Source organism: Melitaea cinxia, chromosome 29 (genome assembly GCF_905220565.1).
Source record: "Melitaea cinxia chromosome 29, ilMelCinx1.1, whole genome shotgun sequence".
Taxonomy (NCBI): domain Eukaryota; kingdom Metazoa; phylum Arthropoda; class Insecta; order Lepidoptera; family Nymphalidae; genus Melitaea; species Melitaea cinxia.
Window position 1 is genome coordinate 4769728 of NC_059422.1, and position 144179 is coordinate 4913906.

At 33.9% G+C, this 144179-nt stretch overlaps 4 protein-coding genes and 3 long non-coding RNA genes across 7 annotated transcripts; 5 read left to right on the plus strand and 2 right to left on the minus strand.

Moving 5' to 3' along the window:
- Positions 1-4982: 4982 nt before the first annotated feature.
- On the minus strand, positions 4983-6643 carry LOC123667982 (actin-related protein 6). The gene is made up of 2 exons (XM_045601806.1): positions 5959-6643; positions 4983-5618 (listed from the first exon to the last, which is right to left on the minus strand). The coding sequence occupies exons 1-2, from the start codon at positions 6641-6643 to the stop codon at positions 5119-5121; spliced, it is 1185 nt and encodes a 394-aa protein (XP_045457762.1). The 3' UTR covers positions 4983-5118.
- Positions 6644-18464: 11821 nt separating this feature from the next.
- On the plus strand, positions 18465-33408 carry LOC123667851 (protein CDV3 homolog). The gene is made up of 5 exons (XM_045601688.1): positions 18465-18840; positions 23058-23222; positions 27600-27725; positions 31119-31296; positions 32199-33408. The coding sequence occupies exons 1-4, from the start codon at positions 18664-18666 to the stop codon at positions 31290-31292; spliced, it is 642 nt and encodes a 213-aa protein (XP_045457644.1). The 5' UTR covers positions 18465-18663; the 3' UTR covers positions 31293-31296; positions 32199-33408.
- Positions 33409-35568: 2160 nt separating this feature from the next.
- LOC123668002 lies at positions 35569-36659 on the plus strand. The gene is made up of 2 exons (XR_006745503.1): positions 35569-35803; positions 36336-36659. It is a non-coding gene; the product is annotated as an uncharacterized LOC123668002 (long non-coding RNA).
- A 2332-nt stretch (positions 36660-38991) lies between these two features.
- LOC123668004 (cullin-1) lies at positions 38992-90547 on the minus strand. The gene is made up of 20 exons (XM_045601825.1): positions 90421-90547; positions 64933-65015; positions 60245-60359; positions 58454-58549; positions 55716-55862; positions 54882-55028; positions 53584-53763; positions 52740-52874; positions 52080-52238; positions 50864-50993; positions 49954-50087; positions 46746-46853; positions 44954-45025; positions 44122-44274; positions 43777-43895; positions 43281-43401; positions 42830-42930; positions 40516-40621; positions 40029-40142; positions 38992-39112 (listed from the first exon to the last, which is right to left on the minus strand). The coding sequence occupies exons 1-20, from the start codon at positions 90484-90486 to the stop codon at positions 39032-39034; spliced, it is 2367 nt and encodes a 788-aa protein (XP_045457781.1). The 5' UTR covers positions 90487-90547; the 3' UTR covers positions 38992-39031.
- LOC123668006 lies at positions 40800-41911 on the plus strand. The gene is made up of 2 exons (XR_006745505.1): positions 40800-40832; positions 41840-41911. It is a non-coding gene; the product is annotated as an uncharacterized LOC123668006 (long non-coding RNA).
- LOC123668005 lies at positions 75463-76792 on the plus strand. Its single transcript, XR_006745504.1, has 4 exons — positions 75463-75618; positions 75704-75912; positions 76007-76213; positions 76396-76792. It is a non-coding gene; the product is annotated as an uncharacterized LOC123668005 (long non-coding RNA).
- Positions 90548-97962: 7415 nt separating the features above from the next.
- On the plus strand, positions 97963-105279 carry LOC123667885 (LHFPL tetraspan subfamily member 2 protein). Its single transcript, XM_045601718.1, has 5 exons — positions 97963-98138; positions 99568-99686; positions 100069-100179; positions 101390-101503; positions 104996-105279. The coding sequence occupies exons 1-5, from the start codon at positions 97963-97965 to the stop codon at positions 105136-105138; spliced, it is 663 nt and encodes a 220-aa protein (XP_045457674.1). The 3' UTR covers positions 105139-105279.
- Positions 105280-144179: the final 38900 nt, after the last annotated feature.

A 144179-nucleotide genomic window follows, 5' to 3' on the forward strand; every position in this document is an offset into this window, starting at 1 on the left:
ATGAAAAAGATATGGACATTGACCATATAGATGTCACTACCGCGTTTCTGAATGGATCACTACAGGAGGAAATCTATATGGAGCAGCCTCCTGGATTTGAAATTGATAATAACAAAGTATGTATGTTACAGAAAAGCATCTATGGTTTAAAACAAGCAAGTAGAGTATGGAATGAGACTGTACACAAGTTGCTAACTACTCATGGATATTCACAAACACGTTGTGAGCCATGTGTTTATGTAAAAAGAAATAGTACTAAGTCTACAATTTTGGCATTATATGTAGATGATTTTTATATATTTAGTAACTGTAATTCAGAAAAAGAAGCTCTCATTTCATTGTTAAAGAATAATTTTGAGATCAAGAACTTAGGATCTATCAAAGATTGTCTTGGCATCAGTGTGCTTAGAGATAGACATAGAGGTACTATTATTTTAAAACAATCAGCGTACATTAAAAGGCTTCTTGTTCGTTTTGGCAATCTCTACAAGTTTGATTTGAGCTGGTGCGTCTTGGATCAACCACTTTGATAGCATTGCTATAAGCATTGTGTTCTTATTTTGCCCTGAACAACCGTCAGCCATAATTTGAAGCGCATTACATTCTGGTAAGTATACCGTATTATGAAGTCGATGATATACAGCAGATACTATAAGGTTTGCATCCTTTGCATATTTGTCAAACAATAACTGAATACGTTTTCCTTCGTCAATCGTGATTTTGAATGGCCTTCAACGACCGTAAAATTGTAAAAATACAGCTGCCTGGAGTAATATGTACTTTGGTCTGGAATCTTTGGTAAGACCATATTCTTCTGACAATCGAAAGATAATATTTTCAATGAAGAATCTTCTACTTTTAACATCGTAAAAAATGCTTTTGCACGTCTTTTGTGCACAGTTTTTTCAGCCATCAGCCGGGTTTTATCACATTCACTCGCTGATTTAATTTTTTCAGTCAACTGCAAACACGTTGAGCATACGTCCACTCGCGGACTGCCGAATCCCAAATTGAAACAAGTATTGAAAATTTGACGGAAATATAAGGGTTTTACTTTGAGGTGTTCAGCTGCTTGATTATTATATATTTTTGCCATTTTATTTATACTAAGCTCTGATGGTAGATACAAACGTTTAGTACTGCCTCTGCAATAGTGAGGTTCAGAGCATTTAAAGGTTTTTATAAATGATATTATACTTTCTTTTTTGTCTGTGTACTTATTAGATCTGTGGTCTCCACCACGATTTTCTTTTGGGAAATCCCCTTTTAAGTAATAATTTTTACCACGTTTTCTATACGGTATCTTTTTATATGCAATATTTGCAGAAAACTTTTTTTTTCAAACGAAAATCATTTTTTTTGGTATCCACAGTAAACTCTGTACATCATTTGCATAGCTCTAGGTTTGTAATTGTTTGAATTATTCCTAGGACGTCGTCGTTTCGTTTTTACAGCTATTACGTTTCAGTATGAATGCATCTTGTTTTAGTTTGTCATGAATAGCATAAATTGATATATGAAATTGTCGTAAGTCAACCATAGTAATTGTAGAGCATTGCAGCTTTTTGTCTTTATGAGAACATGTCGGCTTAACAGGTAACTCTTTAGAAGCATATCTGGAACAAACAATTAATATTTTTATAACTCGAAAACATTTTTTTACTATGCTAGACCCACGATTTCGTAATAAATTTAACCTTTCACCCAAATCGGTTACAAACATAATGTATAAAAACATATTTCAAAGAAATATGTATAGATAGACCTTGATTTTGTGCCGCGTTGGCGCAGCGGTCACAGCACTGGATTGCGATTGGCTGTTGCGCAGGCGGTTGCGGGTTCGATTCCCACACACGACAATCTTTGTATTGGTCATACAGATGTTTGCCGTGGTCTGGGTGTTTGTGCAGTCCTTGTGGGTCTTCCACCGTGCCTCGGAGAGCACGTTAAGCCGTCGGTCCCGGTTGTTATCATATACACCTGATAGCGATCGTTACTCATAATAGGGAATATATCCGCCAACCCGCATTGGAGCAGCGTGGTGGATTAAGCTCCGATCCTTCTCCTACATGGGGAAGAGGCCTATGCCCAACAGTGGGATATTACAGGCTGAATCGTAATCGAGACCTTAATTTTAAGTTGCACATTAAAAACCCAACCAAAATAAATATGAACCACACAGACTGATAAAAAAAAATGTTTTTGGTCCAACTCAATACAAACTTTATAAATTTAAAACAAATTAGCTATGTACCAGTAGTAAATATCTATTCAACCCGTAGACAGGAAATACTTAAAACAACGTCTAGCCGTGAAATAATATAATATGAAACATTTTTTTTTCTTAGCAATCTTTGTTCCTTATCTTTTTCCGCTTAAAATCTACATTATGGTCCGTCGACCGTTTATCGCCATAATTTCGTTACAAAAAAAAAATAACTCTAATCTGTCTAACTTCAAAATTAGACCGTTTATCGGCTTAATTTTGTTACAACAAAAAAAAATAACCCTAACCTATCTAACTTCAAAATTTAGTCAGTAAGTAAAATTAAAATATACCTATTTAAGTAAAAAAAAAAAAAAAAAATAATAATATTAAAATTCTGCAACCTGAGAATTCACAAAAAGCTTTCTATTTATATGAAAAAATATGAACACATAAATCGACGGACCATAATGTAAATTTTAGCCCTTTTCTACTTCTGTCTTAAGGACAAAATAAAACAAATTAACATAATAAATTAGTACCTATCATTAGGAAATATAAATAAAAGTATCACGACATGGTCGTTAGAGTATACTCACCGGTCTTGTTTGGCCTTATTTTTTTTTCCAATTTGCACTATCGACCCGACGTTTTCGTGCATGTTATTTATCCACCACTAGGAGATAACATTCCATTGTTGTTATTTAAATACTTTAAATCCTTTAAATTGATAGTTTATCACCTTTAAATTAAAAAAAAAATTGAGCACACTTTCGCAAGCAAACAACTTATTCCGCCATACTGTTTGATGCGGCGTGATTGGCTGTAACATGGCTGTAACGGACAATGCTGATTCGGATACATAAACTAATGTACAATGCTGTATTTGTAGCATACTTTGATTTGTAAAGCCAAATTTCTACAGGCTTTAGTTAAATTTTAAAAACGCAAAAATATTTTTTTTAATTATAGGTTCTTACGCCATAGACAACTCATTTTTCCTTTTTTTATGGACATTGCGGTTTTTGATTCTAATAGACTCATATATCTTAAGATCAAAATGATATATATCTCTCTTTTCTTTCAGTGATATAAACTTCGCATGGCTATTTCAGATACTCCTGTTTTTCTCTCAAATCGCCTTTTAGTTGCTGCACGAAAACTGGCAACGGGACGCAATTGACGACTACTTGGGCCTTCTTCGGTAGCCTATCCCACAAAAAAAATTTCAATTACAACCAGTGCTTCCTAGCCATGCGAAGTTTATATCACTGAAAAGAAAAGAGAGATATATATCATTTTGATCTTAGGATATATATCACTCATTTAGCTCAGTGAAATAATTTTATAATGCAACCAAAATGCAACCTTATGTTGTCGTAATAAAATACTTTTTCACTTGTTCAAAGCAAGACGATCGAGTCTATGACCTTGTGAAATATGAATCGAAAAGATACAGAGCCATAACTAACTATCTCTCTCTTTCGCATGATAAACGCCATCGTCCGATCGAGTGGCTCACTAGCTCAGTCTCGTTTACTCCCGCTCAGTACGTCAGTCTCTCGAAAATGAATCATAAGACTAGTGAGCTGCAGGGCTATTCTGTAAATAACAATTTCGATATCGAGCTTCACCTGAGTGACAGCGCTCACTTCGAAAGCGAACCCACTTCACCTTGGTTTGGAATTCTGTAAACATTCCGTACGCACAAGCGATGTGAAGTGAGTGTCGAATCGAAGAGCGGCAATTTAGAGCTGTGTTTATGTTATCGATATTCTTTTCTTATGACTTTATTTTAGAATATGTGCACGAAGTCAAGTGTCGAATCAAGTCTCGAATTGTGATGTGTGAAGCGGTAAATCCCCTTACAGAATACCGAATTCATACTATTAAATGTCAACGTTCTCACGCAACAGGGTTCGACTCGTCGCCGCACTCACAAGTGTGGCGCTACGGGATTGTCGAGTTTTAATGAATACGAATTTGATATCTCACCGCGGATTCCGCTGTCGAGACACGAAAATGTTCTTACAGAATAGCACTACTGGAGATATATTTGAAACTTAAGTGAGCTGATGAGAGACTAGCTCACTTGAAAAGATATGTTTTATTTGTATCGCTCACTCATGAGTTACCCAAGTCTAGTGCTTCCCGAGAGTAGCGCGTTCAAACCCTTTAGTTTTAGATACCCTTATTAAACGAAAATAATACCACCAAAAATTTTCATCAAAACTTTTATTAGATAATTTTTGTACTTATAGTGAAATATTTATAACACTGTTGTAATTCAGTTTAAGTCCACACCATTTTACTGTTAGTCCAATCAGTAGGTGACGTTGGTTAAAGTATTTGAAGGGATTAAAAAAATTGGCTAAGTCACTTACAGACAAGGTTCTATAAACCCATAAAATATCTTAACTATATATTCATATATACAACTTTATCTGTGACAAATAACTTATATTGTTCTGATTTTAAGGGCTAGGCTTTAGATTAAGGACCGCATTTTGAAGTTAGATAGGTTAGGGTTATTTTTTTTTGTAACCCTAATTATGTCGATAAACGGTCAAATGTTGAGCTTAGATAATTCGACCGTTCTTAATCTAAAGCTGCACTGTAACTCAAAACTAAGTATTTAACTGAAAATTTAGTATAATTATGAAAAACTTGTTTGCAGGGATAAAAACATTTTAAATTATACATTCTATTAAATTTTCTTAAAAGATTTATTATTATTATTTGTTAGCATTAGATAATCTCAGTTAAAAAAAATCTATTTTAATTACAGAAAATAGAACAATTTTCTATTTTTATCTCTGACTGGACTATCAGATATAACCTACTCAATAATCCCGACAAATATTTAACGAGCAAGGCATCTACTCCGAAGACTTCCTTGCTCGTTTACGCCGTTATATATCGAATCTTTCAAATGCTAGTGCCTTCCCTTCCTCTTCGTATTCTTCCCTAGTCATACAAAATGAGTAAAAATCGGGATCCCTGAACATTAGTTTACCCCCTTCCCAAGCATACGTTATTGGATTCTCTGCTAAAGTAACATTAACGTCGAAATGATCCAACGCAAAGGCTCTGACTTCATTGTAAACTCTGTCACGAAATCCGGGAAAGAGAGTATTGCCACCATACAAAACTATATTTTCTAATAAGTTCTCTTTGTTTGCTTCTGGACATTCCTCAATTGAGTGCATTATTGCTTCTGGTATTCCCATTTGCGGTATACCAACGTCAGATGGGCGGAATAAAAGTTCAGGTATGGCAAATCGTTCATTATTTAAGCGTAAAGTCTGCTGTTCTAAGTCCTCATCTGGTTTGACTATGTCTCTGAGGTAACCTCTTCGTATTGTTGTGTAATCTGGTAGAACGTAATCTTTGACTATAGTATTTTCTGGTGCTAAAAGAAATAAAATTAAAATAAATATATAAGAAATAATTTTTAATTTTAATAATTAAAAATATATGAATATCCAATTTTAAAAACAAGATTTTTAAATAATCACATTTTGCTGTTGATAACAAATTAAATAACAAAGTTAGTCAAAGTTAAAGGTAAATCAAAGTAACACATGAGTTCACGTTATTTTTGGCATAAACTTGTGGAGGCCTATGTCCAGCAGTAGACTGTATAGGCTGTAATGATGATGATGAGGATAATCTGTATAATACATTTATTCGTATTATAAATGCATATTTTATATTTAATAACTAGTTGTAATTATATTCTTTAATTATACCTTTCTTTCTTGCAATTTCCATATCTGCCATGAAATCTTGTGAAACAAAACACGAATCCTCTTTAGCCTGGTTTATAACATAGCTCTCTTCCATCACATTCAACTGTCGATATGATAGAACCTCTTTTAAATGATTCGTCAGCACTTTCCCGCCAACATCTATTCTTCTTATTCCTGGCTTGTATTTCTTACCTTTAATGTAAGGCACTATGTATGTATAACTATATCCTGAGTCAACAACTACAGTACATTCATTATTATGTGTTTTCCTATAGTTATATTCGGCTAAATCAGTCGCGTTTACTCGTAATAACGTCTGGCATTCATATTCTTCGAAGAATATTTCCGTCATAGCTTCTTGTATAGAAGAAAAATTATAAATGGGTTCAGTTATAATCAAAGGAGTTTCGCTAAAATTGACTGGACAACATTCCTTGCTGAACATGAAGTCCCAGAGAGTTTTTTGGGTGTCCCAATTAATAAGGAATCCCTTTTGAAAGGGTAAAATATAGAATAAGCCGGACGCATCACGGCACTCTTCTATCTGCGATCCGATGAAGGGACGACGTCTTTCAGATTTGGCTTTCATAATACAATTAGGTACTATTTTCGGTTCCATTGTGGAGAAACCGATTTTGGCTGTATAGGCTCCATTGTCGAGTATATAACAAGATGTTTCACTCATCGTTAAGGTTACCGGTGAAATCTTTATTTAACAAAAGCAATATTACTGACGGTCTAACAAACCACATATGATATTTATTATATTTCATTTATTTATAATGTTATATTATGTTAAGCCTACATCACATCATTATTATTATATAATTTTAAATCAGATTCATTAAAAATTATTAAAAATTGACAATATAAACATCAAATACAAAAACATTATTGTCGTTTGACAACAAGTATAAATGTTGCAATTCGAAAAACAAAAAGGATAATGGCAACGGGAAGCGCAAAACTTATTTGATGTTTCTTTATTATTATAATAATAAAACGCAATGAAATGAATCAAACAATATAATGCAATGCATTAGTAATGAAATTGGTATTATTTAAAATGTTTCCAAAGTTCTTTGAGGTCGGATGCTCGGTCGGAATCAACAATCTAACATTGGCAAAATAAGTCAGTCAGTTAAGCTTAAACCAGATATTTCGGAAACATATTGTAAGAGCCAAGACAGGTTGAATGATCTATACTTATTATATTAAGGTGAGTAAACGAGCAGCCGATTCTGACGTAAAATGTGGATTTCTGAAAACTTAAAGAAGGTGCGAGTGAGTCACCGGCTTTTAGCAAAATATATGTCAGAAGCTCAGCTCATTGAATTCAAAAATCACGCATCCAATTGGTGTGAAGGTGATTATATTTAACAATTTGAATTACGTTGAATTACATATCGAATAGTTCAGAACATTTTCACAACTTTTCTTACACTGAAAGGTTTTGCACAATCCATAAGTTTGGGATCGTTGACAATGTGTATTACCCGGTGTTGAATAGAGCCAAATTATTTGAGTAAATAGCGAGGAGCACCTGACTAATGGGGCGAACAGTAACCTACACGTATACTAACCTCAACTTTTAAAAGCATTAGCCGATATTCTGATGTGAACTACCGTTCCGTCCTATTCAGAATCCATAGCTTTATTGCAGCTACATTGGCTAATATGTTATCCAAGTGACCTCAGGATTGTACCCTATCAGCAGTGACCTCAAAATGGATCTCAATATTTTCACTAATGATCAATAAAATCTCGAATCGGTCGCCTAGAAGGGAAACGTGTAAACGTCTGGCTCATTCGGAGACCTGCTCAAAGAAGGTAGGAAGGTCGAATTCTAATCTGCCCGTTGATCCGTCCGAAGCATATTAGTGTGAAAAGCACTACCTATACTGTCAGTAGTAATGTATATATTGTTGTATATGAATAGGTCGACAAATAAGCCTACGGCTCGCACCTCACAGTAAATGGATGCCGTACCCTATAAATGCCTGCAAAACCTGAAGCATCGCGAGCGCGTTGTCAACAATTCCTCTACCTTCCCCAGAAACTCTGGTCATTGTACTCACCACAGGAACACAACACTGCTTGAAAGCAGTATTATGAAGGTATGAGCTTCTGCAGGGTCTACCCCATACCAGCTTCTCCAGATTTTAAGCAGGAAATATCCTGCTTTTCTGTGCAGAATAAGCAGTAAAGGTGAGGGCTGATGAAAATCTACCTAGGCCGAGTACTTTTAAAATATGAGGTAAATAATAATAAAACCGGCCATTAAATGAGACATAAATCGTAAACGGTAAGTTATACAAAAAAGGTTCCAAGAAAAAAAGATGCAAAAAAATTCTCTACAACAATGGCCTTATTAATTTTTGACCTAAAGTGCAGTTTTAGAGTTATCGGCCCATTTTTTCATGATGGCGCTTAAAGGTACTGACAGACGTGCTCAAAAAAAGCATGCTAATAAGCTTGCTTAAAATTAGCATGCTCTGCAAACTGTTCACATTTGCCAGAAATAAGCATGCTTGATTTAAAGCATACTCCTAAATAGGCATGCTCAAAGCAAACGTACGGACAGACGTGCTATTTGGCACCAGGGTCTCGGAAAAAATGGATGCACAAGTATATAGTGACAGTGCTATCCGTACAGAACTTAATAAAATAATCCTATTGCTTGCAACGGAATTGTGTAAGAACATTTTGTTGAAAAATAAAAAAACAAAAAAAAGGAGAATTTGGGTTCGTAATTGGATAAACAGAAGAGAATCACTGGGAGCAAGTAATCGATTGTTGGTTTAATTTTAATTAGTTACATCAATTTTATTAATTGTATAAACAGTCGTCCGCCGTAGATTGAGACAAAATGGATAATAGCATGCTAATAAGCAAACATGTTCAGACGTGCTCGGAGCACGCCCCCCACCTACCCGCGCCTCAGGTAGCATGCTCGAAAATCAAACGTCGTTTGATTTTTGAGCACGCTCTAAATAAGCATGCTCATTACATTACACACGTGCTACTAGTGAGCACTTGCTCAATAAAAGCATGCTTTCGTGCTAGTAATGAGCACGTCTGTCCGTACCTTAAAGCTTCACCTGAATCTGTCAACCATTTTGTGATTTTATACACAACAAGTTAGTGTTCCTAAGTCTTATAAATAAAAAAAAATTAAATTCTATTTTTACTGGTCTAGTAAGTCTAAGACTAGTTATGGCAGTTTATTTTCGAACAATGGTTTTCTTCCTCGCCGTGATAAGATTGGGAGAAGAGTAAATATCATGTGTTCTCGCGTGTCTCGCCGTGGCCGCCACCTGCGTCGCTGAGCTCGTTCCCCGCCCCGCACTCCGCAGATCGCAGACCGTCGATCGAAACGTTGTAGCGTAAATAAAGATGAAGTAATAATAATTCGTATTAGCACAGTCTATTCGCGTTAAGAAAATAGTGACTCATCTCTGTCACGCCTCTTGACACACTGTTCGAATTGGGTAAATGAATTAAGTCAGTATATTTTTATTGTACTCTTTTTTTTTTTTTTTAACTAAACCGAGCAGCGATCGATTTTTATGACGAAAAAGATTATTTTACTTCATAAATTTTTTATTACCTAAATCCTAAATTATTATTGGTATGGAGTTTATGACATAATTCTGCTTGATATATGGGGTCCATCGATATAAGGAATTTTTAGCAGTCCCGTTAACGATTAATTTTTTAATATGCTAAAGTAAATATAAAACAATTTTCATTCATTAAACTGATGTGTGAAGGTTCCGTTTCTAGTTCCGACCTTTAAATTAGTCGTAAATTTGAATTTTTGTGTGAATCATTTGTGCTATTACCTAAATTATTAAGTGTTTCCATTATTTTAATAAAAGACCATGTGATTTATAACATTACATTATAATTTAATATACAGATTGCTAGCTTATAACTAAAACATTCTTCAGCTTGTGGAGCAAAGAATTGTTTGAACTGTTACCTGCAAAAGAGAGAATGTGGTCAAAGAGTTTTTATAACAGAATTATATGTTGTTCATACTAAACATTTAAGTATAACATATTTTAAGTATGTTTCAACAATATATAATAATAGATTTTTATACATCAATTATTATCTATTTAAGGTAATATGCTTATGACTCTTCGGTTACCACTCCTGTCCAAGGTTTTACCTGTTGGACACAAGCCTCTTTTTAAGCTATATCATTGGCGATAAAGTTGTTTGTGAATTGGTTTTTAGAATAAGTAACACAGTGTCACAATTAATCTAACTTGTCATTTATTAAAAAGTTACATAAGGCTTTGAATACTTAACTTATATTGGCCCAATTAAGCCAATAACATAAATAGTCATACTCAACTAAATATCTATAGGTATGCACATTAATACAGACTAGTATTGTTTTGGACAATTTAAAAAAAAAAATATTAGCATTCTGCCACCTCTATATAATCTATAAATGTGCGAAATTTCATACTCCTCCATCTGTGCATTTGCTTAAAAAGGGATACAAAGTTTTTGCTTCACGCATTAATATATGACAGAATATAATAGATCACTTTTAATTTTTAGAGTACACAGTTATGGGTTGCAGAAATGAATTCTTCTATATATGTACGTATTGATCACAGACCTACAATAATAATTGTGATATTGACAACGTATAATAATCTTTCTAAGCGCAATAATACTGAGTGTGCATTTATAACATGTTGTTATTGTTGTTGTTGTTGTTGTGGGCTCGATTTTCCGCATTAAGACTCAATGCTGCAGGGCTATTCTGTAAATAACCATTTCGATATCGAGCTTCACCTGAGTGACAGCGCTCACTTCGAAAGCGAACCCACTTGACCTTGGTTTGGAATTCTGTAAACATTCCGTACGCACAAGCGATGTGAAGTGAGTGTCGAATCGAAGAGCGGCAATTTAGAGCTGTGTTTATTTTATCGATATTCTTTTCTTATGACTTTATTTTAGAATATGTGCATGAAGTCAAGTGTCGAATCAAGTCTCGAATTGTGATGTGTGAAGCGGTAAATACCCTTACAGAATACCGAATTCATACTATTAAATGTCAACGTTCTCACACAACAGGGTTCGACTCGTCGCCGCACTCACAAGTGTGGCGCTACGGGACTGTCGAGTTTTAATGAATACGAATTTGATATCTCACCGCGGATTCCGCTGTCGAGATACGAAAATGTTCTTACAGAATAGCACTACTGGTCCATTGTGCATGAAACAAGGCTGACTAGTTTAGCCAGCTCAGCTCCTTCTAGAAGCTCAGCCTCCTGAGGCATTCAAAGGCTTCTTGGAGTGTCCATATTTCCTTAAGGATTTATAACATGTATTATTACTGTCTTCTTTTTCTAATCTATATAAAAGGGGCCTTAAAGTATTTTTGTAGTTTCTTCTAGTGTAGTCTAATGTTAAAAAATGCAATTAGTTTTGTTAAGTTTAGAAAGACATAAAAAGAATGAGATTTCATTTTCTTTTCAAAATCTCTAATATAATATATCATCATATCATAGAATCATAGCAGATATTTAATTAATTTTTTGTATAGTAGAAATATTATTAATCTTGTATAGTATAATGATGTATGTATTAAATGTGGATTAATTTAAAGTCTCCTGCTTGTATTCACTCTGAATATAAAATACCATGAATAAAGTATTATCTCACACAAAATATCCAATAACTTACAACAATTTACTTCTTAAGAAGCTGGTGACGGCAGATCAGGAATGGTGCAGAAAGTCCTGAACCAATATATACCATCAAATAGGCTGTCAGCTTGTAGCGGTTGGAGATGTCGAATGGCAAGTTCTGGAATTATTGACGTAGTTAAAAAATTGTTAGTTTATATATTAAAAATATAGTAAATCTTTCATATTTCTAGCTACATATAAAAGTCAACTAAGTCATTATATGCTATTTGTTTAATAAAGACTATATTTTAAAAAATCTGGGATTTATATTATATTAGACTTGGTTTGAAAGAAAATATACTATTTTCCAATAAAAAATTATACCAAATTTATTCAAAAAGTTTAAACTTAAAAATGCCTACTTATAAAAATAAACGATTTATAAAATTAGTATGACAAATCTTGTGCCATATTGACATTTTTTTTTATAATAATAGAAACGTGTAGGACTAGTGAAATATATATTTTCCAATTGGACTGCAACTTATAAATAATGACGTCCTACTGTTCTTAAATACAAAAAGTAATCTATATTTTATCCATATATAACCTGTAATGTGTACTGTGAAGCAGTACAAATTGTTCAACTAGTATATAAAAGTAGGTGAACTGTGAAGTTAATAAATTAAATACTCAAATAAGATTTAGAATGAAATTTATAGCGTTCAAATAAGTAAAATTTTGATTTTAAGGACATCATTTCAAAATGTATATTATGTAATGTTTAACTATTTAAAATTGGAACTCACCTCGCCAGGAACACCGCCATGGGAGTGGTTCCTGATGAAATTAGTCATTACATTTCTTCCCAGTTTGTTAGAAGCACGAGCTAAGGGACCCAACATTTTGATAATTAATTTGCAAGTTACGCGAAAATGTGAGAAAATTCGATACTCTGTCGCAGACGTAATTTTTTTTTTTTTTTACAAATTCTACCACTGCGTTCGTTGCTATTACTTAATTTTTGGTACCTAGTTCTGTAAATTTTACTGAACGCAACTATTACGTTGACACATTATTAATATCAAATAAAAGTCAATATCATATTAAATTATATTTATTTTCATTGAGAAATATGTATGCTACATTTTAATTTTACATAATAGCTTATGTATACTATAAAATATATCTTGAATTTACCTGAAACAAAATGTAAAATTTAAAATGTTATAATGCATAACAAAAATATAAAGAAAAAATTTGTATTTGCTGACAAACGAAAAAAAACCGACTTCAACTACATCGACAAGTAAAACGTAGGTAGACGAAAACATGGTCAAGTAAATACGCATTATGAAAGATTACTCAAAAAGTTGTAATCAGATCTCGATGAAATTTAAATGTGACCACATGATAAACATCGGCTTTCGATTAAATTAAAAATCATCTAAATCGGTACACCCAGTAAAAATTCTGAGGATTTTCGAGTTTCCCTCGATTTCTCTAAGATCCCATCATCAGATCCTAGTTTTCTTATCAGGGTACCACACCAGGGATATCTCCTTTCCAACAAAAAAAGAATTATCAAAATCGGTTCATAAACGACGAAGTTATCCCCGAACCCGGTTGTTATGTTATGTTGTATATATATATATGTATGTATATATACGGTCGAATTGAGTAACCTCCTCCTTTTTTGAAGTCGGGTAAAAAATTAAAAACATGAATATAGCATTTATCAAAAGCGATATTAACTTGTAATTACGAATAAATCAAATATAAATAAAATAGTTTTTTTTTTCTTATTTGTTGGTTAACCTTCATTTAAATGCATTAAATGCATTTCTTATATTGTTGATATTTAAAAAAATAGGAAAATAATAACGTATGATATCTACAGATACAGATCTGTATTGTGATTCTTATGTTGCGAATGATTGTTGAACGACAAATTCCTATGTAAGCCTAATTGGTTTTTTCTGAATGTGTAATTTGTATTTTTGTTAAATGTTTGTATGGTAATAATAAATAAAATAAAAATATATTTTATTCAAAAACGCTGTCATATATTATAGATCGTATTTTTTTTCTCAGAAACATTTTTTTACTAAATTCAAATACTCTTAACTAATTGGTATATAAAATATTTAAGTACTTAATATGTATTTAAATACATTATACAAGTTCGTAAAGACAGTATTATCTTAAAATTATATCAGTCAGTAATAGATATGCAATAATATTTTTTACCGTCTTGAGTATAAAGCTTAAAATTGTATAAACTGTCAAGTTGCATTCATAAAAATGTCAATATTTAATTAAACATTGTCAATAAACCACAGGGTTCACAATCTGTTTCACGTGTATAATTTTATTACAAAAGCTACAATATTATTACTACGAAAATGAGCGATGATAGATGGATGTTGTTATTATTTCGGACTTTCGGTCAAAACTAGGTACTGAATCGTGTTATCAAAATTAGTATGTAGATAGCTGGAGACCCATAGGCTACATTTCATCCTGCCATTACCACAGGATCGGAAATCAAACAGGCGAAATCGTGAACCACAGCTATAAAGTGATGGGAGAAACTATATACTACCTATAGTATTATTAAAAAAAAAAGAATTTAAACACTATTAATATAAAATTAATATAGCTTTAGCTTTTCCAAAACGCTAATTTTTAGATTTGCACGATCGACTTTGTTCTTATTTTTCTTGCATTATTTTTATACGAAAAAAGCTGACTTTCAGTGTGAAATTCTTTATTAGTTTTCAACTATTTTCTTGTCTGCGATTTAGGTAAAGTGAATGCTTTATATTTATTAACTCTTTGAATAGCACACTAGTATTGGCATCGCCTACCCTTGAAATTAAATGAAGAAAACATTTATTTCATCATAAGGTGATATACACACTTAACGAAAGTCAAAATAATGTCATTTACAAAAATAAAAATACAAATAAATTTAAAAAAAAAAACTCGATATTAATAAATAATAATAAAAGAAAGTTAAGGCAGCAGAAAAATCAGACAATAAAATAAAAAATTAACTCTTAACATTGGGTACATTACAAACTTAGGTAATATACCCAGTGTTATGTGCAACCTTAACTTAGTCGAAATAATCAAAATATTAAGTTAATTTAAATTTCTAATGTCTCGGTAGACGTTACCTTCCTATTATGTCCTCAGCTTTATTAAATATTACAATAAATAAGATAAAATAATATCCCTAGTGTAGGCCGAGAAAAAAAAAAGCCGGAGGAAAAAACTCTCGGTACTCTTTTAAAAATTTATAGTCATATATCAAGGCAAAAAGTAACAAACAGTAAGACCATGTAATGATCGGGACAAACACGAGACAGCCAATCGTGTGCGTCAAAACAATACTACTACTTGTATAGTTATGCTTAATTATAAATATAAAATTGTTTTGTCTTTTTATTTTCTTACAACTATATAATCAGTACTTACTTCACTTCTTGTTAAGCTGGTGCAAAACAATGAGGAAAGGTGCAGCAATGCCAGTAAGTGTGTACCAGAACACGTGGAATGTCACCTTTGCACGGCTGTGAATGTCGAATGGAAGGTTCTGGAATTGCGAAAACAAAAAATAATATTCAATTCATTTCAAGTTGTATAATCTACTTCCCGAGGAAGGTATAGCCTTATTATAATTTAGTAAATTTTTTCCTCTAATTATAAAAAAAATTCACACAGGTGAAACTATGGGCCACAGTTAGTTAAAAATAAAGGTATGATTGTGCTCAAGCATTGTTAGAATCGTGGTGCATTCTACAGGGGTTAATGACATGATGACTTCAGAATAACATTTATAAGTCAGAGACACGAAATTTGTGTCTCAACAAATGTGAAATAATTGATTTGAATTTTTTGGTACTAAATCCAAAAACGACCGTTATTATACATTTTCACCTTTTTATCCAATTATCATAAATAAATAAAAAGCATTAAATATTCTTTAATTTAATCTTTATTGTTTAAAGCTAGGTCAGGTTAGGTTAGCACTGGCGAATGCTAACGCGACCCCATCTCGCCCCACCCAGGCGGACGACTGCTCACACGTGGTGGTTTTTAGTCAGTAGGAGTCTGACATAACATTCTGGCGCCCCCGTGCTGGAGGGTATCCATGATGGATTTTCCCCAGGTAAAAAAAAAGGATAGGTTAGCACTTTTGAAGATATTGAAGATTTTCTAACTAACATATTATTTTTTGTGGTCCAGTTTAGATTGAATACTAAAAGCGAATTCAGTATTTAATGTAATTGAAACTTTCTCGGATACATTTAGGTACATATTTAAATAATATTCTATTAATAAGCACAAATTATCTGGTTTATGAGCAGATTAGCTTTTCGCCCGCGGCTTCCCTGTGTGGATTACATGATTTTGGCTGTTCTTTTTACTCCCAATAAATTATAGTCAATGTTACTTATTAACAACGTACAAGTAGTTTTGAGTTTGTTCATTACAGACATTCATAAATAATATTTAGTTTGACACGCATGGTCGTCTGTTCCTAAGGTAGGCAAATTATTGCCTGAGTTTTAGATAACAGTCGACCGGTACAGCCTTATTTTTTTCTTGAATGTTCCTAGACACAAAAAATACGCACGTATAATAAATATTCATAATACATCCAGACTCAGGTCGAGAATCAAACCCATTACTCTCGGAGCAGAAAGCAGGAGGAATGCAAACTGCGAATGAGCTAGTTAAAATACAATTTCTTTGTACTTTTTTTCATTAGGATAGTTTACAGCTTATATATAACTACTAGCTGACCTGGCGAACTTTGTACCGCCTTCTTTATTTTTTTCTTAAATATAATAATTAATATATCAAAATAAATTATAGCCTATCTTTCAAGTTGGATCGAACTGCACATGGTGTGCGAATATTATTATAATCGGTTAAGTGGTTTAGGAGTCCATTGAGGACAAACATTGTGACACGAGATTTATATATATTAAGATATATTAAGATTACTAATATAGATAGGAAATGAAAAAGTTAATAACAAGATACCACATATTAAATCTTCCTCGACTCGTATGGATCCTACTCGACGTTAATATTCCATTGTAAACTTGTAAATACCTTATTCCTCGAATTACTTGCTTCACATACTATCTAGCGATGTTTATATTCACCGTGAAATAAAAAACGCAGTTATTTAATTTTTTTAAATTTGACTGTAATAATAGTGTTTAGTTTTTTTTTAATTCTCATTATTTTTGTAGAATTAAAATTTAGATGTAGTACAATTCGATTTGGTTGTAAGTTTAATATGTGGATAATAACTTCTAGCAATGTCGTTATAATCATAAGTAAAGTTGTTTGTTACTCTTTCACGCAAAAACTACTGTACTGATTGTAATGAAACTTAGTAGGTTGATAACTGGAGATCCAGAATGACACATAGGCTACTTTTTATCACGGCATTCCTACGGGATAAGAAATTAAGTAGGTGAAATCGTGTGGCAAAGCTAGTAAAATATATTTAACATTAAATTTTATTTTTTATATTTAATTCATATTTAGAAACATAGTCCAAAAGAGAGTGACGGTTGGACAGAATAATAATTTTATATATTTTTGGAAATTTTCGTATCTAAATGGAACTAAAAAAAACCTTTCAAAAACCAACTGCAGCCCCTTTCAGCAACCCTTTCGATCCATGCTTGATTGCAAAAACACTATTTTTAGTGATTAAATATAATATTACATGTTCTTAATAATCAAGCGTGGAACCGTCAAATTGTTTAAAGCATAATATTACGTAACACAAGAAAACATACCTCTCCAGGAATACCACCATGAGAGCCATTTCTGACAAAATTCCTCATCACATTTCTACCCAAAAGCGTGGTTCTGGCTACTGGACCCAACATCGTGACTCTTTATTCCCTTCAAAACTAGTTCAAACCACCAAATGGCCAGGTAATCTTAAGATTAGATAAAGATATTGACTATTCCTCGATTCCGATATGACTGACCGTCGTGCGATAACACGTTTAAAATGGAGGTGTTAACCAATAATTTATAAACGCCTTTTTGTCCCATGTTAAGGGATTTTGGGTACTTTTTATATGTCGAGCTTAGAGATACTTAGAGTTGGAAAGATTTGAAGATATTTCAATAAAACTACTCGTAAAGAATTTTTTTTTTTGTACAAATATTGTAGTTAATGTTTTTATGTATTTTCGCTAATTGAGGAAAACTAAAGTTTTAAAAGTTGTTCATTTTTATTTTCAAAACTTTAATCTACTTATCAATCTGAAAGTCGTACTTTTCCTGAAATGTTTTTTATAATAATGGGCCATTATCCTATAGCGTACCCACTTACAACGGTCTCGGTTATGGCCGAAAAGCTCGGCGATTTTTCACCGAGAACTGAGACAGAGTTCTCAGTAGAATTTGTAGCCAAGAATGTCGAAACCGAGATGTCGGTCGACCCGTAGTTTTAATTCTTTTAAGATATACCAATATTTACGGAATAATTTTAATGTAAATAGTATCAATGTAATAATATACATATAATTTCTACGGCATAAACTTTTTTTTAAACTAAATATTAAATATTTTAAAAATGTTTTAATTATTTCTCAATGTAGGTATATAACCTTTTCACATTATAATAAAAAATGAAAAGTGATAAAAATGATATAATTTATTTTTAAAGATTGATAAAATTGATTATTATTAATAATTTTCATTTTATTTTCAATGTTCTAATGCTATTTAGTAATCAAATAGTTTATAATTTGTATTTTAATTTTTCTTTTTTTATATAGGATAATAATTATTGAAATAGTAGCTTATGATCACCTCAAGTGGCAGCACTGGATTCTGCCACCAAAAAAAAAAAAAAAACAGTCGGCCACGCTTGCCACAAAAATCATTCCGGGGGATCACTCAGTCCGTTCCCCCTTATTCATTATATTCCAATATTGCTGTAGTGCTGTAGTTACCATAAAATCATTTAACAAAATCATTTTACGCTTTACAATTTGCAATGGCTGATCTAGATGATTTCTTCGCGAAGAAGGATCGCAAAAAGTCAAAATCGGTCAAAAAGTTCGCGACTGCTGACGAGTTAGCAAAAAAATTGGAGGATACAAAACAAAAAGCTGATGTCAGGCCGAAGAAGGAGCGGCCAGTGCAGGAAGGAGAAGAGACCGGCCGAGCGGGGGTATGTAAAATTTCTGAAAGTCATAATTATCTTCGAATTCATTTTCGCGATACGTCAAACGCAGGTGAGAAAACTCGACTCTCGATGTAGGTTGTACGAAATGACACTGAAATGCCGTCGCGTGGAATACTTAAATGATATTTGTCTTTGAATCTTTTGTTAGCGTAATTTGTTTGACCCGGTTTTAATGTGACGTGCCTTTGCCCTTTATTAATTGGTGAAGTTCTAATTGTCAATGTGACTCAAAAAATGAAATGCGAGAGTGACAATCCTCGAAAATCTTGCTTGCAAATAACATGCTGTTGAGTTAAATATATTTATTGTTCTTCAATTTGTATTTCTCAATTAAGTTCAAAAATAAGACAAGCAAACAAAATGGTTAATAGCAAATTGTTTTGTTATTTTAACAATTGTGTATAGATATATATACTAGGAAACCCGCATTGGAGCAGCGTGGTGGATTAAGCTCTGATCCTTCTCCTACATGGGGATAGAGGCCTATGCCCAGTAGTGGGATATTACAGGCTGAAGCGATACTAGGAAAAATATGTTTTTTAATGATTATGTTTAACATACATTGATTGTATGTGTCATATTGTTTTACAGTGAAAATCTTTATATGTCTATAAATATAACAAAGGCATACATAATTTAAAACAAAATAATATTATGTATGTACATAATTATCAAACACATTTAAGAAAAAACATTATTGATTATAAAACAACTTTAAAATGTATATGTACTTGAGAAGTACTTCAATATTAGTTAAAAATAAATTATAAAGCACATACGTCGACGGAAGATTGCAAGAAAAAATGTCATTATGTATAATTATTACTTAATTGCATATTTTATTTATTGCTTACTGTTCCATGCAGTTTTTGTCTGCATTCATTTGAAGAAAGAAAAATGTACATACATACATATAATCACGCCTCTTTCGCGTAGGGGTAGGCAGAAACTATTTCTTTCCACTTGCTACGATCCTTACATACTTCTTTCGCTTCGTCCACTTTCATCATGCTCTTTGGTTTAGGGTACTCTTGACCTGGCCTTTTTTCAAGATGTCCCTTATTATATACTATATATCCTGTGGACTATCCTACAACAAAAAAAACTAATCCACTTCTTGAGATTAATACGTTTAAATAAACTAACAAAGTCTTCAGCTTTATATATAGCCATATAGATTTATTATAGTTATTGTAACTGTCTCCTTGTGTCATTACTTAAAATGGTTTTTGCTGTTACCATCAAGTTATAATTCTAAAGTATTTGTTAGTTGATAACTGATGGCGGTTTTTCTAAATACATCAAAGATTTGGCAAACTATAAACTCAGTCAGTCAGTTGTAATGATAGCATGGTAATATTATAATTACATTTTTCTGGTCAGTACCAACAAGGTCTACAATTTTTACAGCTGGGCAACTGAATTCATTAGACTAGTTATACAACTCATGATTGATGGATACTTTCTGTACTATGATTGCCCATTCCTATTATGTGTTTAGGGGACTCAGAAAGGGGTCCAATGAAATCTTACCAAATCTCATTTAAAAGCGAGGGAGGATAATCGAAAAACTCACCTCAACTTCAAAAAATATAAAATATTACAGATATTAAAAATATATATATTTTGAGTGTTCATTTTGTCCGCTAAAATAAATGTCATGACTATTAAAATCATTTATTTTGTGCTTTGAAATGTATTTAATTGAAATAAATTAACTATAGTATACCTGAACAGTTATATATATAGTATTATTATTTTCCTGAATAATAAAAATAAATTTAGTTTAAATTTTTTTTAGTAATTAATTTATGTCCCCTTATATCTATCCAGTACATTGAGGTAGAGAACAGTGAAAAATATCCTACTTATAAACCTACTAATACTACTTATATATCCTACTTATATGGTATGGAGAAGCCCATGTGGGGAAGTATTTACACTTACAGAAGATCACAGCTAAATAACATTACTCTCAAGTACCTGTTTTCCTGTGTTGAGTAAGCTGGCTAGAGCTAGGCGAGAGTCATGGCTCGGTTCCGGAACATTCATTTGATGCTTCTGGTATTGCAGCCATCAATAAGCTACAGTAACCGCTTACCATCAAGTCGGCCATATTCTTGTTTGGTCCTCAAGTTATATAAAAGAATGGGAAATTTATCATGTTTGATTTTTGGTCAATTTGGCTTTCCAATATTTTGGCAATATTTCTAAGTTAGGGGTGCACTGGTGGGGTTGTTACAGTGATTCTAGTTGTGTTGTGTACTTTCTTTCGCATATTAAAATAAACTATTGCATAATTAAGTTCAACATTATGACAAATTGACTGTAATTATTATTGCATACTATAGTAATATTATTAGTATTTCAGTCTCCTGTGAATGATAATGAAACATGAGTCATTGTTTGTTTTACTATAACAGATTCTATGTATAACACCGCTGGACCAGCGACGCTTAATATAACAGATATATACAACACATTTTATCCATGTTTTTAAAATTATTATAGACAGAAGGGTTTATCGTCTGAGGTTGGCAATCGAGAGTTGTCAGGAGATCACTAACAAGTGCTATGCCAACATCTTTTTGTGTTGTCTTTGCATAGTTTATTGAAATCAATGATATATAAGTATAATTAGCCAAAGAGTGGAATTGAATAACTATTTCAATTAGCCACGGCTTAACCCTCTGTTGAAATGAAATGAAATCATTTATTTCGCCATGAGATACGCACACTTAACGATAGTCAAAATAATATAATTTGCAAAAAAAAAAAAACGAAACAATAATGAAAGAAAGTTAAGGTAGCAAAAATATCAAACAATAAAATAAAAATTAACATCTTAATATTACATATGGTACATTACAAACTTAGGCAACATACCCAGTGTTATAAGCCACCTTAACTTAGTCAAACTATTAAGTTACTCAAAATTTCTAATGTCTCGGTAGACATTACCTTCCTATTTTATCCTCGGCTTTATTAAATATTATTAAATTATTAAAAAAAGAAATGTCACTCGTGTATGCCGAGATAGAGATAAAAAAAAGTCAGAGGAAAAATCTCTCGCTACTCTTAATTAAAATATAAAGTCATATCTATACATATGATAAAATGGTAGGAAAGTAAAAACTGCACATTGAATATTTTTTTAAAAGAATACTTAGGATGTGATCTACAATCGATACCGAAGCCAAAAATATAGTTTTTAGAATTTTTGTCTGTTTGTCTGTATGTATGTCCGGGATAAACTCAAAGAGTACTGCATGGATTTACTTCAAATTTGGCACAAATATTATTAAGAAGTCGGGTCAACATATAGGCTACAAATTATCACGCTATCACCAACGGGGAACGAGCAGTGAACCTTTATTTCTTCAACGCATTCTGTAACAACGTGTAATCTAACGACGCATATTTGAATGTTGTTATTATGTTAATAACCATGCTATAAGCTAGCTTCATACTATAAATAAAGACATTCTGTAGTATATTTAGTATCAGCATTGCACCCGTGCGAAGCCGGGGCAGGTCGCTAGTTCAAGATAAAAACGCAACATTAAGACCATGAAATGATCAGGACAAACAAGAGACAGCCAATCGTGTGCGCCGAAACCACCACATGCCACCTGCTCACAATATTTGTAACTGTACCTATTTACAGGGTGGGTCGTAGACAATTGGTCGAGCTTTATTCAATCCCATGCCTTTTCATCATATAGGTATTCATTGTTGTTATAATAGGCTTAACTACATAAAGCTCGCACGATAATTTTTTTAAACTTTCGTAAAAGCAGAGATTTAGCCGAGCCGGAATCTTATATATTAACATAGACATTCCTATAAAGGAACTACTTTTTTTCCTGAGCCGTCATTTAGGAAATATTTATTAGTGGTCGTTCCTGACCGTTACATCATTCGAGGCATGTTGATCACTATGACTAACAAATAAATGCCTATTTTTCCGAATGTTTATTATATTTTCATAAATATACTGCGACGCAAAGATCAGGATGTTGGTCTCTTTAAAATTCTCTTTCAGAGGTTCTTTACATCCCATTTTGTACATATAACGGATAGCCCTTTTCTGCAGAATAAAAATGACATTAATATCAGCCGCATTGCCCCATAGCAAAATAAGTATACCCTGGTCTTCCACTAATGTATCATCAGAATAACATTAATAATATTTGTTACAGGAGGAAGAAGAATGGAAAGACTACGAAGAACCAGTGAAAGACTACACGGGTCTCAAGATCCAGGTGCTCCAGGGTAACGCGGGCGCTCAAGAGTCGGGACGCGACAGTTCCGCTGAAGACTCAGCGCCAGAGAACACCAAAAATAAAGGGCCCTGGAATAAACCGGTAATATTTGTAGTTTAGTTGCTTGGTGTGACCTAGAAATAGAATTTTATAGGATAGTAACAGTGGTTGTTGATTACCGTTTCACGCCGATAGTAAATATTTCAAATTAAAATTTGGTACATTCGTTTTGTTAATGTGAATATATTACATTTTGTCACGATAATTCGATATTCATTTACCTGCGCCTGACGGTTTATCCCGCGTAATTTTCAATACAGGGGGAACGTCGGGATAAAAAGCCGGTCCGTTATTCAGAATCTGGAATGGCCATCTATGTACTAAGTTTCATTAAAGAGGGAAAAACAAATTTTCACTCATCCTGGCCAACGTTTAAAATATTAGTAGGATTGACAAACTTGTACATGACTGGACCAAACTCTCATTTCTTGTATGGTGAACAGAAATGACGACCAACGCCCTTTTATTTACATACACGTTTCTTTTTTTCCGTTCATTTGACGACAGTATATTATTTATATTTTATGTAAAAAAAAATTGATTAGGTAGATAATAAATTGGATATGATAAAACAAATACACAGTAAACAAAATATCTACGTCCTTATAAAACTAAATCCTCTTGATTCGTCTGTATTTTTAACTTGTTAATTTTGAGGAGGTTCACCGTATGGTCTCCTGTTTTTTTTTTAATCGAAAGCTGGTGTTGGTCGTGTGGTCCCATTTAAATATGATTGAGATCTGTCAAGTACTTTTCGAGTTATCAGTAATACGCATTATTACTTGTTTGACTATTTTTGGCTACTTACGTTGCATTAGTTGTCGATGTATTGAAGTCGGGTTTTTATTTTTATTTTTATTAGCGAGCAAACAATTATTTTTGTTGGAAGTTTGAGGTTTTCAAAAGATTATTAAAAATTTTGAGAATTAATTTATATGAAAATATCTATACATATAATAAAATGGTAGGAAGTCAAAACTGTACATTGAATATTTTTTTAAAAGAATACTTGGGGTGTGATCTCCAATCTTTTTCAACGAGATCTTTTTGTAGATATAAAATGTAAAGAAGAAACGGGTAAATGAATGTTATTTTAAAAGGTATAATCGTAGGTATTTTTGGTGCTGAATAGCGTTCACGCAGACGACGTGGCGGGCAGCAGCTAGTTAATAAATAAATATCTACACAATACACACACGGTCGTCTGTTTCTAAAGTAAGCAACTTAATGTTTGTGTCATAGGTCACAGCCGACTGGTATAGCTACATATTTTTTTTTCGATAAACATACTTATAAATAATACATATATAAATATATATTCATATTACACCCAGATTCGGGAGGGGGGATCGAATCCACAACCCTCGGAGCAAAAAGCAGGGTCACTACAAATTGCGCCAACGGGTTAGTCAAAATAACACCATACATTTACATTATTTTTCTTACATTTACATTATTTTTCTTTTCGACCGACCTAAAAATAGACTTGCAATCATAAACCAGACAAGTTTTCGTTTCTTAGTACAAATAAAAACGGTTTCAGTTAAGTAATCGATAATACGCTTGTCCCGAATCATTAGATTGTTATGACGCCGCGTTGGCGCAACGGTTATAGCCATGGATTGTACCCGTTGCGCTGGTGGTTGCGGGTTCGATCCCCGCACATGACAAACATTTGTATTGGCCATACAGGTATTTGCCGTGGTCTGGGTGTTTGTACAGTCCTTGTGGGTCTCCCCACCGTGCCTCGGAGAGCACGTTAAGCCGTCGGTCCCGGTTGTTATCAAGTACACCTGATAGCGATCGTTACTCATAGTAGGGAATATATCCGCCAACCCGTATTGGAGCAGCGTGGTGGATTAAGCTCTGATCCTTCTCCTACATGGGGAAAGAGGCCCTATGCCCAGTAGTGGGATATTACAGGCTGAAGCGAATCATTAGATTGTTAGTGGCGGTTTTCTTCTATAAACCTTATCTACCTCTGATTTTGCTTACTATTTGATGTAGAATTTTTTATTGAACAAGCATAGCAAGAAACCGACTGAGGAAGTAAAAGTCCTCAACTTAAAAGGAGATCAGAGCCAAATAACTGCGCTCTAGCAGGTTGTGTTCCTGTAGTGAGTGAGGTGACCAGAGCACCTGGGAAGGGGCGTAGATAGGGTCGGCTGTTGCAAGTGGCTCTAGACTAAGGCATACCATTAGGTGAAACGTATGCTTGTTTGCCATTCTAAAACTAAATAAAAAAAATTATATCGACATGAGTTACCCTACACAAATAATATTGAATTCTGTTGATGTTAATCAAAATTAGAGATGAATGAAATACCGGCTGACCACGATTAAATGTTGTGGAGATTTGTGGAAGTTTCTAGAAGGTCTTCAAAAACTATCGATTTACTTATTTTTAACCGACTTCCAAAAAAGGAGGAGGTTCTCAATTCGACTGTATTTTTTTAATGTATGGTTACTTCAGAACTTTTGACTGGGTGGACCGATTTCGACCATTTTTTTTTTAATCGAAAGATGGTGTGTGTCATTTGGTCCCATTTAAATTTATTTGAGATCTAATAACTACTTTTCGAGTTATATCTATTAATGCGTTTTTACTTGACGTTTTTTTCGTCGACCTACGTTGTATTATACCGCATAACTTTCTACTGGATGTACCGATTTTGATAATTCTTTTTTTTGTTGGAAAGGAGATATCCCTACTTTGGTACGATGATAAGTAAACCAGGATCTGATGATGGGATCCCAGAGAAATCGAGGGAAACTCTCGAAAATCCGCAATGACTTTTTACTGGGTGTACCGATTTTGATAATTTTTAATTTTATCGAAAGCTGATGTTTATCATGTGGTCACATTTAAATTTTGTCGAGATCTGATTACATCTTTTTGAGTAATCTTTGATAACGCGTAGTTACTTGATTATTTTTTCGTCGATCTACGTTGTTGTAAGAATAAAATTCTACGCGCACAATGTCATAGTAACAATAATTTTCACATAGAATAAAAATTTTAAGTTCAATTTCTAATTTCAACATTTTCTAAATTTAAATGAATAATTAGTTCAAGATTTGGCTTAGAATAATATTTTCTGATTTTGTTTCAAGTATATGAATATTCATATGTTTGAATCAATGACCTCCTTTACTTGAAGTAAGTTAAACTATAAAAATATATTTATGCTCATATAAATCAGATAACAATTATATTAAAGATGAGCGCTGTTGCTGTCATTTGAATAATATTCATAATTGAATCCTGTTAAGTTTTGTACAAAATGCTAGTTGGACCTGGCAATTATTTGCTATGAATAATATAGTAATAATTATGATATGTATTTTAGCAAAAGATGAGTTTTTTGGAATATTTTGTTTTTATACTATGGAGGTTTCAGCTTTTTTGTATACATAAATAGTCTGCATATGCCCCATCTAAACAAGCACTTAGGGCTTGAACGATGCCTTGTGTTTCACTGGTTGTAGAAAACGCTGTTTGACGCATGACAGTACCCAGCAGATAAAAGTTTTAATATATGTATTATTAATTCTGTATATATGTCAGTATGTATGTATTTATGTATCTATGTATGTATGTATGTATATGTTTAATTATTTGAATATTTATAATAAATTTGCTGTAACTTGTACACCTATGCTGACGCTAGACCATTTCCTTTGCCCTAAGGTTGCCTGGAAGAGATCGCTTTTTAGCGATAAGGCCGCCCTTTGTACCTAATGAATATATTGTCAATATTTTCTTTCTTTCTTTGATATGTATCATTTCTGTTTTTGTTGTACAATAAAGTGTATTATTATTATTATTATTATGATTAATTCTTACCGTTGAATTCCAATTTATTTATGAGATATATCATCATATCATACCATAAAATAAAAATGTAACGGGTCGCTGTCTGTACATTTAAGATTTATGGGAAAAAATATTATTGAAGAGAATTACGAAGTCGCGAGCACAGTTAATAGTTAATATATATACAAGTTGTGGTATATTAATTGAGGAAAAACAAATTCTAAGTGCCTATTTTATCTCCTGCTGCTAAAGTCTATTCATAGCTTATTTGCACGGTATATTATAAAGTTAACCACAATCGGTGGAGCCGGCCCCTAAGTATATATAAGAATATTTATATATTTGTTTCGATAATTATACATTATTGCCTTTTTACCTAAAGGCAGCTTATCGCCGAGTTGCACGAAAAGAAATTAAAATTTAAGTAGTGATTAAACTAATTTAATCGCAAGAATTGTATGAAATTCTTTTGATTAAATTATTTTAATCTGTACTTAAATTTTAATTTTGTTTCGTGAAACTCCGCGTAAGACACCTCTCCTCTAACTTATCAAAAGTCCATCACGTTTGTATTGACATGACAATGTATGACTCTATTACAGGTGGAAGTAGAGCAAGCGGCGCCCCCGGCCCCCCCTCCGGAAGAGAAGGTCAAGTCTCAGCCTTCGACGTACGTGCCGCCGCAATCCCGTAACCGGGACGTGGAACCGGTGCGCAGACACGCGAGCGTAAGTCGTATTTAAAGTTGATAATTATGTGATAAAATGTTTTGTTAGCTCCGAAACGCGACCGGGGTTTACTCCTTCAGAACGCTACCGCGATAAAGACATTAATTTTCCTTCCTCTTTTTGTTTATTGTACTGTTTTGTTTCTATTATTATTGGAACGACTGAAAAAAATGTGATACTAAAACCATAAGAAAAATATATAGCGGAAGTCACGTAATATCAGTCACACGACTGTATAATATGACGTTTGTAAAACTAAAATATTACTAGTAAACGTTTTTTTTTTTAAATTATTTAAATAATTTTATATTGTCGACAAAAATAAATAAAGACATGTTTTTTTATTTCACTTAATAGTTTTAATTATTATTATTATAATTATTTGTTTGATTTATTTTGTTTTAATTAAAAACCAATCAACAAAATTAAAAAAAAAAAAAAAATCGAGAACTAGAAAATATATAAAATTCAACAGTTTTTTTTTTCAAGCTGTGTTGCTTCTATACTATCCGAAGGAACTTCCTGAACCTAGTGTACCATGACACTACATAATTTTACTCATTTATATATATTTTTCTTATTTAATTTATGTAAACTGTAAACGAAACACAAGATTAATAAAAAAAGTTTTCTTTCTTTCTTTCCTTGCGCGCTGCACGTTACGTGCGTAGAAAATTAGGTGATGCGGGAACTCGTGAAACCGGGATTTTTTTAAAATATAAAATTAATATATTTTTTTTAAATTTAATTTTTTTTAATTTAATTAAATTTTTTTTTATATATTCGTTGAAAATTTCGTAAGTGTTTCTGGGTTTTGATAATGTATATAACTTGACACGTAATCTAATACATCGTCCTACGTCCACTTTTAGAAATCGGAAACATGAACAACAAAACCCGCATGTTACTTTAAGAGTATTTTTGGAATATGGGATTATTATTATTTTTTTATATACCACATAAGCGATTACCGTAGCCTATAGACGTCCACACCAGAAAAATCACAAGCGCGTTACCGACTCTTCCCTCAATTCTCCCCAGGAGCTCTGGTCATCTTACTCACCACAGGAACTACCATGCTTGAAAGAGTATTATTTAACTGTGATCTTTTATAAAGTCGAGATACTTCCCCAGTCGGGCTGCTCTAGATTTTGATCAGGATAAACCCTGCTGTGCCCTTTTTGAGTTAATTATAATATGGGATAATTTTTTTTTCTTATTCTCATTGTGGTTTTCAGTTAATCTGTTCATATGTACGATTTTTATTTTTGTGTACCCACACATTAGGAATTCTAAACATTTTTGAATATCATATCAAAAATTGACCGCTCCAGCGGGGATCGAACCCGCGTCTCTGACTGACCATGTCGGATCGGATATAATCTGTTCATAATAAGTATTTACTGATCTCGATAAACATATAATAGTAATCTAATTAGTAACCAGATGCTGTTGTATAATTATATATATTAACTAGCTGACCCGGCGAACTTCGTATCGCCTAACACAAACTTTATCGTATGGTATTAAAGTTCAAATTGACTTTTAAGTATTATTACAAATCTTTTGTGTGGGAGTATAGAAAAGTGTTGTTTTTAGACTTTTTCAGGAAATTTAAATTTTTCTTTTTTAGAATTTTTCTCTCCGTAAGAACCATCCTCGTACTTCAAGGAATATTTTTAAAAAAGAATTAGCGAAATCGGTCCAACCGTTCTCGAGTTTTGCGCTTAGCAACCAGGGATATTCCGGTATGGGTTATTTACCTTTATAAAACGGTACTTACCGAATCAAAATAACGGTAAGAGAATCATTCGGTAACCGAATCATATCGGTAATACAGTATCGAAATAAACCGGTAGTAGGCATAACGTTCGCGTCGTAAGTTTAAGCGGGCAATTCCCGTTCTTGTAGCTGCGCTGCGCTAGCTCGGATTGCGGTCCGAACGTACACCATATCTCTTATCTCATTCGCTCCCGTGTGTTGCGTGATTTTACTTAAAACTTATTTATTTGTGATAGACGACAGGCCCCGGGCGTAGCGCGAGCAAGTTTTCATCTCTTTTTCGCGTTAATGTTTACATTGCATATAACGAATAATTCAAAACAAAAAACTTAATTACTTTCATAGTTAAAGAAGCCAGTCTTATGAAAAACCAAGCATTATCAATAAAAGCAAAGGAACATTACAGATTCTTCATTTCAAACGATGGCTCACAGATTTTGTCACCCTCTGTTACTTCTCCGAATCATTTAAAACCGAAATACATAACGTTATATTTCGGTATTACAGTTTAATCGGTAACCGTTTTATTACGGTTTTGGAACCGAAATAAAACGGTAACCTTTTCAATCGGTAACCGATTCATACGGTAACCGTTTCAAACGGTTACCTTTATGAATCGGTTTGGCGAACCCTGTTAGCAACACATTCAGCGACTCATTTTTTTATTATAGATATACTTGTAACTTTGTTTAGCTAAAGTTTAATTGCTAAAGATTGATTATTTAATAAAGATTTATTTATTTGATAGTTAAAAGAAAATAAAATTAGCTGAGTCAAATAAAATCTTTGATTTTTTTTTTAAATCCCGGGATCGCGTTTTGTTATTCCCGAAATCCCGGAATTAATAAAAAGGGCCGGGATAGAATTTTCTAGTTGCGTAGAAACATAGTCGGTAGAACCACTTCGAAGATTCCGCAATGCTTGAAGACAAAAGTTTTCGAGCAATGCGTCCTGCCTGTGTTAACATACGGAGCCGAGACGTGGACACTGACGAAAGGGCTGGTCCACAAGTTAAAAGTCGCTCAACGTGCAATTGAACGGGCTATGCTTGGGGTCTCTCTCAAAGACAGGATTATAAATGAGACTATCCGCGAGAGAACGAAAGTAACCGACATAGCCCACAGAATTAGCAAGTTGAAGTGGCAGTGGGCTGGTCATCTGTGTCGCAGGACCGATGGCCTTTGGAGTAGACGGGTCCTAGAGTGGAGACCGCGTCTTGGCAAATGCAGTGTGGGACGTCCTCCGGCCCGTTGGACCGACGATCTACGTAGATTGTGCCGGTGTAGGCTGGATGAGGATTGCGGAAGACCGGGATGTGTGGCGCGAACTTAGGGAGGCCAATGTCCAGCAGTGGACCGCGATAGGCTGAAGTGTGTGTGAAGTGTGTATATTCGGGTTGGGTCGTGTCACCGTGATTTCTTACCCAATATTTGTCTATATCACTTATATTGGCTTATTGCCTTATGCCTTAACTCAAGAAATGTAATTAATAATAATAATAAATCACGAAATCTGGATAACAAATATTAATTACACTAAGCCTGCCCCATATTTTGTGGGGGATACTTATTATGGGAACGATATAAATAAAATGTTGTTCTGATATTCCAGTCCAAGAACGCGCCGGACATCCACAACGACGACTACTTCCCAGTGCTGGGGGCGGGCGGCAAGCGCGGGGGCGGCTGGAGCACGGCGGGGGGCGGCGCGCCCGCCCGCCCGAGCAGTGTGCGCCAGCCGCTCGCGCTCGGGAACCGCTACACCTCGCTGCAGGACGACAGCTAGCCTGGTGGGTAACGACTGGCTTACTGAGTAGCTGACAGACTGCTTTACTGAGTGACTGGCCGACTTGCTGGCCAATAGGCTAACTGGTGGACGTGCTGAGTAAATGACTGACCGAGTTGTTGAGTGACTGACTGCCTTGCTGAGTGAATTATTGACTCACGGACTTGCTGAGTGACTGCCTGGCTGACTTATTGAGTAAGTGAATTATTGATTTGCTGACTCAATGACTACCTGACTTGCTGAGTACGTAACTTACTGATGTGCTGAGTGAATGACTGACTGATTAGCTGAGTGAGCGATGATTGATTGACTTGCTGAGTGACTGACTTAGTTGATTGAATGACTGAGTAACCATTTACTGACTTACAGTGTGGCTGAGTAACTAATTAGTTGCTGAATGACAGTGAATAATTGTGCTAGTAGTATTTTATAGTCAAGCTTACTGCTCAACGAGAAACAGAAGTAGCTGTAAAATGACTGGATGGTTTAAGTTCGGCTCCTATATTAAAAAAAGAGATTTGTTTTAAATTATTTATTAGTAATACAGAAATGTCTCTTTGCTGTGTGGCTACGGCACTAAAGAATTTAGCCACCCCCTCTCTTCCCGTGGGTGTCGTAAGAGGCGACTAAGGGATAACAAGGTTCCACAACCACCTTGGAACTTATGAAGCCGACCGATGGCGGGATAGCCATCCAACTGCTGGCTTTGAAATACACAGGCCGAAGACGGGCAGCAGCGTCTTCGGTGTGACAAAGCCAGTACTGCGGTCACCAACCCGCCTGCCCAGCGTGGTGACTATGGGCAAAACACACGAGTTCACGTTATTTTTGGCGTAAACTTGTGGAGGCCTATGTCCAGCAGTGGACTGTATAGGCTGTAATGATGAAATGTGTTTATTTTCGCAGGTTACACTCAGTTTCGTAAGGAGAAGCGGTAAAGTGAAGTGTCATTACGGACTTGTAAGCAAAGCGTTTAGCTAACTTCTACATTATATCATACAAACAAGAACAATGGCGCACTCTCTTTGAATCCCACCTGCAACATATTTAGACAACAGTTGCTATATAAAAAAATAAAAAAGTAATTATTATGTGTACTTTTTTTGACAGATGTCGTTTTTATTGTATAGTCTGTGTTTTGTAGACTTATAGTTTTAATGAATTTTTTAGTCCTACCTATCAACCTCTTTCGAATCTTATCTGTTCTGCTTGATTTTATATTAACTGAATTAACAAGGCTACTTATTTAATTTAAACCTGACTAATTGTAAGTATATTTGATTGAAAAAATTATGGAAACCTGTATTAAAGAGGTAGTATTAAATATAAATTATTTTATTTAAAATTGTAAATATATTAGCTATGTAACTGTAATAGAGCATTAAAAAAAATCTTATTGTCTTTTAAAAATTAAAGTAATTACTATTTTTATTAATTTTCTACAAATTGTCTTTACCTCTTAACAATATTATCAAGTTGTGGTAATAATACTATTATATATTGGTAGTGATGTTATAATTTAAACATCATTTACTGTAATAAGCTCGAAAACCTATTTATCGCTAACTGTCAAACGCGACTTATCATTCTTGAGTAAATTGCTAAATGTCACAAAGTATGCCGTTGTTTAATTACATAAGACAATATGTATGTCATTAAGTTGCGTTTGTTTGTCTACAATTTTTTAGCCTTATTATCCTAATTGTTACCTTATATTTTTTTTATAAAATTAATAAGTTAATTTCAATGCTTTTTTATTATATAGCAAATGAATTAATTTCAATGCTTTTTATTATATAGCAACTGAATAGTGCAGAATAAATTATAAGTGCGCCGTATATTCGTTATTTTCTATGTTTATATTGATGAACTTTACATGTAATTGAAATAGCAGTGTTATTAAGTCGTGTGATGAAGATTTTGGTGAAACTTTTAAAGAACTAGTGCTCAAGCGTGGAACGACTTAAGAAGAAAAATGATATAAAAATAGCAACAAGTAAAAACATGTTTCGGTTACCTCTTGTACATTTTATTGTATTCGAAATATAAATATTAAAGTTGTCGGGAAATCATTCAAAACATGTTGTACCATAGTAATAAATTATGTATTTAAACATTATCGTATTCTCATTGCACCCTTTTACCTATTTCACATACATAGAATTCCTAACACTCAACGGCCTGCTCTACTAGAATTTAAATTGTCTGGGATTCGGACAAATCATAAATAAAAGCAAGACCTGGGCACGAAAAACGTCTGCATTAAATGCGCGGGAATGTGGTGGGAATCGAGCTCACGGCCGCTGGCGCATTAATTTATCGCTGTGACCATTACACAAAAGCAGTTTAATATGACACTGAGAAAATTGAAATAAAGCTCGTTATCAATCAGTCTGGATTATCAATCATATAAATACTCGCGATTTCACGACAGCTATTTACATTACTTAATACAATTATATGACAAGCCACCAAAAATGATTTTTGCATTATAAGGAGCTCATTTTCTTACTACCAGTTGGTTTTATAAATTTTACTGCATTTTGTTTTAAAATACACTTTTCAATAACAACTTTTTGTATTGTTATCATTTGTAGAACCAAACTTGATTATTTTTACAGTATTATTATATACTGATAACGTCACATTAGTTTTCGATGGGCTAACAGCGAAGGTAAATTAGACCTTTAGGGCTTGTTCAGAACAACTAATAAACTACAATTTTTTAGTCACAGCCTCATAGGTTATGAATATATCGGACAACTAAAGTGGTTGAATGGGAAAAAGAATGAAAATTAAATTATACGTAAGATATCTATCTGAAACTCAGCCGTACATGTGAAACAGAACCTAAAACTGAAAAGTGGCCTTTTTTATTTGAATGTTTATTTTCGAAGTAAAACTTCGTAGTAGTAGCTGGTGAATGCGTGACGAAAGCGTTACGAAAAGTGTGATGTGAAGATTACATTTAAATAACACTGCTATGAAGTAGTGTTGTGTTGCTGCGGTGAGTAAAGTGGCCAGAGCTCCTGGGGAGTGTCAAGGGTCTACCCTTAGTTAGATTTGGAAACATGCATTTGATGCTTCTGGTATTGCTGCCATTTATAGTAGCTACAGTAATCGCTTATCACTTGGATGCATTGTTTGCAACTAATGTGCGAGCTTTGCGTGCATTTTTTCCACGTACATGCAAACTGTGGAATGACCTTCCTCAATGAGGCCTTCCTAAGAGAGGCCATGGACGAAAAATATAGAAATAATAGATAGAATGACACGCATGTTGCTATCGTTTCTAATCTGTACCTCGTTTGCTTATGAAAGGTTATTTGATATCAGAGATTAATAAGGCCATAGAGCGACAATAATATTAAATATATTTAAAAAAAAATACAATAAAGTTGTTATTTGTATATTTATAAACATTAAGAAAAGTGATAAATTACTCTTATACTCTTAAATATTCACATACACATACACGATAAAAGCGTATATAATAAGTATAAGAGTAGTTGAAATTTCAATACATTGTTAGGAAAAATTTTGCTATTCCGGACTGGCAGCAATGTATTTTAATTTTTGGTTAATTTATTCAAAATTTATTTTGCGCTTACAAAAAAGATAAAGCGACTTCGTAGAAACAAATATGGTTTAAAATATAAGTATTCCGAGGCCTGTAACTAAAAAAAAAATTAAAAACCTGCTGAGCAGCCTGATGTCTTAGAAATAATTGGAGCATAGGAAAAATTTAAAAATACATTTGATTATATTTTGAAGTTATTTTTCTTTTGGCGCGTTACGAAAAAAATATGAGTAAATTTTTTCGATGCGCGCGCAAACCGTCACGAAAAAGCCGATACCATAAAGTTAGCTAGTCAACAAAGAAGTTAGCTAGCCAATGAAGTATAACTTCTTATGTGCGTACCAAGAAGCTTATACAAGTGCGTACATAAATATACAGACACTTTTTTATTACAAAAAATTTACTTGACGTAACAATCTAAAAAAATGTCTATTGTATACTAAATTTTACTCCTTAAAATGTTTTAAGCAAATCGTGTAAGTATTTCCGAGATACGTCAATACAATATTCATCCTCTGTAAATTCGCGTGGAAATTCGTGAAAACAAAATAATGATTACTAGGTAAATGACTCGACAAAAGATATTGAACTCAATATTCTTTAAGCCAAATGTAAATGATTATGATAGATATCTTTTAATTAAGAATTTATTTTATTAAATCGGTACCCAACGGCTCCCAGAAGGATATAAATCCTTTTTTTAGGTCTTAGGATACCGAAAAACACCTCCAACGCGTTTTTTTGTTAGATGGAAATATGTAATCTGTGAAAGAAAGCTGTCAAAAATATACAATTAATTCACAATCACTGCCTTTTTAAATTTTATATATACCTACAAATACAAAAAAAGCTTTATGGCAAAAGTGATATGTGCTTTTAAATATGGCATCAAAAATCATTTGCTTTCGAAAATGTCATAAATTCCTTATTGGTAATTTTTCAATTTAATTATTAGATTGTTTTTAGAGATTTAAAATTTAAAGCAAATGTAGGTATGCATAAATATTATGGTAAAACAGACGATCTTGTAAGCACTAATAAAATGTCTAGTTATTTTTGTGGTATTATTAATTCCATTCGTAGATAATTTATAGTAATGATAATGAATGAAGAATATTTAAAGCTTTATAACACAGCAACTAGTAGACGACGCGTTAGCGCAACGGTCACAGTACTAGCAGTGGCTGTTGCTCTGGCGGTTGTGGGTTTGATCCTCGCATGTGGCAGACATTTTTATTGGTCATACAGATGTTTGCCATGGCATGGGCGTTTGTGCTTGTTTGTTTCCGGATGCCTGATACAGGAGTAAATACTAGACTAGATAGAGAGACTTTATTTAATAACTAGTTCTCATTTTACTCAATATAATAATAGTAATAAGTTATTTTACTCAATATAAGATAAGTAATTTCAACAATATAATAGAAAGCGAGATAAACGATTTTATAAGAATATAAAAACAGTTGCAGCCACAGCCATGGCTTCCGGTAATGGTGACAGTTCTAATGGCTGGCAGGACACCTTCGAACTATACAGCCCTGAGGATTGGCATTTGCCTAACAACCTGAGTAGTGCCAGTTATACTCATCTTTATGGAAACGGATATGTTACGAATATCGGTGGCATCGTTGCCAGCAGTGAAGGTAGCGGCGAGTCTCCATCCTAAAGTAGTAAGATTGGCATAGCCAGTCATAATTTCGAAGATATCGCTTTACATAACGAAAAAATTTAGAAATGCTACTTATTCTTAGCTAGAAGTAATATGAATAAAAACTTTTGCCGATTAATTGGTGGTTTATTTATATTTAACAAATTACAAGGACAACGTTTGTAGAGAGTTTTAAAGTTCAGTAAAAACAAAGTCTATATAAGTTCTTGGCTAGAAATGGTTTAAAATTTAGTTAGTAAATATTTCTATTGTTTGAAATGGATAAACTGAAAAACTACTGAACCGATTTCGAAAATTCCATCACCAGAAGATTGCTGTTTTTATTGATTGACATAGGATTTATTTTAATGAAAGAAAATGGAACAGTCATAATCCAGTAATACAAACGGCTGAAGCCAGGGTGTATAATAGCCCTGAACATAAAGCTAGTATATTAAGAAGTCTAAGTAGTTTATGTTCATTTCTTTAACCCACTTCAAAATAAAGAAAGACGTTATCAATTCGACTGTATATTTTTTGGGATACGTTAAAACTTTTTTACTGATTTCGATGACTTTTTTTAACTGAAAGGTGGTGCTTATTAGGTTATGCCAATTAAATTTAATTGAGTTCTGACAAGTACTTTTCGAGTTATAGGTATATAATAATGCGTATTTGCTTAACTATTTTTCCGTATACCTTGAATTTGGTTTTTTTAACCGACTTCCAAAAAAGGAGGAGGTTCTCAATTCGACTATTTTTTAATGTATGTTACTACTTCAGAACTTTTGACTGGGAAAATTTTTAATCGAAAAGTGGTGTATCCTTTAGTCCCACTTAAATTTATTTGAGATCTAACAACAACTTTTCAAGTTATATCTCATAATGCATTTTTACTTAACTATTTTTTCGTTGACCTACGTTGTGTTATATTACCGCATAATTTTTTATTGGTTGTACCGATTTTGATGATTTATAATTTAATAGAAAGCTGATGTTTATCATGTGGTCACATTTAAATTTCGTCGAGATCTGATTACAACTTTTTGAATAATCTTTGATAACGCATAATTACCTTACTTTGTTTTCATCTACCTACGTTGTATTACTTGTCGATGTAATTCAAGTCGGTTTCTTTTTCGTTTGCGAGCAAATACAATTATTCGTTTGCACATATAGTCTAAGATCAAACTGCAAATTAGTGCATGCAATGAGGTTTGTGATGTGGCACATTTTGACAGACAACCTGGTCGATATATATCCTCCTAATCATAAATATACATAAAAATTTAAGTTTTTAGCAAAACCTCGATGCCTGCACTAATTTGCAGTGGGATCTTGTACCAATACAATTATAAATATCACTCAACTTTTGAAAACTGTACTGAGCACATACTTTTTCGAATATAACATTTTGAAGTAAAACTTCTTTACGAACGCTTGACTTGGGAAGTAAGCTGGTGAATGCGTGACGAGTGCGTTACGAAAAGTGTGATTAGACGAGGCGAAGTTGAGAGGGAGATAAGTTAGTGAAGATAGAAAGGGAGAGTTAAGTTTCGTAAGCTTTACTTCAGTCGTGTAGTCTAAAGCACACTCGTTTTTTTTAGAAATGTAAAATGAAACAAGAAAAAATATTGATTCATTAAAAAATTATTTACTTATAAAAAGTTATAAGTTAGGGCGGTGCAAAGTATTCTATCGGATCTCTTATCAGAATCTGCTCGAATGATTTTTGATTATAAATTATCCCTTGTCGATTTATGTAACTAGATTTTAGTAATTGCGGTATTTTTGTTTGTTTTTTTTTGTGCGTGTTGTGATTCCATGTCCATGTAGGACAAGTCCCTAAAAATAATAAAAGAATAAAAAAAATTATGCAATGTAAAGGTTATCATTTATTGAAAGCATATCTTTACGCATAATTTCGTTTAGTTAAATGTTTAATCAACATTTAGTGCCGAGTTATTATATTTGTTAGGCTTGCGTTATCACATTCACAGTAACAGTCAGTCAAATAAAAGCAGCCGCCAACAACATAGGTTTACACCTGAACTTAATTAACGGTTTCCATATGACTGATAACTTAATTGAAGTAGGGCAAGGCAGGAAATATCCTGCTTAAAATATGGAGCAGCCCGACTTGGGTAGTAGTACCTCGTCCAATGCGACCTGGGGGAATACAGATCACAGCTAAATAATAATGCTCTCAAGCAGTGGTGTTCCTTTGGTGAGTAAGGTGACCAGAACTCCTGGAATTGGAAATAGGGTCGTCAACGCGCTTGCGACGCTTCTGGTGTTGCAGGTCTATAACCGACGGTAATCGCTTACCATCAGCCGTACGCTTGTTTGCCGACTTAACTTAGTTGTATAAAAAGAAAAAATCATTTAATTAATGTCTCGCGTTTGTTATGTTACATGTTTTCAATAAATATAAGGAAATAACAGTCGGGTGGATAAATAAAAGTCGGATGTAGATAATAGTTATAGTTCATTTATTATGCGGCGAGGCGATCACGCTAAGTAGCTGTACGTGTCCTTCTCTCCTTCGGTGCGCTCTAAGTATTCCTTTTCTATCAAAATGTCGATGCATTTCTGAAAAAAATAACGTCATATTAATATAACTATATTAGGCGTAAAATTTTAATGTGAGGAATAAAAAATATATACATTTTACACAAATTAAGTGTATATACAAAATATAACATATTGTTGTTTTAAACGATATACACAAAAATTTCGTGTCACGATGTATGTGGGCGGTAAACTACTGGGGTACGATAAACTACTATCCAACTTGGGAGATAGGGTAGTTTTTATCACAATTGGACCCGGTAGGTGGCGCTGCTATCGGTATGTAAGAAATTAAATATGGTAGCTGTTTTCCTGTCCTTTTATATGTAGTATATAATAATAATAATAAACCACTTTATTGCAACTAAAGATAGTATACATAGTAAAACCTTAATATTAGATACATATAGTGCAATGGGCGATCTTATCACTAAATAGCGATCTCTTCCAGATTACCCAACAGAAAAAAGCTAGCAGTGTAACGTTCTTGCGCAACGGTAATAAAGTTTAATCAAAATACATACATAAATTCCTACAAACATACATACATATATAACCAAGCAACTATAATACAATAAATATAGTTCGACATGTAATTAATTTTTTATGTTAACATTCCCTAATTTTGTCTCTTGAATTATTTTTTTTCAGAAAGCTATTTGAATGCTATAATGCAATAATGCGCTGTTTCTGCTACGTTAAACTCATTTATAAGTCAGGTCATAGTAAAACATTAATTATACTAGTAGTTTTACGGAAACTTAAATTTAATTTAATAAATTTTATCTGTTAGTCTCTGTTATGAGATAAGTTATCGAAATTTGGCGACAGACGGTGAAACAGGCCCTAAACTTAAAATAATTGAAATAAAATCTTAGCTGTCGGATATTGTTACACGTCACCGTTGACATAGGCCTTAATATATACAGTAGTGTACCTTAATGACGGGCACTCTGGGCTTGAACCGCGACGACAGTTGGTTGAGAACTTCCACTACCAGGTGTTGGTGCTTCAGCGTCTTGCGAGTCTTCATAATGCGCACTATCGCTGCCTGCGGGTGGGGGGGACACACTATTAGTATGGTATAAAATACTTGATTTTTAGTTTTTATTATTTATTTTATTCGAAAACCAACAGCGTTACAATTCGTATATATAACATTTAACATAATATTAACAATAATAAGGCCAGTAATAGGTTGTCCTATCTATACATCTTAGTACTGTTACAAAAGGGCAGTGTTAAGAGCCGATATTAAAATGACTTGAAAAACAAACAAAATTAAGATAACAAGAGTAAAAGATTTTGTAGTATTTCTTAAGTAAACTGGTGACTCTCAATAAGTACTTTCATGATGTATCTGGACATAGTTTATATGTATTTGTACTGCGAGGGGCGCAGTGTGAGTGCGGGTGCGCGTGTACCTGTATGAGCATCTTGCGGTCCTCCTCGATGTGCTTGTGCGTGGCCTCCTGCTCCACCTTCAGCTCCGTCTTCAGCGGGATGTTGATGTTCACGCGGAGCTTTTTGCTGCGAGACAACACACAGCGATGTCAGAACCGTTAACGACGTGTGGGATGACCCACCATTATAATTATTATATATTTTTTCTCCTTAAACATAGCTCAATATTTTAAATATATATAGCTTCGAACGTGCGGACACTCGACGCGTCAGTCCGCTCCAAACCGCTAGCCGCTTACCCACGCTTCTCATCCCGATAATTTTTTGCTTTGTATGTGTAATATCCTTAACTATTTTAAGGATAACTGGGATAAGTAAAACGACAGTGCTACGCAGCTGGTTATTTATTAACAACTGACTTTTGTGCATGCGACTTGGCGCCGCACACGCCACAACGCGTGCCGCCGCTGCCACCGGTCCCGCCGCTGCCGACCGCGCGCGGCGCCGCGCGGCCCCGCGCGCGCCCCTTGCTGCACCGTGACCGGCCAGCGCTAGCGGCCGCATACAGCAATGGTTCCTGTTTGACCACCACTTCCGGAGCGCCTGCGCCGCGTACTATCTTATGTGCACTTTCAGCTGCTATACTAATCTCCAGAGCCTTACTAAGTTTCATGTTGGCCGGGTCCTCACGGTACAGCTTTTCACGAACCGCGGATGAATCGACACCCATTACGAACCGATCGGTGAGGCTCATTTCTAGGGATGTGCCAAACTTACAAGTTGACGCCAAACCACGGAGACGAGCTGCGTAATCCATGAGCGACTCGCCTGACTCCTTTTTAGCGTCATAAAACTTCTCACGTTCCGCGTACACGCACTTTTTTGATTCGAAATGCGCGTTTAAGGTGTCTACTATAGTCTTATGCGACACGTTTTCAGGCTTCTCTGGATGCAATAAATCACGTGTCAATCGATAGGAATCTTGTGACATGCAATTTAACAGGATAGCACGTCTTTTACCACCATCCTTATCTGATGTATCGGTAATGTCATTCGTAACAAAGAAACTATTCAATTGTGCAACGTGCACAGGCCACTCGTCACTTTTACAGTCGAAAACAGGCACCGTGCCTAAAACCGACATCGTCACTAGGTCCGTATATCATTAGTTAATCGATTATTAACACAATAACTCGTCGCCAGTGTAATATCCTTAACTATTTTAAGGATAACCGGGATAAGTAAAACGACAGTGCTACGCAGCTGGTTATTTATTAACAACTGACTTTTGTCGGTAGGAAAAACTTACAAATGAATAAGCAACGAACTACCTACATATCACAGTATGTAATAACGATCTTGCTGTTATTCTATGAATTTAATATTGTTGCTTCGAAATACACGTCTTCGAGATTTTTGGTGTGTTTATTTTTATACAACGCGAGTAGGCATACCAAAGACACGAGACTATAGCCTGATTGGTCTCATTACTTTACTATACACGTGTGCAAACTACTTTAAAATGTTTTCAAAACATGCAAGTTTCATTTTCGCATTCAGTTAGTAACGTCGCAATGTAGGCCTCTTTCTCCACGTAGGAGAAGGATTGGAGCTTAATCCACCACGCTGCTCCACTGCGGGTTGGCGGATATGTTTTCTATTATGGGTAACGATCGCTATCAGGTATTTATGATAACAACCGGGACCGAAGGTTTACCGTACTCTCCGAGGCACGGTGGGGAGACCCACAAGGACAGACATCCAAACAGGAAAGAAATATTTGTACAAATACAAGTATCCGTCCCAAGCGGGAATCGAACCTGTAAACCGTCGGTGTATCAGGCGACTACTCGCAACATTACATTAGAGCGGTTGTCAAAACTGTTAATAGTACAAGATTATAGTTTAATTGGTCTCATTACTATACTATATACATGTGCAAACAAATTAAAACATGCAAGTTTCATTACTCTTTACTTTAACGCAGTATTTAATATTTTAGCAAGAAATAAATATTTGTGTGTGTGTGTGGGTCTTCCTGACAGGCCCGAGGGTCTGTCCGGGTACGGGCCTCGAGGTTACCCTCTTTACCCAGGCTTTCTTCACCGGAGCTCTCGCCTCCGGGGTCACGTCCTTTCGGCCCTATTGGGCCAGGGTCATAATGCCCTTAGGGTCTTCGCAATATTTGTACAGTTAATATTATTAATTTTATCAATAATTTCTACATTTATTTAACTTATGTACCAAAAAAAAAAAAATACTAAAAAGTTCAAAGTTGAACACATCAAAATAAACTCTAAATATTTTTGTTGTAATAACTAATTGTGTACTTACTTTTTATATCCTGTGTACAGTTCAACAACAGATGACTCCATTAGTTCGGACTCGTCGTCTTGACACACGAGTAACTTGGCCTTCAATAAGATCTGTAACACCTGGAAACAAAACAAGTTGTATAGAATAAACTTGAATGTTATATTTGAGAGGCGAAAAAAATTTTATTTCTGGTTTTTGAAATTTGATTGCCAGAACCAGATTTGTATAAAAAAAAAACAAATGATAGTGTTGATGGCAAACGAAAAATAACCAACTTCAATCGACCAACCAAACGACGGAGGTCGAAAGATACTCATTTTAATCTCAATTTTAAATGATAAGCATCAGCTTTCAATTAAAAAACGAATCATCAAAATCGGTACATCCAGTATAGTTGAAAATCAATACATTCACGAAAAACAAGGCAGTACAAAGTTCCTAGGGCCCCCTATACGAAGGGGCCTCGTACCTGTATCAGGAAGTCCCCCTTGATACCGGTGTGGTGCTCGAGCTGACGAACACTCCACGATGTGTTGTCGTTGTATTGCAACAGTACGGCCATTTGAAACGTGCTTGCTTGTAGGGTATATCTGTGGATAAAAACATTAAATAATAAATTTGTTGCCATTATTTTGGCAGTTAACATATTCTTAGCTTTCATTTACCAACTTTGATAAACGTTCCGAAGTAGTTGTGTGTAGTGATAGTGAAGCTGTTATTGTAACATTACGGACATACACTTAACCTATAAGTCAGACACGTTGACAGAGTATGCACAACACGTAGTTCAATCCGTGGTCATGGGCAACATTTGTATGGCATGTTTGCCGTGGTCTGGACATTTTTGTTCGTGTATTCTGGAGCCGAAATCTGGACCCCCGACATAGGAGTAAATCCTAATTTATTATAGTATTGAGTGTGAGGCGTTCATTTATATATTTATCGTTATAAGTAAATATAGTAACCTGTTCTTAAAGCAGTTGGTGACGAGTTCCCCCTTACTCATGTTGTAGAGCCAGTTCAGTTTCCTGCCCGAATGTTGAGACGAGTAGAACGTCGTGAACCTGTGTACGGACCGCTCCAGCTGTTGATTAAAACAAATAGTTTTAATTTATCTGTAGGCAACTGAATGGCTTCGTTTTAGCCAACGGCCAACTACTATAGATTCTTTTCTTTTGTAATTATTACAGTATTAATTAATAAATTTATATAACACCTACAATCGGGGCGGTGATCGAAATTTAAAGAGGGCACCCACCCCCGGAGCACAAAGTACAACAGGCTAGACAAAAGAGGTATAGATAGTGTACCTCCGTGGGCAGCTGGAAGCTGGAGGACTGCTGGAAGGGCCAGGAGCCGGACGATAGCACCTGGATGCTGAAGTCAATGTGAAGAGGCTGCTCCGAGCTGCTGGCCATGTGCTTGCGGAAGTTCTCATTCAGGTCCTTCGACACGCCGATGTCCTGGAGTTAAATAAATATAAAATCAATTTTGTGAGGTAGGTCACAGCAGGAAATATCCTGCTCACAATCTGAGCAGCCCGTCTGGGGGCGTAGTTTAACCTTACAGAAGACTACAGCTAAATAACACGTTTGTAAGGTGACCAGAAGTTTAAGCATGTATGTCTATGGTAACCGCTTACCCAGTACGCTTGGATGCCACCCTTTTCATATTAAAAAAAATCGAAATGTGTTTTATTCAAGTTGGCTTTAAAAGCATTTATGAATTGTCATTTAACAAATTAAATTTATATTTTGACGTGACAAGGTCTAATAAACTAGATGAACGCCGGCTGTATGTATGAAAAAGGATGACTCTTTGTCCCGTTACGCTCATTGTCCCGTTGCTCTCATTGAACGCTTGCGCTGCATCTATCTTTCTTCCACTCGATTGGCCTATGCGTCCAAAGAGATGTTTTGTTATGATGTTGTCACGTTAAACTATCGTCCGTAAAGCAACATTACAGACAACCATTATTTTTTAAATTATTTAATTATAGTAAAAAGTGAAACTACCGCCGATTCGGAATGTAGACTCTCAGAGGAGGATCGGTAAAGAAATTCCGCAGTTATTCTTTTAAAAAAAAACTGTCAATAGTTACAAATTTAGTGATGTCTTACATAGTGTCTGTATATTCCTTACCTGGAACATTCTCTGTAACTTGCTTGTGTACTCGAAGCCGCACGCTTGCTTCAATTTTGAGATCATGGACGCCTGAAACAAAAATATAATATTAACATATCTATTAAAAAAAAGATGGATGATGTAATCATCTCAAATATTTTTTTGGAGTTTAAATGTGTTTTCGAAGACCTTGAAAAAATATTTATCTATTAAAAATTCTATATCAGTGTAAAATTAAAACAATGTTAAAATAAAGCAAAAATTATCTAAATTTGTTTTATATTTGGTTCTATTCAACTACCTATCCAGTCACCAAACCGCCTGCCCAGCATGGTGACTATGGGCAAAACACACGACTTCACGTCATTTCTGGCGCGAACTTGTGGAGTCCTATGTCCAGCAGTGGACAACGATAGGCTGAAGTGATGAGTGATGAACTACATATCATTTTGTGACTACGTTATGGCGTATCCACACATATAGAAACTTTTTATATCAGAATAATAATCAAACCTCATTTCATCTTTTTATATTTTTTATAAAAATATTTTTTGATGGATGTCAAGAAATTAATTTTTTAAATTTTTCTTTATTAATTCTATAATATATTTTGGTATGTGAACGTTGTTTTTGATTCTATTATTCTTTAATAAAAAGTCGGTGGAGATATCGAAGATCCTATCATTACTCCATTGGTTAAATAGCGTATTCGCTAAAACGTAATTACATACTTCAGAACAATTTCAAATAAATAAATAAAAAATATTTGCTAAATGTGATTCTAGGCGTAAAAACCCAGAAATAAAATAAAATAGCGCAGACCAATGTAAATTTTGTAGGTAATCGATAATAATCGATACCAAACGTAAATAAAACCCCTCATTGTTTCGTAGCGACGACGGAACAAACAAAATACTCATACTTAGTAATTACTGATTGTTCTTTTTTTGTTACTTGTTACTTGAATATGTTGTGTAAATACGAAAATAAATAATTAAAAAAAAATATAGTATATCTCTTTCCATCTTGTTTGTTTGCTATCTGCTGCACGTCTCTCTGCAAGATCAAACGATATTTTAACTGGCTTTGAAAACATTCGGATCGCGGACAGCTCTTTGATTTTTAATATGTACGATTTTTATTTTTGTGTTACCCACACATTAGGGATTCTAAACATTTTTGAATATCATATCAAAAATTGACCGTTCCAGCGGGATTCGAACCCGCGTCTCCGACTGACCGTGTCGGCGCTCTAGCCAATTAAGCTATGGAACGTGGCCGCTCCAGCGGGATTTCTTCTTCAGCGGGATCTTTGATTTTTTATTATTTATTTTTATTTCATTCCGTGTCCTGAAGCGCTCGGGGTGGTTTTTATATTTTGATAATTATTATTTAAGAAGTATCAAATCTTATATACATAATTATATTAAATTAAGATATATCAAAATTATGTATGTAAAAAAAAGAGGTTACAAAACCCTACATAGTTGAATGACCTCGCATTTGGTTTGTTTACGTTTGGTATCTCGGCTCGTTGAATGAGTAAGTTAGGAGGTAAATTAGGAGTAGCCCGGCTGGGGAAGTACCTTAACCTTAAAAAAGATCACAGTTACTTAATACTGGTATTGAGCAGTATTGTGTTCCTATTGGTGAGCTCGTGAGGAGGATTGGGGCTAGGGTCGGCAACGCGCTTGCGATGCTTCTGGTGTTGTTGGTGCGTCTATAAGCTACGGCAATCGCTTACCATCAGGTGAGCCGTACGATTGTTTGCCGACCTAGTTGTATAAAAACAAACAAACGCAAGTCTCACCTCAGCGTCGTCACTGGCAGACATGTGTTGTACGAGTCGTTTAGCCAACATTTTGCTGTAGAACTTCTGGAAAACGTCTTTATCTTCTATGTACTTGAATACCACCATCTGGAAACAACATGCATTTGTTTTATTTAATAAAATAAAAAAATAGGAATACACAAATAACGAGCGGTTATGCTAAGCTTTGTTTAGCACGATAAGATATGACAATATATATATAATAATATATATATAATAATATATATATAATAATATATATTTGAATTATTAATGATATATTTATACTTTTGAAAAGAAGCTGAAACAACAACTCATTATTGGGTTATGTGAACACCTTCACTTTGTGATGGTGTTCACACAACATATGATATAATCTGTTAGTACCTGGGTGACCAAACTTAGCTCGGTCTAGCAAATCGTGTTTTTTGGAAATCATATTTAAAGTTACATATTGATAAAATATTAATAATACTTTCCGATTTTATCGACATAATAATAAATAATTGTGTTTGCTCGCAAACGAAAAAAAACCGACTTCAATTACATCGACGAGTAATACAACGTAGATTGACGAAAAAATAGTCAAGTAAGTACGCGTTATCAAAGATTACTCAAAAAGTAGTTATCAGATCTCAATAAAATTTATATGTGACCACATGACAAACATCAGCTTTCGATTAAATTAAAAATCGATACACCCAGTAAAAAGTTATTGCGGATTTTCAAGAGTTTCCCTCGATTTCTCTGAGATCCCATCATCAGATCCTGGTTTTCTTATCATGGTACCAAACTAGGGATATCTCCTTTCTAACAAAAAAAAAAGAATTATCAAAATCGGTACATCCAGTAGAAAGTGATGCGGTATAATACATCGTAGATCGACGAAAAAAGCGTCAAGTAAAAACGCATTATTAGATATAACTCGAAAAGTAGTTGTTAGATCTCAAATAAATTTCATCATTACAGCCTATACAGTCCACTGCTGAACATAGGCCTCCACGAGTTTACGCCAAAAATAACGTGAACTCATGTGTTTTGCCCATAGTCACCACGCTGGGCAGGCGGGTTGGTGACCGCAGTACTCAAATAAATTTAAATGGGACCAATGACACATACCACTTTTCGATTAAAAATTTTTTTGTCGAAATCGGTCCACACGGTTAAAAGTTCTGATGTAACATACATAAAAAAAATACAGTCGAATTGAGAACCTCCTCCTTTTTTGGAAGTCGGTTAAAAATATGAACTACCTGTACGGCAGGCGCTTTACACTGCGTACCGACCATAAGCCTTTAGTAACTATATTTGGGCCGAAACAAGGAATACCGTCGATGGCCGCAAGTCGTTTACAACGGTGGGCTATTAAATTATCGGTACGTTACATCCAAACAAAATGGGGCCGATGGTTTATCTCGATTGTCAGCAAGCTTTAAAAATAAAAATATTTTTAATATTCTTGAACAATTTCATTTACACTTTGCACATAATGCTTTATTATTAGATTATAATGAGATTAAAAAACAGATTTGCCGGGACCCATTACTGGGTCGTGTTCTCACTTACATTCGTGACAAGTGGCCACCGCATAATGAGATGCTGCCTCTCAACCCTTACTTTAATCGTAAAAAAGAGTTGTATGAGGGGTTAGGTTGCGTGATGTGGGGCCATAGAATAGTAATACCGGAAACCTGCAGGGACAAGGTTTTAACTGACTTGCATGAGGCTCATATGGGGATAGTTAAGACGAAATCTTTTGCTAGGAGCTACGTATGGTGGCCGGGCATTGACGAGGCAATCGAGAAAACGTGCCGCGACTGTAGCGTGTGTGTCGCGGAGAGTGAAGCGCCACCGCGGCATATGCCATGCCCATGGCCATGGCGGAATAAACCTTGGACTCGCGTACACGTCGACTTCCTAGGTCCTCTTGCGGGTCGAATGTATTTAGTGTTGCTGGATGCGAGAATTAAATGGATAGAAGTTTGTCAGGTACCTAGCACAGCAGCTAGTCACGCAATTAAAATGTTGAGTGGCATTTTTGCTCGTTTCGGTTTACCTAAACAAATAGTATCGGATAACGGCCCACCTTTCTCTAGGAATGAATTTTCAACATTTATTTTCGGAACCATACCATCCGGCATCAAATGGCGCGGCAGAAAATGCCGTCCATACAATTAATAGGACTATTAAGAAAGCTATTAGACAAAATTTAGATATTACTTTATTTTTACTTTACTATAGGAATACGGAACATTGTACAACGGGCGAAACGCCAGCGTCACTTATGTTCGGCCGCCGGTTACGTACTAAATTTAACGCTACGAGGCCTAATAGGGAGCTTAAAGTCAGAAACGTTCAAGAACATCTATAAAAGTACAGTACTCATGAGTCGCGCCTATTCGCCTATCGTCCCAGGGGACGATGTATGGCTACGTCAATATAGGGGGAACGATAAATGGGTGTCGGGGAAGGTAGTGGATAAAATGTGGAGAACAGATTATAGGGTAGATGCAGCAGGACGCGAAACGCACAGACATATTGACCAACTGAAACAGCGTAAACGGAGTTCACTAATCTGTCCTTCTAGCCCAGCGAGTGTCGGCGGGGACGGGAGCGACAAGCAGCGAGCCCGAAGCGCACGACACAGACGAGCCCGGGACGCATTAGCCCTTAGCCTCCCATCGAACCGCCTGGGTCTCGTCCCATACGTAGACGTAGCATGAAATAATATCATCTTTCGATATATAGTTGTTTCTTTATTGTTATTTTTATTTTATTTTTTGTTGTTGTTTAATTAATAGATTAATTAGGGTTTAGCATTTAGATAAGCTATTAATTGTACCTACATAGATTGTTGTAGGTAAATAGTTCATATCTGTTGTTTGTATGTGCTTATGTAAAGTTATATCGTAAATTTTTATTTTTAATGTATGTCTTAAATAAGGGTGGAGGTGTAATATAACGGTCGATCGACGCATCGATTGTCGCGCTCGATGACCGCGTCAAGTCGTTAATAAACTGTGTCACTGACAACTCGCTGTCCTTTATTTAAAAACATCTCAAAAACGACATTTTCTAAAAATGAATCCTAGCTATATCATAAATTTCATGAAAATTGTTGAGGAATCGTTTCCGAGATTCAGATTATATATATAATCTTATACAAGAATTGGTCGTTTAATAGTATTAGATAGAATGAGAAACTTACAACTTGGTTAAGTGTATCCTCAAGTTCGGCTTCCTCTGGATTCTTACTTGATTTCTTCAAAAGCAAATCGCAGTATTTCGCCAAAAGTTCCGGACTTTTCGATGATGAGTTGGCCGCTTTCGTTACTGCGTTACCTGGAAATATTTAAATTTTTAGTAATCTAGTACTTTTATTTATTTAAATGTTTATTAACGTGACAATACAGGAAAAAAAAATTGTATATTTGTTTATTGGAAAGCAAACAGCAAGACAAAACAGTAAAGGTAAATAAAAACGGCGACCGTTCTGGCTGGTTCTGGTTCTGGTAATGGTGCGTGTGCTGTGTCCGCCGCGCCTAAATACCAACACGGTTGCGGGTTTGATTCCCGCTCGGGGTAGATATTTGTGTTTATATAAACATCTATTCCCGGTCTGGTTGTGAGTCCTTGTGGGTCTCCCCACCGTACCTCGGAAAGCACGTTAAGCCCTTGGTCCCGGTTGTTATCATGTACACCCGATAGCGATCGTTACTCATAGTAGGGAATATTGGTGGATTAAGCTCTGATCCTTCTCCTATGGGGAAAGAGGCCTATGCAATGGGATATTATAGGCTGAAGCGTAAATAAAAACGAATAGTCCAAATTTATCAAATCAAATAATTCCTTATTTTGTGTTTGTTATTTCAGAATTTATAACTTTACGCTACGTGTTACCAACTCTGATGATTCTTTTTTTATACAAAAGCTGATAATAGTTATATGATCACATTTAAGGGAGAATTTAAGGGAGATTTAATGAGTAGTTTATGTGTTATTCCTTATTTTACTATGTTTTTGAGAAAAAATAATTGTTGTCTGAGTAAGACAATCGTGATTCTCGACAAGAGTGAATGAAACCTCGATCAACGTTTAGTATCAATACACATACTAACTATTAATAAACCTTCCACAGGCCTTGTCCAATGCGGCCACGAAGCCGGAGTCATTGTTGAAAGCGACCAACACCAGAGCGTTATACTTCTTGTGCACCTCGAGGATTGTTGACACGTAGACTTTCGGATCCTGAAAAGATAAAATATCTAAATCAGAAATTACTTTATCAAAGCAGGCTTCAAAGGCTCATTGACTAATGAGACTTGTAAGTGTGTTACGAAACTCTCTACGCTAAGATTTGCTGACTGCTCTTAAACATTCCCACGACATAAATCGTTAGCCGGAGCTTGTCGCAAAACTTTCCCACCTGGACGTGTGAAAACGACCCAACACGAAAAATGCCACACACCCCGATGCCCCGACTGAACGATGCTTCTTTAATTTTAAGTCACTCTTGTTTCTCACATCGAACAATTGTCACGTATCATTAATTATAATTTTGTAATAATAAATATAATTTTTAATTAAACTTTGCTTAACCGAAAATAAAAATCATCATATCAAAAATTTCGCTCTAGCGGGTACATCGTTCCATAGCTTAATTGGCTAGAGCGCCGACACGGTCAGTCGGAGACGCGGGTTCGAGTCCCGCTGGAGCGGTCAATTTTTGATATGATATTCAAAAATGTTTAGAATTCCTAATGTGGGGGTAACACAAAAATAAAATCGTAGGTATTAAACTTTGCTTTCTTTTGCTACCTTCGGCTGTCGCTTTTATAATTAGTGTGCTGTTACACATATTAAGTATAAATAAATAAATAATGAGTTTATAAATTTAAACTACATTTAATCAATCACGCAAAAAAGGCGCACCAAGACGTCGAGTTGCGGAAAAGAGCCCGTGAACAACAACAACAACTACATTTGTTTTTATGAATTAATATAAGTAAAAAACCTCTTTAAAAACAAGCTTTTATTCGAATGCCATTTTAAAACATAGGCGATATTTATTTTTTGATATATATATAATTATTATGTTCACAAAAAATAAAAATGCGGTACGAAGTCGACGCCAGGTCAGCTAGTGTAAGTAACATTTATTACTTTAACATGAAACATTTATTATTGAAACGAAACCTTTTTTAAACTTAAAGTCAGGGAACATTCCACTTCTGGATACATTCATAGGTCAACGGCAAGTTTGAACAAATACAAAACATAATCATACGTTAATTTTAACTGATCACGGCAGGGTCGTGCCTTTGTAGTACTGACCGTATGAGCGCAGTCGCCACACTTATCGATGGCATGCAGTCCTTGAGTGTGTATGTGTTGTTCTAGCAGCCGTCTTAGTTCTACGAGACCGTCTGGTATACGAGCCACTAGACTGTACATCCGACCGAGATCGGCATTCTTCTCGGCGTCCAGGAGTTTCTGTGGACGGATCAGAAATTATATTAGAACTGTTTTATACAATCTTTAAAAAGTTTGGGTTGAAATATGAAGGGAACAATTGAAAGTTATGGTTATATTTACACACACGCAAACAGGCGCACATATTTTAGCTCTGTTTAACCTACTCAGCATAGAAAAACAACACTTGAGAACAGTATTAATTAGGTGTTATTTTCGATAACATTGAGCTACTTGTTTCTTTTTATACAAGTAGGTCGGCAAACAAGCGTACGGCTCGCCTGATGGTAAGCGATTGCCGTAGCTTATAGACGCCTGCAACACCAGAAGCGTCGCAAGAGCGTTTACGACCTTACTACAAATTCCTCAGAGACGCTTTGGCTACCTCACCACAGGACACAACGCTGCTGCTCCAGATGTTGAGCAGGATATAGTATATTTCCCGCTGTGTAGTTACGCGGTACCCTAGTACAATAACTGTGTCTCCAGTATTATATGACAGTGGCCACGTGCCGGCCGCACCTGGAACTCGGCGTGGAAGATCTCGAGGTGCTTCTCGATGAGCACGCGGTCGCAGGTCTTGGCCAGGCGCTCGGCGGTGGTCTCGTGCAGGTACACCTGCACGCGCCGCTGCTCCTCCTGCAGCCGCTGCTCCGCCTGCGCGCCGGTAACACGGGTTAGCTGATGCAGTATTACTTTACATAACGATATCAGAAATAATCAATTTGCAACAGTTGACCGCACACGTTTCATTTTTTTTTTATGTCACTAGGTCGGCAAACAAACGTACGGCTCACCTGATGGTAAGCGATTACCGCAGCTTATAGACGCCTGCAACACCAGAAGCGTCGCAAGCGCGTTGCCGACCCGATCCCCAATCCCCCAGGAGCTCTGGTCACCTTACTCACCAACAGGAACACAATACTGCTTGAAAACAGTATTATTTTGCTGTGATCTTCTGTAAGGTCGAGGTACTACCCCAGTCGAGCTGCTCCATATTTTGAGCAGGAAATCCCTGCTATGCCCTACCTCAGTTAGGATGTACCGTACCTACGAATGACTACAAAAACCATACATTTGAATATTTTATATCATTATAAACGTTTTTCACTTAAAAAATGTGGACACAAAAGTTAATTTACATGCAAAAATACGACTCTGACGACGCGTTAGCGCAGTGGTCACAGCACTAGCTGTTGCGCTGGCAGTCGCGGGTTCGATCCCTGGTCACAATAAACATTTGTATTGGCCATACAGATGTTTGTCGTGGTCTGGGCGTTAGTGTTTGTGTATTGTATGTGTTTCCAGACCCCCTACACAGAAAATATTCCTACTGGGGGCCGTTGAGTGTGAGCGTTTATATTACCTTAATCATATACTCGGTGACGGGGTTGTTCCTCAGGAAGTCAGTACTCTCTCTCGTATAGAATCTCTCGGTGTCTTCCAGGAACACAGCTTCGAAGGTGTCCTTGTAGACCGCCAGATTCTGGCCACGGGCTGAAGGCTCCTCTTCATTTAAACCGAGGGCTACGTAGCAGTTGATTACCTAGAAAATATATCAATAAGTTTGTACTTGTATTTATTCTTATGGCTGGCCTAACTAAGATACAGATATAAATTTCTTAAAATTAGACAAGAAGTTTCACTATAAACTACTTCTGTCTACTTACGTCAATTACTTGGGTAATTTTTCAATTAAAATTATAAACAAAATTAGCGACGTCGTTTCTAAGCACTGTTTGCTTGGATGCAAAACGCAATATCAATTAATAAGAAAATCACCAAATTATAATTTTCCAGTGTTACAAATTCTATTTTTTCTAATTACAAAAAATTATAACAAAATGCATTATAGCCTTATCATCAATTTACAATGTGAAACTTTTACTGTAACCAATGTATAAATAAATACATTGGTACAATAGCTACTACACCTAGCAATAAATTTCGCCGAATAAGAAAAAATATAGATAAACTTGCAATGTATTATTTATATTTCGTTGGTAGTTGTGAAATCCAAAAAATAAAAAATTGTGTGTGTGTGTGTTAGCTTCTAGACGCGAATAAAGTTTACGCCTTAAGAACGATTACCGCGACATTTAACAATTTAATGTTCTATTAATTGAATAAAGTTATAAATAATTAAAAAAAAAAAAAGAACTAAGATCAAAATATAATTCGGCTATATATTATATAATTTGGATATATGTACGTATATCTTCACTATTAAACTTGTAATATCCTACAGATGGCTAAAGATTGCAGTTTAACCCACAACGCTACTGCGCTGCGGGTTAGCGATATGTTCCTTACTATAAGTAACGATCGCTATCAGGTGTACACGATAACAACTGGGACCTGTCGGTCCGTGTGTGCTTAACGTGCTCTCCGAGGCACGGTGGGGAGACAACCAGACTGGAAATAAATATTTGTATAAACGCAAATATCCACTCCGAGCGGGAATTGAACCCGCAACCGCCGCTGTTTATGCTTCACCGACACGGCACACGCACCATTACACTAGAGCGCTTGATAGTCACTCTCAGTGTTACTGCTATTGTTTCACACGGTTTCACTCCCCATATTTTATCCATACCGTGCGCTTTATATCGTTTCTCAAGGAGTAAACTCCCATAAATATTTAATTTAACGATTAAAACTCACCCCGGACACGAGCCTCGTGTTGATAGTCTCACCGTTTCTCTCTCTCTCGATGAGTTTCAACACAGCGTTGGTCACTTGTTTGTTCAAACGTTGGAACAAATGATCGCGCCAAGTCACCAACGCGAGCTGGTAGATTTCGTAGATACCCTGAAATAGTGATTATGTATGATTACATTTTATCTCTATACTAGAAAAGTATTTGTTTCTACAATAATTCGAAAACTATTTATTTTTTAACCGACTTCAAAAAAGACGGAGATTCGGAATTCGACTGTATTTTTACGTATGTGTTAACCTCATAACTTTTGAGTGAAGCGATTTTGGTGATTCCTTTTTTTAACCATGCAAGATATCACCAATTTTGTATTAGAACACAGTTTATATATATAGATATTGTAGCATCTGTAATTTGGTCCAACTTGGGCGATAGGGTACTTTTTATCTCAATTGGACCCGGTAGGTGGCGCTGCTATCGGTATGTATCCAATCAAATATGGTAGCTATTTTCCGGGTAGGACAGCTAGTATAAATATATAAATTTATTTACATTTCAAATTGGTGGTAGCTTCACTTAAAAAAAAATTACAATATTAATTTGTAAAATGAAGCTATTTTGATTTTGAATCGAAAGCTTGAGCTTGTCGTGTGCTCCCATTTAAATTTGATCGATAATGAGTATTTACTTGACTATTTTTTCATCTACCCACGTTGTATTAATTTTCAATGTAATTTAAGTAAAATAACAAACAATTATTTTTATCTAACTACAACTAAAAGTTAGTTCCATATATACGAATTAAATGTGACTTTAAAAGCTTATAACTATCAACTGACCTTCCTACCCTCTTCGCACTCACGTTTAACCCAATGCCTGTTCAGGTATGAGCACACTCCGTTGAGCACCCTCGATGAGAACTGGTACTCTTCCCATTGTGTCGTGTAGAAGCCCAGTACATCTTCACCCATTAGATCTACCCCATGCTGTGGGGAAAGCAAAATTTATCTAGTATATGTCAAAGACAGCGTTATTCTATCGCAAGACATTACTCACTGTTGTAAATTATTTATTGACTTGTTGTATAGTTTTTTTTTTTGTCATTGACTATTGTTATGTCCCCATGATAAATAGCAATGTAATAAATGTACTATTATCGTATTACCTTAATCTAATTTATAAATATATGTTAACTGTAATGCACAATTTTCAAATATCTGTACACTTAAGAAATCTGTTAATGTTTATTTGAAATAAAGAATTTATTATTATTATTATTATTAGTATAGCGTAGTCAGTAGTAGTTTAGTTGATGATGGAGTAAATAAATAAAATAGGATAAAAAACAAAATAGTGTAAAAATAAAGCAGTTACAACATATATGTGTAATGTATATATAGTAATTTAGTATATTTATTATATTTGATATATTCGTTACATATTTACTATCATTATAACAACAAAAGCTGTCAGTGTCGGACCATCCTAGCAGTTCCAGATGGTTTTAGAACTGCTGATCTGAAGTTACCGTATTGTTAAAAAAAAAATGTACGCACGTGTAACTATAGGGATAGTTACAAATATTTCATGTATTAAAATGGCATGGGTAACTAATAGCTCGGTAATGTTGTATATATAATTTAAAAAAAAAAAAAACTATCGCTAGACATCATGTCGGCTAAACAGTGGGATAATAGATCAAAGAAACTACGTCGTTAATGCAATCTTCGTTTTAATCATTTTCACAAAAATTTTCTTATGTCAGAACTTTACAGAATTGCGCGACAGTGCTGCCATCCTCAGAGGGTGCCGCGTCAAACTTTCGTTTTCGTTCTGTATTAGACTCCGAGATGTCGAGATGTTTGTTACCGAAGTTAACGGCTCGATCGACTTTTATAGATTTTTAAAGTAAAACTCTTTTACGCATTCTCGACTTGGGAAGAAAGCTGGTGAATGCGTGACGAGAGCGAGAGCGTTACGAAAAGTGTGATCAGGTGAGGCGAACGGAAGTTGAGAGGGAGATATAAGTTAGTGAAGAAAGAAAGAGAGAGAGTTACGTTTCGTATATTACTGTAGGAGCTAAAGAAAATTTTACTTCAGTCGTGTGGTCTAGAGCACACGTTTTTTTTTTTTTAGAGTAGATTAATTTGGTTCCAGACGATTTAAGCAGTGCCTGAAGAGCATTTTTTCTGATGGCTGTACAAGCCGATACGGGAGCGGCAGACTACCACAAAGCGAACAGGGAAGATGATGAAGGGGAGAAGATGCGCTAGTGTCATTACTATGTACGATTTTAAGCTATGGAATGATGTACCCGCTAGATCGAAATTTTTGATATGATGATTTTTATATTCAGTTTAAGCGAACCGTGGCGCCGTCTATAGTGAGCTCTTTTCTGAAACCCGTAACTATTCAAAGTTTCATATTACAATGAAAATCTTTGACAGGAGACGACACCATGCTATTTTTAATATGTACGATTTTTATTTTTGTGTTACCCACACATTAGGAATTCTAAACATTTTTGAATATCATATCAAAATTTGACCGCTGCGAACGAACGGGTTACGGGGTACGAGCTGGAGTTTGGACAAAAGTGTCGTTATTGTCGCTGTTTTGATGTTTTTTGTTTTTCCTGTTTGATTCAAAACCAGGCTTCATCATTATGGTTTTGACCATCCTTCACGCTCTTACGCCATTGGTCTCTGTTCTCGGCTAATTTTTCCCAGCTATTGTGGTTTATGTTCAAAGCCACCATATCGCGCTATATTTGGTAGGTGTGAGAATAAATAGGTCGTAGGCTATTTCTAACCCTACGTGATAATGTTGTCTTGACCCGTATGACAGAACAATGTTTGCCGTGTTAGCTAGTTTTTACGTATATGTAAAATTATGTATACGTTGAAAACGAATTAAACCGAAAAAAACTAGATGAATTGAGAATAGGTCCTTATAAAAATTGTAAACAAAATATCCAATTTAATTCAAAATGTAAACACGGGTCACAAAAAAGGCAAAATCAAATCTCTTCCATATTACAAAACTTATTCCAGTAGTAGAGTATGACACTAATATTTTGTAATTTAGAAAAAAATAGGTGGGGTGGGGTGGGGGGGGGGGGAGTGCGTGACACTTCATTCAAGTTATTAGTATAATTTGCAATTGTTCTTTGATGGATATTTGATCTGTGAATTGGTTGTTATGGAGCTGTTTTTTTCATATGAAAGGATTGTGAGAATTATATTGTAATTATAAATATTTAAATAATAGTTATAATAATTAAGTTAAATAATAGCTTTAAGTGTTGTTTCTCTTTTCAAAGCAACGCAATTATAGTTTTACTGTTTACCATAATATACAAGAATAATTATAAATTAAGACATTATATTATATTGTATGACTAGGGTGGCAAAAAAATATACAGCCCACCTGATGGTAAGCGATTACCGTAGCCGATAGACGCCTGAAACACCCGATCCCGTCCAGGACCTTACACTCCACAGGGACACAAGATTCTTGAGAGAAGTTATTATTTTGCAAGAAGTTTTTGTTTATTAATAAAACATTTATTACTCACCTCGAGTAAATTAATAAGATAGAATATGAGGAAATCGCGTAGCCTCTTGTACAACTCAAGACCGACAAGTTGAGCGCCGCCTTGGACTTGTCCACTCTGAAATGTAAAAAAAAAAACTATTTACTTCCGAGGTTACCGTCACTCTTGTTTTTGGTATTATTTTTAAGGATTCTTTATTTAAATGATAATAAGAGAATAAATCTAAATTAATAAAAAAATAAACAATTAATTTATAAAAATATAAATAAATATTTGTTATCATAGACACCTGATAGCGATTGTTACTCGTAGTAGGGAATATATCCGCCAACCCGCATTGGAGCAGCGTGGTGGATTAAGCTCTGATCCTTCTCCTACATGGGGAAAGAGGCCTATGCCCAGTAGTGGGATATTACAGGCTGAAGCGTATAAATAAATAAAGGCCTTACATTCAACGGCCCCTACGAAGATATTAATTTTATTTATCAAATCATCACCCAAAATGGACGCTGAAACATTACAATTACATAAAACAGTTCAATAAAGAAATATTAACTACAAACAATTATCTCATTTACAGTTGATAACAAAAATTCAACTAAGAAACTAGATTATATTACGCTTCCAAAAAGTTATAATATTCAAAGTTTAGTATTTTGTAGTAAATAATTGTTTTGGGTAATTGTAGACGTTTTCAAATCGAAAACCAAACTCTTAATGAACGTACCAACTTTACCTCCAATTCTTTGAAATTGTTATAGCGATGGTAAGTAAAAGTTTCATAATTAATAGCGATTCATATTTCGTATATCGGATTTTGACTTTAATTAATACCAATATCTTGATGATGCGTTGGCGCTAGAGATCACGGATTTAATACCCGCCCATGGCACCTATTACTATTTTATTTATTAGGTTAGCCAACAGTTGTTTACACTGATTCACGGACATTTAACATTTAAATATAATTAATACATAGCACAAGTGCAACAACCACTTATAGGCTAACACCACATGCAAAAATCACCGTTGCACTTAGTGAAAGATATGATTGCATTAGATAACACAATAGCCCAGCAATAATCACTTAATATCAGATACAGTTTGGGAATTACATAAGAACACATCATAGTGTCATCATTACAATATAAAAATTTCACAATTGATAGAAACGGGTGCGCAAGAAAAATTGATTCATAGTACATTATAGACACAAGTATTCACGTTTCACAATTTACATTTACTGTATGGGTAATACAGATGTTTACGACGGTTTTATTAATATGTAGTGTTTATGTATTTCCAGACACTTGACACACGATAAAATCCTACTGGGTACCGTTGATGTTTTTTTATTTATTAATGTCAAAATCTTGAGGATGCGTTGGCACAATGTTAGCAACTGGCTGATGAGCTGGTCATAGCGTGTTCGATACCCGCATATGATAAATATTGGTATAGGCTTATACAGATGTTTTTTACTGTACTGGGCGTTTGTGATTGTTGTGTCTTTGGACCGTCGACAAAGGATTCAAAATCAGGAAGCTGCTGGTTAGCACGAAGTTCTTCTTTCATTTGTTTATTACATTATATTATGAAAAAAAAGCTAAATTTGTCGCTAAACGCAAAACTCAAAAACGACTAGAACAATTTTTTAAGTTTTTTTTTTTGTAAAAATTTATCAAAATTGGTATATCAAAATAAAGTTACAAAAATTACAACTACACGTGTTTGACAGATCGAAACAGGACAACAAGAGTCTGTCGAATCAGCAAGATAACAATTAATTTTCCACGTCTTTTTCGTACTTACCGTTTTCTTACCACCATAGCTATTTCTGCTACTATTGCTATTGCCACTTGTTCGACTGGAACCGCTCGAACTAGAACTCTGCTGGTGAACTGACGTACAGTAGTTATATACATGCCTGTGTTTGTGCTAAGGAAATCTATGTAAATAAAAATGAATTGCCGAAATGTATGAACGTGCACACGAATTCCGAAAGAAAGTTAAATGAAAAATTCGTATAATTGCGGATAAAGATGGCGGCACGGAACTCGCCAGATCAGCAAATTACACACAAATTTTGATTTAACATTTTATATTCTATACAATTCAAATTACTTTTAAAGATAGTTTTAATTTTAATACTTAGTAACGACGACTAAAAATATTGTTACGTTTTAATCAAAAATCAGTTTTACGGATGAGTGGCTTAAACAAACTGAACTAATGTGCAATTTGTCTAAACATTTAATTCTATAATTTTGTAGTTTTATAGTCTCGATTATGGTCCAGGAGCCAGGTGCAAATTTGGTAAAATTATTTCCTCCTAATCGAAATTACGTAAAATGCATTAGATATTTATATTATGATACAGCCCGCCCTACTCACGGACTCGCAGCTGACGGTCGCGAATATTTATAATATTAATCGCAGATGCATTTTACGAAGTTTCTATTGGGTGGAAATGGTCATGAAAATCTGTCACTGGCTCCCGGACTATAATCTTATACTATTAAACGAGCAATTCTTGTATATATATATATAATCTGAATCTCGGAAACGGCTCCAACGATTTCCATAAAATTTAGTATATAGGAGGTTTCGGGGGAGATAAATCCATCTAACTAGGATTCATTTTTAGAAAATGACGTTTTATCCCTGTTTTTAGGGAGTGAAAAAATAGCTACAATATCGTTAGAATACGAAGGTAAATTTCGCAACTGTCATTAAAGTTGTAATAGCTCGGTGGGAAATCGGCCGGTCGGGATCAACCGAGGAGATCATGGTTCAAATCCCAATGTCTCTGATCAATTATTTTTTTCCTTTTTTTTCATTGCACTCGTTATTTTAAAAAAAAATATTATTCATATTTTATAAATATGTAATTCGAATTTAAACATGAATTCCAAAAAACACGATTTACTAAAAATACCGAGCTAGGCTCGGTCACCCAGGTACTATACTTAATTTATAGAATGTAATTATTTAGGTAACAATTGATCCGACCCTTCTTTTATATAGAAAAAGAGGCCTATACCCAGCTGTGAGATGTTACAGGCTGAATCAATAAAAAAAAAGTATAATATAGTCAAGCCGAAAACAAGCACTGCAGTACAAATAATAGGGGTAACATTAACGGGGGTAATATTAATACGGTTATTGACATGCGGGTAAAATCGTGAGAGACGTTTGTTTAGTGGATTGGAAAAATACTTGATATTCCTCCTCATTATGTCTTACGATAATTTTATATTTATATTGTATGTAATTCTTGCTTTGCTTTCTGTTCCGCGGGTTTGATTCCCGCCTGAGTCTGGGTGTAATATTTGTTTTGTTATATATATATATTTCTATGTATGTTTATAAAAAATAGTTATACCAGTCGGTTGTTACCTGTAACACAAGCATTAAGTTGCTTACCATAGGAGCAGACGACCGTGTGTGTGTGAATGTTATAAGATATTTTTTACTAGCCGTACTCGTATATATATATAGTAAAGTAATATATATATATATATATATATATATATATATATATATATAGTAAAGTTTTCATCTTGCTCACATTTCTCCGACTTGATTTACATATACTATTTTTTTTTTCACTGATTTTTTTGTTCAATAACCATGAAATAACCTATATCATTCCCGAATAGTGTAGCTTTCTGTTAGTGAAAGAATTTTCATGATCGGATTAGTATTTACGAAGATTAGCCCCTACAAACAAGTTAGAAACTTTACCTCTTTATAATATTAGTATAGATTTATTGAATTTTACCATTGAAAGCCATCTTAAAAAAGATGATGTAATTTTCTTGTTATGGTGTAGTGGTGCGAGTTGTCGACTAAAACACCGACATCGACATAGTCCCATTATTTATTGTCAAAATCGTGTATATTTGCCTAATCGTGTCTAATCGTTTACATATTAAAATTGTTGCATTTTTTTTGACACATGTGTGGCAACATCTATCCCGTGACAGACAAACTAGAGAAACACTGACGTATACTACATCGCGATATCAAAGTTATCAGAGCGATTAAAATATATACAAGAACCCGACACAACACCCGTCTGGTCGGAGGATCCTCCTTTTGCGATGGCGGATGACGAACAAACACCCTATTCCACCACACACCACAAACTGGTGACCCCGACGTGATTCTTCACACCCTCAAACTGGATGGTAATATAATCAGAGAGGAGTGTTGTGGCGACATCTATCGCGCGACATATGAACTACGAACTAAGATTCGCGTATCCTACATCGCGATATCAAAGTTATCAGAGCGATTGAGTATATGTACAAGAACCCGACAAGAACGGTTGGGGGCGGTAGTACACCAGACACAACACCCGTCTGGTCGGAAAGTCCTCCCTTTGCGATGGCAGACAAGAAACTTAACACCCTGTTCTTCAGACTTTAGAAACATAATTATTTACAAATTTGTCAATCAATTTACAATTTTTTATTATCTAATGATTATAGTAAATATAATGATATTAAAATAACTTTTTAATATATTATAGAAAACATTATTATATATTATACATATATACCTATACATTGAAACATCGACAAACACGCTGTACTTTATATATAATACTCGTATAAATTTATTGAACAATAATAAAAAAAAAATTGATCCATAACTGTGACTATTGTAAGCGCGCCATCCCATCGGTCCAGATGCAACAATGTAACTATGCTTGTAAATATTATAAAGGGAAACCTGTTATTGGCCTTATTTTTTTTGTAATTTAGTTATAGCATGTATTAACTGAAACGCTGTTGGTTTTCTTAATAAATAAATAAATAAATAAATAAATAAATAAATAAATTTGGAAAAAAATATTATGCGGTGTACATTTATGAAACGTTATCGATCTTACAGATTGATTAGGTTCTATTCGAACGCTTTAACCATTATCATTTTTACGACAAAATAAGTATAACCTCGAAAGTGTTAACGCATCAGTAATAAATCGACAACAAAAAAAAAAAATTAAGATTCATAAATATCTTCTTCTATATAAATATAATTGTGTTTGCTCGCAAACGAAAAAAAACCGACTTCAATTACATCGAAGAGTAATACAACGTAGATTGACGAAAAAATAGTCAAGTACGCGTTATCAGAGATTACTCAAAAATTAGTTATCAGATCTCGATAAAATTTATATATGACCACATGATAAACATCAGCTTTCGATTAGATTAAAAGTTATCAAAATCGATACACCCAGTAAAAAGTTATTGCGGATTTTCGAGAGTTTCCCTCGATTTCTCTAGGATACCATCATCAGATCCTGGTTTCCTTATCATGGTACAAACTAGGAATATCTAATTTCCAACAAAAAAAGAATTATCAAAATCGGTACATCCAGTAGAAAGTTATGCGGTATAATACAACGTAGGTCGACGAAAAAAGCGTCAAGTAAAAACGCATTATTAGATATAACTCGAAAAGTAGTTGTTAGAACTCAAATAAATTTAAATGGGACCAATTGACACACACCACCCTTCGATTAAATTTTTTTTTGTCAAAATCGGTCCACACGGTTAAAAGTTCTGATGTAACATACATAAAAAAAAATAAAAATACAGTCGAATTGAGAACCTCCTCCTTTTTTGGAAGTAGGTTAAAAAAAACTTACTATTAAATTTTGACAGAACGAAGTCTGTTCGGGCAGATAGTCTATACAAATAAATAAAATTGGAGTGTGTTTGTAATTTTAAAATAACCGCTTTTACAAAATGCATATAGTATGGTTGTACACACGGTGTACACGGTACGGTACACATGTATACACGGTGCATATACAACATCACATTTTTACAATTTTTACTTTCTGTTTGTTCTGGCTACTCTCTGAAACGGCTGGACCGATTTTCACGAGACTTTGACTTGCAGATAGCTGATGTAATAAGGAGTAGCCTAGGCTAAATTATTTTAGAAATTTATTTTATAACTCTGCGAACTGAACTTTTTTGTTAAATTCGACGCGGACGAATTTTGTTAAATTCCACGCGGACGAAGTCGCGGGCACAGCTAGTTTATAAATAAAGATAAATTTAATAATTAAACATTTAAAAAACTGAATAAGCCGCGATAAGATCTGAAAAAGTTGTCTCATTATAATGAGTGAAATTAGCGTAAATATTAGAAAACAATATAAATTTCTTAATTTGCTTTGTTATCTCACATATAACATATAAAGTCGCGTAACATTTTATTTGTTTCACTATCAATGTAAATTTTATCTATGTGATATTTTTATGCAATCAGTTTCTTACACAAAAGTTACTGATAAACTATCAGACACATTTTTACCTGGATTTAATTTGAGATTTTCTTGGTTATATTTATAATGGAGGCCATCATCTTCACAACTTGAGGGGCATGCATATTTTTTATTACAAACTTTTCTTTACTTTTTTTGAAATAATGAAATAAAAGGCTTTTTAATTTTATTTATTTATAAAGGATACGTATATAAGTCCATGTATCTTTGCTTAACCATAAGCTGTCTCGTGTATACTTGCTCGATGCCTTCCCTGAGGTCGCCCCATATCTGAAAGAGATAGAAAACTAATTAAAAACCAACAAATCATAGCTGTAAAAATTAACATATTTCTTTGAATTCAAAAATAAAATAAAATAATAATTTAAATATTGTTAAATTTCCTAAATAAATATCCAATAATTTCGTGTCAGAAAATCATTTTAACTATATTTTATTATATTGGTCAATATAGTATTGACTTTAACTTATTAGCATAGTTAAATGTAAGTATGTAGAATTGTAGATTTTTGATAAATTATTTGTATCTATGTGAACTCGCTAGTAAACTTTATAAAGGAATAAAAATTATAATTTGAATGAACTCATTCTTACCGCTGCAATGTTTGTCCAAGCAGCCATTTTATAATATTGTTATATTTGTAATGTAATATGTAAAGTCATCTATAAACTAACAGTAAATAAACATTTATAATATAAAGAAAATAATGTTAAACAATAAGTATTTGTTGCACTCGAGCTAATGTTGAAATACAAAAAAAAAAAAAAATCTACGACTACCCTCTTCAATTTTTAATGACATTATTTTTATTTTTATCGTAATACCGTCTATAAGAATGCACAATATGTAAAAATTATTAAAACTTATAGATTCTGCAGAGAAGAATCGGAAAGAAACTCTTTTGAAAATAATATAGGTATAAGCTGTATTTAAGTTAAAATCAATAACAAAAAACCTACGTTTCTAAGTGCGTGCACCGCGTGTACACACCGGCGACTGCTGGTTCTAATCCCGCTCGGGATGGGTATTTGTACAAATATTTCCGGTCTGGTTGTCTGTCTTTGTGGGTCTGTCCACCGTGCCTCGTAGAACACGTTAACCAGTCGGTCCAGCTTGTTATCATAGACACATGATAGTGATCGTTACTCATAGTAGGGAACATATCTGCCAACCTGCAGAGACTCCACTCCGATCCTTGTCCAACGAGGAGAAAGGGGCCTAACGCGAAAATACGTAAATACTATACGACTACATGAAAAAGACTGATCTGCTTTAAGACAAAACGACACAAAATTTTTGATTTGAATTTAAAGGAAATACCACACCGAATAGATATCCTCCTCCTTCCTTTTGTGTGTCACCTGCGCTTTTTTCCGTGGCATTTTAGCACTATAATATGTACACTTAACTTCAACCTTAACTTTTTATCTCATTTATCATAAAAATACGTTTTTTACATAAGAATTATTCAAATTTATGATAATTTCATTGTCGTCGGGTAAATAAAATTATTGCGGTCATGTCAATATGACTGTTGTCGGTAACATTTATTTTATTAATGTATGTAATTAGGATACAAAAAATCTATGTGGTAGATTATAAAACTACCCTCGTCGAGATATGTTCTCGATTTAACTTCTCGGACTACTTTCGCAATATTACGCTTTGTATAAATCATAAACTAGCTAACATTGTTTTCTACAATAATGGGGAATATACGTTTAAATGTAGGTATTTTATTATTAGAAAAAATAATACGATCAACGACAGAAACTTTTAAAAGGATTGCAATTCACTTTTTTTTAAAGTATAACTTTTTATCATCAGCCTTTCTCACTGACGCAAGAATAATGAATTCCAAAAATAAAATCATTTCGTTGTAATTTTAAAAGTGAAACTTGTTTTAATAATGCAGCACTGATAAGATCTGGCCGCTTCTATGTTGTACCTGCAATATAATTTTAAAAACATATGGATATTATTCCTACTCCAATCCGCAGCGGACGGGCGTGGAGGATCGAACTTCAGTTCTGCTACTCCTAATAGTATGACTTTCAATTGTTATTCCATATTTTCGTTTAGGAAACTATAATTTTCTTTATACTGATAAAATATTTTTATGAAAATCTAATTGTCTCCCATTGTTTCAGATTATAGGATAATTAATTGCTCTATAACCTAATCTAATCGGTCCACAGTTTATGTAAAAAAGTACGTGGAATAAGCATTAACTTCCCTTTAATCTGGGTTCAAAAAAAACAAAACAAAATAATCAAAGCAAAACATTCGGAAATGGTTACTTCTTTACATACCGACTTATCTGATGTTAATTTTTTATCTAAAAATAATATTACTCAAATCTGGGACGTAACGCGCTTTTTAATCATAAAGATTATTGAATCCCTTGGCTTCAATCCAAGAGTTGTATTAAAAATATCGCTTGCTAAGTATCGAATAATACGTGATTTCGTTACTTGGAGTTTATCAATAATGTCTGCAGCGTGCCCTGGATACTATCTCTAGCGCTGGTTGCGGAATTCATTTTGTTTGAACGCGTTGTTTTTATTTGTATAAATATGTTAGTAACATTAGTTTATAGGTGACAGCCGAAGTTTAGAATAGAAAAAAGTGTGTTTGACTACACGACTTAAGTAAAATTTCTTTAGCTGCATCTAACTTATATCTCCCTCTTAACTTCCGTTCGCCTCGCCCCATCACACTTTTCATTACGCTCTCGTCACGCATTCGCCAGCTTTTACTTCAAAAATAATATTTTAAATAATAAATAATAATAAATTAATAAATATCTACACAATACACACACGGTCGTCTGTTCCTACAGTAAGCAACTTAATGCTTGTGGTTATAGGTAACAGCCGACTGGTATATAGCTACATATTTTTTTTCGATAAACAAACTTATAAATAATACATATATAAATATATATTTATATTACACCCAGACTCGGGGTGGGAATCGAACCCACAACCCTCCGTTGAAAAAGCAGGGTCACTACAAATTGCGCCAACGAGCTAGTCAAATCAATTTTGAGACGTATTTTTGACTAGATTAGTTGCTTTAATACAAATCGCAAGTATATTTTTTTAATGTATATCCTTTAAAATGTCTTTCAACTTAATAATATTAGTAGCGCTATATAGATATACCGCCTCCATACCCCGCACGAGTGCGTTGCACGCCCTGCCCGCCTACAGCCGCGGCTTATAATATTAAATACTTTAATGTCCTTATAAATGAAGCATTATTCTTGATTCACGGAAGGTCATATCACGTATAGAGTTACAAATAATTTAATATACGATGTCGACGCCATTTTAAACGTGACGCAAACTCAGTAATGTATTTGATAACTATGTGTAATAAAGATGCAATAGATACGAGTATGATAAAATACGTGACGTTTCGAAAATATTTTATAATTAGCGACCCGCCTCGCCTTCTCACGGGTGCAAAAACTATCAGTGTTCCTCTAGTATATCGTCCATGTATTATACATAAAAACCTTCCCCTGGAATCAGTCTAGTTACTAAAGAAAACCGCATCAAAATCCGTTGGGTAGTTTTAAAGATCTAAGCATACTTGAAGCATAGAGATAGCGGGAAGCGACTTTGTTTTATACTATAACTAGCTGTGCCCGCGGCTTCGCCCGCGTTGAAATCAGTTTGTCACAAAGTTTTCACGGTAAACTTCCAGTGAAACTCTCATCAAAATCGGCTTAGCCGTACCGTAAACCTTCCTCTTGAAGCCCTCTCTCCATTGGTGAAACCGCATGAAAAGCCGTTCAGTAGATTTTGAGGGAATCGACCACATACGCTTTTGAGGACTTTGTTTTATAATACACTAACTGTTGCCCGCGACTACGTTCGCGTGGTTATGAAGATATGCATTACTTTTTAAGATGTTTAACGCAAAATATTTTTTTATTTCAGTCACTTGAAATGCTTATCACACTGAGTAACTTTTTAAAAGGCACAATTTAGTATAATTTAATAGTTATTTTTATAAAACCTCTTTATACACCACATTTTTAGCTTTATTTTCAAGCTGCAGTATAAATAACCTATCAGGCGAATTTATAGCTGCTGTTTATGTTTTGTACAAACTATCATCCCCAATTAAACCCTCTTAGCGGTGGAATATCGCAAAATCCGTTCTTAGCGGACGCCTACTTACTATAATCTACCTACCTACCAAATTTCATTTTTGTCCATCCTGGATGGATTAAAAACCACTGGATGGTCCCAGCGGTTTTTGAGTTCTCGTGATGAGTGAGTCAGTGACCTTTCTCTTTTATATATATAGATTACGATACATTATTTGGACACCTCCTCACCATCTATAGAGCATACATTTTAAATTTCAAGTCTCTTACTCAAAAACATAGGACTTTCATATAAACTTCCAACCCCCGTTTTATCCCCTTAAGGGTCAAGTTTCGTAAAAGCCGGTCTTAACAGATGTTTACACCCTATAAGGAACCTACCTGCCAAACTTCAAGTATGTGGCTATTATAGTTTCGGAGATTTCGTGATGAGTGAGTCAACCTACAATCCCCCATTTTAACCCTAAAAGAGAGTTGATTTCTAAAGATACATTATTTGAACACCATCTCACTATATATGGAGCATACATTTTAAATATCAAACATCTTACTTCAAAAACATAGAACTTTCATACAAACTTCCAACCCCTGTTTTACCGCCTTAGGGGTCGAGTTTCGTAAAATCCGTTCTTAGGGATGTCTACGCTCTATAAGGAACCTACCTGCCAAATTTCAAGTTTCTAGGTGTAATAGTTTCGGAGATTTCGTGATGAGTGGGTCAACCTACCATCCCCCGTTTTAACCCCAAAAGGGAGTTGATTTCTAAAGATACATTATTTGGACACCTTCTCATCATTTATAGAGCATACATTTTAAATATCAAGCATCTTACTTCAAAAACATAGAACTTTCATACAAACTTCCAACCCCCGTTTTACCCCCTTAGGGGTCGAGTTTCGTAAAATCCGTTCTTAGCGGATGTCTACGCTCTATAAGGAACCTACCTGCCAAATTTGAAGTTTCTAGGTGTTTATAGTTTCGGAGATTTCGTGATGAGTGGGTTAACCTACCATCCCCCGTTTTAACCCCAAAAGGGAGTTGATTTCTAAAAATACATTATTTGAACACCTTTTTATCATTTATAGAGCATACATTGTAAATATCAAGCATCTTACTTCAAAAACATAGAACTTTCATACAAACTTCCAACCCCCGTTTTACCCCCTTAGGGGTCGAGTTTCGTAAAATCCGTTCTTAGCGGATGTCTACGCTCTATAAGGAACCTACCTGCCAAATTTCAAGTTTCTAGGTGTTATAGTTTCGGAGATTTCGTGATGAATGACCTTTCGCTTTTATATATATTACTAGCTGTGCCCGCGGCTTCGCCCGCGTTGAAATCAGTTTGTCACAAAGTTTTCACGGTAAACTTCCAGTGAAACTCTCATCAAAATCGGCTTTGCCGTTCCGTAAACCTTCCTCTTGAAGCCCTCTCTCCATTTGTGAAACCGCATAAAAATCCGTTAAGTGGATTTTGAGGGAATCGGTCACATACGCTTTTGGGAACTTTGTTTTATAATACACTAACTGTTGCCCGCGACTACGTCCGCGTGGTTATGAAGATATGCATTACTATTAAGATGCTTAACGCAAATTATTTTTTTATTTCAGTCAATTGAAATGCTTATCACTCTGAGTAACTTTTTCAAAGGCACAATTTAGTATAATTTAATAGTTATTTTTATAAAACCTCTCTATACACCACATTTTTAGTTTTATTTTCAGGCTGCAGTATGAATAACCTATCAGGCGAACTTGTTGCTACTGTATATGTTTCATACAAATTATCAATCCCAATTAAACCCCCTTAGCGATGGAATACCGCAAAATCCGTTCTTAGCGGACGTCTACTAACTATAATCTACCTCCCTGCGAAATGTCATCTTTGTCCATCTTGGATGGATGGACTATCCAGCGGTTTTTGAGTTCTCGTGATGTCAATCAGTGACCTTTGTCTTTTATATGTATAGATTACGATGTATTATTTGGACACTTCCTCGCCATCTATAGAGCATACATTTTAAGTTTCAAGTCTCTTACCTTAATAACATATGACTTTCATATAAACTTCCAACCCCCGTTTTATCCCCTTATGGATCGAGTTTCGTAAAATCAGTTCTTACAAAATGTCTACGCCTTATAAGGAACCTACCTGCCAAATTTCAAGCTTGTAGGTGTTATAGTTTCGGAGATTTCGTGATAAGTGAGTCAACCTACCATCCCCCGTTGTAACCCCAAAAGGGATTTATTTTCTAAAGATACATTATTTGGACAACTTCTCACCATCTATATAGCATACATTTTAAATTTCAAGTCTCTTACTTCAAAAACATAGGACTTTCATACAAACTTCCAACCCCCTTTTTACCCCCTTAAGGGTCGAATTTTGTAAAATTCGTTCTTAGCGGATGTCTACGCTCTATAAGGAGCCTTTCTGCCAAATTTCAAGTTTGTAACTGTTATAGTTTCGGAGATTTCGTGATCAGTGAGCCAACCTACTATCCCCCGTTTTAACCCAAAAAGGGGTTGATTTCTAAAGATACATTATTTGGACACCTTTTCACCATCTATCTATAGAGCTTACATTTTAAATTTCAAGTCTCTTACGTCAAAAACATGGGACTCTCATACAAACTTCCAACCCCCATTTTACCCCTTTAGGGGTTGAGTTTCGTAAAATCCGTCCTTAGCGGATGTCTACGTCCTATAAGGAGCCTACCTGCCAAATTTCAAGTTTGTAGGTGTTATAGTTTCGGAGATTTCGTGATGAATTATAGATTATAGATTATAGATGTAGTGATTTGTCATCTAGGTGCTGGATCAAGATCCAACTCTCCTATATTGTGAAAGAGGCCTGTGCCCGCTCAGCTGCTGGATATTAATCATCAACATTTTAGAGTTATCTTATTTATTTATTTATTTATTCGAAATGAAAATCCGAAGTACAGAAACATATTCTCTTATATATATCTCATATATCTTATATATAAAATTCTCGTGTCACAATGTTAGTTAAGGTACTCCTGCGAAACGGCTGGACCGATTTTTACGAAATTTTGTGTGCATATCGGGTAGGTCTGAGAATCGGCCAACATCTATTTTTCATACCCCTAAGTTATAAGGGGGGGGGGGGGATTAAGATTAACATGTTATGTTTGTTATCAAATAAAGAAAAAAACGGACATCAATTTATATCGACAAGAATAGTACAATAGACCTTATCTATACTAATATTATAAAGAGGAAAGATTTGATTGTTAGTTTACGCTTCATCTGAAGGATCAGAGCTTAATCCACCACGCTGCTCCAATGAGGGTTGGCGGTTCTATTCCCTACTATGAGTAACGATCGCTATCAGGTGTCATGATAATAACCGGGACCGACGGCTTAACGTGCTCTCCGAGACACGGTGGGGAGACCCACAAGGACTGCACAAACACCCAGACTACGGCAAACACCTGCATGGCCAATACTAATGTTTTGTCATGTGCGGGGATCGAACCCACCGCCAGCGCAACAGGTACAATCCATGGCTGTGACCGTTGCGCCAACGCGGCGTCACGGCGATTGTTAGTTTGTTTGCATTGAATAGGTCCCAAAAGTAATTAACCGATTCGAAAAATTCTTTCACTGTTGGGAAGCTACACTATCCGCGGGTGACATAGGCTATATTATATATTGTTTTTAAATGAGAGAAAAATTATTTTGAAATTTTTGTTAAATACCCGTGCGAAGCCGGGCGGGATGCTAGTTAAAGATAATTCAAAAACTACCCGCCAGATTTCGCTCAAATTCAAATTATAGTCTAAGATAATTATTGCCAAACCTACGGCTCACCAATAATCAGGTGAGCCGTAGGCTTGTTTGCCGACCTAGTTATACAATAAAAAGGCTTACAACCCGAGTAGAAAAAAGGTCAGGCTCAACCAGATCATGTATCTGGACCGGATCAGGATAGAATAAGGTACGCCTGATCCGGCAAGCTCTATCAGGACCAGGTCCGGTCCAGACAAAGATAGCCTGATGTAAAATATAATCAAGTATGGTAAGGCATACTGGATCAGGACCAGGTCCGGTCCAGACAAGGATGGCCTGATGTAAAATACAACCAAGTATGGTAAGGCATACTTCATCAGGACCAGGTCCTGTCCAGACAAGGATGGCCTGATGTAAAATACAACCAAGTATGGTAAGGCATACTTCATCAGGACCAGGTCCGGTCCAGGCGAGGGTAGCCTGATGTAAAATATAACTAAGTGTGGTAAGGCATACTGCATCAGGACCAGGTCTAGATCAAATAAGAACAGCCTAGGTAGTAAAGAATATAGCCACTCCCTCTCTTCCCGTGGGTGTCGTAAGAGGCGACTAAGGGATAACACAGTTCCACTACGACCTTGGAACTTAAGAAGCCGACCGATGGCAGGATAACCATCTAATCGCTGACTTTGAAACACCCAGGCCAAAGATGGGCAGCAGCGTCTTAGGTGCGACAAAGCCAGCCCTGCGGTCACCAACCTGCCTGCCCAGCGTGGTGACTATGGACAAAACACGCGAGTTCACACCATTTTTGGCGTGAACTTATGGAGGCCTATGTCCAGCAGTGGATCTGTGATCGGCTGAAATGATGAAGATGATTTAAGTCGTATTTGCATCAAATCAGATTAATCTGGTGTTAATTTTTTTCAACTGAACTCAGCCAGCATAAAATTTATTAGTCAACAATGGAATAAATAACAATTTAATTCAATTCAAGATATTTTTGACCAAAAATTTTAATGAATCTAATCGTTTAATATTATTAGTCTAGTAAATACCATATAGCTGAGTAAATAATAATAACTATTATATTCGTAATCTTCCACCCGCTTATATTTATATATTTAAGTAAGTATATCTAAATTTATCATATTTTTATACCTATAAGTATTTATTATATTACTAGCTCGGCCCGCTCTGATATCAATCTGATAATATCTCTGAATCACGTAAAGTTAATCTCAAAACTTCAAACACGATATCTTCGTAACCACGGGGTTTACGCGAAAAGCACACTACGGGGGGGTAAAAAACCCACCCTCCCCACCACCCTTTACCCCCTCACCCCCATTTCACCCCATAAATTTGAGGCCGTTTAAGAAAAGTATGACCTAAATATTAATTTTTACTCAAAAACTACTTTATATGCCTATTATTAACTATATCAGTTTACTGTAGTCTATAATAATTCGAAACTGTTCACTGTTTGAAAGCGCCTAGTTTTTTAAATCATAACCTATATTCTTACATGTTAACGTTTAGTCTATTGTAATGACAAGTTCTGTGAGTTTGATGATTATAACATTTTAATGTGCCTATTATCACGAGTTTATAACACCAAACGTCATCGATGTACACTAAGTTCGAACGCCCATACAAAAATTGGCCATGTCATATAAAAGTAGCCTAAGTTACTCCTTGTTACATTAACTATCTGCCAGTGAAAGTCCCGTCAAAATCTGTCCAGCCGTTTCAGAGATTAGATAATACCAAATTCAATTTTAATTAATAATCAGAAGAAATTTCCATCGATTTAATGAAATATTTTTAGATTAAAAATATTAATTATTTATTCGTTTATCACTCGTTTTGTTACTTTAACCAATAATTTTACTTGTTTCATTTGCATACCCAATTTCGTACCTAATTTGTTAACTCAGATTACAGAAAAAAACTGTGTGTTTGTTCTGTATTCTAAATTTGTTAGATAAATAAGTAGGTAGGTATGTGATTTTCCAAGTATTTTTTCTCCATAACTCTTGATATAAACCCTGCCTGATTAGCCAGATTTAGACCTAGCCACATAATTATATACTAATCTGTTATTTAGACTTTATTAAATTTCACTAACGCGTGCATAGTTAAATTTTAAGATAGCCGTCAAAAAATAAATAAATCAATGAACAGAGTTATATTTCTTTACTCTTGATTTGAAATTCAATTCCAAGGTTTTGACTTAATTAGATACTATTTTTATTTCCGTTTTTCATTAAATTTATAGAAACAATAATTACATGACGTAAAGTTATTTTCATCATAATTATGATCGATTTATTCATTTATTGTATTACAAGCACAATTTGATAGTCTTTAGTTGTTTGTTAATTTGTTATTCATAGGTCACTTCACTTCCAGTCAATTGAGTATATTATATATAAAAAAACTGCCTTTAATTTCTATTAAATAACATGAATATAATAACGAATATAACATAATATAATCTTGTATTGAATTATATACAATAAATAAAAATTAACGAAAATATTAATATAAATACAAAATATTAAGGAACGAAATAATAAGCGACAACGCGTGACGTCACGAAGCAACATGTCGAATCTTGTTAACAGTGTTCTTCGTTAAGACGCACATCACTCACATCAGTGTTTCAGTGTATTAATCTCTGTGTCTAATATAGTGCAATATATCTAATATAGTGTATATCAGTGTATAATTATATTTTTATATAACTTAAAAGTTATTTGTCGATTAGCATATTAATATAAATAATATCAAGATTAAATAAGTTCAATACAAAAACTGAACCATATTAATATTGTGTTAAACAAAAAAAAAGTGTACTATAAACTTCTCTCTACACGTTTACTCGGTGTGTATTGTGTACAAAATACGAACTTGTGGACTAATTTAGCTAGATAAAAATTTGTGTTGTGTGTAAAGCTTCGTTTTATGTTTAATTACGTAAAACATTTAAGGTTAGTAAAAATCATTGAAAAAATACATTACAATTCTTTACTATTTTTAAAATAATTTTTTATTTCAATAATCTGTTTTTTTCAGATGGCTTTTATGTATGCATTAGTTTTATTTTTAAATGATTCGTCCAATAAAGAAATTGATATATTGAATATCGTGGTACCGGATGTAAATAGCCTGAATCATTGTTAAAAAGTATTAAGTATTGTAAATTATTACAAACGATAGTTAAACATTGTGAAGGGTCTGACTGACATGGCCAACGTTTTATGTTCAAATAACTGGCACAGCAGGTAAATTATTATTTAAATTATAGATTTTTAAGAATTGCTATTTCATTGTCATAATAATAAGAAAGTAATTCATAATTACAATTAATATTATCAGAAACAATGGAAGAGGCAGAGGAAAAATTAATAAGATTAAAAAGAACCCCTATTCTTCTCTACCAATAATGAGTAGTCTGGTAATGCAAAAGCGGCTGCTCTTGAAAAAACTTTCAAATAAAAGCATTAGCAAAGGATTGATTAAAAATAGATAATATATTTAGCCAAATAGCTTTAGAGTTAACTGATGAACCCACTGAAATTGCAGGTAATATTTATTATTTAAAATGTAAATATTGTTGATTAATTTCTAATAGTTTTTTTACTAATGTTTTTTTTTTACAAGGGATATATATTAATTGATATAAATTTATTTTTAATCGTTAATTTTTATACTATCAATTAAGTTATAATACTGAAATTTTATTTCAAATTTTTTCATTCCACTAGAACCTAAGAAATAAAAGCCATAAAAATGTAACCAAAAAATTGTGAAGAAACAAGCCTAAAAACATAGTCTCGAATGGTCATCTACATCAATAGTGTCTTCGATATCTTCATCACCACCGTCATTGTTATGTAAACCTACGAAAATAAATAATGAAACTAAAAAAAACGAATTAATGACAGTACTAACTACATAGTTGGTTAAAAAATTAGTTCATAATCTACACCATACTACCTTGATCATCTTCATCATCACCATCAACTAAACGTAGAAAAATAAGAAAAATCAACTCGAATTTGAAGGACATAAATATGCATATGGAAATAGCACATGAAGACAGTACATTAGCAACAATTGCTGATAATCCCTTTTCATCATCATCATAAATCTGAAACAGAAGCTGAAATGAATATATTACCAGCTGGTAAGAAAAAAATATATATTGTTTTTAATTTATTAGGATATCTATACTTATTATAATTATTTACAAAATCATAATATAGATTCCATTCTGAAATTGTGGAGTGTTGTAATCGTGATAATATTTATCTATCAATATTTATATTTACATCAGTGTCACAATTTTGAAATTTAAATCATTGTGTTAGTTAAAAAAAAAAATATTATATAATTTATTTTCAACAGATTCTTTGCTGGAATGTATCAAACATAATTATAACAGTCTATCAAAACAATTAGCAAATTTAAAAGGCCATATCTGCTGACGTTCCCAAATCCTATCTGAAATAAAAAAATAACAGTACTCAGCTGTTAGATTTCAGTTTATTAACAGATCCTGAAGGAAATCCAGTGGTCCAAAAATTAGAATTTCCGCTATCAACAATGGAAGATATTATTTTGATAAACTCAATGAAAAATTAAAAGGCCAAAAATATAAAATAAAATGGTAAGTTTTTAATAAACTATATTCTTATATACAAATATATGAAAGATCTAATATAGTTGCTCTATCTGACAATATTGAAATTGTCATATTTGATATAATGCTAATCATAATAATTAATTAATCATACAAATAATTATAATAAATTTTCTTTTCCAGAATAAACATATATACTTTTCTCTTGATGGAAAAAATACTTTTACCCGTAATATGGGAAATATTACTCGTGTTTATATATCAAGAGATGTCATATGTAGCAGTTAAAGCAACTTCAAAATAAAATTTTCAAAGATACGACTTTTTCACTTCTATAAAAAGTATGTTAATCATTATATAGTGCAGAATTACTATCATTGATACCTAATTAATAATTTCTTAATTATATGTTATTATTTTATACCTAATAATAATAATTTTTTACTATTACTAATTTAATTACGTACATGATTAATTTAAATTTTGATTCGAAAAGTATCAAGAAATAAAAGTTTTTTCGATAATAAATTCCATCAAGCATTGTCTGCAGTATTGAATAATGCTAATATAATAATAAAGATTGGAATGGGTACAGGGTATCCAGGATCAAAAACTACCATCTAATGAAGATAAATAAAAACAACTATTTTTTTTGCTGTGTAAAATATTTTGCCAAGCAAACAAAAAGAAAAATTAATTCATAATATTTAATAACAATCATTATTATTATTAACTATAACATAAAAATAATTGATATTTAAAGTAAAAACAAAAATAAATAATACATTTGAAAAAATAAATGGAAATAAATATGTTTTTTTTTTCCATCGAATAAGTTTTATTTCTGTTTAAGTGCACAATAAAGTGTATTGTTATGTTATGTGAAGTTAAATATATATAATATGTTATTTTAAATATACATAGTATGTTAATATCATTTCTTTTTTTTTTTGACGTGACGTCTAATAAATCGATTAACGCCGGCTTCGTTACGATCATATGTATGCTTGTGCCGCATCTATCTGATCGGCCTATGCATCCGAGGAGATGTTTTGTTATGACGGTTGTCACGTTTAACTATCGTCTGTAAACCAACTTTGCAGACAACCAAGTTTTTTAATAAACAATTTTGTCAAGACTGTACATTCGTGTTTTATTTAAAAGGACCGCACTTTTTTTTTTTTTTGATATCGCAGGATAACCCATTTACGGGTGATATCCAGGATGCCAGGGTAGGCATTCCTAGACCGTATGTCGGCTAAGTACTTGGGGGTGCACTACCGACCAAAACCCCTGCGGGGGAGCCTTCAGCCGCTTTAGTTGGAGGGTCCCGGATCTGCAGGCAACAGGATCCCTCCAGCGACAGGCTGGCCTCGGCGAAAAGACCAGACTTCTCCTCCATGGGACTGTCCGGCTCACCTCTGAACAATCCCGACGACGCCATGTCTAGCAGGACCGGGTTCCCATCCCGGCCCGACATGGGCACAGGGGCGTTACTGGAAACGCACTAAGTAGCGCCTCCTACGCACCCCCGTTCGTCGCCTGCGGACGGAGGCCTCGTCGGCGGCCCCCTCTCTCATCCGCTCGTCGTTCTCCTTCTGGGACATTACTGTCTCGCAAAAGGAGACCATCGCCTTCCAGGACTCGTCGTCGCCGAGCATCGCGGTAAAAGGACCGCACTGGGCATACTCGATTTGGATCAAGCAACCAAGGACCGGACCGTGCATGCCTGATCAGGACTAGATAAGGCATGTAACGCAGATGATGTATCTGGACCTGACCAGGGAAACCTGATCAGGTCCAGATCAGGTATGACCTGAGATCAGGAAAACCTGATCAGGTCCAGATCAGGTTGTCCTGATCAGGTCCAGATACATCATCTGCGTTACATGCCTTATCTAGTCCTGATCAGGCATGCACGGTCCGGTCCTGACTAGGAAGACGAAAAAATTTCTACTCGGGAATCTTTTTCTATAAACTATACATTCATTTATTCATGTAACTATTGTGTTATTTTAGCTTTCGATGGTATGAATAGAGTATAATATATGATTCCCTCTATGTCACAGTGATTGATCGATGCCGGTGAGATTATAAACTACTTCTGAGACATTTGTTACATAGACTCAATAGGAATTACGTCACAAGCCATAGACAGACGTATTGAAACCAGACTAAAAGGCGATGTTATCATTAAAAACTTTGTGTCAAGTTCAGCTCCATTAAAATTGAATTGACTTAATAAGCCTGTAAACGACATATTTGAAAGTTGGACCAATTCCAAATTATATTGCATATTTCAACTTATTTTGTATGGGTACAGTCTTTCTGTCTGTTCGCGATGAACTCATCAAACAAAACTACGAAACGGCTTTTCATGCGCTAGCTAAGCCCTTCTTTAAGTAGGTCAACAATTTGTGCTGCTTCAGGTGTAGTAGTAGTAGTGGAGATATGTACCGGTCAAAGTATGACAGTTGACTGTTAAAAAAATCTTATAACACATGGTTTTATGGGAGGTCAATATGCCGCAACTCTCGACGTATCGAGAAATTAAAAACATGTTTTTATCTTTACTCCTACACTTATTCCAACTCCTTTAATACTGGCGTGTTTAAATTAAAATTTAGTATCAATTTAAAATTTACCGTTAAACCTTTCAAAATGGTGTCATTCTTATTTTTTCACTAGTCATTTAGTTCTTATAAGTCACGCGGAACACATTTCAAGTAAATGACTCTTGAGTTTTTTCTCGCGAGTGTATTGTAATGTATAAAATATAACAGTTTGTTTATTGTTTGCGCAATATACGAGCTGAAATCACGAACGCTTGTAGTTATTCACGCCGTCACTTTAATAGCCACTCCGTTAATCATCCAACAACTGGAGGACGCTATTGCATCTATAAATATAATAATTGTTACGTCATCTCTGTACTGTCAAGATCATACAAAGATATTAAGTGAACAGAAAACGCTATACTTCTGGACGAAGGTCTATACGGAATAAGGGGAATTGAAACTTCACGATAATTACACTTGAAAGTTGGCAGAAACAAGGGAAAACTTCCAATATTTGAAGTAATAATATAAAGCAGAGCGGAAATTGCAAGCATTGTGATGTACTTATAACAAATGGATACGGCACCATAACGGTAGTTTTGGAGTTTACTCCATTTTCGATAAGCTGAACGAATGACCTCGTCACGTTTCTCGTAACGCCATCGACCTTATTGGGTTCCGATAGATGGTGTTATTTGATTCGTTATTTACCATTTGATATGGTATCAATCTTTTTCTTAGACTAGTAAGTCTTTTTTATGCCTATTTAGAGAGTCGATCTGAAGGAGTAAACTCCAGTCGTGCGTCCGAGTTGACACACATTTTTTTGTTTATTTTATCAATCTGGACGATCTAATACGATTTACGACATAATTAAATAATCATATGATTTAACTCTGAGACATATAACAGTCGTTAAAATTCTTACTTATGTCAGGTTGGTTAGGCATATAAATAAACCACAGCGACATTCTAGACTTATCTCTTGCGAGCTTTAGTATATATTATCTTTGACGTTATTCTGAATAATGTAGCCTAACAATCGTATAAGAATTATTAAAAAAGGTCTAGTCGTTTTAGGCTTAATTTTTTATATGTTTAACAAACGCACACGATGGTCTATTTCTAAGGTTAACAACGTAATGACGTTTTAGTAACAGCCGATACACATATTTTTTTTTAATAAAATTAAAAAATGTGTATACATATATAAAATAGTCTCGGTTAGACTAGGGGTAGCAATCAAACACACAGAGCAGCAAAAAGTCACTACGAATTGATGCAATGTCGTGTAATCTAAGATATTTTATCATCGATAACAATAAAAAAATAAAAATAAAACAAAACATTCTACAAAAGCATTTTTCAATTGCCACTTACAATTACATCATTAATAAAATACGAACTTTTTAATTAGTTAAATATGAAGCAATCACAGATTCTGTAGAAAAAATCGGCCATACTTTTCTCGTTTGTAATATATTCTATATAAATAAAAATGAATGTTGTTGTTTCAAGAATGGCTCGAACAATCCGGCTATTTTTTTTTTGTATGTTCCTTAAGGCCCAGGGAAGGTTTTCACATTTAAAAAAAATACTATAACTTATGACAGAACGAAGTCTGCCGGGCAGCTAGTCGTACATATATCTAAAGTATGCAATTGTGGCTCGAATGCTTATAGTAAAAGCTTTCGAACGAAGCGAGCGCGGTTTAACTTCGAAGGTCGATGAGCTTGTGAATAAACGTTTTAAAACAATGGTGTATTGTTTTGGCAATGGTTGATTTTTTAGCGAAATTTCAAAAACGTTGGTTGTTTGATCATTTGTTATATTGGAGAAGTTTCTGTCCAGAATGGAATAAAGAATATAGAGAAAATTCAGTAACAAAATTACATACATTTTGTTATATGTATCATCTCATCATCATCATCATCATCATCATCATCATTTTAGCCTATCGCAGTCCACTGCTGGACATAGGCCTCCATAAGTTCGCGCCAAAAATGGCATGAACACATGTGTTTTGCCCATAGTCACCACGCTGGGCAGGCGGGTTGGTGACGCAATAGACAGGCCGAAGACGCTGCTGCCCGTCTTCGGCCTGTCTATTTATAGATATTAATATATAGTATAATATGTAGATATTATATATATAGTCTATTTATATTATAGCAGTTGGATGGTTATCCCGCCATCAGTCGGCTTTTTAAGTTTCAAGGTGGTAGCGGAACTGTGTTATCCCTTAGTCGCCTCTTACGACACCCACAGGAAGAGAGGGGGTGGCTATATTCTTACTTCCGTAGCCACACAGCACACAGCATTGTTGTGCGTGTGTATATAATTTAATATGTTTTAAATACAGAATGTTTATTATACTCAGCTCTATTTTAAAATGTTAGGTAAGTGAAGGAGCATAAATAAAATATTGTAAACGCTGTTAGCACCTAACATTTCTCTAGTTTTTTGTATACATATTCCTTTACTAGGGCAAAACACATGAGTTCACGTTATTTTTGGCGTAAACTTGTGGTGTCCAGCAGTGGACTGTATAGGCTGTAATGATGATGATAATGATGATTCCTTTACTAGATTTTGATTAGGATAAAATCCTGTTTCAGTTGACCGGAAACACACCCAATTCAAGCAAACACCGGGACAACGATAAACATCTGTAGAAACTATACAAATGTTAATAACGAACGGGGATCGTATATATCGTCGGTATTATTTATCAATCAATAATGAATCAATTCTGTACTGTACACATAGCTGAGTCAGCAATTTCGATTTAAAAACACTAAAAAACATCTTATACTAGAAATCTTTGATATTAGTTAGTAGATTTCACTTTTTTTTTCTTACTTAGTAATAACAAACTGATTTTTTTTAATATATTTTTTTTTCATACCTGATCAATGATTATCAAATGAATGTACTTATTGGCTTATAGGCAATAAATGCACACATTCAAGTATTTATCTATAAATGGGGATACAAGTCTTTCGAGATGTAAAATCCTATCGATACGAGTTTAACTACTCTTAGATATTCTGCCAAGTCAAGACTAGTTATATATATGTATAAAATATTCACAAGATCAAACTTAAGTCTGTTTCCTATTAGACCACACGACTGAAGTAAAACTTACAAAACGTAACGTCTCTGTAACTTCTATCTCCCTCTCAACTCCCGTTCGTCTCGCTCGATCACACTTTTCGTAACGCTCTCGTCACGCATTCACCAGCTTACTCCCCAAGTCAAGAGTGCGTTAAGAAGTTTTACTTCAAAAAGTAGTGTCCCTGTGGTGCGTAAGGCAGCTAGCGTTCCTGGACATGGTCGGCGGTAGGGTCGGCAACGCGCTTGCAATGTTTCAGTGTTGCAGGCGATACGCTACGGTATCCGCTTGCCATCAGAACCGTACACTAGTTTGCCATCTATATAATATAAAAGAAGAAAACGCTCCTATACGACTAGTGATAGCACAGAGAATTTGATGTATGACTAGCCTGTTGGCGCAGTTTGTAGTGGCCCTGCTTTCTGTTCAGCGGGTTGCGGGTTCGATGTCCGCCCGAGTCTGGGTGTAATATAATATTTCTTTTTATGTATTTATGTATGTGTTATTTCTATGTTTGTTTATGAAAAAAAAAGTGATAACAGTCGGCTGTTACCTGTAACACAAGCATTAAGTTGCTTACCATAGGAACAGACGACTGTGTGTATATGTTAAAAGATATTTATTTATTTATTTATTCATTTATAGTATTCATAAATCGTTCAATTTCGTCCACATGTAAAGAAAAGATAAATTGACTACATACTAAAAATGATACTATCAAGAATACACAAACACATATCGTGTGTATACAAAGCAGCTCCTAATGTGTCACTTGTAGGGATTATTGAAAGTGCAGATTAACATCAGCCTGTACACGAAGGCTCCGTTTAACCGGTCGTGGATAACTTTATCCTGCAAAAAGTTACGAATAGATTTCAACAGCGAGAGGTAGAAGAGGTCATTAAGACCTATTTCGTCTTAATTAAGAAACTAAATCTTTTAGATTCGCGAATAGAAATATGCCATATATCATCATATATATATATATATATCATATATATATATATATATATATATATATATATATAATATTTAGTTTGTATTCGCACTCCACAGACTAACGGACACTATTGGAAGAGATGCAGCTCTCACTGCATATTATGCATATGTCGTTTCATTAGTGCAATATGGTTTAGTATTATATGGTAATTCCACTAGCTGTAATAATGCATTTATCAGTCAGAAAAAAATGTATACAAACGATTTTTGATCTAAACATTTAAGGTTCGTGTAGACCATTGTTTAAAAGTAACAGAATCTTAACTTTAACTGGATTATATTAATTACATGTAGTATCTTTGTTTGGAAATGGCGGGTGATAACATTAGACTGGGACTAAGAGATCCCACTAGATTGTTACTGCCAGCTTGTCACTCCACTCTAATAATATTGTTAACGAATCGTTTTTTTTTAAATATAGGAACTGATATGTGAATAACAATACGAGATACAATTACAAACAATGATTACATTAGAAGTACGTAAAGTAAAATTAAAATACATAAACTAAAGATGTACTATACAAACGAGTTACGTGTAAAAGGATTACAAAATAGAAAGTGCGCATTGTCAGTTTACAAAGTATATATACAGACTATTGTTTACATTTCACACTACAATAAGGCAGGGTATTGTTTCGTGCCCCTTTAGTACGGTTGCTGTGCGGGTCGATCTGCTCTTTAATCGCGTTACGTAAAACACGCAATTGTAATGATATCGCTTGCTGATCGCTATCGCTTGCTTATTGTTGCACATACTTTTTGCAGAGAAATTAGCGCAAAAAGCAAATATAAATATTTTTAATTTTATTTCCTTTAAAAATATTTAATATATTTTTAACACATTATAATTACCGACTGACTGGTCGACACATGATTGTTGAGAGTGGGATATTGTATTTAGATACATGAATTTTGGTAAGCCAGATCACTTTATATAGGCGCCCACGCAGGAAGGATATTTAAAAATGTTGTCTCTAGAGGGTGAAGTAGGGATTTGAAATTTTGCTAACGTAATATTTAAAAATATTTTCACAAACAACTGAGGTAGGGCACAGCAGGAATTTCCTGCTCAAAATATGGAGCAGCCCGACTGGGGTAGTACCTCGACCTTACAGAAGATCACAGCAAAATAATACTGTTTTCAAGCAGTATTGTGTTCCTGTTGGTGAGTAAGGTGACCAGAGCTCCTGGGGGGATTGGGTCGGCAACGCGCTTGCGATGCTTCTGGTGTTGCAGGTGTCATAAGCTACGGTAATCGCTTACCATCAGGTGAGCCGTACGCTTGTTTGCCGAACTAGTGACATTAAAAAAAAAAAAAAAAAAAAAAAAACAACTTCTATCTCATAGCTTGTAGTAAATTTTAATACAACTTCTCACCATTTGAAGGTCGTGTTAATAGTAAAATTAAATTTACAATAAAATCAAAATAGAATGAGAATAAACGATCAAATCTACATCGATTTTATACAATAATGAATGATAAAAAATTTCATTGTGTTAGTGAAATGTTTCAACAATTATTAATTAAACGGTCTATTTACCGTTTTTATTGGTTGTAACTTCGGTGGCTAACATCACATGCATATAAATAATACTTTAAATGAGGGCAAAGTTTAAAAAACTTCAATTAGGTATTTTATTATTTTTCGTTGCGATAGGTATTCGCTTTTATTTTTGTTTCAAATTGGACAAAAATCAGTTATCCGGTTTCGTATAACCAGATACAAACAACCCCGCTAAGAAATGAAATAAAATCGGACGTCAAAAAAAAAATTCATTTTCGTAAACCTTCTTACCTTTTTAACCGACATCAAATAATTGTGTTTGCTCGCAAACGAAAAAAAAACCGACTTCAATTACATCGACGAGTAATACAACGTAGATCGACGAAAAAATAGTCAAGTAACTGCGCGTTATCAAAGATTACTCAAAAAGTAGTTATCAGATCTCAATAAAATTTATATGTGACCACATGACAAACATCAGCTTTCGATTTAATTAAAAATTATTAAAATCGGTACACCCAGTAAAAAGTTATTGCGGATTTTCAAGAATTTCCCTCGATTTCTCTGGGATCCCATCATCAGATCCTGTTTTCCTTATCATGGTACTAAACTAAGGATATCTTCTTTCCAACAAAAAAAGAATTATCAAAATCGGTACACCCAGTAAAAAGTTATTGCGAATTTTCAAGAATTTCCATCAATTTCTGTGGGATCCCATCATCAGATCCTAGTTTCCTTATCATGGTACTAAACTTGGGATATCTCCTTTCCTAAAGTGTACCTTATTTTGTTTCAGAATTTCTTAAACTAATTTTCACAGAGTTATCGCAATTTGACTTTCCTAGTTCCCTAAGGCAAGCAAGTAATCGTTTGCCTAAAATAGTAGAAATTCAAAATGTAACGATCTACCATAACCTAAATTGTCGAAACCAGATAAAAACTTACAAATAAAGCGTACGTTTATACCTATTTCTTTTTACGCGACTAGGTCAGAAAACCAGCGTACAGTCCACCTAAAGGTAAGCAGTTATCGTGAACTATAGACTCCTCCAACACCAGATGCATCAAAACGCGTTGTCGATCCTTTCCCCGACCCTCCCTAGGATCTCTGATCACCAGTGACGGATTTATAAATATGCCAGAGAATAAGTTTTTTGTAGTTCCAGAGATTAATGCATTCAAACGAACAATCAAACTCTTATATAGAGTAATATATTTATTATTGAGAGTCTATACTAATATATTTATTATATTAGTAAATACTCTCCTAGTTCAAGAGCAAAAGTCCGCCTGATTACTGTGGCAGCTCTAACCGTGACCTCCATCCGTGCTCTCAGAGTCAATAGGGACCAATAAGGACAAACACCCAGAACTAGAACAAGCGAACGTCAAAAAAGGCATACTAATTACAATAGAGCGGTCATTATAATATCGACACACATTTGATACACACTTCGATGTGTCAAACGACATTGACCTAATCTAATTAATGTAGGTAAAGTAGGTAGGTCTAAATTGTTTAAATTTTATTTTGCTAGTTATTATTTGACTTAATTCTATATGAATTGTGTCAGCAATCTACTGCTAGTCAAATTACTCGTAAAATCAGAGATAGATTATTGATATCAGCTTTTTTTGAGGTGATTGCTTGCGCCCGCATTGGCAGAAAATATTTTGCTGATAATGTGAAGCCCTACTGGCTAACAGCATCGCGAAAGTGCTTAGCATCCACGTGAGCTCCATGGCGAGCGAAAGAACACTAGTCCGTGTGAATGAAACACCTTTTTCGGATTTTATCACGGTTTATTAAGTTTTCAAGATGCCAGACGTTTCGGATACTTTACAGCAACCATGGTCACGGGAGGGCCAAAATATATTAAATGTGTTCCATAATTTAGTTACGAAATCATTTATTAATATTAAATGAATAATATATACTAAGAAAGTTAATAAAAATAACCTTGAAAAATACAGAAAACATGAATGATACCACGCAACAAATCAACGGCTAACATAAAAACGGTCACATCTCAATAGAATTTTTCAACTTACCATTTCATAACACCAAAAACTCAGTATACACGTAATAAAAAAAAAAATCACAATACTCTAACATGATTTAATTAGCTCCATTAGCAACTATATATGATTGTATGGATCTTTGTATGTGTTTGTATGTATATAAATATTTAGTTATATCACAATCTGCACAAAAGACAAAACAATATTATACAGTTACGTGAAACAACGGCGTGTGCGAATTGATCAGATAAAGCTGTTATTGTTCAAAATCTAGGTCAAAGGAGGATACCGCTGCGACAGACGAATTAATTACGATTAATTTATACTGATATTATAAAGGTGAAGAGTTTGTTTGCTTTTTTTTTGCTTGAACGCGCTAATCTCAAGAACTACTGGTCCGATTTTAAAATTTCAGTGTTACGTAGCCCATTTATCGATGAAGGCTTTAGGCTATATCATCACGCTAAGACCAATAGAAGCGGAGCACCACTGAAGAATGTTTCAAAACCAGTTTTTTTTTCCTTTTGAGAGCTTCCGCTGCGTGCGCTGTAGTTTTGAAAAATCATGTATGACAGATTTGTTCCTATTCCACGCGGACGAAGTCGCGGGCTGAAGCTAGTATAATTAGTAAAACGACGAACTAAAAGTGCTTTTGAAGCTTACTTGAATATACTTTGTTTTATACTATATAGTATAAAACAAAGTCGCTTCCCGCTTTCCGTATACTTAGATCTTTAAAACTACGCAACGGATTTTGATGCGGTTTCCTTTAGTAAATAGAGTGATTTCAGAAGAAGGTATGTATACATGGACGTTATAGTAGAGGAACAGTAGTAGAGTAGTTTTTCCACGCGTGAGAAGCGGGGGCGGGTTGCGGTTTCGATTCCCGCTTGAGTTTGGGTGTAATACTTTTATATTTATATATGTATTATTTCTGTTTATTTATCAAAAAAAAAAAAAAAAATATATATATATATATATATATATATATATATAGCTATAACACTCGGCTGTTGCCTGTAACAAGCATTAGATTGCTTACCACACGCAAAAACGACTGTGAGTGTATGTTATGAGATATTTATTTATTATTATTCACTTATAGGTAACCGGTTCCATTCAAAACACGCGTACGCGTCACTCCGAGTCTTTAACATCGCTTTCTCTTATCTTTACGTCATCTGAACTTATCTACGCCTATAATAAACAAACTTCCATACTTTTATTTTTTAACGGATTCCTCTATGACATTTACCGTTGTTTTTTTTATATTAAGAGTTTGGGCTGTAAAATATTACACAACGACCACTAGACGCTGATCATAATATTATAGTCTCTTGCGTGAATTAACACGCTAGATTATCATCATTCATCATTACAGCCTATACAGTCCACTACTGGACATAGGCCTCCACAAGTTCGCGCCAAAAATAACGTGATCTCACGTGTTTTGCCCATAGTCACCACGCTAGATTATATTGCTTTTATATTTTTTATACTACAAAGGTGCCAAACAACCAGTCTACCTGATGGTATGCGAATAAAATATAACCTTGCACCAACCATACACCAGCAGCATCGCAAGCTCGGCTTAAGACTGTACAAGCTGCCATACAGTTGTTTGCCGTGGTCTTGGCATTTATGCTTGTGTATTGCACACAATATTTCTAGACCGCCGGACTGCTGGGTAGGAGTCAATTCCGGTGGGAGCCGTCGAGTGTGAGCCGTTTATTTATATAAATACAACACCATGATCTTGTTACGAGAGCAAATAAGCCACGACGTACAGCCATGTACTCGGTCACGTAACTATGTATTCATTTAACATAGTTAATAAGCGCTTCAAGGTTTCACTCGGATCGATTTCAAAAATTAATTTGGACGTATGGTTTCTATAAGTGTCAAAGTAGCTATAACTGTATCATGTAGGTGGCGGTCGCGGGTTCGATCCCCGCTCAAGACAGACATTTATTGGCCATATAGTTGTTTGTCGTGGTCAGGACATTTGTACTTGTGTATTGTTTCTGAAACCTTGACACAGGAGAAAATCCTACTGGGGGCCGTTGAGTGTGAAGCGTTTGTTTTTTTATTTATTTATACTGTGATTTTGCTATGTATACATATAATAAAATGTATGTAACTTATAGATATTAGCTGGAGCTTTAACGGCAAGTTCCACCAGATCTTCTGAACCGACGTGTGCAAAAACTATACTAAGAGTTTGTAAGTATTAAGTTATGGTCTATTTTTTTTAAATATAAGTTTTAACATCCATAGGCTCTTAAGCGCTCATGCCTTTTTTATTTACTTTTTAATTTTCAAAGCGTTGAGGCGTATTAATTTCAACATTGCATGCTTCAAATTACGAACTAAAGCTTATTTTCTCTAATTCGATGGTGAATCCAAAACTGGCCGTGAGAGATATATATATACCTATATATACATATATATTTATGTAGGTTAATAATTAAGTTAAGGTCTAATTATAGTTTAGTATTATAATGCAGTTAACTTAAAAATGTTCCTATGCTGTTAGTTATATTTAGATAAGTTTAACATAGGAGTGTCATGTACATACGTATAAAGTCTCTAAATAAAGAAATAACAAAAAAAAAAAAAAAACAGTAGTAAAACTAGTAGTAGAAATTACATCGTTGGTTTGTTAGTTGGTTGGTTACAACCACCAAAAACATATTATAGGTACAAAAGTCTAACTGCTGTGTGGTTACGGTAGTAAAAATATATAGTCACACCTTCTCTTCCCGTGGGTGTCGTAAGAGGCCACTAAGGAATAACAAAGTTCCTTCCACCTTGAAACTTATAAAACCGACCGATGGCGGGATAACCATCCAACTGCTAGTTCACACACAGCCTATCACAGTGGACTGTGATAGGCTGAAGTGAAATCTAGCTGGCTGAAAATAATTAAAAAAATAAAGTTCTTACCTGATCCAAATCAATCTGTCGCAAGGGCAGCTGCGGTCTTACGTTGTTTGAACTCATCGAACTCATCTCAACTTCATATATTTAACTCTGGACACGATTCATACGATAAAAAAATAATAAAAAAAAAAAACACTATGTTAATCGAGATCACAGATAATGTTATTTACAATAACATAATTTGTTAACGTCAACTTTAATTCCTTCGGCACTGTGGTTTTGTTCTGAAACAAAAAAAAAAACATTGACTATAGTGACTTTTTTTTTAAAATTTTGTTCATCAAGTTTTGTGTAAAAGGTAGGTTATACGACGCAGTTCTACTTACGAAAATTTTAACCCATATGTGCTCACCGCCCCATTTTTAAAACGGCAGGTTATTTATTTTCTGTGTCAAACTAAAACTGTGGTTTGATTATTGAATGGTACTGTCCGCTTTGTTTACATTTTGACATTATGAAAAAAAAAAACGAAAAGTTGTTGGCGCCATTTTTTCTGTTTTTTGGAAGAATAGTAAGTGCAAGTGTGGTGTTCACGATGACGAGAATAAAAAGTAAGTTTATTTTTTATTTATTTATAAGTAAAACCGTGTAAAGCAGTTTATATATGTATTATTTTATATTTGATTACTTTTGTGATAAAAATCGATTCTTTCGGTTAAGATTTAGTTTTTTAGAGGCATTATTTATAGCGCCCCATTATTGGGGCGCTGGGCACGTACTTGCATGTTGATTTCAAACTTCATGGTATATGTGTTATATTTTATTTACATTGTTTATAGCAACTTCCAGTTATATTGGTACTTTATATGTTATACTTTTATATTTATTATGTTGTTTTAGGTTGAGTTTAGCAGAAATTATCGACTTATTGGAGACGGAAGATGAGGACACTATCTACACATAGCCCAGCAACCAAATGTTGACGAGAGACTGCGATAGTGACGAAGTGCGAATGCGCTTGTAGGTAATATCAATCATCTGACAGGCAATCAACTACGAGCCGAGGCGCTGCTTGTATGTGTGCGCAAATCGGGTTCACTTTTACAAAGATAAGTTATAGAAGTGGACTCGATTGATGACGACAAGATATCCCTATCGGGAGATACATCCACTTCTGCGCCAAAAAGAGGTAGCACAGGTAACACTAATCCCGATCTAGGTGTTGGAGGATCTGTCATTACGAACTTGGCGGCCAAATTGCCTACAGATTTTCGAGTTCATGTTTACATAGACAATTTCTTTACATCGTTTAGATTGCTTATCGCTTTGAAGAATTTTGGTCACCAGGGGACATGAACAATACGGGCCAAAGGGTCGAAAATGCGCTGCTGGAGTCAATCGACGACATAAAGAAAAAACAGCGTGGGAGCTATGATCAACACGCCTGATGTTTCATCAAATCATTGATGAAACATCAGGCGTGTCTCTAGTACGATACAACGTCAGTAACGTCGTTACCGTAGCTTCGACCTGTGAAGGTGTTTCTCCAGTTGGCGGATCCAAGCGATGGTCAAGTGCTGAAAAAAAAACCCTCGATTCAACAGCCCTTTTGTGTTCAAATGTATAATCAATATATGGGCGGAGTAGATCGCCTAGATCAAAATATAGGCTGCTACCGCAATAGCATAAATAAAAAAAAATGGTATTATTCTGATGTGTGGATGTATGTAGATGTTCTTAGATGTAATAAAAATTCATTTAGAACCTCTATAACCGTTATTTTATTAATATTACCCTTTAAAATAAATGCAATTGAAAAAATTAAGGAGTGGTTATAGACGTGATCTGCCGTGCTCAGCGCTCCAAAATTGGGGCGGTGAAAATGTCCAAAACGGCATATTTTTTTTTATTTAATTTTTAGAATACCTTTATTTTTATGCTTATTGGACTTAGAATAAAACGAAAAAATATCAGTTTTTACGAAAAAAAAAAGTTGAGCACATATGGGTTAAAATGCAATTTATATCATCAGTCTAAACTCAATAGTTACAAGTCCTCTGAAACGCGTTTACATTAAAATATTCAAGTATTATAACGTGTATACAAAAAAAAAATGTAGTAGGTTTTTATTTGCAAAGGTAAAAGACCCGAAAGAAAAAAAATATACATATATATCTATGGTACACTTTGACCGTGAACTTAATACAAAATTATGCAGTGTAAATATGTATCGATTTAGGGAAAAAATGAATAAAAATAAACAAAATTCAGTCACACCTAACTCTGTTAACATAAGAATTGATAATGTAGAGGATATGTAAGTTCTTCTTATATAACATAACCAAATATTTTTACTAATACTAAGACATAAATCAAATGTGGCCCTTTATTATGCAGTTGTTTTTTTTTTTATGTGGGGAAAATCCACAATGGATACACTCCGGCGCGGGGGCGCCAGAGGGTTATGTCAGACTCCTACTGACTAAAAAACCACTATGTGTGAGCAGTCGTCCGACTGGGTGGGGCGAGACGGGGTCGCGCTAGCATTCACCATCTCGCCCCGGAATCAGTAGTCTTAGCCCAGCTAGTGGAGTAAGTCTGGTAAAATATCAAAATTCAAAGGCTTAATTTAACATTTCAATACTTTGCATTTCTAAATTTCCGTTCAAAATTTATATATTTTTTTAAAGTACGTTATTTTATAAAAATATCTTCAAATGTACGATACATTGAAAGCCAATCAGAGGAGACAATTTGATATTAACATAAAAAGGTCAAGCTGTGTGATGAAACACATTTGCTTGTTACGTAAAAAAAAAACAATAGGCAAAAATAAAGTAAAATCTTACTATGTGTATTTAATTTAAATTCAATTAACGAATTATTATTAAAAAGAACTGCATTGCATGTGCAACATCAAGTAGCATTTATTTAGTGTCATTTATTAACTACTAGCTGACCCGGCGAACTTCGTATCGCCTAACACAAACTTTATCGTATGGTATTAAAGTTCAAATTGACTTTTAAGTATTATCACAAATCTTTTGTATGGGAGTATAGAAAAGTGTTGTTTTTAGACTTTTTCAGGAAATTTTAAATTTTTTTTTTTTAGAATTTTTCTCTCCGTAAGAACCATCCTCGTACTACAAGGAATATTTAAAAAAAGAATTAGCGAAATCGGTCCAACCGTTCTCGAGTTTTGCGATTCATTTTTATATATAAGAAGATTATTTTAAAATCTAATATATAAAGTTCTCGTGTCGCGGTGTTTGTAATTAAACTCCTCCGAAACCGCTCGACCGATTCTCATGTAATGTTGTGTGCATATTGGGTAGGTCTGAGAATCGAACAACATCTATTTTTCATTTTTCATGTTAAGGGTAGTCCACCCTTATTTTTTTTTAATTTTTAGATAATTTTTTACGATTATTTGAACGATAAATAATCTAAGTTTTTCTTCTTTGCATGTAATCTGTCTGATAAGTTTTTATTACCTACGAATATATGTTGAAATAGAACTACGTGTTAATATTCGCCCCAACTTCCACGTGCTTACGATTTTAAAGAAAATTCATTATATTCAGCTCAAATTTAAATAGCAAATTTTACGTTCGTACTGACTCATAAATACAATTTTTTCTAACAGCTTGTTCTTTCTTTACTTTGATTTTTTTTCGGTGACATTTTCATATCTATCTATTAGTTCATACTCTCCTTATACGTTATTACTACGTAAGTTTATCTTGTTCATTTTTTTTTATATAATAAAAATCTATAGTAATATTATAAAGCTGAAAAAAAAAAACGAGTGTGCTTTATTTACACCATACGAAGTAAAACTTCCAATAGGCCTGCATTATGTCTTAGATATACGAAACGTAACTGGCTATGAGAGAAAGAGAGAAAGAAAATGTGTGCTCCCGCCCCTCTTGCTCCGTTCGCCTCGTCCAATCACACTTTTCGCAACGCTCGCTTCACGCATTCACTAGCTTACTCCCCAAGTCAAGCGTGCGCAAAAAAGTTTTACTGCAATAATTGTGTTTGCAGGCAAACGAAAAAAACCGACTTCAATTACATCGACAAGTAATACAACGTAGGTAGAAGAAAAAATTGTCAAGTAAATACGCATTATCAAAGATTGCTCCAAAAGTTGTAATCAGATATCGATGAAATTTAAATGTGACCACATGATAAACATCGGCTTTCAAGTTGTATCATAGAACACGTGATAGTGATCATCACTCAAACTAGGGAATATATCCGCCAAACTGCACTGGAGTAGCGTGGTGGATCAAGCTTCAATCCTCTTACATAAAGAGATCTATGCCCAGCAGTGGGATGTTACAGGCTGAATCGTGATTACAAATTTGTAATGATATTTTTACTTAAAAAAATTTAAGTATTGTATATTTTACAAAGCGTGTTAATGAAAGTAGCATGTGATAAGTCTTCTTGCTTTTATTTATAATTAGGAAAAAAAAACAACTACTTAATTACTTATAAAAATACTTTGAAACATTATTTATATCTTGTTTTGATAAAAAAATTATTATTAACGACTGCATTTATTTTATTTACCATTTTATTGATTTTTATTATTTAAAATAATTTTAATATATAATAAAGATTAAATATCAGTATTAATTACTATGTTTACTGATTGAAATTATAAATCTAGTGGTTCCTTTCATATTTCTTTGTATTTACTTTCTTTACCTTTACCACATTTTGTATATGTTATATAACTATTTAAAGCCTAATTCACCGGTTGTGGATGTTTATCCTGCAAATAACTTACGATTAGACTTTAAAAGCAAAATGTAGAATAGAAAATTAGGGCCTGTTTCACGTCAATTACTAAACTATAAGTTGTAAAATTATTATTACAAATATTTCATAAATACTGGGGATTTCGATAGTGAAAAAGAATAATATATCTTTTATCTGTTGGATATATTAAAAAAAAAACATTCACAAATTTTGAAAAACTAATCAACATTATTAGATTACAGAAATGCAAATTGACATTTATCTGTTAGACTTGAGAATTTTTATCTTTTGATTGACCTTGTAACTACAGAACAAAGAAAAGTACTTTGTGTTTTTGTCAAATATAGGGAGGCTAATTGAAAAACGAATTCTATATACATACAAGAAATGATAAATGTATGTACGATATAATTATCATTTCTTGTATGTATATAGAATTTGTATCTCAATCTATATGTAGCTATGTTTTACTAATATATATCTATATATAAGTATTAATTAGTTGATTCATAAAAAGTCTTGATTAAATAATATAGTAATTAATTATATAATCTATTTTCATTCTATGGTTGCCAGTTACCTCTTAAGGAAGTGTTCCTTAGTACTTATCTTTATATAAAGCTTTGTTCAAACCAATAAAGAGCATATAAAAAAATAAAATGTCATTTAAATAAATACCATAGAGTTTAAGTGTTTTTGTACATTGAAACATATATAGCCTTTTTGTCTTTTCATCCAAATATAGGAAAAAAAGATCATATTAGAAAACTTGATTACTGAAGTAATACACGCTACAATTTGTTGAATAAGTAGGAACCGTAAATACAGATTAAGCCACAACAATAATGTTAAAGGAAAACCCAGTTATATTAATATAATTAGTTGTTTGTTTATATATAAAAATAAAATAGTTATTTACTTCATATTAACACAACTATATATTATTCTACATCATAAGTAAATTGAGTTACTTAAATATCATCACTTTCTATCGAATATATGTTATTAAATTGTATAGTCTCCATAAACTCAATTATAATATAAATATAATTTGCTACAATGTTATATAAAACTAAGCTATTGTTTTCTACATAACTGCTATTACACAAGTTTTAAACGAGATCGTGTCGAGATATGAATCTAGACTAACTGCATTACGAGTTCTAACGAAAAACAGTAAAAACTCACCAAACAACAGTTAAAGACCTACTCAAGCATAAACTGTGTCCTATTAACATATACACAGCGACAGTTGTTGTGAAAAGTAAAAATGCATCACAAAACACGACTTTCTATACCCATGATACGAAAAAATATAATCAAAATAGCGGGAAACTTAATATGGTATTGACGAATAATAATAAAGAGGGAAAAGTAAAAGTATGAAACATCTGACAAAGGAATCGAGATTTTGCAATCAACAAGGGCAAACCAAATCGTGTTTTTTTTTACTTCTTTACGCATCTGCAACGTACCTCTTCGCTCCCTTCAAGAAATCACAATCATTGCACCGTTTTACACATTAAAAACTTTTCTATACAACAAAATAACGATTTTATAAAAAAGAAAATGTTAAACTACACTGATTGGAACTTGACGAAGTTTTTAATACACAGCTGTACACCTGAATTTACCTGTCATTTGACAGCTTTATTACACTACGAAGTAAAATAGGACTTCAAAATAGTCAATAATACAAAAAGGAGGTAACTCTAAATTTAGTTTCGTTATACTTACGTAGTGATCACTCGTTTTACACTGTCATCGACCACATTTTTCTATAAGATCTAACACTTCACGAAACAATAACTTGTAAAAATCACTTTATTTAGTACTATGTAACTTTTTGTCAATTAGTATATTTCATTGCGGTGAAATCTAGTTTATGTAGGCCCTGTTCCTAAAAACTATTTCACGCAGTCAAATCACATTAAACGAAAAGAAATATAAGAAAGAGCGAGAACATATTAGATTTGTGAGAAAACGATATTGATTACAGTTTATTGACGCTAGGTGACGCTCGAAGAATCCTTTTTAGCTGCGTTCAATTTAAATTGTTTAGTTCTGTATTTGTACGAGAAAATCATTACATTTTTGAAGTGAAAACTTCTTTTAGCGTACCGCACACACATTTTTTCGTAGGAAGAAGTTAGGCTGACCCGTTACACTCTGAGGTGAAAGGCTCGATCGGGTGAACTCGGAGGGGTTATTGGGTTATAGCTTGATTGAAGTTTTCACTTCTGCCGTGCGGTCTTGAACAGACACTTTTTTTTTAAATTCTCATTTCATAATTAATTTATTAATGTAAATACAAAAATAATTTATTAAGGTAGTAATTTCTATATTGTCTATTTATTAGCAGCCCATGAAGATAGTTAAATGTTAATTTTTATCGATAGTTTTATTTTAATTTTATCAATACACTTGAACATTGCGAAAAATAACGTTTATCCTCAAACAAACATAAACCGGAGTTGTTTTTAATTATACAGTTCCTAGTGTTTCTATTTTTATTATTTCATGCTAAAATATACTGGTAAAATTAGTAAAAATCATCAGAATAATTTATTATAAACTAATTTTAAATAAATTACATTATACTGTTTTTCATGATACCTTGCATTTTTTATTTTGCCTGTTGTTTTTATAGTCTGTCATACAAAATTACGAACGTATCGAGTTGACATTGACATGGACATTAACGATCACTCGTGAACTCGTCAACAATACTGCAATTGTATAATTATTTAGTATTTAGTAATGTATTCACAGACCTAAAAATTACCATAACTGGCTTAAACTGGTGCTAACATTTTCTTAACAACAACTATAACGATGTGCTACGTAATAATTACCGGGCGAAGTCTCGCGTGGTTGCTTTTGAGCTTGATAGCGTTTATGTTAATTTTAACCGGTATTATGACGCCCAAATGGCTTTTAGGTCAGCCTATTGTACTAAACGAGAATAACACAACAAAGTTTCATGTACCCAGCGTAGGAATATATAATCGGTTTGTATAATTATGAATAAAACTTACACTAGTATATGTACAAATGAAACATAGTATTTATAATTTTTCCCTTCTAATAATATATAGTTTAAAATATAGGATTTCTTACTTTTACTGAATAAAAGATGATAGTTTCTTTTATAATTACTTTATAAACATATTATTATAATTTAGGAGTAAGTAGTATTTAACTATAAATTTTATTCCTAATTAATTATTTCCTTGAACCTTTTTAGGGTTCCATACCTTAAAAAAAAAAAAAAACGGAACTCCTATAGGATTACTTTGTTGTCCGTCTGTCCATCAAGATCCTTTTTCTCAGAAACACATGAAGGTATCATGCTGAAACTCATATCAAACAATCAAATCCACTGTCCCTTGACATCACTTCATCACTTAAGCCTATTGCAGTCCACTGCTGGATATAGGCTACAAGTTCGTGCCGAAAATGGTGTGAACTCATGTGTTTTCCCCATGCTGGGCAGGTGGGTTGGTGACCATGGGGCTGGGTTTGTCCCACCGAAGATGCTGCTGCCCGTCTTCGGCCTGTGTGATACTGTCCCTTGAAGCTGTTTAAAAATCAAACTTCTAAGCCAATACAATTAGTAAGCTATAATTGTTGTTATACAATAAGTAAGTTGCAACCCTTTATGCTACAAATTTTCGACACTCGCAAGGGAATCAAAACTTACAGGGTACTTCCCATTAACGCATAATCTCGAAATTTGGTACAAAGGAACGTCTTATAGCACAGATAAAGAAAAATTGCGAAAAGCATAACTTTTTAGTTAAATCATATAATTAAAATATTTTTAATATTTTTTATCATGGAACCCTCGGTGTGTGAGTCCGACTCTTGGCCGTTCTTTCTTTATGTAATACTGCCTTTCTTTTGGTGTTTTACCCGCCCTACACTCTACCTATTGGACGTTCCATTATCGGTACATCAATAGCGGTAAATAAAACTTACAGTTTATGTATAAACTAGCTTTTTGCTCGCTGGTTCATCCACCAGGATTGCAGGCATAAAATAATAAATAGAAATTTAGGTTAATCCACTCGGTGATAACAGTGTAATCACTGAACCTTAAAATCGATCCAATAGTATTTGAGTTTATTCACCATCAAATGTTTTCCTTATAATGTTAGTATAGATTGATTGATTGATTTTTCACGGGCTATTCTCCGCAACTCGACGTCTCAGTGCGCCTATTTTGCGTGGTGACTGGTGTTAGTATAGATATATTACTTTTGTTTTGTAAAATGAAATAATGGAATTGAATGTGATGTCAATTTTTGTATTTTTATCTGCATATAACATGTATTTAATACGACAACGACACTAACGCATTAGGATAATATCCTGTAATGTTAGATGTGTGATGGAATAAGTAAATAATTAATTGAAAAAATTTATTATTATTTTTAGATGTACTCGAATGAGACACGACAACAACCACTGTGCTCCGTTCTCGATGTACGGTCTTGCTACTGATTCATCCATATATCCTAAACCATGGAAGGCTGCTCTCTTCTTCTTGTCATTATGCAAGTATTATTTTTTTGTACACCACAGATTAATTATAAAACATATTGACATAGTCAGTATTATATTTATCATAATATCATAATATCATAATATCATAATATCATAATATCATGATATCATAATATCATAATAATAACCGCACTGGTGTAGTGGTGCATGTAGGTGCCTATTTTTTTTTAATTTGAAAATATATTTTCTACATTAATTGAAAGTATTTAAGATTTAATGTATGGAATTTGTGCCTTAATTCAGGGGTGAAGAAAAAAAAAGTATTTATTAAAAAAAAAAATACTGTATTTTACTTTTTATTTAAAACGAAGCATTTTATTATGTCCTCGTAATATGGCAAACTTCTATAATATTCGCTTTTCTTGTTTCAAGGTGCGGCAATACAGTTTGCAACAGTGCTAGCTGGTGTCATGGCATGTTGCGTACAATCAGTGTTTAAGAAAAGTGTAATATCTCTGGCTGGAGCCACACAAGCGTTAGGAGGTCAGAGTTTATTTTGATAATAAGTAATTTACCTATAATCATAATTATACTGAACTAAACTAAATTTTATTAAATAATATATTCTAGACGACCGTTCTGGTGGCGTAATGGTACGTGTGCCGTGTTGACAGCGCCTAAACAACGACGGTCGCGGGTTCAATTCCCGTTCGGACTAAATATTTGTGTTATACAAATATGATGATGTGCTGTGTGGCTACGGCACTAAAGAATTTAGCCACCCCCTCTCTTCCCGTGGGTGTCGTAAGAGGCGACTAAGGGATAACAAGGTTCCACAACCACCTTGGAACTTAAGAAGCCGACCGATGGCGGGATAACCATCCAACTGCTGGCTTTGAAATATACAGGCCGAAGACGGGCAGCAGCGTCTTTGGTGCGACAAAGCCAGTACTGCGGTCACCAACCCGCCTGCCTAGCGTGGTGACTATGGGCAAAACACATGAGTTCACGTTATTTTTGACGTAAACTTGTGGAGGCCTATGTCCAGCAGTGGACTGTATAGGCTGTAATGATGATGATGATGATGATGACAAATATGATAATTGCAGTCTGATTGTTAGTCCTTGTGGGTCTCCCCACCGTGCCTATGAGAGCACGTTAAGCTGTCGGTCCCGGTTGTCATGTACACATGTACACCTGATAGTGATCATTATTCATAATAGGGAATATATCCGCTAACCCGCTTTGAAGCAGCGTGGTAGGTTAAGCTCTGATCCTTCTCCTACATGGGAAAAGAGGCCTATGCCCAGCTGTGGGATATTACAGGCTGAAGCGATAAATTTTTATGTGTTTTTTCAACAATGAGCCAAATTTAAAATCATTACTATTGCCTGTAATAATTTGACTAATCCATTGGCGCATTTTGCAATGACCCTGACTTCTGCTCCTAGTGTGTGGTGTGGATTCGATTGCCCGGAGTGAAATGCTTCTGTCTCTCAATCGAAAAAAAAAAATGCAGCTGTATTAGCTCTTTGTTACCTATAAAACATATATTAATTTGCCTAACTTATTAAAAAGTATGTATTGAAAAAGTACATATATATATTTATTTCGTCTTATTATACAAAAAAAAAAAACAATGCATTAGAATGTGTATCCTGTAATGAAAATTCTATTACTGTTCCAATATAAACTACAAAGCTTAACACACTAACTTGACAATCTGTAATAAGTATTTAATATTAATTTTCAGGTCTTTTTGGAGTCCTAGGGCTGCTACTCTATCCCTGGGGCTGGGGAGCTCCCCGAGTGAAGAAGCTCTGTGGTGAATACTCTGAACCTTACATACCTGGAGATTGTTCTATCGGTAATTATACATTTTATGAAACATGTTGTTTTTTGTCTTATAACGTACACAGTCGTCTGTTCCTATGGTAAGCAACTTAACAGTGCCGGCGTTAGGGGGGGAGGGGGGGGGGGGCGCTAATAAAATAATAAAATCAGTCCAGCCGTTTCAGAGATTAGCCGGAAAAACAGACAGACAGACAAAAATTATAAAAAATGTTATTTTGAAATATGTACCGTGTATACATTTAGTAAAAAGTGGTTATTTAAATATTACAAAGAGACACTATAATTTTAAATTATTTGTATAGATTATATTAAAATCTTGAATCATTTTTAGAACTGAGAATGTTCCATAAACTAATGCATTGTCAATAAGAGTTCCAGCAATGAAAAAGAAATCAACAAGCTACTAATATTTTGACACCAAATATGGACATAATCTTAAAAAATACTGACAATGTGAATGTTAGACGTACAGGAGTATAATATAGCTTCTGTCCTGGCTTCGTGCAGTATATGTATATATATATCTAATATATAAAATTCTCGTGTCGTGGTGTTTGTAGTTAAACTCCTCCGAAACAGCTTGACCGATTCTCATGAAATTTTGTGTGCATTTTGGGTAGGTCTGAGAATCGAACAACATCTATTTTTCATTACCCTAAATGTTAAGCGTAGTCCACCCCTAATTTTTTGTTATAGCTAGTTTTTTCTATATCTAATATATATATATATATATATTCCTCCTCATCGATTTCGATGACGGCGACCCAGGGAGTCATGACTTATTTCTCTGATGGGCCCTAATATGGCTCGCTAATCCACATTTAGTTTTAAATGTCCTAGAGCAAGTGCGGCAGTAAAGCTGACCCGCAAAGTTGTAGGACGGTTTAGGTCTCTGTTTATTGACATGGCGTTTTGCATCAAGCGCTAATGAAAGGAATCGTGCAGTAATAAATATTTCGAAAGAGTTACTCTTGTTATTTTTAACTTACTTCAAAAAAGGAGGTTCTCGATTTGACTATAATTTTTACCGTGTTTTTCTTCATAAATTTTTACTGGGTGTACCGATTTTAATAATTTTTTTTCATCGATAGTTGTAGTCGCATAGTTAGATAGTGGTAGTCGCATTTTTTGATTGAGATCTGAGGATTAGTTTTTAATTATTGCTAATAATGCGTATTTGATTGACTGTTTTATCGACACGACGAAGAAGAAGTTTCTCGTTTGCGCAATTCTTGTTATGGCTTGTAGTTTGTTGTGTTAGTTGCGGCTAATATTAGGTCCTTATATATGAAAATGGGCGTTTTGTCGTACTGGCCACTTTAATCTATACAGCTATTGACTCATGCATTTGAGTTTCGAAAACCGTAATTTATTTGTTTTTTCCTCTTTAGTTTTTCATCTTTGCGTCACTCAGTTTAAAAAATGGAAAACTTGTAATATCGTGTTATTTACGAGTATGGGTTCCACCGGTGCTGCAGAAACGGCTTGAAGGGTTATTGATGTGTATGACTGCGGTGTCGCAAAAGAAAACACAGTTCGTTTTTGGTTCCAACGTTTTCGTCCTGGAAATTATGACCTGCTGAACAAGCCCCGTGGACGGCTGGAGACCAAAGTTGATAATGAAGAATTGAAGGCTATTGTGGAAGTAGATCCATCACAAACTACGGCCGAGTTAGCTGCAGGACACAGGAGGACACAGGAGGTACACCGCAGTGTTAGTGATAAAAGGGTTTTAATCCACTTGAAGCAAATTAGGAAAGTAAAAAAGCTTGAAAGGTGGGTATGTCATGAATTGAGTGAAGCAAACCGACAAACGCGCTTAGACTGCTGCGTTACATTGAATTTTAATGAAGGAATTTTAAATTAATCTGGCCAGACAATTACGGCAGATGTCTATTTTCAGCAATTGCAAACCATGATGGAGCTTGCTGCTAAACAGCCGAGGCTAGTCAATCGCTCTAGGCCACTGCTTTTTTTTTATATCACTAGGTCAGCAAATAAGCGTACGGCTCACCTGATGGTAAGCGATTACCGTAGCTTATAGACGCCTGCAACACCAGAAGCATCGCAAGCGCGTTGCCGACCCAATCCCCAATCCCCCCAGGAGCTCTGGTCACCTTACTCACCAACAGTAACACAATACTGCTTGAAAACAGTATTATTTTGCTGTGATCTTCTGTAAGGTCGAGGCACTACCCCAGTCGGGCTGCTCCATATTTTGAGCAGGAAATTCCTGCTGTGCCCTACCTCAGTTAAAACTGCTGCTTCAAGACAACGCTAGACTACACACTGCACAACAGACGGCTACCAAATTAGAAGAGCTTCAATTGGAATGTCTAAGACATCCACCGTACTCCCAGGACCTTGCTCCAACAGATTACCATTTTTTTTTCGAAATTTGGATTACTTATTGCAAGGGAAAAAATTCAACTTCGATGGGGCAGTCCAAATCGCTTTCGAACATTTTATTGATTCCCGTCCGAATGGTTATTTAGTAAAGGTATCAATGAACTACCTATAAAATGGCAAAAGTGCAAAGATAGCAATGGTACTTTGATTAATTAAATGTATTATATATTAAAAAAATCGACTTTATGTTCCGTTCATAGAAAACGCCAATTTCATATGTATGGACCTGATATTAGAAAAAGAAAAATTAGTTTTTTTTTTTCTCTGTAGCTGTGAATTTTTATTTTTATTTTTTTTCTCTTTTTTTTAAATGTTTATGCGAGTATACTGTTTATTTAAGTATCTATCTCATTTCTTTAATAAGTATTTTATTCTGGAAGCGTTTTCCTTGTGGTGCCAGTATTTCTATATAACCTAATAGATCCTATATGTATCCATTTATAATTATGTGTTTATATAATAAGCAAGTAGGTTTATGAGTATATATTTATATTACAATTTATTCAATATAATTATGTAATAGATCGAATAAACGTATTATGCAGTGCACTTTTTTGTGTTGTCCATATCGCACTCTTTTCCTTAGTATGTATTGTTTTGCAATATTTTATATAATCCATAGATTTCTATGTTTATGTATGTATCCATGTGTATGTGTATTTCTATCAGAATGCCGCCAAAATGAAAATTAATTACAAAACTTAGGGTGGTCCTGAAAACCAGTGTTAGGACTAACAGTCCTAACGTAAACTGAGGTCACACCTTTTTGTGAGGCATGCTAAGAACTTATATAAATAATGTCTTAGTTAAATTCTTTTAATCGATAAGTTTATATTGTATCTCTTTTTTTGTTTTGTTTTACGTTTGCATCCTCTTTGTATTTAGTCCTTGTTGTAAATTATGTACAATGTGTTTTCTTTTTATATCATTTTAACCTGATGCAGTGTGTTTCACAAATAAATTTATTATTATTATTATTATATTTGTATATATATATAGTGGAAGTATATTGTGACTTTACAAACAGATACTCCAATTGAATTTTTTTCCAATAAAAATGTTATCATATTGATATGAATTTCGTATTGTTTTACAGGTTGGGCCCTCTTCGTGACAGCGATAGGTGTTGCTCAAATATTCCTAGCGAGTGCATTATCAAAACCAGCGGACAAAGCTGCCAATTCGGATAAGGTTCAATTCAAGATGGATGAAGGCAAACAGCTCATATGTCTCGCTTAAAATGCTTTTATGGACAAGGTATATAGTATAACAATATTACTTCAAGTTTACTTGCTGTGTCTAAAGGCTACTTTAATTTATCGCGATTCATTAAGTTTTTTAGATGCCCGACGTTTCGGATACTTGACAACAACCACGGTCACGGGAGGACTCATGTGACCATGGTTGCTGTAAACCGCGATAAAATCCGAAAAAGTTGTTTTATTATAATGAGTGAAATCCGCGTAAACATTAGAAAACAATATGATATTTTATATACAAATTATACAATCTTAAATGTATCATTTAACATTTTGTAAAATTGATCTTAAAATGACTGATATTAATAAAACGAGTGATTTTTATATCAATACACTTTTCGATAATTCTATACAATATACAAGCTGCCCGGACAGACTTCTTTCTGTCAAAAGTTAGTAGTAAAAATTATTATTGCTTTAATTTTTTTTTTTTGTATTAAAACCTTTCGTAAACCTTACGAAACATAAAAAAAATAAATTAGCTGGTCGAGTCATTCTCGAGTCATTTTTATTTATATAGATTATTTTTTGACAAATTAAACTAAAATATATTTAATCGTCGTATTAGGATTTATCTGTGTGCCTTATATAGTTAATTGTAAATTCTAAAAAAAAATAATATTTTGGTTATGGAAAAACCGTACTAGTTATATTATAGTACAATTGGCAACTTGAATTCAGACAACGAGTCAGCTAGCCATAGTTAGGTTTTTCAATATAAAAGGAAAATCTTATATAGTTTTATAAAATAAATAGCATAATACTTTATAGACAAAATGTTTAAACACTAATAATAAATAATAGTACAAGGTGCATATAAATAACCTCAATATTTAATCTCGAAATATTTTTATTAGACTGAAAATGACTTCCATTTTGTAAGTTAATTATAAGTATAATAATCCTAGGATTACATTTTTTTTCTTTATAATAGAGGTTTTGCGTTTTACATAAATGTATAAGTGTCTTTGTGCCATGGATGAAAATATATTGGCTTTAATTGCAAAAAAAAAAAAAAAAAAATCAGTATTATTTTTTGTATTTTGATTTTTTTGATCGTTCCTTTCAAATTCTTATGATTGGTTGTACTTTTATAGTAATATGGCTTTTATATTTTAAGAACAAATGATTTTTTTACTATAAAACTTACGTCCTACGGCTTTGTAGTTTATTTTTTTTTGTCTTAGTCATATTGCAAAAGTGGATAGTATATAAAAAAATTGTAATATTATACAAGGTTTTACTTTATAATTATGATTTTACTCTATGTATCTACTAACAATAACATGAAAAATTATTTTTATTAATTATCATCGTATTATAAAACTGAGTGCTCATTAAATGTAAAATTTTTGAGAGATCGAAAATGATGTTCAGTTATCAAATAAAAAAAGAACTGTTCATTATACCACTTTTGCATAACATCCTAGTTTACTATACTGCCTTATGAAATTCTAATAAATTTAGACTAATTATAAAATTAACTACTAAAATATATTATGTAGGCAAGTCTTACATGATAAACATACCTATGTGTTTTTGAAATAACCTTAGTACATAATCTGTGGTTATAATATCTGTATAACACCCAGGTGTTAACAAAATGAGGGATGCAATAAGGGTTATAAATTAAAAAAAAATCTAAGTAAGGTAATATAGTATATATTCCGTTTTTTTGGAAGAGTCTTATTTGGTGGTGGTATGATTTTGTACATATATTATATGTGGCTACGGCACTAAAGAATTTAGCCACCCCCTCTCTTCCCGTGGGTGTCGTAAGAGGCGACTAAGGGATAACAAGGTTCCACAACCACCTTGGAACTTAAGAAGCCGACCGATGGCGGGATAACCATCCAACTGCTGGCTTTGAAATACACAGGCCGAAGACGGGCAGCAGCGTCTTCGGTGCGACAAAGCCAGTACTGCGGTCACCAACCCGCCTGCCCAGCGTGGTGACTATGGGCAAAACACATGAGTTCACGTTGTTTTTGGCGTCAACTTGTGGAGGCCTATGTCCAGCAGTGGACTGTATAGGCTGTAATGATGTAATGATTATATGTATATTCTATTTTTTTTGGAATAGTCTTAAATATTATAATTCGTGAAAATTTAAAATATAGATAAAGAACATGGCCTATTTATTCGTGAAAATTTAAAATATAGGTAAAGAACATGGCCTATTTTATCGCTCATGCTGTTCATTCACTTATACTCATTCACCTCTAAAAATATTATGACCACATCCCTATTTGCCTTTTAAAAAAAGATATTGAAATGTCATATTCAAAACTATTAGTTATCTGTACTCTCGGAATTCGTATTTTAGTAGTTTTTATATGTTAAAATGATACAAATGTCCGTAAGCTGATTTGTTGTGTGTGTGATAAATGCGGAAAAAACGTGAATTACGATTGACAGGGGTTTGTTTACCAAATAAGACTCTTCCAAAAAAAAAAACGGAATATAGAGTAGCTACGATGTTTTTTTTTTTTAGTTAATAACAGCTCTATGGCCGATATTATTATTATTTTTTTTTTTATAAATCCATGAGTGTTTTAGTCAATAAAATATATTAATTTATAACTATACAATATTGGGTTACAAGATTATGTTACCTATATAAGACATTAATATATTATCTTAAAATTTGTGCACATTTAAATCGGTTGATTCATTATTTGATGTAACTATGACTATTTAAGTTTTATATTACCAAATTATGTTCTTCAGTTTTGTGTCTGACTATAGTTCTAATGTCAATATGGTAAGGAAAACCATCTTTTTGAATGTTAAGAGGCGGAACGTTGTCGCTGTAAGCTTAAAAGGAAAAATTTAAATTACTGTATTTCAATTTAAAAATTATAACTAAAATATTAAATTAATCATAATATATATTTTTTTCAACTCACAGTATTTGATTTTAAATATAAGAAGTAGTTGTAAAGAAGAAGTATTGTAAAATGAGTAAAATTCTCTGTTAGTTGTTTGTTCAAGTAACAGTTAAGTTCATTACGTATTTTTTCGTATATCAGCGTCATTTCGGAGAAATTTTAAAACTAATATTTTTACTTACCACAGGATTTTTTAAACCGATTCCCTATATAAGACGGTTTTCCTTACCTCTACTCTTCACACCTTTGTGTTCATAATTGATAAAATAAAATAGATAATGTATATTTATCATAGACATTATGTATATTACATTATCCAATATAGATAAAAAAATTAATACTCAAATATATCTTAGTAATAATTTTAATTTTTGCATTTATTTTGCTATATACACACATTTTTTATAATATTACATAGATTTAAGATTATTTTTATACTGTCTATATTTTTTGGACATTTGTATGAAATAAAGTATACAATTTACTATGGGTGTTTACTACTACTACCACCACCACCACCACCACCACCACCACCACTACGACTACCACCACCACTAACACTACCACTACGACTACCACTACGACTTACCACTACGACTACCACTACGACTACTACTACGACTATCACTACGACTACCACTATGACTACCACTACGACTACCACTACTCCTACTCCTACTCCTACTCCTCTCCTACTCCTACTCCTACTCCTCTCCAATAAATAATAATTTGCTAAGCTGTCGGTTACGGTACTTATCACAAATACCCGATAGCGATCGTTGCTCATATTAGGAAATATATCTGCCGACCCGCAATGGAGCAGCGTAGTGGTTTAAGGTCCAATCCTTCTCCTAAATAAAGAAAGAGGCCTATACCCAGCAGTGGGATGTTACAGACTGAATCGTCTCTTATAATTTTAAATTTTGCTTATGAAAATAATTGCTCACTGAGTGTGACACTTGGAATTCAATCTTTAAACAACACGTTTATCAGTATAAAGGATAAGTAATTACAGGCACATTTAACTACATGATTGGTACCAATTACTCATTTTTGGTGAAACAATTATTTAATATCCTCTATCAATTATTTTATTAATATTTAAGGGCTAATTACTGTGATTAAAAAACAGCCTTCGTGGGAGGACAGCCACGTGTCAGCGTTACATATGAAAAAGAAGTGCTTATGCCTAGTTTTGGCTATAGGTACTAGTTTTTAACCGACTTCCAAAAAAGGAGGAGGTTCTCAATTCGACTGTTTTTTTTATTTTTTTTATGTATGTTACATCAGAACTTTTGACCGTGTGGACCGATTTCGACAATTTTTTTTTAATCGAAAGGTAGTGTGTGCCAATTGGTCCCATTTAAATTTATTTGAGATCTAAGAACTACTTTTCGAGTTATGTCTAATAATGCGTTTTTACTTGACGCTTTTTTCGTCGACCTACGTTGTATTATACCGCATAACTTTCTACTGGATGTACCGATTTTGATAATTCTTTTTTGTTGGAAAGGGGATATCCGTAGTTTGGTACCATGATAAAGAAACTAGGCACTGATGATGGGATCCCAGAGAAATCGAGGGAAACTCTCGAAAATCCGCAATAACTTTTTACTGGGTGTACCGATTTTGATTATTTTTAATTTAATCAAAAGCTGATATTTATCATGTGGTCACATATAAATTTTATCGAGATCTGATAACTACTTTTTGAGTAATCTTTGATAACGCGTAGTTACTTGACAATGTTTTCGTCGATCTACGTTGTATTACTCGTCGATGTAATTGAAGTCGGCTTTTTTTCGTTTGCGAGCAAACACAATTATTATTATGTTTGTTACCTGATAATCGATTTTGATGATTCTTTTTTACTTAGAAGCTGATACTTGTCGCGTGGTCCCATTTAAATTTTGGCAACATCTGACGAGTGGTTTTTGAGCGATCGCAAAGCTATGTATTTAATTGTACTTGTTGGTAGAATTAGTAGAAGTGTCTTTTTTTTGTTTTCAGAAAATAATTACATTACGATTAGGTGAGGAGGTATTTAGGTACCGTCGGCCAAGAAATTCATAGGTGATAAAGATTAGTTTCGCTTGCAGATCGATCTGATAACTTGTATTGCCGTCTTTATCTGATTATTGATAACGATATTATTTATACCTAATAGAGTTTAAAATGTCATGTATAATAATGACGTGTGACTTATCAATATTAGGTTTATGTCATTATTATATGTCTCTTTCAGTAATATCTTTTAATAACGAACCTTGTTGTAATTTTCGATGACCGGGAAACTAAATCAAAACTGGTACACCACTTTCTTGGCCGACTGTACTACTCGTAACTGAATGTACATATAACCGGCTAAACAAGTCGAAAGGAGTCTTTTTAAATTAAGCTAACCGACGTATTTATTCACACTCTCATTGACTTATCTAAAACTTTATCTATACTCTTTTTAACCCACTTAAAAAAAGAGGAGGAGGTTCTCAATTCGACTGTATTTTTTGTGTGTTATGTTACCTCGTATCTTTTTCTTGGGTGTATCTATTTTGATGATTCTTTTTAAACGAAAACTGGTGCTTATAATGTCATTCAATTTAAATTAGATTTCATTCTGACGAGAAACTTTTGAGTTATCTATAGTAATGCATATTTACTTGACATTTTTCTCGTAGACCTATGTTGTATTTATAACTTGTCGATTTAATTGAATTCCGTTTTTTTTTGTTTGCTAGCTAGCAATTCTTTGTAGACCAAAAAGGATTTATATATCAATATAATTGTGTTTGCTCACAAACGAAAAAAAAACCGACTTCAATTACATGGACGAGTAATAAAACGTAGATCGATGAAAAAATAGTCAAGTAACTACGCGTTATCAAAGATTACTCAAAAAGTAGTTATCAGATCTCAATAAAATTTATATATGACCACATGACAAACATCAGCTTTCGATTAAATTAAAAATTATTAAAATCGGTACACCCAGTAAAAAGTTATTGCGGATTTTCAAGAAGTTCCCTCAATTTCTCTGGGATTCCATCACCAGATCCTGGTTTCCTTATCATTGCACTAAACTAGGGATATCTTCTTTCCAACAAACAAAGAATTATCAAAATCGGTACACCTAGTAAAAAGTTATTGCGGATTTTCAAGAGTTTCCCTCGATTTCTCTGGGATCCCATCATCAGATCCTGGTTTCCTTATCATGGTACTAAATTTGGGACATCTCCTTTCCAACAAAAAAAGAATTATCAAAATCGGTACATCCAGTAGAAAGTTATGCGGTATAATACAACGTAGGTCGACAAAAAAAACGTTAAGTAAAAACGCATTATTAGATATAACTCGAAAAGTAGTCGTTAGATCTCAAATAAATTTAAATGGGACCAATTGGCACACACCACCTTTCGATTAAAATAAAATTTGTCGAAATCGGTCCACACGGTCAAAAGTTCTGATGTAACATACATAAAAAAAAAAAAAAAAAAAAAAAAAAAATATACAGTCGAATTGAGAACCTCCTCCTTTTTTTGGAAGTCGGTTAAAAAAGAATAGATCGACAAGAGGCGTCTAACTAAGATCTATATTTAATTATTTATCAAGATTATTTGTAATTTGTATGTATTTTAAGTGTGTAATACTTACGTAACTAAGTTTATTTGATAAAAATGCCGTTTTCTATAAATATATAGGCAGATACTTTTATTTTGTAATTATGATTTCGTAAACTAGGTAAGTACCTATATATGTAGGTGTGTTTGTTTCCATAACAAGGAAAAGAAAACACCACACCAAAGTGCATTGTCTAACGCTAACCTATGATTACTCGTTATTCCTTTCAAGAACGACTCCGTCACTTACCTATGTCTTCTTATTAAATAAAATGTACATATTATACTTAGATACAAATTATACTGTCATAATAATCCAACAAGAAAGGTACCGTAATGAAATTACCAGTTTTGTCCTATAATTGGTGTAAAACAGAACTACTTACAGGGAAAGGAATTGGACTGGGGGATGCATAATTAATTGACAGACCGCCATATTGTGATTATATAATGGCGGACATTTTGTTTTCTTTCTATATTCAAATTGTATGTTAGAAATTTCTTTGACAGATAAATAAGTCCCCAACGTATTAAATTAATTAAAAAATTGTTTTATGTAGTATCCTTTTATTATTTTAAATGCTTGTATGATGGTTTTATATAATTATGTAAATTTTAAATGTTCTTTGCGTATAGTAGGTACCTACTTATTACTATGGGAAAACGTCCTTTTGTTTTTATTATTAGAAATACCTAAGTCTTAACTGAAAGTGGTGTTTTTATTTGAAGTCTATGGCGGTATAGTGTAGTTCTAATGGTCGATCCAAAATAATTTCAAATTTCCAAGCCTTCAACTTTTTGTGATCGATGTATAATTAATCAGTTCAGTCAGTTCAGTCTATTGCAGTCCACTGCTGTACATAGGCATCTCCAAGTTCGCACCAGACATCCCGGTTTTTGCGCAAACTTACGTAGATCGTCAGTCCAACGGGCCGGAGGATGTCCCACACAGCGTTTGCCAAGACTAATTAAAAAATAGTATTTGAAAAGTAGAGTTCTTTTAAATTTATTTCGTTTTTATACTTAATTTTTTGTTAATATTTGAATTTGCCAATTAATTAAGTTTAAGCACATTTTTAATGTAGCTGCTGTTTTTTTTATATTTTAGTTTATGACACTCATTGTAATTTTTTATACGAATCATCAATATAGGAATTACGTATATCTTAAGATCAGATATGAATAGCACTTAAGATGACGAGAAGAGTTTTTTTTTTCTATTAAAAACAACTACAAAAATTAAAGTTAGTATTTTTGCCAGCTTAAATCTGGAGCTGGAGTAAACTCCAGTGGAATGAAATTGTCAACTTATGAGGCAGCGGTTCTTTCTAGTCGAAAATTTAATTATAAGATAATTATACAATGATGAAGAAAATGTCCTGTTCTATAATGTATGTAGTACCGTCGAATAAAGTATATTATGATTTAATGAAGGATAAATGTAAAAAAAAATCATTAAACTTAAATACCTATAAAATGAAAAATTATACACTTCAAAACTGTCATTAATTTTTCTGGCCAAGTAAAGCAGTAAGTATAAATAGTTTGCTATATAACAAGTAAACACTGAAAAAGGGTATTATCGTGAAAACTCACACAATATAAATTTATTCACATAAACCCATCGATAGCTCTCTCCGATACATTCCAATAAACAAAATCAAAAATAAAATAAACTTCAGTATAAATCTCCGCTGCGCCCGCTCATGTAGGGCTCGACCAATCGCGGACCAGCTCGCCCGGGGCCTGTCACGATTCGACGGGTGCCATATTTGTGAATACATAATAATATACTAATGTACCTTCTTCGATTTACATACCATACGCTGAACATCATTTACTGATAAATAATTATGTGTTATTTTTTAAAAAAATTCTTATTACCCTGTTGTGTTCACTAGAAAAAAATGTTCGCGAATTTACCCTTTTTAGCGTATTATTTTATAGACCATAAATACAATAGAATTCTTCATATTTTTGTTCTATATATACAAAAAGCTGGACAAACGAGTCGAGAAACAAAAAAATGTGAATTAGAAAAGTTTTTCAAAGCTTACGTTTGGATCAACCAAGATATACCTAGTTTACGTGATTAAAGAAAAATGTCTAAAGATCAATATTGTACCTTCAAGTTAAAAAAGAGAGTTATGCGCATTATGTTCGGAGTTACAGTGAATCAATCAAAGTGAACCGGTGTTTATCCGACGTCTCCTCAGGCGAGTATGTATCTCATCAATCAAATATACAACTTTTCTTTGTTTTCGAACGAAATACCGCTGCAGGAATCAAACGTTTTCATTTTATTACATTAGGATTTTTTATTATTACAAATCGTTGTAAATTAGTTGATTTATTTTAACAATTTAATTTAAAACTTGAGTATATACAATATTTTGTAATTAAATTACTAACTCAGAAAAATTAATAGGTCCTTACTTTACTCTTTCACAGGTAAAGATCTAATATTTACTTTAATGCAAATAAATTGGTTCATATCATTTTGGCAAGTGAACTGTTCCTAACAAAGCCTTAGCAACGAGTGACAAATTTTTCTTCAGCTAATATTTATATAACTCTAGTCAAATCAGCAACTGTTTATAAAAATATTTTTACTAGAAGAGCTAATTTGTAATAATGTACTACATTTTTTATTTTTTTATCACTCGTTATTAAGAAAAGTTTTACGTCTCAATACACAGACTAATGGACCTAAAAAAGTAAATTATACACAACTCTCTACAACCGCGTCAAGACTCTACGTACCCACGTCATATTACTGTATCTAATTATGTAATAATGAATGTAATGATTTGCTAATAACTCTGTAAATAGTACTAGAAGGGATTTAAAAAAATCATTGATACGGCTATATCTTTTTAAATATTTACTAAAACTAAACGTATTATATTAATTTGATTCAGAGGTGTCTGTCATTTTTTGCCTAACGAGTGCGATAATTTTAAAATAAACTTGATTAAATCTTTAGGTGTGTGTAGTAAATCATGTTAATGTATGGGTATAATAAAGAATACTACTAACACACACACGCTAATATGCATGTCAATCTTGCCGCTAACGATGATTTTCGAAAGTGATGATGAATTCAGCTTAAGGATAGGCATGTAAATTTTTGTATTACTTGCGTTTTTGAAATTTCTGAATTCCGCGATTATTGCCTTATATAACAACATAATTGTTAAACGGCTTTATTTGTGTTTATACAAATATTTATTTCCGGTCCGTTTGTTAGTACTTGTGGGTCTCCCGACCGTGCCTCGGAGAGCATGTTAAGCTGTCGGTCCCGGTTGCTATCATGTACACCTGATAGCGATCATGAGTAGCGAGTAGGAATATATCCGCCAATCCATATTTGGGGCAGCGTGGTGGTTTAAGCTCTGATCCTTCTACATGGGGAAAGAGGCCCCAGCTCAGCAGTGGGATATTACAGGATGAAGCTCTTTATATTGGACTAAGCTTAATGCTGTTAGCGTTAGAAAACATCTTTAAAATTAGTTACTTTTCAGTTAGAAAAGAATACGTATATTTGATTTTTATATCGTCTCTTACGCTTTATTGCTGGTTTACATTGCTAAGTTTTCAAAATCTGGATCAGCGCGTCTGGGGAAGTATCTCAACCTTCCGCCGACGAGGCTGCCGTTCGCAGATGATGAACGGGGATGCGTAGGAGGTACTACTTAATGAGTCTCCAGTAACGCCCCTGTGCCCATGTCGGGCCGGGGTGGGAACGCGGTCCTGCTAGACACGGCGTCGTCGGGATTGTTCAGAGGTAAGCCGGACAGTCCCCATGGAGGAGAAGTCTGGCCTTTTCGCCGAGGCCAGCCTGTCGCTGGAGGGATCCTGTTGCCTGCAGATCCGGGACCCTCCAATTAATGCGGCTGAACGACATACGGTCTAGGAATACCTACCAGGGCATCCTGGATATCACCCGTAAATGGGTTCCCCTGCGATACCAAAAAAAAAGTATCTCAACCTTACAGAAGATCACAGCTAAACAATACTGCTCTCAAGTACTGTTGTGTTCATGGTGAGTAAGGTGACTAGAGCTCCTGGGAAGGTTATATTATCCTTGCAATACTTCTAGTGTTGCAGGCCTCTACGAGTATAGGCTACGGTATTCATTTACTAACAGAAGGTGGGCCCGTATGCTTATTTGTCCATCATTACATAGTATAAAACAAAGTCGCTTCCCGCTGTCTGTATGCTTCGATCTTTAAAACTACGCAACGGATCTTGCTGCGGTATTCTTTAATAAATAGAGTGATTCCAGAAGGAGGTTTATATGTATAATAAATTCATAATATAGTAGTACCTACTATATTATGAACTAGCTGACCCGGCGAACTTCGTATCGCCTAACACAAACTTTATCGTATGGTATTAAAGTTCAAATTGACTTTTAAGTATTATCACAAATCTTTTGTATGGGAGTATAGAAAAGTGTTGTTTTTAGACTTTTTCAGGAAATTTAATTTTTTTTTTTTAGAATTTTTCTCTCCGTAAGTACCATCCTCGTACTTCAAGGAATATTTTAAAAAAAGAATTAGCGAAATCGGTCCAACCGTTCTCGAGTTTTGCGCTTAGCAACACATTCAGCAACTCATTTTTATATTATAGATAGATGTATTATACATACATTCATATATAGTAGAGTCTACTATACTATATATATGAATAATATACTATATATGGATAGTTTTAGAGGTTTCTAATGTGGTGTCGTAATTAAACACATTTTTTGCACTGACATTGCCAATATTCATTTTATATTTTATATTTAGTATCAGTATTGCATTCGTGCGAAGCCGGGGCGGGTTGCTAGTATCGTATAAAAAAAGGTGTTCGAACAGATACCTCACCTAAACTTTTAATTAACCATATATTCCTAGCACAGAAGTCACAGAAGGCCATGATTATAAATATTAAATAATTAATGACACTATAAATTCTGTTGTTGCGTCTGTTATGTTTAACAACATGTAATTATAAATACATTTCGACTGTGAAAGCGAATTAATTAATGATATGTTGATCTTATGAAGTTATTTTGTGGGTATACGTTTTTTAGTTATTTTTATATATAATTTAGAGGTTTTCAAGTATATACATAAGGAAACTGGTTGCTCTACTATATATTAATTTAATAATTATAGTAAATAAATTAAGTATTTTTCGTCTTAATTATTATGTAAAAAGGTTAGTTAGGCCTATCATCATTATTCATCATTACAGCCTATACAGTCCACTGCTGGACATAGGCCTCCACAAGTTTACGCCAAAAATAACGTGAACTCATGTGTTTTGCCCATAGTCACCACGCTGGGCAGGCGGGTTGGTGACCGCAGTACTGGCTTTGTCGCACCGAAGACGCTGCTGCCCGTCTTCGGCCTGTGTATTTCAAAGCCAGCAGTTGGATGGTTATCCCGCCATCGGTCGGCTTCTTAAGTTCCAAGGTGGTTGTGGAACCTTGTTATCCCTTAGTCGCCTCTTACGACACCCACGGGAAGAGAGGGGGTGGCTAAATTCTTTAGTGCCGTAGCCACACAGCACAGCATAGTTAGGCCTATACTCATATATAAATATGCATTAGCGTTAAGCCCGCCTTTTCACACTTGTATTATTGTATATATTGTACAATAAAGAATTTAAATAAATAAATACTCATACTCTTTATTCGTTCATATAATATGTAAGTACCTATTAGCATTAATTTAAATCGTTGAATTTAATTTTTTAACTGTGACCGATCAGTTAATTCTAAAAGATCATATGTGAGTAAGAAAATCGAGGTAATACATAAATTATAAATTTGGCTTGTATATCCACTAAAAATGATTTTCTAAATAAAAACTAAGATTAAAAGTCTTAAATCAAATGATTCGGCATTTTATTATTAGTGTAGAAAAATTTTCGCGAGTCTAAAATAACATACAATTCAAATACGTATGGGATCCAAAACGATATAGTGGCAAGGTTTACCGCTTTTCACGGATTTTCTGTTAAATGCCAAATTATATTAAAAGGATTTTAACAGTTAATTAATAATGTCTTATTAAATTAATCTGCAGCGGAGCTGTGTGGTGGATTGAGCCCTCGATCTTTCTCCAACATGGAGAAAGAGGCATATGACCGCTGAATCGTATTAAGTTAATAGAAGACAGCCTCTGGCTTAGTGCGTGTTGGCGTGAATTAAACCAACCACCGATGCTTGCCTGAGCATCTGCAGTTGGTTCGATTTCCACAAATATTTGTTTCCGATTTAGGTATCTGTCCTTGTGGGTCTCCCCACCGTGCCTCGAAAAGCCCTTAAAGTTGGCGGTCCCGGTTGTTATCATAGACGTTGGTTTAGTTAGCAGTGACCCTGATTTCTGTTCTAGGATTTTTTTCCACGCGGAACGTGATCTATAAATCTTACAGAACCTCCCATTTGAAGAAACGCAGTTAGAAGTCGAACAACCTGTATATATTTTTTTATTATTTTTCCATATTTCAATATTATTTTCTATATTATTTTCAAATTTTCACACATCGAACTGAACAAAATAAAATAATAATTGTTTTTACGTTATTGTCAGAAAAAGGTTTGAAATAAAGAGGGTTTAAAGAAAAAAGAAATGGCAGCACGAAGTTTGCCGAAGCAGGTGTGAAATATAAATCTGAAGTATCCATTTGTTTCTTTGTTTGAACACGTTAATATCAAATTTGGGGAACTTTAAGTGAGATAACTCCTCGCCTTATTGCCTCCACTGGTGACAAGAGGGCTGGTGCATTTTTTGCCCAGAGAATCGGCATAGCGATTCAACGGGGAAATGCTGCCAGCATTCTTGGCACAATTCCACGCGAACATGACTTGTACCAAAACTATCTGTAAATATTTAGTTCTTAAGTTGTAAATTGTAAATATGTATGATGTTTAGTACAATACAATACAATACAAATATACTTTATTGTACAACCAAAAACAATACAAATAACATAAAAGGAAAAGAAACAAGCGAGAAATAATAATAACAATAATAATAATAACAAAAAAGGAATGTACAAAAGGCGGTCTTATTGCTAAAGAGCGATCTCTTCCAGACAACCTTTAGAAAAAGGACATGAATAAGAATAAAGCGGCATAGAGGTGTACTTTAAAATAATATATGTAAACACATATAATTATATAACTATACATACACTTGAATAGATATAATTACAGGCATGAAACTACATATAAGAGTACGTACATAAACATACATATACATACTTACATACATACATACATACATACATAGATTCATACATACATACATACATACATACATACATACATACATACAATATAAACAACTAATAGATATTATAAATATAAACGACAGAGTACAAGAGAAATATAGCACTAAATCAGTAACGATATTATAGCAACTTTAAGTAATGGTCTTTCAAATGGCTCTTAAATGACTCTAATGATTGTGCACGCCGTATACTTACGGGTAAAGAATTCCATAGTCGGGCCGCTTGGACAGAGAATGAGTTAGAGTAAAAAGAAGAAGAATGAGATGGAATTTTAAGAAGGAGGTTACTATCAGAGCGGAGAGACCGATCGTGAGAATTCGATAATAATTCAAAGCGTTCTTTTAAGTAGCAAGGCGTCTTCGGATTGAACAGTGAACAGTAGAGAAGCGATAGAGAGTGAGTATTTCGGCGGAACCTAATTGGGAGCCACCCGAGTTGCTTTCGAAAATCAGAGATGTGGTCATATTTCCTTAACCCAAAAATAAACCGAATAGAGAGATTTTGAATCCGCTCGAGTTTATTAAGTTGGTCTTCCCTTAGGTCAAGATAGCAGGTGTCGGCATAATCAAGGATAGGTAGAAGGATCGTTTTTGCTAACACAATCTTTGTGGGGATAGGTAAAATATTTCGTAACCTGCGCAAAGAACTGATCGCACAAAACATCTTACGGCTGAGTTCCTTTACTTGTGAATTCCAAGCTAAATTTCGGTCAAAAATGATGCCTAAATTTTTTACTTCTGTACTGTAAGGAATGATATTGTTGTTAAAAATAATAGGTGGCAGAAGTGATTCATCTAAACGACGAACCAAACGAGAACTATCAATAATAATAGCCTGACTTTTCACAGGGTTTACTTTCAATCCAAAAGAATTACTCCAGTTAACAATTTCATTTAAGTCTGAATTCAATGAACTAATTGTAGAAGGAATATCAGTTAGTTTGGAGTGAGCATAAATCTGGAGATCGTCAGCGTACAAATGGTAGCGAGAAGTTATACGAGAAGTTATATTATTGATAAATATTGAAAATAGTAGAGGCGATAAAACGCCGCCTTGAGGTACACCGGCATTCACGGTTAGCCATTCAGAGCACGAGTCTTGGACTTTAATACGCTGACGACGACCATTTAAATAACTATGAAACCACTTAATCACTGATGGAGATAAATTGAGAGATTTAAGAACAGCCAGTAATATGTCGTAATCTACCGTATTGAAAGCATTACTGAAGTCAAGCAATATCAATACAGTAAGTTCCTGGTTATCCATAGCCAATCTGATGTCATCAGTAATCTTAACCAAAGCAGTAGTTGTACTGTGACCAGTTCTAAAACCCGATTGGAATGGATTCAAAAGGTTGTTTGAACAAAGAAAAAATTCAAGCTGATGATATAAAAGACGTTCTAGAACTTTAGATAGGAATGGGAGAATGGAGATAGGACGATAATCACCAAGTGAAGAAGCATTGCTTTTTTTCGGGAGAGGAATGATTTGGGCATCTTTCCAGGAAGAGGGGAATGTACTGGTCACAATGGAGTTATTGAAAATTGAAGTTAAAATTGGAGTCAGATAATCAATAATAGGAATAATCATTTTACGGCTAATACTATCACAGCCGACAGCATCAGATTTTATAGCTAAAATATTTTTCCTAATATCACATTCGGTTAGTTGAAGAAAGGAAAATGAGGATGATGTCGGAGCTAAACTGGCTGAAAGAAGGTTAATAGTATTTAACTTAGTTGCATAATCAATAGCATCAGAAGAGCAAAAGTGATTGTTTAGTTGATTGAGATCGATAGCATTAGATTGTATGTTTGCATTGAGTATTTTGCCAACTCCAAGAGATTTTAAAAATTTCCAGACTCTGGGTGTGTTACTATCTTCCACTATAGATTTGTGAATATGCCGTCGATGTGTATCTCTACACAACTTGTTGCATCGATTCCGATACTTTTTATAAATTGAATTGTTTTCTTCAGTTGGATTCGACCTATATTTTGCTTTTGCCAAGTTTTTCCTCTGTTGTAAAGTTTTTATTTCAGGAGTAATCCAAGGTGCTGGTAAATGTTTTATTCGGATTCGTCTGATTGGTGCATGAATATCGTACAGTTGAGTTATTAAGGAGTTAAGTATATCGATTTGTTCATCAACTGGTCTACCATTCACCGCTGCCAACCAGTCGATCTTAGCAGCGTCTTCCCGCAAGCGATCCAAGTTCATTCCACTAAAGTTGCGCTGAAGAAGAATACTTGGTTTTGCCTTTGGAGGTTTGATTTTATAAGAGAGAAATAGAAGATCGTGATATGAGAAAGCAAGTGCAGGGCATTGACCATGTTTCACAACATGATCAGTAGAAGAGACAATAATTAGGTCGAGCAAAGAAGGAATGCAATTTGGAAAACAGTGAGTTGCAGAAAGAGGAAGTATATTTAGGTTTGAACCATTGACAGCTGCAGTCAAACGCAAAGATCGCGCATCGTTTTTTAGCAGGCACGTATTGAAGTCACCCATTATCACAGTATGATCATAAAGTGGAGTAAAAGAGTCGAGTAAATTTTCAAAAGATAGGAAGTAGTCAACGTTTTTTGTAGGACTATAATACACACCCAAAAGTAACTTTGTGTGAGAAAGGGTAACCTCAATGAGAAGGTGCTCTGGTTCACCATCATTATGATTTTGAGAAAAACTTACAATAGAAAATGGAATATGGGATCTAAGGTAGATGGCAACACCACCGCCTGGTCGATAAATACGATCATTACGAATCAAGTGGAAACCAGGAAGAGAATAGGACATTGAAGGCAGACAAGGTTTCAACCACGTTTCAGACACTAGAATAGCGTGTAAATGTTTATTCTGGAAAGAGGATAACATGTCAGGAAAATGGGCTGGAATACTCTGAGCGTTAATATGAATAATATTTAAATTACACCCAACGTCATTGAGGTTAATTGTTCTTATATCATGTCCCCCCACTCGCCAGCAATAAGGAAAGTGAGATCTAAATAAAATATACAACAATAATGCTAGTTTACACACATTTAAGTCGAATGTTTGTTAAAATTATAAACAGAAGTAAAACGTTTAAAAAAAAATAAAAGAAAAAAAAAATACCAAGAAATAACATAAAACATAAAAAGTAAATTAAAAAAAATTCCGCTTGGAATATGAAATTTAGTCTATTGAAAAATGTGACATAAGCTTAAATTGTTTTTATTATTTAAATAAAGTAACACTAACATAGACATCCGACACTGACACTATTTAATGAACTTAACACAAAAGAGGGTAATCGTAGAAAAGTAATAACAGCAGTAGTTGAAAAGAGGGTAACTTGAGTTTAAAGGTAAAAGTTGTTATGTCAAATGTAATCAAAACAAATATAACTATTTCTTAGTGACTCTTTTTGTGCGTGGAATAATCACCTTATCTGTGGACTTCTTATCAACAACCTCGGCCTGAACAGGAGACTTAACATTTGGAATATTATTGAGATCCAACAAGCATTCAGCTTTATGTCGAGATCCATCCGCAGCCAGGACATAGACAAAGCCATCCCAAGTCCAGCAGTGACTAATCCCAAAACGTTTACGTGCCTCTAAAAAGACTTCATGTCTGCGTTTTGTGAGAAACTCCGATTGTGTGACACCAGTCCCTCTGAATTTCGTTTTCGAAAACCAGACTTTATCACGAATAGTGGTTTCCCGGAATTTAACAACAATCGGTCTGGGCTTCTTATTTAAAGTACGGCCAAGACGATAGGAATACTTTATACTGGAGCTTGTAAAATTCTGGAGGAGCAGGCGCTCAGCTATCAGGCTGGTAACAAGACTAGTTGTGTCTTCCGACTTCTCCTCTGGCACGCCATGTAAAAGGAGCGTTTGACGTCTTCTCCTCATCTCCTGATTATCAAAATCCCTGGTAAGCAATTCGACTTGTCTCTGCAAGGCATTCAACGCTGAAATGACAAACGCCTTAAAATTTGAGAACTCTGTCGCCAATGATGTCGTCGTCGGGGATGAGGTTTAGTAGGTATAAGTTGAGTTACATCATTACGAAATAGCTCCTATGAACAATCTTTCACAAAATTATTATTGAAAAATCATACGTAGACATCATATTATATGTGTCGAAAGCAAAATTATATACATAAAACATTATTTTTAACCGACTTCAAAAAAGGAGGAGTTTACTCAATTCGACCTTATATGTGTATATATGTATGTTCGGGGATAACTTCGTTCTTATGACCCGATTTTGATAATTCTTTTTTTGTTGGAAAAGAGATATCCCAAGGGTTCCATCCCATGATAAGGAAACTAGGATGGAATCCCAGAGAAATCGAAGGGAACCCTCGAAAATCGTAGTGACGACTAGTGCGTTTGTTAATTTTTTTCGTTTACTTACGTTGTATTACTTGTCGATGTAATTGAAGTCGGTTTTTTTCGTTTGATAGCAAACACAATTATTGTTTATTTCTTGAAACATATAAAAAAAAACTTATTCAATAATTTAAATATAATAAGAAGTTTTCTTATGAAAGTTTTTCAACATGCACACACTATAACCTACACATTCACCCCAATACATCAGCCGGCCGTGAGAACTGCACAGAATCGAATCCCCTATAATCAACCAATCGCTGCTCCGCAATTAGCCGCACAGACGGACTGACACGTATACATATCGGTACATAGCTCTGCGGTAATTAAATACAGACATAGATTGACAACTGGATTTTGATACTTTTCTATGGTTTTAATATGAAAGAGAAATAAAAATATTTTTCAGTAATAGGTAGATGGATCTAATCGTAGGTAAGTACAGAATATTTATAACAATAATTGTTGAGGCAGGTCACAGCAGGAAATATCATGCTCAAAATTTGAAGCAGTCCGACCAGTGGTAACCAACGTACCGATTTGTCGGTATTTCGGTAGAAACGGAAAAAGAAATTTTCCGATTTTTTGAGTATTATACCTATTTTAGACTTCAAACCGCAAATTACGCTCCATTTATTATTGAACGTGCCTATATATGCTATAATACACTATTTACCAATAAAAAACATTAAAAAGGTCAGCCAATAAATATTTTACTATCTTTGATATAACGTGGACTGTTAGTTTTTTTTACGAATGAACGAATTTAATTGAATATTTTATTATTTACCGATTTTAGTGGGTCGCTCTACCGATTTCGCACTATGATTTTCGAGACCATTGAGCCCGACTAGGTAAGTACCTAAACCTCGCAGAAGACAGCTAAATAATATTGCTTTCTAATAGTGTTGTGTTTCTTTAATGAGTAAGGTGACTAGAGCTCGCATGAGCTCCTGTACTGATAGTACATTACAGGCGTTTATTATCTGCAATAACCGCTTAACATCTGGCGGACTGTACGCTTGTTTGACATCCTTTTGGTCTAAAAAACGTAATTTAAGTAAGTATAAAAATACTTCCACACAATTTTCACATACAGGATAACAGGAAAAGATGAAAAGAAAAAGATTAATCGTTATATTGCCTACATTTTATGTAGGTACATACTCGTTATGTGATTATAACATATATTACCGCGCTGATCCGTACTATGGGTAAATAAACAATGAAACAATAGCATCACCCCATAATGTAATTTGTGATGAGAAAGATTTGGATATTAACGACGCGTCTTAACAGGCTGCTTATAAGCGTTTTTTTTATTAATTTCGATCACAATTATTAGAAATTACTTTAAGCGATAAGGCTGCCTTTTGTACTTATTCTTGTATTTGTAAAAAAAATCAGATTAACAATAAATAATAGATTATTATTATATAAAAAAAGTCTAGAGATGTAAATGAACATATGTTTATTCTAAATGCAGCGAATTTCCAGCATACGCAACACAGCAGCAGCAGTTTTAAGATTTCGTGTTTCTAGTGGCGTTGATAGGCTGTTTAAAGTTCATAGATATTATTAGTTTCACTTCTTGTAGCCAATGCTCTACGAAGATAAATAATTAATTAATATTAATGAGTCGTACGACTACTTAAACATGTCAAACAAATAACAGATTATTTCAATCGAAAACAAAGAAAAGAGGAGACTTTTTACTGGGTTTACCGATTTTGATGATTCTTATTTTAATCGAATGTTGATGGTTGTTGGGTCCCATTTAAATTTGATTGAGGTCTGACGACTACTTTTTGAGTAATCTTTGATAAAAGTACAAATTACAGGCAGACAAATCGTTCGTATATAAATAAAAAGCAATTTCGTATAAAACTATCGTTCGATATTTCAAATCTAGAAAAAAAGGAGCAATTTTCAAATGTAGAAAGCAATTAGATTAAAAAAAATTAGTTTCTGAGGTATGTGGAAATGTGCAGTTAATTGCACTAATTCCTACCCTCGGGCTGCGATTACCGGGAATCGAATCGACGAACGGCGTAATAATTCACGTAAGACAGTACCGTGATTTATTGGACGAGAGGGGGTTTTGAGATATGGGATCATATTTCGTATGTAATATACAATATTCTACATGATGTAAAATTCTTTCCGACTATATAAAAAGCAGTTCTCACAAAAATTAACGTTTTATTTTAACACGAAATGCATTACGGATATTAAGAGCAAAAAAATAAATTTATTTATTTATATTTTTTTAGTCTGTTTATTTCTGTACCTTACAACTCAAATGGGGACCTAGAACACGTTTGGAACATGACATAAAACATTAAATGATTATTTATTTAAATAAAGCTATTAATTAATTAAGTGGTGTTACGGCGTGAAGTAAAAAGCTTAATTTGATTATAATCTTAATATATATAAATCTCGTGTCACAATGTTTGTCCTCAATGGACTCCTAAACTACTTAACCGATTTTAGTCAAATTTGCACACCGTGTGCAGTTTGATCCAACTTAAAAGATATGCTATATTTTATTTTGATATATTATGTTATTATTATATTAGAGAAAAAAATAAGGTGATACGAAGTTCGCCAGGTCAGCTAGTATTATTTAAACATTAAATAGAAGTGTACCTCCCTTTTAATGTCTACTTTTAATATATGTATATAAAAGTATCATATTATTTGTATCTACGTGTGTATACATTATTATCTATGTGCGTATTTATATATTGTATAATTATGTGTTTATTATAGATTATATTTTTATTCTTAATATGTTTAGATTGCACTCGCTACTGTTGTGACTGTTTTAAAAGTTTCCTGTGGCAGGACTACTGGAAGAGATTCCATCATGGGATAAGTAGTGCCTTTGTACCAGCATTGTTTATAAGAGCTTTTTGCTAGCCTTTTGCTATCCTAGTGTACATAAATTATTAAATAAATAAAATAAATAAATATTCTCTGATGATGTTGTAAGCCAGCCGAGAAAATTGTCATCGTATTTTTTTTTATACCGCGATTGAAAACATCATGAAGACACCTACATACTTCGCGGTCGAACTTAAGAAGAGAAGATATTTTTAAATACTTTAAGAGCAGGAAGCAAAATAGGCCATTAGAACTTGTTTCACCTCAATTAATAAAGAATAAGCTTTAGATAAATATTTGCGAATAGAAATATCTCATAAATATAGTGAAATTCGTCAAAAACTCCGTCAAATAGCGCTATCCACAATTGGTGTGACAGGCCCTTAGTCTTGTAAAATTTATCATTTTAATTTATATTTTTAATAAATTCAATTAGTATATTTTTTAATATTAATGATAAGATCCTTTATAAACGATTTTAGTCCTGTTACTTTTGTTTAAATCATATACTTAGTTCCGTTTCTGGTTTTATTTTCGCCCATTCTTCTAAGTGTATAATGCCCGAAAAGTGTAAGTGATTTAAAAATCAGTACAACATGATACAGATTTAGTACATTTGGAAGACAGTCATAGACGTTATTTATATACTTATTTACCAACTTAACATTAATATCTATATCAACACTAGCTGACCTGGCAAACTTCATACCGCCTTATTTTTTTCTGAAATATAATAATTATATCATTTTATTAAAATAAAATATATCATAAGTTACCTTTTTAAGTTAAAATCCGTTAAGTAACTTAGGAGTCCTTCGCGGACAAACATCATGACGCGTATAATATATATATATACCTATATATTACTAGCTGTGCCCGCGACTTCGTTTTTTAACAAAATTCAACAAAATTCCGCAAAATTCGCAGAGTTATAAATCATAAAAATCTAAAATAAAAGTAGTCTAAGTTACTCCTTATTACATCAACTATCTGCCATTGAAAGTCCCGTCAAAATCGGTTCTGCTGTTTCAGAGATTAGCTGGAACAAACAGACAAACAGATAGACAGACAGATAGACAGACAAAACTTATAAAAAATGCTATTTTGATATATGTTCCGTGTATACATACATATGAATTTAGTAAAAAGCGGTTATTTTAATATTATTAACAGACACTCCAATTTAATTTTATTTCATTAAATCAGATAATTCGACTGTCCCTACGTACAGTATCGAAACTGAAAATTTTCTATTTTTTTATTGCATGAAAAAACTACTTTTTATGTATATTTTCAAAGAAAAAAATAGAAAATGCTATAAAATACACATAAAATCGCATTTTTCATGAGTTAATACTCATTATCGATACTTAACAAATCATTCAGAGTAATAAATGTAAAATGCCTTTTTTCAATTTCGATATTATACGTAGGGACAGTCGAATTATTGTAGAAACAAAAAGTAAACACATTAATTACATCTAAAACATTACATAACGTAAGTAACTATTTACAAATAAATCTTTTTAGAATTAAATTAGTTTCTCAAACAAAAACAAAAGGCAAGATAAAAGAGCTGAAATAAAGGAAAGAACGGGCGCATTCCAGCACATAATTGCGCGTACGCACGCGATACACGCAACGATCTAACAACCAAGATGGCGATATTGAGTAACTTTGTTTTTTTACTAGCTTTCTTCTCGCGACTTCACTTTGCTTTTTTTATATTTGGGAACGAGTTTTTACATATATTTTTAGTTATGGTATACTGCGTAGTAAAATTTATGTAAAAGAAATGTTATGTAATGTTTTTGTGGTCTATTATATATTTTGTTATATATAAAAAAAGGTTGCTAAAAAGTTGGCTTAAGCCATAATGTCGGTGGAGTTATTATTAAAATTAGTTCATTAGGTTATCAATTACGAAAGTTTGAACTAATCTTATCATTTTTTTTCGACATATCCCCATTTTAACCGACTTCAAAAAAGGAGGAGGTTACTCAATTCGACCGTATATATATATATATATATATATATATATATATATATATATATATATATATATATATTAATGTATGTTCGGGTATAACTACGTCGTTTATGAACCGATTTTGATAATAATTTTTTTGTTGGAAAGGAGATATCCCTAGTTTGGTACCAGAACCAGAATCAGGTACCGAACTGGGGATATCCAGATCTGATGATGGGATCCTAGAGAAATCGAGGGAAACTCTCGAAAATCCAGATAACTTTTTACTGGGTGTACCGATTTTGATGATTTTTAAATTTAATCGAAAGCCGATGTTTATCCTGTGGTCACATTTAAATTCATCGAGATCTGATTACAACTTTTGAAGTAATCTTTGATAATGCGTATTTACTTGACTATTTTTTCGTCTACCTACGTTGTATTACTTGTCGATATAACTGAAGTCGGTTTTTCTTCGTGCAAACACAATTATTTATTATGAATGTTTTTAAATTATCAATAAGTTAGGTTAGATTAGTTTATTATTTTAGTGTTAAATAGTTTGTTGATTGAGAAGGTTATTGGCTTCCAAACATCACGTTATGACTTAGGTATATATACAAATATAAGAACTATCGTAGCACAGCGCATGCGACCATACGTCTATTATGAGATATGGTAGATTAAATAAGAGTGATTCTTATTTCCTTGTACAAAATGAGGTAAGTTTTGTAATAAAGAAAAATACGCCAGAAGTCACTTGGCGTGACTTTCAATATTTTCTTTATTTTTTTTTAACAACTAGGTCGGCAAACAAGCTTACGGCTCATCTGATGATAAGCGATTACCATAGCCTATAGACGTCTGAAACACCAGAAGCATCGCTAGCGTGTTGCTGACTCTACCCCCGATCTCCCGCAAGAACTCTGGTCATCTTACTCCCTTTGTACCCACAGGAACAAACACTGCTTGAAAGCAGTATTGTTTAGCTGCGATCTTCTATAAATTTGAGGTACTATCCGAGTTGGGCTGCAGATTATCTGGACAACTTTAGTTGAACTTAAATATATACCTACTATAAATTCGAATGCGAAGCAAATTCGTTGGTGAAGTGAACTTGCTTTCCGCTCTAAATTAATATTAATTCCCGTCTTGGGTACGGTTATAATATAGATTTATCTGTATGTGTATAATTAATTATAAACGTAAATGTTATCAAAAATATGTATCAATCGGATGATTAAGAAAGCAACCTTAGGAGCAGACGACCGTAAGTGTTTGTGAAATACATTAATTAATTATTTTTTATAGCATTTTCGAATCCAGTTACACCAACAAAAATGTATTAATAATCTGTTAATTTTTATCTTGCACAATATGGTAACAATTGATAAAAATGAATCGATCGCACCGTTACTGCGCCATTATTGTAAATTGCTCTGTAATATGGCTATGAATGCTCAGATTTTGATGGCGTTTAACACTTATTTAATGTGCATTTTTTATAGATATACAATAACGTAAATCAATGCTAAACTTGATTGAGCTACCGTTCTACTATTTTTGTATTACTGGTCGATGTATTTTAAGTCGGTTTTTTTTTCGTTTGCGAGCAAACAAACTTATCATTACACCGGTTGGACCAGATTTAAACCACAAACCCCTGTAAATCATTAGTTCTCAAGATGTGATTGTACTCGAATCTAAATAAGCCTTTGTATTATAGACTTGTACCTAACTTTAAAAGTGACTTCCATTTGACATATTACTTTAAGATAAATTCAGACTTATCTAGAAATATAAGAAAATACACGAATATACCAAAAATACAATGACTAATACTATAAAAACAATAAGGAACAAGGTTTTACCGAAATCTATAGATCAATAGATCTTAATTACCGGTCAGTCGATAATTCTCGTAATAATACGGTTCAAACATGGATTTATTACGATCCTTGATTGATCGCCGATCAATCCTACTGACGATTTGTTTTGGGATGTGAGGAGTCGAATTTAGTTATAATGGTTTTTAAATTTTCGTTTCAGGTTTGCATTTTTCAATTATACTTGTATTTTCAGTGTGTGTGCAGTAAATTACATCAAATCTTCTTATAATTTACTATTGTAACAAAAGTAAAAAACGTGTGTGTTTTAACTCCAACATTCCAACAAATTACTGGAGTTTACTCCTTAAATCAAAGTGAAAGGAGTGCAAGAGATGTCGCGCAGTAAAATATCACTCTCAGCGTAATTGCTAAATGTTACTTTTTCACACAATTTCACTATACATTTTTATAACACACAGATTTTATAAGGTTAATTTACTTTAATTTGTTTTCAAATTTTAGAGCTGTCAGGGCCTTTGGTAATTTTTCTTTCTCCTTATTTAGATTATAAAAAATTTAAAAATGTACATATTTATATGTACCGAATTATTCATTAAAAATGTATTAAAATATGTAAAGCACGTGACACAATTTTTTTTCTTAATTTCGTCTTATTCTAACGTATTTTTTACGTAACATTTAAACAAGCCACGGTATAATGGTAAGCGGTTACTGTAGCCTACGGACACTTGTAATACCTTTTTTTTTACCCAGAGGAAATTCCTAACGGATTTTTACAGCCCGGGGGAGCTGGAGGGTATGTCCGAGTCGCACGGACTAAAACCTCTGGGGTGTTCCTTGGAAACGCCTGGGTGGAATCACGGGGACGCAGTTGCACTTCCGCGAACACTTGTAATACCTGGACCAATGCACGGCTATTGCCGATACAACTTCGCCATAAATATATCACATCACATCGTCAGAAGCCCTGGCTACATTACTTACCACAGGAACATACATCCTTAGAGCAGTGTTGTTCAGCTGAGGACGTCTGTATGGTCGAGTTATTTCAGTCATGCTGTTCCAGATTTTGATCAAGATATCTCTCTCTGCCACAATTAATTGTCTTAATTGTTCATTTCACTATATTTTTCATTTTTATTACCATGAATAAGTTCTTTGAGTGCCATTGTCTAATTACGAAAAAAAAAAGTTTGTGTGTTAGCTTTGATACGCCACTTTCGATATTTAAATATAAAAAAAAATCTATTAAATGAATCAAACTACAATGAATTAAAATAATAAAACTCAAAACATAAATTGACGCTCCCTATTTGTGTGTCTTTTACTTCCTCTCTTATGCTTACATAAACGCGTTAAAAGGGCTTTAAGGTCATCAATATCAGCGTCACCTAAGCGTCATCATTACTGAGCGTTATCGTCAGTTGTTATATATACTGTATCATACGATTTAACTACCGGTATTTTCTTTAATATCATCATCATCATCATCACAGCAGCCTTTCGCAGTCCACTACTGGACATAGGACTCCACAAGTTTACGCCAAAAATGGCGTGAGCTGATGTGTTTTGCCCATAGTCACTACGCTGGGCAGGCGGGTTGGTGACCGCAGGGCTGGCTTTGTCGCACCAAAGACGCTGCTGCCCGTCTTCGGCCTGTGTATTTCAAAGCCAGTAGTTGGATGGTTATAGTTGTTATATATACTATATCATATGATTCAACTACCGGTATTTTCTTTAATATCATCAACATCATCATCATCACAGCAGCCTTTCGCAGTCCACTAATGGACATAGGCCTCCACAAGTTTACGCCAAAAATAACGTGAACTCATGTGTTTTGCCCATAGTCACCACGCTGGGCAGGTGGGTGACCGCAGGGCTGGCTTTGTCGCACCAAAGACGCTGCTGCCCGTCTTCGGCCTGTGTATTTCAAAGCCAGTAGTTGGATGGTTATTCCGCCATCGGTCGGCTTTTTAAGTTCCAAGGTGGTAGTGGAACTGTGTTATCCCTTAGTCGCCTCTTACAACACCCACGGGAAGAGAGGGGGTGGCTATATTGTTTGATATCGTAACCATACAGCATATATCACGATCCTATTATAATTATTTAAGGAGTCAATTCCAAAAAATACTGTAACTGAAAAAATACAAAAAATTACAATACCAACTCAATACCATGCTCTGTGATAATTTTAATTGATCATCGTTTCCTTCACTCTCATTTTTTAAAAAAATATTAATGCTCTGAATAAAAACGGATTTCTGAAGGATTGATTTAATGCCCGCGGCTGACGCGATACGGAGATAAAATTTATTAGTTCTTCAGAAACGCGATAATAGCATCACGCTATACACTGTTAAATATTTAAACGATTTTATTCAGATGTGCCGTTCTTCATGAAGGACGAATTATTTACTTTGTACAATGCGTTTAGGTTGTATATTTATTTATATATTATTGATCTGTTCAACGCGTGGCTTCGGTCACACGAAGGCAATGTTGTTTTTTTTATTGTTGGAAAAACATTGTTTGCATTTCTATAAGGCTGTTCGGGGCCATATTAGAGCCACCTCGCCATAGCATAACTTTTTCATGTCAAATATCTTTCTTAATTTTGTGGTATCAAGTTCTACCTTTCTATAATAGATTTTCGCCAGAAGAGTTTTAACAGATTTTATGAACTGATCTGTAAAAGTTTACACTTTACTATTTAAATTAATACGTTAATAATAAAATGAATATATTTTCTATACTGATTTTCAAAAAAATGTAAAAAAAAAATTATAAGCTTCGTAACGTAATAATTTTTATTTTACAATCCAAAATAGAATTCCAAGTTAGTTGTTTATCACTACATAGTATATAATTGTGTTTGCAGACAAACGAAGAAAAACCGACTTCAATTATATCGACAAGTAATACAACGTAGGTAGACGAAAAAATAGTCAAGTAAATACGCATCATCAAAGATTACTCCAAAAGTAGTTATCAGATCTCAATAAAATTTATATGTGACTACATGACAAACGTCAGCTTTCGAATTAATTAAAACTTATCAAAATCGGTACACCCAGTAAAAAGTTATTTCGGATTTTCAAGAAGTTCCCTCAATTTCTCTGGGATCCCATCATCAGATCCTGGTTTCCTTATTATGGTACCAAACTAAGGATATCTTCTTTCCAACAAAAAAAAAGAATTATCAAAATCGGTTCATAAACGACGGAGTTATCCCCGAACATACATAAAAAAAATATATATATATGCGGTCGAATTGAGTAACCTCCTCCTTTTTTTGAAGTTGGTTAAAAACAAAGTTTTCTTTAGTAAATAGAGCGATTCCAGAGGAAGGTTTATATGTATAATACACGCATAATATAGTAGAGGAACACTAATAGTTTTAGAGGTTTCTAATGTGATGTCGTAAATAAACACATTTTTTTGCGCTCACATTGCAAATATCTATTTTATATTTTGTGTCAGCATTACACCCGTGCGGAGCCGGGGCGGGTCGCTAGTTTCTTTATAAATATCACGGAACGACAATTTACTAATAATGTCATTTTTATGATTATTTTCCAACGTTAATTGCCTTCTTTGAGTACGTATTAGTAATGAACTTACTAACAAGAAAATTTAATATGGGCTTGATATCGTACTTGTGGAAAGGGCGGGAACTGCACCTTGTTTGAAGGGTTAATTTTTAATTTTGATTGAGATCAGACCAATACTTATTGAGTTATTTCTAATAACGCTTATTTACTTGATTGTTTTTACGTTACATTACTTGTCTATGTAATTTAAGTCGGTTTTTTTATATAAACTTCTTTTGACTTCCAAGTTTGAAATTATAATTAATTTGTTCATCATAGTAGTGTTGCTAGTGTGAAAAAAGTGTTGAGGGTTACGGTTACGTTTTTGTTTAGAAAATAATATGTTACAATACATTGTTCCGCATCATTGCTTTTATTACCTCAATTTATATTTTAATTTCTATTTTATGTTGCGTTTTATATAAAAAAAATATTTCATCATGGCTGCTTAAATGTTGGTTAATATTTTTATAGCAAATATCTTACATATTAATTATATTATGGTAAAATAATAGACAAGAGGTTAATATAGTAATAATATATGCGTAACGATAGCATTCACGTAGGTTTTATATTTCGCTTTGTTCTATTTAAATCAAAATCAAAATTACTTTATTCAAAGGCAATTTTAAATAGTCTTTTCACAAATTAAGATTATTTTTGTTTTATTCAATTTGTTATAGTTAATTTTGCAGAGAAGAATCGGCAAGAAAACTGTTAAAAAAATGTGCTTTATTATAAATTTAGTCTTCATCACTCATCACTTCAGCCTATCACAGTCCACTGCTGGACATAGGCCTCCCCAAGTTCGCGCCAAAAATTGCGTGAACTCATGTTTTTTTTGCCCATTGTCACAATGCTCGTCAGGTGTGTTGGTGGCTTTGTCGCACCGAAAACCCTGCTGCCCGGTTTCGGCCTGTGTATTTCAAAGCCAACAGTTGGATGGTTATCCCGCCATCAGTCGGCTGTCTTATCTATACTAATATTATAAAGCTGAAGAGTTTGTTTGTTTGTTTGTTTGAACGCGCTAATCTCAAAAACTACTGGTCCGATTTGAAAAATTCTTTTTGTTTTAGATAGCCCATTTATCGAGGAATGTTACAGGCTATATATCATCACGCTAAGACCAAAAGGAGCGGAGCACCAATGAGGAATGTTTTAAAATCAGGGGTTCTTTTTTCCTTTTGAGAGCTTCCGCTGCGTGCGCTGTGAAAACAGTTAAAGTTTCGCAAAAATCATGTATGACAGAATTGATCGTCTTTAAAATTTCTAAAAAAAAGTCCGCGACAGCATATATTTATCTTTTAAGGTTGGCTCACTATAACCTTTTTTATGCTAACCAAGTTTGTTCTAAAATAATGCATTATTTGCGAAGATGTTTTTATAAAAATGATATTAATCCTTATCTAAATAAATACGTTATTCATCACAAGTGTTTAATTTAAAACGAAATAGCCTTTTACATAATTCTATTTCAATGAGTATCTCAGGAGATATCGCAGTTTTAAAATAACATCGCAGCAAAATAATGATCAAGTATTGCGTGCGCCTCTGTTACACGCGGACGAAGTCGCGCGCAGAAGCTAGTCATTTTATAATTTAGTCTTATCTTACAAGAAATACTGCGCTACTAAATAAACTCATCTTTTCTTCTCATGATCTAAAACTTTAAGCTTAAGTTTTAGATCATGAAGTTTTTAATCAAGAAAGTTCTAATATTTCGTGACTCTCGGTTATCCGTGATTATAGCGTTGATTATACGAGTGCGTATATCGTGTATATCGTAGCGTGATTAAAGTGTGAACGTTGCCGAAATATCAGGAGTGAAAGTAAAAGTGTTGAACCTACAGGCCTTCAAAGTTCACGAATAATATCCCTCCTTCTATCACTATCAGCAATCTTTCAGTCTCTATCGGCGATCTCATGTACGTCGTCGTCGGTCCAGCGGACTGAAAGACATCCCACATCGCGTTTACCAATACGTGGTCTCCACTCCAGGACACGTCTGCTCCAGCGGCCATCCTGCGACACACTTTAAGTGCCAGAGTAAAGCTAATTCTAGTAAAAAAATGTACTCGTTAATTGGAACATTAAACATTTGTATTGGCCCTTTGCATGGTGTTGCAGGCATCTATAATGTCACTTACCATTAGGTGAGTCGTACGCCTGTTAACTAACCCAATGGTAAAAAAGGTAAAATGAAACTAGCATTGTACTTGTAACATACAAGCATACAACCAACTAATGCATATACTTAAAAAGTTGCATCACATTTAAAATACGCGTGTATAATGGTACAAACATAATCAAAATTATTGATGCATTTAAATATTTCGACCTCAGCCCGACCTACTGTGTAGGTGTTTTAATATGAATGAGCAGTAATTATGTCTAATTTCAAAATACGTTGTAAAAACATAATTTCGGTTGGGTTTTTTGTATTAATTACAATAATCAAAATCGTATTACCTTTATACTTTTTTAAGTATATATAAAATAAAATTTGGCGACGTTGAATGTACGCCAAACGAACGACGAAGATTCGCGGTGACATAAATACTTATTAAAAAAGGATTATGAACCTTTCTGGTCCTAAATATTACTGTTAGTAGTGGAGTTTTAAGTAGTAGGTTGTCTGCCCTTACGGTTAATCTAAAATAAAAACTTATAACATAATAAAAACTTTCCAACTCATAATGAAAACATAAGGAAACCATCTAAATGACATAGCTACCGACGGTTTGCAAATTGATTATAAAGAGCTTGATTTTGAATGTCACATTTGGCAGCTGCAAAAAAGGGGCAAGTACCAATTTGCTTGTATTTCACTTGCAAATGACTTATGACCAACGTTAAAATCAAGAATTTACTTTTTTTAAGCAGGCTTCAAAGGTACTTTCGAAGTGACATTGTGTTATATTAATCTGAAGCTTTTGGTTTTTAGCAGATTGGGAACATTTTATTAAAAAATAAATAAATAAATAAAATGAAAATAATTCATTTCTATAATCTTCGTTACAATTTATCACCGAGTCTTCCCAGTAAGTAGTCCAAGACACTTATATTGGGAATGACTCCTACCTCCCTTACGGGTGACTAAGACTATAGTCTATAAGTACACTTGACATTTTAAACTTTAAAATTAAATCTAAGTGTGTGTGTGTGTGTGTGTGTGTGTGTGTGTGTGTGTGTGTCGCAGCCAAATACTACTGCTCAGATGCAGTGTTTTGTTTTCATGGCGTGTAAGATGGTCGGCTACCTATGGAGGTCGGTCTATAGGCTACGGTAGCTACTTACTATCAGATGGAACATACGCTAGTTTGTCAGCCTAGTCAGCAGTAATATAAAAAAAAGTCGAAGTTACTGAGTAGAACGGAGAAAACTCTATAGTAACATAAATACTTTAGATTTGCGTGATTTGTTTGCAAATGCCTTCCTTGATTTTTAAAATATAAAATGAAATTAAAATATGAGGAAATACAATTTTTCAAACATACTTCTTATGAGATGCGGGTAAAAAAAATCTGATAAAAAATCCACCTCTAAACAGACCGACCGATATATTTTTTATTTAAAAATCACGTTCAGAAAATGGCCGCTGGCGTTCATCAGTTTGAAAGTACGGTCAACGAAATAAGAATAATCATAAAAAAAGTATTAATGTTTGTTCTGCTATGTTAATCTCAGCTATGTTAAACTTAGCCGTTTGAATTTCCAAATTAATTTTGTTTATGCAAAGATCGTTTATAAAAGGATAATAATAGCACATGCTTCGAGAACATTAGCAAAGTACTAACAATATTTATTAATTTATCCACGAAAAACTCATAAAACGCAGGCGACATCAAGAGTATTTTCGCTATAAATCTTGCTAATAGTTAGAAGTACTCGTAAATATAAAACTTTATTTAACTTAGCTATTTTGCTGAAAACATGGTATCATCTTTTTCCCACACGGGGAAAGAGGCCTATGCCCAGCCTCCACAAGTTAGTGCTAAAAATAGCGTGAACTCATGTGTTTTGCCCATAGTTACCACGCTGGGCAGGCGGGTTGGTGACCGCATCGATCGGCTTTTTAAGTTCCAAGGTGGTAGTGGAACAGTGTTATCTCTTAGTCGCTTCTAAAGACACCGACAACTACCGTAACCACACAGCAAGGCCTTGATGTAGGTAATCCTTATTTTAAGATTAAAGTATTCAATCTCTTAATTAACATTAATATAAGAAATAAAGAAAAAGTTTCTTCTTGTTTTTGTAGTATTTGTATTTTTAAAATTTTGTATTTTGTCATAATTGAATATTATTTAATTGTACATGTAACGTTTTCTCTGACCCTACTAGACAGTATGTAGTGTTGTTACGGATTTTTCGTAAAGTTACGATTATAATAATTTTCAAAATTTGTAATTACAGTATCGGGCTACTGTTTTCACATAAATAATGCTTTTGAACATTTAAAAAATGTAAATTTCGTTTCATCTACACTTTATTATCGCTGTAGACACTTTAAAATAAAAATAACGTTAAGTTGTTTTATATATAAATACAGGGATTTATTAAAATGTAATTTCAATGAAATATAATAAAAGCGTGTTGGAGCACGCGAACATATTGATCAATGTCGTTAACAACTTGGATTGATATTGACGTTTTAAAATGATTTACCGAATTTTTATGACTTTATACATGATGATTTATTACAAATTTGTCAAAAGCTAATTTGTCTTGCTCTGCTGGTGTGTCAATGTTTGAGACTTTGGACAATTCTAGATACTCGTATCTACGAGTATACTAATATTAGAAAGCTGAAAAGTTTGTGGAAATGTTTTGGATAAGCTGATTTACCGAGGAAGACTAATAGGCTTTAATTTATAACGTATTTTCTTCAAAGCAACGTTCAACTCAACAGTGAGTAGTAGATATAACGAGTGAACCAATAATGTCAGCGGGTTGTGTACTGAAATCCCTGTCCAATACCGACACAGTAAATTCGTTTGTTTCATTTGTTTTTACGTATCTTCTATATGTAGAAAGAGACCTTTGCCCAGCGTTGGGATGTTTCAGGTTAAATCGTGAATCGTGGGACATTTGTTGGACACATGTTCGTAACCAGAGGTTAACGAATTTGAAATCTGTAGATTTAGTGCAGTCAAAAATGCAGCAGGTTGTTATTTAAGGAATTGTAACACAAACTTTACTAAGGTCAGTGAATAAGGCGACGAACTTTAAATTTTCAACAGATTAGTCAGAGTTTAAGAGCCATTTCACAATTTTACGCTCTGCAAGTTTAGGTAAATTTGGTCGCATCGCGCGAGTCGTACGAGCCGCGCGATCTTTGTGCTAGTACGTATAGTGTGACAACCAAAAGACCATTGTGATCATTTTCTGATGTATAATAAAAATTATAACTATGGTATAAAATGTTTTTTACATAATTAATTTGTTAAAAATTTCAAGTATATTATATAACAACAGTCAATAAATTTAAAATAAAATTAAAAAAATCAATTTTATGAAACAATTTTTTTAAATTGATTTAGTTTTTTAACCGACTTCCAAAAAAGGAGGAGGTTCTCAATTCGACTGTATTTTTTTTTTTTTTTTTTTTTTTTTATGTATGTTACATCAGAACTTTTGCCCGTGTGGACCGATTTCGACAAATTTTGTTTTAGTCGAAAGGTGGTGTGTGCCAATTGGTCCCATTTAAATTTATTTGAGATCTAACAACTACTTTTCGAGTTATATCTAATAATGTGTTTTTACTTGACGCTTTTTTCGTCGACCTACGTTGTATTATACCGCATAACTTTCTACTGGATGTACCGATTTTGATAATTCTTTTTTTGTTAGAAAGGGGATATCCCTAGTTTGGTACCGTGATAAGGACACTAGGATCTGATGATGGGATCCCAGAGGAATCGAGGGAAACTCTCGAAAATCCGTAATAACTTTTTACTGGGTGTACCGATTTTGATAATTTTTAATTTAATCGAAAGTTGATGTTTATCATGTGGTCACATATAAATTTTATTGAGATCTGATAACTACTTTTTGAGTAATCTTTAATAACGCGTAGTTGCTTGACTATTTTTTCGTCGATCTACGTTGTATTACTTGTCGATGTAATTGAAGTCGGTTTTTTTTCGTTTGCGAGCAAACAAAATTATTCAGTTTACGAATGAATCTAATATTTACGATATGAATAAAAAAGCATTTAATGACATCGACACCGACAAACATATTAATTAACAAATATCAAGACAAACAGATTGAAATGCCTATTTGTATAGATAGTGTGAGAAAAGAAAATTAAATTATACATTTGTTTACAGAAATTATCATTATATTATTTTACAGTCATTTTCGTAATATGTTTATTTTATTTATATTTTATTATGAAAGTATCAAATGCGTTTTATCCGCTACAACAACAGGCGCTTGGCGCGTGTTGTTGTAGCGGTTGGTGTAGAGACGGCTGCGCAGAATTTGGCGTGGACCTTACCTCTTGATGCGTGGCAATATATACTATCTTTTTATTATTTAATATAAAATGTATTAAAAATAATTACATCTTTTAATTATTTTTTTTGTATTGCTTAATGATGTAAGTTTACTTTGATGAAGATAGTTCGTTAAAATTTCTTAGTTTTCTAAGAGAAATATCGCTTTTAAAATTGTACTTATTTGGAAAATATTCGTAACTTTAAATTTTTTTATCGTTTAATAGAGATACAAGTGGAATAAAAATCTATGATAGTGGACAACAAAATTATATTCCACATATTATGATATTTTTTTAAAATAGTTTCAACGTAGAGGTTATTGAAAAGTAGGGCTTCAAAGTATACATTGCGACCGTTTACCCAGGGAGGAGGCTGATGAAAAGGTTAATAATTTTATACACATAATATAAATCAAAATTCTGATCTGACTATGGACTACAACAAAGGTTGCTCTATTATATTTCAAGAATATAAATTACATTATTGCATCCAAAACTGAGATTAACGACGTCAAAATATTACAATTTCGCGGATTGTTACCGATTTTTGTGAAATGGCTCTTAAGAATTTAGTTTTTTATTATTGTAATATATTTTTATAGAGTGATGTATTGGTACCTACCTAGCCGTATAGGTCTCTATCTATTGGTTATATCTAAGCTTTATCTCAAAAGATAAATACCACGATAAATAATTAAGTGCTAAGAGACCGCTCGCATCTTTCGGAGAAACAAAGGCCGACGCAAACGAGGTCGCGGCTACGTCCTAGTTTTATAAAGTTGGAAAAAAAATTCCCAAAGATAATTTGTATCGATAAATTCATAATTGTCGGTTAGAACGAGTATTTATCGTTTTAATCGATCTGAGCGCATCAAAAGCGTGGCTTCCGATGTTGTTATGTAACTATTACCTTCCTGCGGTTTCTCTTGTTTTATCTTTAAAATAGATAGGTATTAGGATCTTGCCTTGGGTGGAGTCTTATCTTTTTTGTATTGTCTGAATATTGATCTATTTATTTTCGTATCAGGATTTGACTTATGGATTATTTTTTTGTTGACTTTGTGTTGATAAAATAAAAGGCGTTATATGATTAACTTCTAGATTGTTTAGTAATTTACGTTACTGTGTTAATATTAAATATGATTATTTATTCTTATTACGTTCATTCTCTGAACTGACTCTGAAAGTCTCACTAAGAAAATGATAACTTAAATGTACCCAAATAAGTTAGTGAAATTGTTTATATATTTATGATAGTTACCTAATCTATAAATAAAAAGTATATTGTGAACTGATGGCGATACTAATAGTACACGATTTCATGTTTCATATTTAGGTTATACGAAATTTCAACATTAGTACCAAAGTATTGCATAGGATACTGGGTAACCAGCGAATTAAAAGATAAAACTTGTCGATAAAAAAGGATATTTGAAAAAAAATACTAAATTATTAATAACCAGATGATGATTATTGATAACCAGATCGTTATATATTTGTGAAAAATATGGAAAAATGGCTCAACGGTTTATGACGAAAGAGATCAAACGATTCACAGCTATGAACTTTTTGTGTTGGAATATAAAATTGTCGTTTTTAGTATTTTCTTTATTACTTGTTTCTCATCGTTTGAACCTTCCCCGTATTCCACAAATATGTCAAGATCAAAATAAGTCAAATCGGTCTAGCTTTTCTCGCGCTTTTGCGAGACAAACGAATAGCAATTGTTTTTTATATCACCAATTTATCAGTTTAGCCTGTTGCAGTCCACTGCTGGACATAGGCCTCCCCAGGTTCGCGCCAGATATTCCGGTTTTCCGCAATCTTCATCCAGCCAACACCGGCAATCTTACGTAGATCGTCGGTCCAACGGGCCGAAGGTCGTCCCACACTGCATTTGCCAAGACGCGGTCTCCACTCCAGAACACGTCTGCTCCATCGGCTTTCGGTTTGGCGACACAGGTGACACCCACTGCCACTTCAACTTGCTAATTCTGTGGGCTATGTCGGTTACTTCAGTTCTCTCGCGGATAGTCTCATTTCTAATCCTATCTTTGATATATATAGATTTAAGCACCTATTGAGCTTCTTTTCAAGTGTTTTGTAAATTATCTGTCTGTATTGTTATGTAAATAGTTTTTATTTTAGCATTCATGCTATCTACTAAGGTAAGAATATATTCTTTTATTAAGGTTTTATTGTTATGTAACGAGATTTGTTTCATTTAAATCGTAAATTGATCAATTTTACCATACTAGCAATGTGTCATGATTTGACAATAATGCCTTGAATTTAAGCCTGTCATGGTGATGTATACCACAGTGTCGGGCATGTATTATGGTAGTCTTAGATGAGCGCTAGTTTTAGAATGAGGTTTGAGTATTCATTTTTATATTTATTTATTTGTTTATATTACCTTATATAATTTATATAGGTATGAATGATATAAATTCTAAGTTTTGTGGTCCTTTTATTTAAATTAATATATCGCATTTTTTTATTAAAATCAACACATAAATTGAACCTATTATTACACTATCGAAATAGCTATTACAGAATATCTACATCGATGTCACGAAAACCTGTCATGCATAAAAAATACATCAAAAAGGAATTTTTTAAATATATTTTTATAGAACCTTTTTTAAAATTCATTTTAATTTAACGTATAATTTGACTTACGACCTTTTTCTACGGTGTTAAATTTGCGGTCAAAGACAGACATAAATTATTCTTTAAAAAATAAGTCAATAACTGTACATTAATAAACGAAAAATTAACTTTGGTAACTTGAAATAAAGTTTAAAATCGTTTGAATTATAATGCAAAATAAATTCATTGGATTCTCTTATCATTTGTATCGAAGTTTTGTTCGTGTTAAAGGGGCGTAAGTCGGAAAATTGTTTATTTTATTGTATCTTATTTTATTTACAGTAAAGTTGGTTTTAGATTGAATGGTATTATTATTCGTTTCAAGCTGAGTTGCGTTTGCTTCTCCAAGAGGTGTAGGTTCGAACCCCGCCTGGGGCGTTATGTACGCATGAATTATTGAAGGGTGCATGTTTAGAGTTTTTTGCTACGAACGATAGATGTTTCGTAATTTTTTTCTTATTTAATAGACTTAGACATCCGTTGAATTATAATATACACGTTCTTGGTTAAGGGCAAATCAATATAGAACTTGTAATTTTTTAGGGATTCATAGTTTTTATTTCGTTACATTTTTCTACTGCTTGATAGACTGTTTTAGCTGATCATTGTATTTACATTTCTATTACGGAAATATTTCAAAACAAAATCAGAGTGTAGTATTATCAGAGTATATCTATAAGAGATTATTTATTTGCGTACGATGATAAAATTGATTCATTCTATAGAGATTTATTTGAGACTTAGTTTCTAAGTGCTTTGTGGCTACGGCACCAAAGAATATAGCCACCCCCTCTCTTCCCGTGGGTGTCGTAAGAGGCGACTAAGGGATAACAAGGTTCCACTACCACTTTGGAACTTAAGAAGCCAACCGCTGGCTTTGAAACACACAGGCCGAAGACGGGCAGCAGCGTCTTAGGTGCGACAAAGCCAGCCCTGCGGTCACCAACCCGCCTGCCCAGCGTGGTGACTATGGGCAACACACATGAGTTCACGCATTTTTGGCGCGAACTTGTGGAGGCCTATGGCCAGCAGTACACTGCAATAGGCTGGAATGATGATTCTAAGTTCAATAAATTAAAGGCTTTACTTAGTAACTCAATTGGAATGAGGCATCATCAATACATTTAATAAAAACTAGCTGTGCCCGCGACTTCGTCTGCGTAGAATTTAACAAAAAAGTTATTGTTCAGTTCGCAGAGTTATAAAATAAATAATTTTCTAACACAAAAGTAGCATAAGTTACTCCCTATTATATCAGTTATCTACCAGTGAAAGTCTCGTCAAAATCGGCTCAGCCGTTTCAGAGATTAGTCAAAAGAAACAGACAGACAGACAAAAATTGTAAAAAATGTTATTTTGGTACACCGTGTACACATC

Coding starts and splice junctions, on each gene's coding strand:
- LOC123667982 (XM_045601806.1), bottom strand. CDS start 6,643: ATGAGTGAAACATCTTGTTATATACTCGACAATGGAGCCTATACAGCC. Junction 5,619..5,958: donor GGAAATTGCAAGAAAGAAAG/GTATAATTAAAG, acceptor TATTTCTTTTAG/CACCAGAAAATACTATAGTC.
- LOC123667851 (XM_045601688.1), top strand. CDS start 18,664: ATGGCTGATCTAGATGATTTCTTCGCGAAGAAGGATCGCAAAAAGTCA. Junction 18,841..23,057: donor AAGAGACCGGCCGAGCGGGG/GTATGTAAAATT, acceptor TATTTGTTACAG/GAGGAAGAAGAATGGAAAGA. Junction 23,223..27,599: donor AAGGGCCCTGGAATAAACCG/GTAATATTTGTA, acceptor ACTCTATTACAG/GTGGAAGTAGAGCAAGCGGC.
- LOC123668004 (XM_045601825.1), bottom strand. CDS start 90,486: ATGAGTTCGATGAGTTCAAACAACGTAAGACCGCAGCTGCCCTTGCGA. Junction 52,239..52,739: donor TCTTCCACGCCGAGTTCCAG/GTGCGGCCGGCA, acceptor ATCCGTCCACAG/AAACTCCTGGACGCCGAGAA. Junction 45,026..46,745: donor CTGCCAGTGACGACGCTGAG/GTGAGACTTGCG, acceptor TTTTTGTTTCAG/GCGTCCATGATCTCAAAATT.
- LOC123667885 (XM_045601718.1), top strand. CDS start 97,963: ATGTGCTACGTAATAATTACCGGGCGAAGTCTCGCGTGGTTGCTTTTG. Junction 98,139..99,567: donor AGCGTAGGAATATATAATCG/GTTTGTATAATT, acceptor TATTATTTTTAG/ATGTACTCGAATGAGACACG. Junction 101,504..104,995: donor ACCTGGAGATTGTTCTATCG/GTAATTATACAT, acceptor ATTGTTTTACAG/GTTGGGCCCTCTTCGTGACA.